The 114,989-nt window shown below is 41.1% G+C and overlaps 1 protein-coding gene across 3 annotated transcripts; it reads right to left on the reverse strand.

The window, feature by feature from the left end:
- Positions 1 to 1,777: 1,777 nt before the first annotated feature.
- cherp (calcium homeostasis endoplasmic reticulum protein) lies at positions 1,778 to 95,933 on the reverse strand. Of its 3 annotated transcripts, none has more exons than XM_072244544.1 (19): positions 95,788 to 95,933; positions 93,204 to 93,374; positions 73,289 to 73,527; positions 72,348 to 72,485; positions 70,626 to 70,777; positions 68,583 to 68,694; positions 66,535 to 66,624; positions 58,170 to 58,437; positions 57,332 to 57,492; positions 48,440 to 48,839; positions 43,356 to 43,597; positions 41,569 to 41,702; positions 37,645 to 37,731; positions 33,056 to 33,145; positions 28,217 to 28,369; positions 14,236 to 14,349; positions 12,728 to 12,822; positions 9,381 to 9,566; positions 1,778 to 8,116 (listed from the first exon to the last, which is right to left on the reverse strand). In XM_072244544.1, the coding sequence occupies exons 1-19, from the start codon at positions 95,810 to 95,812 to the stop codon at positions 8,079 to 8,081; spliced, it is 2,895 nt and encodes a 964-aa protein (XP_072100645.1). In that variant the 5' UTR covers positions 95,813 to 95,933; the 3' UTR covers positions 1,778 to 8,078. The 3 variants fall into 3 exon arrangements, with proteins under 3 accessions (XP_072100645.1, XP_072100644.1, XP_072100646.1); XM_072244543.1 differs by having other exon boundaries at positions 48,440 to 48,869; XM_072244545.1 differs by lacking the exon at positions 1,778 to 8,116 and having other exon boundaries at positions 9,373 to 9,566; positions 48,440 to 48,869.
- Positions 95,934 to 114,989: the final 19,056 nt, after the last annotated feature.

A 114,989-nucleotide genomic window follows, 5' to 3' on the forward strand; every position in this document is an offset into this window, starting at 1 on the left:
CCCCTTTCTTTAAACAAGAAAGACATCTCCTTCATCCTGGAATGAAAAGCCTCATCCTGACAGCAGATGCGGCGGAGACGTCGGAATTGCGAGAAGGGGATGGCATTTTTGCAAGAGACAGGGTGGGAAAAGGAATAGTCCAGGTAGTTGTGAGAGTCCGTAGGCTTACGGTAGACATCAGTAGATAAGCTGTCCCCAGAGATAGAGACAGAAAGGGGAGGGAGTTGTCAGAAATGGACCAGGTAAACTTGAGGGCAGGGTGAAAGTTGGAGGCAAAGTTAATGAAGTCAACGAGCTCAGCATGCATGCAGGAAGCAGCGCCAATGCAGTCGTTGATGTAGCGAAGGAACAGTAGGGGACAGATACCAGAATAGGATTGGAATATGGATTGTTCCACAAAGCCAACAAAAAGGCAGGCATAGCTGGGACCCATACAGGTGCCCATGACTACACCTTTAGTTTGGAGGAAATGGGAAGAGCCAAAGGAGAAATTGTTAAGAGTAAGGACTAATTCCGCTAGACGGAGCAGAGTGTTGGTAGAGGAGAACTGGTTAGGTCTGGACTCCAAAAAGAAGCGCAGAGCTTTGAGACCTTCCTGATTGGGGGATGGAAGTATATAGGTGTAGTATATACTACATCCATGGTGAAAATAAAGCGGTGGGGACCAGGGAACTTAAAATCTTCGAAAAAATTCAGAGTGCGAGAAGTGTCACGAACATTGGTAGGAAGGGATTGAACAAGGGCGGAGGGGATAAAACAGTGTCGAGGCATGTAGAAATGAGTTCGGTGGGGCTCTTCTTTCAGTTAGTCCTGACGAAGGGTCTCGGCCCGAAACGTCAACTGTACCTCTTCCTATAGATGCTGCCTAGCCTGCTGCGTTCACCAGCAATTTTTATGTGTTACAGTCTGATTTGATTACTTTTCAGTTTTAACACCATCTGTAAAAAGCGCTAATTATTTGGGCACTTCATTGATCAAACCCAGAGTCTACAATGGAAAGCAACAGCGAGAATCACATTCATTGTAATGAAGTGCACCTAAATGGTACATCGGTATTTGGAACCCACAGAGTTGCTGTTGGTACATCCCTGCCTATAGTTTAGTTGTGGTTCAGCGTTCGTTCTGATGCAATCAAAGCATATCGACCATTCGATGATCACCAGTTTTGCTGCCATGAAAAAAAAATTAAGTGAAATTTATATGCATGGAATCTAATTCCACACAATTATAAAATTCATTTTTAAAAATAGTCAACCATTCATTTTTAGAATACACAACCAGGGTTTTAACCATCTTTACATTCAAAGGCTGAATGACGAGCCAGTAGTCTACCATCAAAATCCAGGGAGTCACTGGTCGTAGAAACTGGACCAACTACATGAACATCAAGGCTAAAAAAGTGGGGCGGGATTGCATGATATCTCGGAGATGGGGAAGGCTTTCGACTGACGATTGGTCAGGAATGTAATACTTCTACTAGATTAGTGTAGCGACACCCAAGACGCTCGACATCATGTACGACAAAGAAGCCCACTTGATTGGCACCCTTCACTATAGGGGTAGAGTGATTGCAAGTGAACCACCTACAAAACGTACTGTAACTACTCATTCCAGCTACTCCTGCAGCACCACATAAACGCTCAGTCCCAAGGACCAACGTTCCAATTACGCCAACCGACCATTGCAGGAACATTTTTCAAGGCCCGAAAACTGCGCGGCACTTTATTTTTTTTTGTAATAACATAATATTCAGAATGAAATTTGAAAATCCACATACTTTTGATTTTATTAATTTAATGTTGTAATTAAATACAGTACAAAAAATCTGCCACGTAAACTTTTTCTCGTCTCTATTACAAATCTATTGACTATAAACACTGTCTAGGTTAATTTCGCCTCCTGATGAAAGACAAGTCTTAATCCTCATTAGATCATCCAATGTTCCACTTCTAGTTTGTTTCTGAATTTACATTTGATTAAATTCATATGACTGAATTCCCGTTTACAGTCAACACTGAAGCTTGAAATGTTCCAACGATGCCAACAAGAATTGAGTTATTCAAATTCTGCATTTCTTAGCACGCAGTTGAAAGTCTTAATTGTACCAGACATTTTCTCAGAAACAAATTTGAAATCACAGTATTGCTGCCACATTTTTGAGGCAACGCTTTCGTCGTAGTTCGTAATAGTAGCTGAGTATTTGTTTTAAATCAGTCGTACAACATTCTCTTTTCCAAATTCAAAATTAGTTGCGTTTGCAATAGTAACTGGGTCAAAATATTGCCAATCACTTAACTCATCTGGAAATCTATTATCCAAGTGACTACACATTCGTTGAATGAATCGATGAGGCGCAGTATCGATGTCAGAACTTGGGAGATGTAACCACATCACGATATCGCCAAAATACTGTGACCATAGCTTGTTAATTTTTGCTTTTACATACTGCAGTGCTTCAAACAGTGTTTTGAAGGAATTTACAAAGAGATGCCAAATCTTCTGAATTGTTCAAAATTTCAGGCAGTAGTTGCTAATTGGATCCTTACATTCATTAAGCTGTTCTTTGCAATACTGGATCAAATTAACATTATATAAAATATGAACATTATATACAAAATTACAGCTGCGCGGCAACAAACTCTTTTGTGTGCGGGAGCATTTCAATTACTGCGTGGCCGCGCACCCCAGTGATCTCTACGAAGTTACCAGGACTTAGGAAACGTACAAGTTCACAAATCATCCTGCAAATGCATCACAGGTCCTCATTTGTCCCTGGACTAAATACTGGAACGCAGACAGAGAATCAGTAATCAGGTTATTGTTAAGTACTTAACTATTGACTATTCTTGGTGTGGTAATTGATCAGATTGTGTTTTTTTGTCCATAGTTCATTTTCAGTGAATGTTATCAGTGTTGTAGCACATCAGATTTATTTGTCAACTGTAGCCTAATCATAAGATCAAATGAACTGCCCATCGCATTTTCACCCTTTGAGAGTTCAAATTTTCCATCACATTAAGATGTAGCATATTATTTTAAATATGGTCTGTTTACACACATTGGGACAATAGGTCATGCACTCTGATAGGAATTTAATGGTGAATTTTTTTTTACTGGAGCATCTTTTAAGAGACTCCTGGCAAGATACATGGAGCTTAGAAAAAATAGAGGGCTATGGGTAACCCTAGGTAATTTCTAAAGTAGGATATGTTTGGCCAAAGGGTCTGTGTTGTGCTATAGATTTTCTATGTTTCTATCACAATATGTATAGACTCATGGCTGACACTGACCTTCTGACTACAAAGCGTAAGTTAACTTAAAACTTTAGTGTTTACTTTCAAACAGTAAAATTTTTAGTGTTGGCAATTAACAATGAGTAAAACCACTATTTTCCAATATTGATAGATTACCTAACCTGAAATAAATTTATTGTTAGGTTGCCTTGCTTCTGTCTACTTAGTTGTTTTACAATAGTGGGTGAAGATGAGAATCTCACCCCAAGGCAATGAATGATCCATCAGCCTGAGGCAGTGGGCTCTAGCAGACATTCTTGCACACATATTGTTGAACTGTCAAGAATCTGTACTTTATCCATTCACTAAACTCACTAGTCCCTTCTTGCCAATTGCAGGAAACATCAGCATTGTGGGTATATGCACTCATACTTGTCATATTTGTTGAAGTGCACAAAGTTTCAACAGCCAGACCAGTCCATTCTAAACACCAAAATCCACCTTAACACATTTCCATCAACTGCATTCTGCAGACAAATCATCTGATGCCAAATCCATTCCTCACCAATTGACCAGAATCATGCTGTAATATGGGCAAATAGAGATCCTTTAATATACAGATTAATTCACAAACAAGCACAGAATATTTGATACCATTGAAATGTAGCTCTGAAAACTCAGGGTTTGAGGATTTATTAAATCGGGGGAAACATGAGATGCTGGCAATCTGAAAAAAGTAGAGAAAGCGAAAAAATACTTGACTGGTCACATAGCTTCTAAGGAGAGAAAGTTTCTCATTGCAGCTTGATGACTTTCATTGAAGTTTCTCAGTCTCCACTCAATCAGACATTTCCTAAGTTCCTTACACCTCTCCTTTCTCTGTGATGTAAAACATATTTGATTTCTATTATTCCTAATTCTGGTAAAAGGTAATTTCTGTTTCTCTCTCTATAGGTCCTGCCCGATCTGCTAAGTATACCCAGCATATTTTGTCTCCGTTTGTTTGAGGATTTAATTATTCATGGAAGGAAAAGCCACCCAATCAGAGACAGCATAAAACATATTTTTGTGACAGTGACAGGAGGACCAATAGCAGATTTCAACAAGTACAAATAACTAGAATGGAATGGTTGTTCACTTTATTAGTGTTCACCGGTGTCCTAGCTCACAACATGTATATTATATTCTATAAATGTATATTCTATAAATCCATTGGTGAAAGATTGTAATTGTAATTAGTTTACTTAAAATTTACTACACTCTAATTTAGTCTTATAATAATGCCATAAAAGTTTGTACCCAACAACTTTTAATGGAAGCTACAGAATTGCCACATGGTGGTAATACAGTACAACTCAACCTGGGTGCTCAAGAGTCTAGTCAGCAGCCTAATCATTAGATCCAGAATGGCCTTCAGTGGACCACATTATCTGCACAACCCACCAGAACTCTTCAGAATAATTTCAACTCACAGTTACTAATCTCATGTTCATGATTTGACATTTAGTTCATCCATTAGTTCTTAATTCAAACACAAAATTGCTGTGTTGCACATACCAAGATGCTCCCATGTTTGAGTACTGATCTGTGCCAAATTAATCATCACAGTTGGAGAGATTGATAGTTCTGTTCCACATATTTGATTTTTGTAAAAAAAAATCTTAACAAGCTCAGCTATCGTTCCTCTCCAGCAGTTAAAATAACTTCAACTTGAAGGATGTCATTAAAGTTTCAAAAGCAGCGTAATTTCTGAAGGATCAGCCGAGCCTACATGCTATTCTCAACCCACATTGAGGAGTTTCTATTTGCTGAAATGAAGCACAGCCTCAGCAGAACCTGCAATACTCAAGGTCAAAGAAAGGGACATATTAATGACAGGGAAGATATGGGACTCAAATCCATACGATGTTTAACTGTGGAGTTCAATTGAATAGGGATGTGATACAGATGAGTGAGTTTCCCAGCCTCCTCTCATTGCAGTTATAAACTCATTCCCCCCATCTCACTAATGACTGAATGACTAAGAGTTCACTTACCGAAAGAGATTCCAATTGTCGACTTGGCTTCAAGTCAAGAACGTTATTTTACAGAGATCCCTTGCTATGTCCCTCTTTCAAGAAAATTACTGAACCCTCCTGAATTATATGTGAAACTCACTACCCTGGCAATTAGTCAAACTGAATTTAACAAATGCACTTAAAATAAAGTGTGGTCAATCACAATTATCTGATATGGCACATGAAGCTTGGGTCAAACTGCCGAACTCTACAGTGTAGTTTCTGTATAATTTTATGAACACGTTCTGGGCACTCAACCATTTCTAACTGTGTTATTCTCCAAACAAGACAGCTGAACACACCCACCTAAAGCAAGACCTGATCAACATTGTTTTGTTATAATCAGATTTTTAGTACATAGGACTCTGATATTGAACAGTTGATATCAGGGTCATATGTTTCAAAGTTTCAAGTTTCAAAATACATTATCAAAGAATGTATAAATTATACAACCTTGAGACTTGTTTGCTTACAGGCAGCCACAAAGCAAGAAAGAACCCAATTAAAAAAAAAGACCAACACCTGATGCGCAGAGAAAAGGAAGAAACACAAATCATACAAAAATAGAAGCAAGCAACATTCCGAACCAAAATGAATGCTTAGATCCAAACCCCTGGGGCAGCCTGGAGTAGGCCCAAGCTTCGGTATCAGTCAATCATATTAGCAGATACGGAGCACAGCAGCTGGGGGCAGTCTTCAAAGCCTCAGTGCCATGAAGAGGCTCCAAACCTAATGCCTCGTCTTTCCAGTATGTTATTTAAAATATTATCCAAACAGCATATTGAACCTCGCACTAGGACCCGGATACTGCTGCAGCAAAAGGCTCCGTGCCTAGAATACACCACCCAGTGGCTTACTCTGGCTACAGATTTCACTGCTCAACCCAAGCCGCTCTCAATTTCTCCAAACTGGCTCAGTGCCCAGAGCAATTCAATCTCATACCCTGTGAACTCCTTTGCCTCGACTTCTCTCCAAATGGCTCACCATCATCATCATAATCTGCCGGTATGTCCATCCCTAATGTACTAAAAAGGGTCTCAAATCCAGACTTAACTAGCCAATATTTGTAAATGAGAATGTATTGTAATTACTACATGGTCCACACAACCACAAACAAGCTACCTCTCCAAAACATTCAAAGGCTATGGAAATTTTGCAGGGAAATATACTCATAAAATGCAAGTTGTTACAAATTATTAAAAACCATTCAAGTATGATTTCTTATTTACAATTTCATGGAGAATATTGGTACTAGTTCAATCCCAGCCTGGTATGAAGGTTCCATTGTACAGGATCACAAGTTACAGAGGACTGTACACTCAGCCAGGTCTATCATGGGTAGAATCCTCCCTGCCATCGAGAAGGCATCATCCATCAATAAGGACCCTCACTTTCCAGGACAAACCCTATTCTCGTTATTACCATCAGGGAGGAGGTACAACAGCCTGAAAAACCATACTCAATAATTCAGAAACAGCTCCTTCCCGTCCACTGAATGGTCCAAGAACACTAACAATTATTCCTTTTTCTCAGTCCCCAACTACTTATTTTGTATAGTAATTTTATGTATTTGCACTTTACAGCTACAGCAAAACAACAAATTTCATGTCATATAAGATGGTGATAGTACACTTGATTCTAAGTAACTGCTTCCTCTTTCCCACTGTGTTGCTGCTATTAATGGTGTAGATTCCCAGTGCCAAGCATGTAACCAAGATTCGGTAATAGTCTGGGATCAAGAAGCATCCTCTCAGAGTTCATGATAGGAAGACATCAGATAGCTGTGAGGGCACAAGAGAATAGCTGCAAAGATCAATAGTATACAGTTAGTTTCAAGGTGGCCAGGCCTTTGCTCAAGCATGATCTACTCTGGAGTTTCATTGCTCCACACTTCCACCTTACTCCTCTAAAGTATTTTTAAAAACCTCTCTCTCTCTGATCAAGGTTTCAATCACTTGTATCATCATTTCAGGGCATGACGTTTTGTCTGATTAGATCCCAGTATTATTAGGTTTTCTACAGTATTCAGTGTTACATAAATGCAAGTTTTGTCATTTCATTATCCTAACAAACAAATCTATTTGCTTTGTTTGACATATGGGCTTCTGTACAAGGTGCATTATCATTTCTTGTGACAGACAAGAATATTTTTCAGCATCAAATGGAAAATGCAAGTCTGCACAATAAACAGAATGTGTTTAATTACGAAGAAAGTACCAATCGAGAAACTTCTGCAGTTCAGGTGAAAATAGTAAAATGGTCCACAGAAGTCATTACATTATGACTAGTCTAGATGGTGATCAAACAAGAGACCATTAACAATCCAGATACACCTCCCTGTATCCGAACACAATAGAACAGGTGAAAATATTTCAAGAGTTCAGTGTCTTTCCTTTGAACGTCACAGAGGAGATGGTCAAAATGTCCAATTTTAGGCCAACACAAAGATTTACAATTTGTCAGTATAAAAATTCTCATCCTATCACTGATGCTCACAATTTCACACTGCTTCACTTAAAAAAACAGGGAAAACACATCATTGTATAAGCAGTTAAACCAAGTTAAAGAGACTATAGTATGTTCAGTTCTACATTGAACTTATTTAGGAATCTTTGTTCATATCTCAGCCCCGAGTATTAAGGATCCCCCCCTCCCCATCCCTAAACCCCAGCCCTGTGATTGACCAGTCCAGCACTGAGTAGCTTGAGTGTTCAAGTCCTTATTGAATTTATAGGAGTGATGTCACCGTCTAAAACAGAACAAACACAGCCGTCTTCTCTTGCATACTTCACTCGGGGGGTGGCTGCTCTTGTATCTCTTTCTTCACTGCAGTAACATGGAAAGATAAAAGCAAATATTAAAACAAAAATCCTAATGAATTTTTAAATTATTTAATCAAATGGTAACAATGTTCATAATAAACTCTTATGAAAGTATATTCAAGTCTGCTGTCACATTTCAAATACTCTTTTTCCTGAATTTGCTAAAACCCTCAAGTTAAATTTAGTACAAATATAAAAGTTAGGATGGTACAGTGGTATGTCAATTAGTATGATAGTCTCACAGCCCCTGTAACCATGTAGGCCGTAGGGGGGATGAAAATGGATTATGGGGAAATAAGTAGGGAATGGTACTGCTCCAAGAGCAGGCATTGACTTGAAGAGTCAAATGGTCTCTTTTTCTGTTGGTAGGAAATATATATATAAATGAATAATTAACAAAGAAACTCCATCGTGTCATCAGTAGAGAGGTAAGAGAGAATAAAATGAGAATTATTTGAAAAGCACTATTAAAAACACTGGCCAGGCCATCTTTTAACGACAATAGGTATAAGCTGAATTCCCAAAAGAAAGAAACAATTCCATTTCTTCTCTTAAAAAAAAATCCATTTTTTCTATATGAACTGAAGGCCTTTGGAATTTGACAGCTAATTCAATAGATTTCTGCTACCAATATAGGGCTAGGGAAGAATTTACTTTATAGCCTTTTCAGTACTCAGAACATCAGGACCACAAAGCGGAGATTCTGGTGAAACATCCTAATCACAGAATGAGTCGTTTAGATATAGCATTTGATGCAAAGACTCTGAAATTCCATTAAGATACACTGAACAAAGCACCAAGCTGTATTTGTATACATGCCCTGACAGTAAACCAACTAAGATCCTGTAATGATGTATTAATCAAGATTCAACATAGTAAATTAACGAGAAATTACAGCAGATGAGTAAAAGCACAGATAAAACGCAGGAAGGAAGGCAGAGAGAGTACAGAGAGGGAGCCTACAGCTTTGGCAGCTGAAGACTTGGTTGTCAGTGGTGATATTAAATTAGGGGCAATCAACAGGACAGAAAGTAAGAAAGTAATTTGGAGTGGCGTAGGATGGCAGGAAGTTACAAATTTAGGAAGTTATGAGTCAACAGACAAATATGAAAACAAGGATGAAAATTGAGAGCCAATGATATTGAGAGGTGTCAAAAATTAGTCAGGGCTAGTTCAGGCATGAGCAGTTTTGTATACAATATCCCCCAAATTCAATAGCACCTCAGTCACACACACAAAAAAGGACTCCATTCATCCATCTCACTTACTTTCATCTCTTGCTTTCATCCGAGCTATGAAGGAGTAACTTTTATTTCTTCGATAATTTTCATAGGGATCATCAAGTGGGATACCTACTCCTTTATACTGGTCCCACTTATCACGGATTTCTCCTCCTTTAATTGGGTCCTGGATACCTTGCTCCTTTGCCCCAAGTCCTCCTGATCCACTCCAACCTGGAAAAGACCAACTCAGCTTGATGATTCTCTCCCAAGTATGGAACACCAGTACTTTCACTCTGCACTGCATACCAGTTATCAGCTCCAACGGTCTAGTGACTTAGTTTGCACAGTATTTTTGTTAAGCACAGTTTAAACTTTAACTTACTATATAAAGCTTGCTTTCATTGTCTAATGGTAAAAATTGTGCTTTAAAAAAATTACAGTCTAATTGCTGTTTTATACTGATATGTGACTTATTGGATTTTACTAATTTGGCTCTCAAGTGATTAACCTTCTCAAAAGAAAAGTAACTTTCTAATTTAGAGTGTGACGGGGTCCTGAATTGCCCCTATGAACTGCACAGTTTGGGAGAGGGAGAGATGCCTAACACAGACACCTTGTTAAAAAGGGAGAGAAAGAAAGAAAGCGAGAGAGAGGTGAAGACTGCTCACAGCATGTTTACACTTTCTACAAGGACACTGCCTGCTTGGAAATTCTTAGAGAGACAGAGGAGAGGAGCTGTTTGATGGACAGCTAGTATTCAGCACGGTGAGATAAATAGAAGGTCAGATGATAGACCTAGAGACAGATGGTTTTGGACACTGAATGAGCTTTGTCGTGCCCACAGAAAAAGTGGGTTTTGGAGGATTGATCAGATGGATCGATCAGTGGCTCTCACAGTGTGAAAAGGGAGTGACCGGTGGGGAGTTGTTCGTGTGTCCAACCCTCACCTGGGTTGATAATTCCACCACAGGAGAACGGTCCCCTTTGTTGTGGTCACAGTCAGTGACTATTAAAGGATTTTGGAGGACAACGGGAAGATCGATGGTGTCAGCTCACCTGAAGACTCAAATCTCTCCCTCTCTCTCTCTCCATCACTACTCTACTCAATACCACGAACTGAACTGAACTTTTCTCATCATCGTAAGACTATCTATTTATCCTAGACTTGAAGAAGCTTGGTTTTTCATATATTTCCACACTTACTTATATATAATTATTGCTAACCTGTTTGGTTTATCTGCATTTATATTATTGTATTGCATAGTTACTAATAAATAACATTAGTTAATAGCAATACCAGACTCCAAAATGTTTTCCATTTCTGCTTGTTCTTTAACCCGTCACGGGGTACATGACAAGAAGTATTAAAGTAACAGAATGTGACCCCTGAAGAGAACTGTTGGGAGCTCTAAGAAAGGCTCAACCTGCTTTAAAAGGACATCTACTGTGATAAAGTGCTTTGACAGGTTCATCATGGCCAGAATCAGCTCCTGCCTAAGCAAGGACATGTACCCGCTGCAAATTGCCCATAGCCACAATAGCTCTATAGTAGATGCAATCTCACTGACTCTCCACTTGTGCCTTGGACCACCTGGACAACAGCAGGCTGCTGTTTATTGATTACAGCTCCACCTTCAAAACAGCTCAACACCATCTTACCCTCAAGAATAATCAACAAGTTTCAAGACCTGGGCCTCTGTACCTCTCTCTGCAACTAGATCCTTGTCTTCCTCATCAGGAGAAGGCAGTTAGTGTGAAGCAGAAATAACTAGCCTACAAAATACCCAGAACATCTTTAGGGAGCAGTGTCTCAGAAAGGCAGCGTCCATTATTAAGGACCTCCAGCACTCGGGCATGCCCTTTTCTCACTGTTACCATCAGGTAGGAGGTACAGAAGCCTGAAGGCACACACTCAGCGATTCAGGAACAGCTTCTTCCCCTCTGCCACCTGATTCCTAAATGGACATTGAAGCTTTGGACACGACCTCACTTTTTTTTAAATATACAGTATTTCTGTTTTTGCACATTTTTAATAATCTATTCAATATACATAATCAATTTATTTGCTTATTTATTATGTTTTATTTTATTTATTTATATTATTTTATTTCTCCCTCTGCTAGATTATGTATCGCATTGAACTGCTGCTAAGTTAACAAATTTCACGTCACATGCCGGTGATAATAAACCTGATTCTGATCTCTCTGCTGACAATCAACACTGGTGCACCTCGAGGATGCCTGCTTAGCCCACTGCTCTACTTTCTCTACACCCATAACGTGTGGCTAGGCACAGCTCAAATGCTATCTATAAATTTGCTGATGATACAACTTTGCTGGCAGAATCTCAGATAGTGACGAGGAGGCATACAGGAGTGAGAACAGCTGGTTGAGTGGTATCAGCACAACAACCTTGCTCTCAACATCAGTAACACCAAGGAATGATAGTGGACTTCAGCAAAGGGAAGTCTAGGGAACCTACACCAATCCTCATTGAGAGATCATGGTGAGGAGTTTCAAGTTCCTGGGTGTCAACATCTCTGAAGATCTATCTCAGGCCCAACAGATTGATGCAGTTACCAAGAAGGCACAATAGTGGCTCTATTTCATGAGGAGTTTGAGGAGATTTGTCTCCAAAGATTCTAGCAAATTTCTACAGATGTACTGTGGAGAGCATTCTAACTGGTTGCATCACCATTTGTTATGGAGGTGGCATCTGTTATCAAGAACCCCCATCACCCAGAACTTTTCATGGCTACTACCACGGAGGAGGAAAGGGAGCCTGAAGACATAGACTCAACATTTTGGGAACAGCTTCTTCCCCTCTGCCATCAGATTTATGAACAGGCAATGAACCAACCCATGAACAGTACCTCACTATTCTTTTGCTGTCTTTTTACATTACATATTTAATTATATACTGTGGTTTCAAGCATTCAGGTTTGGAGATGCCAGAAATGACCAGGAATAAGGATGCAATCATTGAAAGCATTATATGAAGGTAGTCTATTATCTGCACTAGCTGATTTTGTTCATTTTCAATTAAAAGAACATGACAACATACACTGGATGAATTCCTCTGTTGATACTATTAGGAAGTAATTACACAGTTTTATAGTACTGTAGTAGCTTTGGTAGTGTTCTAATTTGTATTACATAATTTGCTACTCAGTTAAATGGTGGTTTGTTTTATTTTATACCTTTTTAACTCTTTCCATAAAACTTTGGCTAATTGGGGCAGCCGCTTAATTGGGCCAAAATGTACTGGGCCTGGTGTGTCCCAATTAACTGGAATCCATTGTATTTCTTATTATCATTAAATTTTTAAGCATTGCCACAAAACAACAAAATTCATTTCATATGCCAGTGCTGTTCAGTGACTCTGAACCATACCCATCTTCATCAACAGCTGATGTCCCTTGTTTTCCTCCCCCAATCTCTGATCAGGTGTGAGCGCGACAGAACCACCGCCAAGTCCAGTGTTGGCACTACAAGAAAACACAATGATAAATTAATCCTAATGTAGAGCTTACAATAGTTAATTCTTATGCAATGACTTCATCAGCTAATAAGGTGCTTAAACACTTTTTACATGGAGTAATCTGAGACCAATTAGTCAAAAGCACAATGCACAAGATATGCTCAGATTAAAAGGTCCTGATTGCGTGGAGGTAAAGTCTAAATACAAATAACAGAGTAACGCACATAAATGATGAACACTGCAGTATTTGAGCCTACAAAGTGGCTCTACACTAGACTAGTCACTGGCAAATTAAATAAATGGTAAGATTTTGTTTTTGAAACTATGTATATGATGCTTGAAGGATCATGAGTGGTGTATTGTCATGAATTAGGAGGAATAAAATAAACTACACAGAAGAACACACCAACAAATCCCAATGAGTTACTCTCAAGTGTGAGCACGCATGTTCAAACTGTGTTATGAGATTTCTCAGCTTGAGAGGCCACTGTAACAAAGTCAAATTGGTTGCCTGGGGACAACAGGACATCAGTACGTAGACAAAACTCAAGTTGCCAAAGATTCTCAGAGTCAGCTGGCCAACTTTCATGAACTAATGAGCAGCACATTTTAACAAAAAAATATTGGTTTATTTTCTTCAAAACCTAAAGCTCATCTGAAAATGTTGTGCTTTCTGGTCAGGTGAACTTGTCACTGTTGCTTGCTCTTATGCTTTTGGTACTACACAAAAGCACACATGCAGAGCACAATACACTTGAACACACACTCAGTGACCATTTCATTAGTTGCACCTGCTCATTAATAGAAATATTTAATCAGCCAAACATGTGGCAGCAATTCCATGCATAAAAGCATGCAAGAGGGTTAGTTGTTATTCAGATCAAACATCAGAATGGAGAAGAAATGTGATCTTAGAAACTTTGACTATGGAATGATTGCTGGTGACAGACAGGGGGGTGAGGTTGAGCATCTCGGAAACTGCTGATTTCCCGGGATTTTCATGAACTATACTCCCTAGAGTTTACAGAAAATAGTGTGACAAACAAAAAAAAAATCCAGTGAGTGGCAGTTCCCCAGACAAAAACGCCTTGTTAATGAGAGAGGTCAGAGGAGAATGGCCAGACTGGTTCAAGCTGATAGGAAGGCAACGGCAACTCAAATAACCGTGCGTTACAACAGTGGCATGCAGAAGAGCATCTCTGAATGCACAACACATCGAACCTTAGTGGATAGGCTACAGAAGAAGAACACAAGCATACATTCAGCGGTTACTTTATTAGGTACACATGGTACCTAATAAAGTGGCTACTGAGTGCAGATATAAAGCTCTGCAATACCTCATTTCCTATCAATCAGCCAAGGAATGTTCAAATCAGAGAAATTTTGCTTCAAATTGCATGCACCATTAACACATACTTACGGTGGAGTCTGGCTGCGTGACCTTGATACCCGCCTCTTTCCCGGTGAGTATGATCGTGACCGTGAACGAGATCTTGAACCTGACCGGCTTCGAGATGAACCTGACCTACTACGGCTGAAAGATAATAACACCAACACTTTAGACACTATTATTTAGGTTTTAAAATTTGAATCTAATTCATAGTACAGCCGAGCAATATCTTTGGAAATAAGCCTTTTAGTATGATGGTCATAAATTCTACAATCAGGGTTGCATGATATTCCGGTCAGCCTGATTAGTTCCAAAATACTCTTATTTCAGGATCAAAAATGTGCACTACCTTTTATAGACATAGCGGTACCAAGTGACTTCAAGGAAGTACAGACTGATAAAGGCAACCATACCATGTGATCATTGTGTATGAACATGTAACAGAATGGAAATGCTCAGTTCCAATGAAGAACGAAATCAGGTTAGGCAGCATTTGAGGAAAGAGAAACAGTCCAGCGTTCTGGACTGTTTGCCCTTTTGTCAAATTTGGATAACGTTTCAGTTCTGCAAAAGGGCTTCAATCTGAAATGTTAATTCTTTCTCCACATATGTTGCCTGACCTGCTGTTTCCAGTAATTTTGTACTTGATCCTGAAGCTTGGTTTGGAAGACATTGGTTTGAAACAATGGGATAAAACACTGAAATGCTAAAACATGTTATTTGTATTATTTTATTATATAACACAACCTCAGTCAAAAGCAGAGAAGCAGTTTCTAGGCACATTATGAATGAAGCAATTCAAATCCTGGAGACATTCAAATTTTATTTTAATTAGATAAATCTACAGGAAGGAAAAACATTACATTACTTGCATGGGGTTCTGGATAGTTTTTTCCCAGTAGGCGGGAAAGAAATGGTAGGGTGTAGGAACACTGGTTGATAAAAGGAAGAAAAAAGCGTACTTAAATTTTACGTAGCAAGGATTAGGCACAGCTCTACAAAATTACAAGGTAGCCAGAAAGGAGCTTAAAATGGATTTAGGCGAGCTAGATGGGGGCATGAGAAGGTCTTGATAAATAGGGTTAAGGAAACCCCAAGGCATTTTACGTATGTGAAGAACAGGAAGATGACTAGAATGAAGGCAGGGAGCCAGAGAAGGTAGGGGATGTTCTTAATGAATATTTTGTTTCAATGTTCATTAGAGAGAGGAAACTTTAAGTTGTGAGGTCAGCGTAGAACAGGGCAATATGCTAGAACATGTTGACGCCCAAGAAAAATGATGTGCTGGAACTTTAGGAAAATGTTAGGATAGCTAAGCGTGTAGTGAGACTGTGAGGAAGGACTGGCAAAAGATAGGGAAAAATTGCAGTCAGTGAGGTGAGCAGAAGAGTAATATAGGGACAAAATCAAAAATGCTGATGAATCCAGAAATGAAGGCGTTATATTTGAAAGCATGCAATATGCAGAAAAAGGTAGATAATCGAGTCGTGCAGTTAGAAATTGACAGATATGAAGCCATGGGTATCACCAAGTCATGGCTGAAGGAAGATCATAGTTGTGAGCTTAAGGATACATTTTGTAGTGAAAGGACAGGAAAGTACACAGGAAATGGGTTGGCTTTGTCGGTACAAAATGAAATCAACTCCTTAAAAAGAGGTGACGTAGGATCAGAAGATGTAGAAACTTTGTGGGTAGAATTAAGATACTACAAGGGTAAAAAGAATCTGATAGGCATAATTTTCAGGACTCTGAAGAGTAGCCAGGATGTGGTGTACAAATTATAACAGGAAATAGAAGAGGCATATAAAAAGGGTAATGTTATGATAGTCAATATGCAGGTAGATTAGGAAAATCAGCTTGGTACTGCATCCGAAAAGAAGGTATTTGATCAAATTCACCCTGCAGTTTTGAGAGGAAGAAGATAATGTCAGTATTACAGTGGAATAAAGGGAATTACAAAGACATGGTAGATGGCATGGCCAAAATTGATTGGAAAAGAATATGGCAGGGATGACAGCAGGGCTACAATGGCTGGAGTTTCTGGGAGCAACTCATAAGGTGCAGAATAGATACATCCCTAAGAAGTAGTATTCTAAAGGGAGGATGAGGCAAACCGTGGCTGACAAGGGAAGTCAAAGACAACATAAAATCAAAACAACGGAAAAACGATCGGCAAAAAAGTGGGAAGCTTCTGAAAAACAACAAAAGGCAAATAAAAAAGCAAAAATGAGAGAAAAGGATATGAAGTTAGGATAGCTAATAATGTAAAAGACGACGCCAAGTATTTTCAGATTACATAAAGAGTAAAAGGGAGGTGTGAGTGGATATTGAATCACTGGAAAATGACATTGGTTAGGTAGTAATGGGAGACAGAGAAATGGCATATGATCTTAATAAACATTTTGTGTCACTCATCAGTGTGGAAGGGGATCAGTGTTGGGACCACTTCTTTTCTCAGTATATGACAATGAAATGGATCACAGAACTCTTGGCTATGTCACCAAGTTTGTGAACGATATGAAGAAACGTGCAGGGACAGGTAGTGTGGAGAAAGCGGAAGGACTAAAACAGATTAGGAGAATGGGCAAAGAAAGGCTGACAGAATATAATGTATGGTCATGCACTTTGGTAGAAGGAATAAAGGTATAGACTATTTTCTAAATGGGGAGAATATTCAGAAATCAGAGGTGCAAAGGGACATGGGCATCCTTAAGCAGGATTCCCTAAGGGTTAATTTGCAGTGGCAGTCTGTGGTAAGAAGGCAAATGCAATGCTAGCATTCACTTTGAGAGGAGCAGAATGAGGTGCTCGAGGAATATAAAGAATGTAAAAAGAATCTTAAGAAGGAAATTAGAAAAGCTACGAGGCTGCTTTGGCAAGTAAGGTGAAAATAAATCCAAAGGGCTTCTACACTTGTGTTAATAGCAAAAGGATAACGAGGGATAAAATTGGTCCCTTAGAGAATCAGAGTGGACAGCTATGTGCGGAGCCATAAGAGATGGAGGAGATTTTGAACAATTTCTTTTCTTCGGTATTCACTAAGGAGAACGATATTGAATTGTGTAAGGTAAAAGAAACAAGAAGGGTAGTTATGGAAAGTATGACGATTAAAGAAGAGGAAGTACTGGCGCTTTTAAAGAATATAAAAGTGGATAAGTCTCCGGGTCTGGACAATATATTCCCTAGGACCTTAAGGGAAGTTAGTGTGGAAATAGCAGGGGCTCTGACAGAAATATTTCAAGTGTGATTAGAAACAGGGATGGTGCCGGAGGATTGGCGTATTGCTCATGTGGTTCCATTGTTTAAAAAGAGTAAACCTAGCAATTATCGGCCTGTGAGTTTGACGTCAGTGGTGGGTAAATTGATAGAAAGTATTCTTAGAGATGGTAAATATAATTATCTGGATAGACAGAGTCTGATTAGGAACAGTCAACGTGGATTTGTGCGTGGAAGGTCATGTTTGACAAATCTTATTGAATTTTTTGATGAGGTTACTAAGAAAGTTGACGAAGGTAAAGCGGTGGATGTTGTCTATATGGACTTCAGTAAGGCCTTTGACAAGGTTCCACACAGAAGGTTAGTTAGGAAGGTTCAATCGTTAGGCATTAATATCGAAGTAGTAAAATGAATTCAGCAGTGGCTAGATGGCAGACGCCAGAGAGAAGTGGTGGATAACTGTGTGTCAGATTGGAGGAGGGTATGTAGCGGTGTGCCTCAGGGATCTGTACTGGGTCCAATGTTGTTTGTCATATATGTTAATGATCTGGATGATGGGGTGGTAAATTGGATTAGTAAGTATGCAGATGATACTAAGATAGGTGGAGTTGTGGATAATGAAGGAAGTTTTCAAAGCTTGCAGAGAGATTTAGGCCTGTTAGAAAAGTGGGCTGAAAGATGGCAGATGGAGTTTAATGCTGAAAAATGTGAGGTGCTACATTTTGGTAGGACTAATCAAAATAGGACATACATGGTGAATGGTAGGGCATTGAAGAATGCTGTAGAACAGAGGGATCTAGGAATAATGGTGCATAGTTCCCTGAAGGTGGAATCTCATGTGGATAGGGTGGTGAAGAAAGCTGGCCTTTATTAATCAGAGCATTGAGTATAGGAGTTGGGATGTAATGTTGAAATTGTATAAGGCATTGGTAAGGCCAAATTTGGAGTATTGTGTACAGTTCTGGTCATCGAATTATAGGAAAGATGTCAATAAAATTGAGAGAGTACAGAGGAGGTTTACTAAAATGTTGCCTGGGTTTCACCTCCTAAGTTACAGAGAAAGGTTGAACAAGTTGGGTCTTTATTCTTTGGAGCATAGAAGGTTGAGGGGGGACTTGATAGAGTTGACATGGATAGGCTTTTCCATTGAGAGTGGGGGAGATTCAAACAAGAGGACATGAGTTGAGAGTTAAAGGGCAAAAGTTTAGGGGTAACATGAGGGGGAACTTCTTTACTCAGAGAGTGGTAGCTGTGTGGAACGAGCTTCCAGCAGAAGTGGTTGAAGCAGGTTCGATGTTGTCGTTTAAAGTTAAATTGGATAGATATATAAACAGGAAAGGAATGGAGGGTTATGGGCTGAGTGCAGGTCGGTGGGACTAGGTGAGAGTAAGAGTTCGGCACAGACGAGAAGGGCTGAGATGGCCTGTTTCCATGCTGTAATTGTTATATGGTTATATATGGAATATAAAAGCAAGGATGTAATGCTGAGGCTTCATAAGGCATTGATCAGACTGCACTAAGAATATCATGAGCTGTTTTGGACCCCTTATCTAAGAAAAAATGTGCTGGCATTGGAGGGGGTCCAAAGGAGCTTCAGAAGAATGATCCCAGGAATTAAAGGGTTAACTTATAAGGAGTATTTGATGGCTCTGGGACTGTACTCATTGGAGCGTAGAAGAATGGGGGAGAGAGGAGATCTTATTGAAACCTATCAAATATTGAAAGGTCTAGATACAGTGGTTGTTGAGAGGCTGTTTCCTATATTTGGGGGAGTCTAGGACCAGAGGGCAAGCCTCAGAATAGAGGGATGTCCCTCTACAACAGTGATGAGGAGCCAAGTCACTGGGTATATTTAAAGCTGAGGCTGGTAGTTTACTGATTAGCAAGGACATTAAAAGTTGTGGGGAGAAGGCAGGAGAATGGAGTTGAGAGGGATAATAAATCAGCCATGATGGAATGGCAGAGCAGACATAATGGGCCAAATGGCATAATTATGCTGCTATGTGTTATGGTGCCTGAGCTGGACAGGATATACTGCAGGGAAGAGATTGCGGAGTCTTTGGTGATGATCTTTGCATCCTCACTGGCCACAGTAGTACCACATGATTGGAGGGTGATAAATGTTGGTCCTTTGTTCAAGAAAGAGAGTAGGGATAATCCTGGGAACTATAGACTAATAAACCTTACTTTAGTTGTGAGCAAAATATTGAAGAAGATACTTAGAGACAGGATTTATGAGCATTTGGAGAAACATTATCTGATCTAGGACAGTCAGCATGGCTTTGTGAGGGGTAGGTTATGCCTCATGAGCCTGATTGAACTCTACGAAGATGTGACAAAGCACACTGATGAAGGTAGAACAGAGGATGTGGTGCATATGGATTTCCAGAAAGCATTTGACAAAGTTCCCCATGATCGGCCCATTCAGAAAATCAGGAGATATGAGAGTCAGGGAAACTTAACTGTGTGCATTCAGAGTTGGCTTGCCCATAGAAGGCAGAGGGTGGCTGTAGATGGAGCATTATCTGTCTGGAGGCCAATGACCAATGGTGTTCCACAGGGATCTGTTCTGAGACCCATGCTCTTTGTGAATTTTAGAAATAAGTTGGATGAGTCAGTTTGAAAATGACAGGAAGGAAGTGAAGTTGTTGATAGGTTCCACTGACAAGATGCAGAGGTGGGCTGAGAAGCTGCAGAAATGGTGTTCAATCCTGAAAACTTTGAAGTTATTTACTTTGGAAGGTTGAATTTGAAGGCAGAAAACTTTTAATGGCAGGATTCTTAACAGTGTGGAGCAACAGAGCGATCTTGGGCCCCACATCCATTGATCCTTCAAAGCTGTCGCAAAAGTTGATAGAATGGTTAAGAAGACTATGGTGTGTTGGCCTTCATTAGTCGGAGATTGAGTTCAAGAGCTGTGAGTAAGTTTAAAGTTCTATAAGAGCTTGGAATATTGTGTTCAGTTCTGGTGCCTCATTATAGGAAGGCCATGGAAGCTTTAGGGCAGGTGAAGAGAGATTTAACAGGATGCTTCCTGGATTAGAGAGCATGTCTTATGAGAGAGGATGGGGTTTTCTCTCTGAAGCAAACAGATAATGAAAGGTGACTTGGTAGAGCTGTACAAAATGATAAGAGGCTTTGATCAAGTGAGGGACCTTTTCCCAGGCTGGAAATGGCTAATATGAGTGGACGTAAGAGTGTATGTCAGAGGTAGGTTCTTTTATTTTTTTTTATATACACAGACTGATGGGTGCATGAACACCCTGCCAGGGGTTCTGGTCGTGGCAGATGCATTCGGACCATTTAAGAAACTCTTCTATAGGTACATGGATGATGGAGAATGTAAGATGGAAGGGTTAGATTAACCTTCGGGTAGGTTATAAGGTCGGCACAACATTGTGGACCAAAGGGCCTGCAGAGTGCTATAGTGTGTGATATTCTACAGTATGTTCTACATTGCAACTTCAGGATATCACAAAGAGTTTGCAGCCAATGAAATAAAAGCAATGTGCAGTGCAGGAAATAAGGAAGGTAATTTACATACAAACATCCACAAACAGCAAAGTGACAACAAAAGACTATTCTTTTAGTAATTGTGAGACAGAGACAGACAGGCATTGGTTAGAATATTTTAGAATATAGCTCTACCCTCCTTCATGTAACTTTTAAGATAGCAGCATTTAACATCAATTTAACATTTGAAAGAGTTTGATGTTTTTCAGTAATACACTGAAGTGTCAGCTTTGAGGGTTTATTTAGGTGACTAAAGTCTGACTTGAACCAAGAATGTTTGGAATAGGAGATGGAAAAGCTACCAACTGAACCAGTCAACTTATAATTAATTATGTCAAGCTAAATTGGTGACATTTAACAACATAAAGATCAAAAGAACTTTTATATTAAGTCAGTGGTGGAACTAAGGTCCTTGTGTGAGAGCTCAGTAGAAATGCTGGCCTTAATAAACAGCACAGTGGAAAACTGACATGTCGGATAATACACCTGAAGGCCCGATAATACTTTTTGATGGAATAATTTGAAATGTTTTTAAACAGCTATATGTGAACAGACAGTAAGGACATTTTCTGTTTGTTCCCTTCATTGTTCTCAAAAAGTTCCTCCACAATTTTATTTTACAAAACTATTTTGACTAATCAAATTTCAACAGGAACATTATTTCCAAAAACCTTTTAAATAGTCAGAAATGTCATAGATCATATGGGGAAAATCTCAAAATTGGCAACATTTTCCATGAAAATGTGCTGTAACTTGCAAAATGTTTACGACTTTGAACGTGGGCACTTCTATTTGACTAATTGACTAAGTTAATTGTATGATTTTAAGCCATTGGTTATTTCTTTGGGACAATTCAAGAATATACTAAGGCATACATTCTCAATTGTCACATGTACATTAAAAGTCTGATAATCTGCTATCTGATTGTTCAGAAATCTTGATTGCACAGCATCTGGCTCATCTGGGTGATGTTTCCCTCTCTCCCTTTAAACTCAATGGGGCCCCATCCTTAATCTCCCTATAAAATCATTGGGACCCTATCCTCTCCCTCCCTTTAAGGACACCAGAACACCATTCTCACATTCTCTTTAAACTCACCTAGGCCTATCTGCATCCTCCCCTAAAACTCACTGGAAAACCATCCAAATCCTCCTTTAAACTCACTGAGGCACCATTTTCCACACTCCCTTTAAACTCACAACATTTTGTTTCCTGTGCTCTCATTTAAATTGCCTTATTCACTAAAAATATACAATTAGGTAATATAAACAAATTAAAAGCATGTTGGAGAAGAAATCCAAATGATATCTCATCCAACAACTTCCCAAAAGTACATGATTGAAATTTTTCCAGTGCGGCTGGACTTCCGGGTCATCAAGGGAATGGCGGCGTAAGGAAAAGGTCTCTCGACAAAAAAGGTAAACTGCCCCATAATCGAATTTAGACAAATACTTAATATTGCATAACTATATTAATAAAAGGGGCAAGGATGATGTCTAAGAACAAGATTAAAAAGTTCGCTCCGAAGGCTGATAAACATAAAGAGACGCAGCAAGGCGACAGGCCTAGCTCCCCCACGGCAAGCCAGGACGGAGATAATGAGGGGGAATCGGTGACTCTGTCCTTGATTCTCGGAGAGATTCGCGAGTTCTGACAAGATAACAGCAAACAGCTGGAAGATATTAAAGGAGAAATAGTAAAAACTAACTCGCGGATAGATGAAGCCAAAGTGAGGATAGTTGGAATTGCAGAGAAGCTACAAAACGCAGAGGAGGTGATAGCAGAAATGTTGAAGCTGCAAGACCAGCTCCAGTGGAAACTAATACATCAAGAAGGCCGCTCGAGAAGGGAAAATGTGAGGATTTACGGAGTTCCCGAAGGAACTGAAGGTAAACCCGGACTAATGATTCCCTTCGTGGAGAAGCTACTTAGAGAGAACCTTGATATACCGGCCGCAAGAGACCTACAGATAGAAAGAGCTCACCGCGCGTTGGCACCACAGCCTCCAGCAGGCGCCCAGCCCAGATCGATTCTGGTCAGATTTCTCAGTTACGGAATGAAGGAAGAGGTGCTTAAAAGGGCATGGCAAAAGAAAGGTTTCATGTGGAACAACTGTAAAATCAGTTTAGACCACGACTACGCACCGGGGATTCTTGCCAGATGGAAGGAATATACGGAAACACGGAGAGTCCTGAAGGAAAACAACATCAGATTCCAGACCCTGTATCCAGCTCGGCTGAGAGTCTTTTACGACGAAGGGACAAAAACTTACGCTACGGTGGAGGAGGCAACATTGGACCTGGTGGACCGGGGACTACCTATTAAAGTTATCACCCAACCGGAGTCGCTACTGGAGAGGATTCGGCAGAAGTCGTGGCAGTTAGTGGGGTGAGGACGCTCTACTCGAACCAGAGTGTCAAACTACAAGGAAAAGCAGCAAATATTCAGACACGAATGTACAGAGAACACAGATTAATTAAGAGAAATGACTGAAAAGAGTAAATCGGACTTAAAGGTAAAATGAAAACTGGTAACTGAAAATAAACTAGACGGAATAACTTGAATGATAGCAATATGGTCGAGACATAAATAGGAGAAAATTCTCTATGATTATTCAAACTGCTGAGGGCCCTCTAACACAGGGTGAAGATAGAGGTTATCCCTCTGAACTGAGGCGGGTCGGTGCTCAGGCCTCACTGTGGCAAGTTGGGAAAAATTTTCAAATGTTGCACGTTCAAAAATGTCTAGGGTGTGGTTATATGTCTTGGTTTACTGTTGAGAAGGGATTGCTTACTGTTTGGTTAGAAAAGGAGAGTGTTTTTTTTTCTACTAGAGAAAAATGCAAACTGAATTGGTAAAAATAATTTCCTATAATGTTAATGGGGTCTTGAATCCAATTAAAAGAAATAAGATTATGTCTAACTTGAAAAAAGAGAGGGCACAAGTAGCTTTCCTCCACGAAACACATATGAGCCAATCTGAACATGGAAAATTAAAAAGACTGGGCTTTAAGCATGTATTTTATTCATCATATAAATTGAGTCACAAAAGAGGGGTAGCTACTTTAATATCAAGTACTCTTAATTATGAACATATTTCAGAGACTAGAGACAAAGAAGGACGGTTCGTAAAAATCACAGGAAGAATAGAAGGTACAGAAATAACATTGCTGAATGTTTATGCTCCTCCAGGTTGTGAATGGTCATTTTATAGACACATTTTTGACCTAATGGTCAGTTCTCAAGGGGTAGTAATTTGTGGAGGGGATTTTAATATTAGATTAAATCCTATATTAGATTCTTCAAGAATAGTTACTCAGAATAAACCTCTGACTCGGAAAGTGAATTCATTGATGGAGGAGTTGGGAATTATAGATGTCTGGAGGGAATTACACCTTACTAGTAAAGATTATACATATTACTCTTTCCCTCATTCAGCCTATTCAAGGATAGACTATTTCTTTATCTTTAATACAGATAGACTCAGGATAAAAAACTGTAATATTGCAACAATTGATCTGTCGGATCATAGCCCAGTCTCTATGTCTCTAATCCTGGAAAGGAAAATGAGGAAAACACTATGGAGGCTAAACTCACATATACTCAATAACCCGAAAGTAATGGAGAGATTAAGGGGAGAAATCAAAGAATATCTAGACCTTAATGACACGGGAGAAACATCACCAGTGATCTTATGGGATACATTGAAATCTGTACTGAGAGGGAAAATTATTTCCATTACCACTCACATGAAAAAAATCAATGCACAAAAATTAGCAGACCTTCAAGGAAAATTAAAACAACTTCAAATTGTAGATAGCAACAAAAGTAATTCAAATCGAAAACAGGAAATTAGGAAATTGCAAAGTGAAATTGACGATATTTATACGTTGGAAACTCAAAGAAATTTTCTTTACCTGAGACAAAAGAATTATGAAGTAGGAGGTAAATCAGCTAGATTATTAGCATATAAATTACGAAAACAACAAGCAGACAATACAATTCATAAAATAAAGAATCCAAAGACAAAGCTTGTGGAGAGTACAATAGGGAAAATTCAAGAGAGTTTTGAAACATATTATTGAGAGCTGTACTCCCAACCCCGGGCCCCCAATGAGCCCTATATAGACAGTGTATTGAATTTTTTAGATCTACCTAAACTTACAGATTTACAAAATGAAAGTTTATTAGAACCAGTAACTGTCAAAGAACTGAACGTGGCCATCTCTAGGTTAAAGGCTGGAAAGTCCCTGGGTTCTGATGGGTTTACCTCAGAGTGGTACAAGTCCCTGAAGACACAGTTAGCCCCATTACTACTTAACACCTTTAATTGGATCTTGCAGAGAGGAGAAACTCCACCTTCCTGGAGAGAAGCGATTATTTCAGTTATTCCTAAAGAGGATAAAGATAAACTAGAATGTGGCAATTATCGGCCAATTAGTGTTCTTAATTTAGATTACAAACTATTTACATCTATATTAGCGTGCAGATTGGAAAAGCTTTTACCTGGCCTAATCCATTTAGACCAGACTGGATTTATTCAACAAAGACAAACACAGGACAACATAAGGAGAACTCTGCACATATTAGAACAGGTTAATAAGAACGAGACAGAGACAATGGTAGTAGGATTGGACGCTGAGAAAGCTTTTGATTCGGTTAGTTGGGCATTCCTATAGAGTGTTAGGAAGATTCGGCTTTCAAGAAAAGTTTATTAAAGTAACTCAGACTCTATATGACAGCCCTACAGCCCGAATTAAGATAAATGGGGACCTCTCTGACTCCTTCACCTTAGAGAGAGGCACTAGACAGGGATGCCCAATTTCTCCTCTCCTTTTTGCGCTATATATTGAACCGCTTGCCCAACTAATAAGACAGAGCGAAATCGTAAAAGGTATCAAGGTGGCAGGGATTGAACAGAAAGTGGCGTTATTCGCAGATGATGTTTTGGTCTATCTGAGTGAACCAGAAAAATCATTTATAGGATTGTTTACACTGTTGGATGACTTTGGGAAAATATCAGGTTATAAAATAAATGTAAAGAAAACGCAGGTTATGTCCCTAAATTATACACCATCCAAAAAGTTGCAGGATACATATGATCTTAAGTGGGAAGCTAAATCATTAAAATATTTAGGAATAACCCTGCTGAAGGATCTTTCAACACTGTCACAGGTAAATTATGGGCCATTAACCTCAGAGATAAAAGCAGATATGCATAGATGGAATCTTATCCCCTTTTTAAGTTTAAATTCAAGGATAAATACTATAAAAATGAATACTCTTCCTCGGTTATTGTATCTTTTCCGTACTTTACCGGTGGAGGTGGATGATAATCAATTCAGGGAATGGGACAAATGGATTTCCCGCTTCATTTGGCAAGGAAAGAAACCTAGAATTCGATATAACACCTTACAGTTAGGGAAGGAAGGAGGAGGTATGGTTCTTCCTTGCCTGAGAAATTATTTTTATGCCTCACAGATAACCCCTCTGTTATATTGGTGTAATAGGGAATAAAAGGCTAGATGGAAGCAAAAAGAATTTGGATTAGTTGACAGTTTTCCTCTTCAGGCCTCAATAGCTGACAAAGGATTGATGGCCCAGTTGGAAAAATTTAAAAACGCTTGGATAAATCTTACATTAAAAGTATGGCAGAAGGTGGTTAATTCATGTGGAATTAATAACATGTTAAAACTCTTTAGATGGTGTGCATATGATACCGAATTCCTTCCCAACAGAGGAGATAAAAGATTTGAGCTATGGATAAAGAAAGGTCTTACAACCTACCTCTCGTTTATAGATAAAAGAGTATTACAAAGTTTCCAAATCCTGCAGGACAAACATGGCCTAGAACATAATGACTTTTTTTAGGTACCTTCAAGTACGAAACTATGTTAACCAGAGTTGTAGATATACAGACCTATCAACAGTAGAATTAGAATTTTTCAAGATTCTGAATTCAGCTTGCAGTTCAATACCTAGTAAATCAGTTTCTCGATTATATAATGCACTCTCCCATGCTAAAAATGTAAATACACTGTATATTAAAGAGAAGTGGGAGTAAGAAGCGGGGTTGGTACTTTCAGAGGAGGCTTGGGAGAAAATCTGCAGCTTTCAATGGTCCTCAACTAATTCTTTGACTTGGAGAGAACATTGTTGGAAAAACATTATAAGATACTTCAAGACCCCATATCAGGAAAAATACAAAGATACAAATGTGATGTGTTGGAGGAGGTGCGGTTCCAAGGAGGCAAATCATTTTCATATTTTTTGGGATTGCCCTAAATTAAGTCTATTTTGGGAAGGTATTCATAGAACATTAGTTAAGGTACTTAGGTCCCAGATACCTCTGAACTTTGAGACGCTCTATTTGGGGCATGTATTGTTGCTTGAACAGAAGGAAGATATAAAGTTGCTGCAGGCCCTCTTAGCGGCAAGTAAGAAATCAATCACTAGAAAATGGCTAAATCCAATACCACCTACATTAGAAGATTGGTACGAAATTATCTTGGATATATTTAAAATGGAAAAGTTGACTTACTCCCTGAGAACTCAAAAAGAAAAATTTTATCAAATCTGGAATAAATGGATTGAATATATAACCCCAATGCGAGCAGACTTTAGATGACTCTCCTAATGATTTATACTGCTCTTCTCATCAACACAGTAATATTGCTAACGTAAGCACCCCTAGTCTAAATGTTTGTTTTTTTTTTGTTTTCTTTTGGAAAATAGAGAATTAACACAAGTAAAGGGAAAGATTTGGGAAAGGGATAAAAAAATTACATAAATAAGTGCATAGGGATTGGATAATTATGTCTGCGGGCAGGAGCAAGCATGAACAAATTAGGATATAAACACCTACAATGGTTGGTATATAGGCTTGTATACAACATTTTGGACCAGTGGAAATGGTCCAGAAGGGTTGTGTGGAAACTATTATCACCATTTTTCTTAACAACTAATTTCATTACTTAGCCTAATAGGTTAGATTTACCACAGTACATAATTATCTATTTAAATGTTTATTTTCCTTTTATATCATCTCAATGTGTACTTAAGAATGTATAAATAATTGTAGTTTTATACATATAAAAAAATGGAAAAGGTTATATGTGTGAAAAAAGTACATGATATTTGTGAATTCCTTATCCAAATAAAAATAAAATTTAAAAAAAAAAGAAATTTTTCCAGTGCATAGTAATAAGGGATAAACTCCTCAAAGGTATTAGAACAGGGAACAAACAGGCAGTTTTGTGCGAAAGTAGTTTCTTTGTTCTTACCTGGAACGTGAAGCAGAATATGAACGGGAACGCGAACGGGATCGAGATCGTGATCTTGACCTCGAATAAGACCTAGAGGACCGTGAAGATCTTGAGCTTGAGCGAGTGGAAGAACGCCTGCTCCGTGACCGACTGCGGGATTTTGATCGCCCACTGTAGACAAAGTCACCCAATTCATGTCTCAATGAATCACGTAAGATAATAAAGCTTGCTTTTCTCCAGCAAGTTAAAACAATCAGGCAGTAATCAACTATATTCAAAATATATGCAACATACAATTGAACTGGCACATATCATGCATCATAATTAGAAATGATTCATCTTTCATTGTTGCTGGGGAGAAATCACTGACTTTCTCGATACTTAACCTAATTCTGCTGCGGAGGAACACAAGGGCTCCAGCAGCTCAAAAGGACCACCATTATCTTTTCTGGGGAAAGATAATAGTGCTGGGCTTGCTGCTTTAGTCCAGATAAAATTCAACTGTAAGCCAGAAGTCTTTAGTCAGTACTGCAGTCAATCAAGTTGCTGAAATATGACAGCAGACATCTCACTCAATCCACAACAGGTAATTCTATGACTCCATATGAAGATCTTACCGTTGTTGGCACGGACTCTTTAATATGAAGATGTTTCAGGCCAGTATCTTCCTTATTCAGGACTTTTCTTAAGATTAATACACACAAAAGGTCAGGGGGTCAGGCAGCACCAATGGAGGGAAATGGACAGTCGATTTTTCAGGCCCAGGCAATTAATCAGGACTGGACCCAGTCCCAACCTGAAATATCGACTACAGGTGTCCCCTGCTTTTCCAACGTTCGCTTTACGAAACCTCACTGTTACAAAAGACCTACATTAGTTCCCTGTTTTCGCTTACAAAAGGTGTTTTCACTGTTACGAAAAAAGGCAGCGCGCGAAAAAAAGCAGCACGCGATGAAAGGCAGCGCACAAAAAAAAAAGCAGCGCGTGCCCCAAGCAGCCGCTCTCCCCTGGATTCGGAACGGCATTCTCGCTGGCATTGCTTAAACACATGCCTGTGAGCAGCTGTCTGCAAGATGAGTTCTAAGGTATTAGAAAAGCCTGAAAGAGCTCGAAAGGGCGTTACACTAGACATAATTAAGCGTTTCGATCGTGGTGAACAAAGTAAGGACAAAGTGAGTTTGGCTTGTGGAAGTTGACGAAGATGATGTTGAAGCAACACACATCAAAGTTGCTGGTGAACGCAGCAGGCCAGGCAGCATCTCTAGGAAGAGGTACAGTCAACGTTTCAGGCCGAGACCCTTCGAGTATCGGTTCACTGCCTGGAGGTTGGGGGCCAATGCACCACCCCAGACTCCGACGACTCAGGCTAACACTCCATCATTAGTGTGCTCTGCGCTGTCTTCCTGATTCCTGTAACTGATACTGCACTGTACATACATTATTTCTACTTTATATAGGCTGTGTATTTTTACGTGTTATTTGGTATGATTTGGCAGCTTCATAGCTTAAAGGTTACTGGAGAGAATGTTTCTGCTGAGAGAGCTTGTGTGAGATTTTCGCTATGTAGAACAGTGCAGACAGTGATTGTGGAAAAGTATTTCTACTTTATATAGGCTGTACATTTATCATAACATTCCTGCTTTTACTATACGTTACTGTTATTTTAGGTTTTATGTGTTATTTGGCATGATTTCGTAGGTTATTTTTGGGTCTGTGAACGCTCACAAAATTTTCCCATATAAATAAATGGTAATTGCTTCTTCGCTTTACAACATTCCAGCTTACGAACTGTTTCATAGGAACGCTCTACCTTCAGATGGCGGGGGAAACCTGTATTTATTCCCCTCCACAGATGCTGCCTGACCCACTTTGTTCCGCAAGCATTTTATGTGCGTTGATCCATATTTCCAGCATCTTCAGTCTTTCTTGTGGCACAATTCTTCAGAAAGAAGCAAAGACTCACACCTAGACCTTCCTCACGTGGTTCAGTTGAAAGGTGAGCATGTGCCCCTCAGCTATGTAGAGTACTTCGCCATGTGTTCAACCTGAGCCTGAGGCTCTGGAGGGTTCCTGTACTGTGGAAGACATCCTGCCTCGTCCCTGTGCCCCAGTGGCCTCAATGACTACAGACCGGTGGCATTGACCTCCCACATCATGAAGACCCTGGAGAGACTCGTTCCGGAGCTGCTCCAGCCTATGGTCAGGCCACACTTAGATCCCCTCCAGTTCACCTACCAGCCCTGACTAGGAGTTGAGGATTGCATCGTCTACCTGCTGAACCGTGTCTACACCCACCTGGACAAGCCAGTGAGCACTGTGAGGGTCATGTTTTCTGACTTCTCCAGTGCGTTCAACACCATCCGCCCTGCTCTGCTGGGGGAGAAGCTGACAGCGATGCAGGTGGATGCTTCCCTGGTGTCATGGATTCTTGATTACTGGCAGACCACAGTACGGGTGCTTGCAACACTGTGTGTCCGACAGAGTGATCAGCAGCACTGGGGCTCCACAGGGGACTGTCTTGTCTCCCTTTCTCTTCACCATTCACACCTCAGACTTCAACTACTGCACAGAGTCTTGGCATCTTCAGAAGTTTTCTGATGACTCTGCCAGAGTTGGATGCATCAAGCAAGGGGGATGAGGCTGAGTACAGGGCTACTGTAGGAAACTTTGTCACATGGTGTGAGCAGAATTATCTGCAGCAAAGCGTGAAAAAGACTAAGGAGCTGGTGGTAGACCTGAGGAGAGCTAAGGTACCGGTGACCCCTGTATCCATCCAGGGGGTCAGTGTGGACATGGTGGAGGATTACAAATACCTGGGGATACGAATTGACAACAAACTGGACTGGTCAAAGAACACTGAGGCTGTCTACAAGAAGGGTCAGAGCCGTCTCTATTTCCTGAGGAGACTGAGGTCCTTTAACATCTGCCGGACGATGCTGAGGATGTTCTACGAGTCTGTGGTGGCCAGTGCGATCATGTTTGCTGTTGTGTGCTGGGGCAGCAGGCTGAGGGTAGCAGATACCAACAGAATCAACAAACTCATTTGTAAGGACAGTGATGTTGTGGGGATGGAACTGGACTCTCTGACGGTGGTGTCTGAGAAGAGGATGCTGTCCAAGTTGCATGCCATCTTGGACAATGTCTCCCATCTACTACATAATGTACTGGGTGGGCACAGGAGTACATTCAGCCAGAGACTCATTCCACCGAGATGCAACACAGAGCATCATAGGAAGTCATTCCTGCCTGTGGCCATCAAACTTTACAACTCCTCCCTTGGAGGGTCAGACACCCTGAGCCAATAGGCTGGTCCTGGACTTATTTCATAATTTACTGGCATAATTTACATATTACTATTTATGGTTTTATTACTATTTATTATTTATGGTGCAACTGTCACAAAAACCAATTTCCCCCGGGATCAATAAAGTATGACTATGACTATGACTAAAACAACTGGAAAGTATCCCAAAATAGGCACATCAGTGAAATCTGACATTCCATCCATGTGAGCAATATTCTCCCTCTGATCAGAAGAGACCCAAGAATTCAGTGTATTAACTACTGGAGGTAGTGAATGGCTGAGACACCATCCATCTCAGTTTCTAGAGAAGGCTAATATTTGCCTCAGCGTAAAGAGAAGCAACGAAAACGCTCCAGAATACATTCCACTGACCCCTGTATAGTGTGCAGGGACACTGAATAATGTCAGATTCCAGCAGCAATGCATAAACCTATTTATAGAGAAAGGCAGTTGGGAAAGGTACTAGAGGGCAATACAGAAACATGATCTCATCCAAGGAATCAATGGTGTTGGGAGAACAAATGTTAAGTGTTGAAATGTTAAAATATAAGACTGCCTGAACACACATCATTATCAGTGAATTTTTACAGGCTGATTGACCCAATCTACCCATGGCAGTAGATGTACCTTAATAAAAAATGGTCAAATGCAAATCATTTTGTCTCTTTAATCTGTTTTCTTTCAACGAGTTACCTCCATGGACTCTATCTACAATTCTCACTGCCTAAGTAAAGCAGCCAACACAATCAAAGATTCCACCCATACTGGATATTTTCTCTTTTGTTACCTCTCCTGACCGGCAGAAGATACAGAAACCCAAAAGGACCTACCACTAGACTCAAGGACAACTATCCTACTGTCATAGACTACTGAAAAGCTCCCTAGTATGGTAAGATGGCTCTTAACCTCACAATCTACTTTACACATTACTGTCTAGCTGCAATGTTGTAACACTTTATTTTGCACTCTGTTATTGTTTTTTTTATATAGGCATCTGTTAGTCTCCTGAGACCATGGATTTGCGCCTTGGAAGGTTTTTCCAGGGCGCAGGCCTGGGCAAGGCTGTATGGAAGACCGGCAGTTGCCCATGCTGCAAGACTCCCCTCTCCACGCCACCAATGTTGTCTGAGGGAAGGGCAAGGGCCGATACAGTTTGGCACCGGTGTCGTCGCAGAGCAATGTGTGGTTAAGTGCCTTGCTCAAGGATACAACATGCTGCCTCAGCAGAGGCTCAAACTAGCAACTTTCAGATCACCAGATCGACGCCTTAACCACTTGGCCATGCGTCAACATTGCTTAACCTTGTACTATCTCAATGTAGTCATTTAATGAATTGATCTGTATAGACAATATGCAAGACAATTTTTTCACTGTATCTCTGTATATATCACAAACACAAACCCACCAATTCCAAAATATTGCTGTGATTTCTGTTTTAGTCATTAAATCCAGCCTTGCACTTAAAAGCCTTATTACCATATATAATGCTTTCAGTTATTAATCTCTTGTCCAGACTTGCTAAGCACAAGGCAGAGTGATATGTCTGCACTGACCGTTTCTCCACTTTGGCTCCGCTACCGGCCTCATGAGATTCTGAACGGGGTCCTGGTTTCAATACCCCAGATGTAGCTGAGCTTGGACCTCTGTATCACAAAAGGTTAGGGAAATTGGTGTAACATTTTGTGTATAAGAACATTTCTCATATGCATATAAATTAAGAAATCTTTCTGCTTTTTGTTTTGGGCTCCCATAACTACATTTTTCAAACCAAAAGTATTTTAGACATTGTGCCAACAAGGGCCAAAGAGAATAACAGTCACTTAGAATATCAAACACTAAGTATCCTATATTTTCTGATGATATAATTAAACAGTGATTAAACGTATGTCCAAGGATATTACTTGTATTGATTTCTAGAAGGCATCTGATAAGATCCTTCATAAGATGATTTAATAAAGCCGAAGCTGGAAAAGCTCAAGGCAATTTGTTGGCATGGCTAACGTTTGCTGAGCAGCAGTAAAAATTGTAGGGTTGAGGAGGGAAGGATGCAATGTCTGAGGTTATTTATGGACAAATCTTCACCATATTTTTAATGAGTTTCATGATGTAGAAATCCTTATATTAAAACAACAACGCCATGAAAGATGGCATTATTCATTGTTGGTAATGCTAGCCTTGAACAGCAAGATTTGCATCAGCAAATGTGAGGTCCTAATCTTTGGAACACGAACATAGATCCTGGTACAGAAATACAGTGCCTATAAAAAGTATTCAGTCCTTTGGAAGTTTTCATGTTTTATTCTTTTACATCACTGAATCGCAGTGGATTTAATTTGGCTTTTTTGACACTGATCAGAAAAAGACTCTTGTGTCAAAGTGAAAACAAATTTCTACAAATTGGTCTACATTTATTACAATTATTAATCACAAAATAATTGTTTGCATAATTACTCACCCCTTTCAAGACAGTATTTAGCACTTTAGGTAGCAATTACAACCTTGAGTCTGTGTGGATAGGCCTCTATCAGCTTTGCACATCTGGACACTGCAATTTTCCCCCATTCTTCTTTATAAAGCTGCTCAAGTTCTGTCACATTGCATGGGGATCATTAGTGAACAGCCCTTTTCAAGTCCAGCCACAAATTCTCAATGGGATTGAGGTCTGGACTCTTACTTGGCCACTTTGACAGGCCATTCCTGTGTAGCTTTGGCTTTATGCTTGGGGTCATTGTCTTGCTGGAAAACAAATCTTCTCCCAAATCACAGTTCTCTTGCAGACTGTCTAAGGTTTTCCTCCAGGATTTCCTTGTATTTTGTTGCATTCAATTTACCCTCTACCTTCACAAGCCTTCCAGGGCCTGCTGTAGTGAAGTAACTGCAAAGCACGATGCAGCCACCACCATGCTTCAGGGTAGGGATGGTGTTTTCAATGATGTGCGGTTTCTGGCTTCCGCCAAACATAGCGTTTAGTCTGATGGCCAAAAAGCTCAATTTTGCTCAACCTTCTTCCAGCTGACTTCAGATTCTTCCACATGCCTTCTGGCAAACTCAGTTTCTTCTGTCTCAACCACTGAAGCTTGTAACTCCTCCAGAGTTGTCATAGGTCTTTTGGTGACCTCTCTCACCAGTCCCCTTCTTGCACAGTCACTCAGTTTTTCAGGATAGCCTGCTCCAGGCAAACTTCGCCAGCTTGGTATCAGCTCATCCCTCTGCAATTGAACCTTGGACTTTCTAACAGACCCCAATCAGTTAAGTTAAACAACCTCTCCTCCTCCACTCTCACCCTGAACACCAGCGTGCCTCAAGGCTGTGTGCTGAGCCCTCTTCTGTACTCCCTTTTCACCTATGACCTGGTTCTAACTCCATAATCAAGTTCGCAGACCACACCACGGTGGTTGGCCTGATCAGAGGGGATGACTAGACGGCCTACAGGGACGAGGTGCAGCACCTGGCCGCATGGTATGCCAACAACAATCTGGCCCTTAACACCCAGAAGACCAAGGAGATCATTGTGGACTTCAGGGATGCTAGGAGCCACACTCACGTCCCCGCCTACATCAACGGAGCTGTAGTGGAGCGTGTATCAAGTTTCAAATTCCTTAGTGTCCACATTTCCGAGGATTTCACCTGGTCCCTGAACTCCTCCATCCTGGTCAAAAAAGCGCAACAGCACCCTTATTTCCTGCGGAGCATCAAGAAAGCTCACCTCTGTCCCAGGATACTGATGGATTTTAACCGCTGTACCATTGAGAACATACTCACCAAATGCATCTCAATATGACAACTGTCCCATATCGGACCGCAAAGCACTCCAGCGTGTGGTGAAAACTGCCCAGCGGATTATCAGCACCCAATTGCCACCGTTCAGAACATCTACCATAAATGCTGCCTGGGCAGGGCGAAAAACATTATCGAGGATGCATCTCACCCTAACCATGGACTTTTTACTCTCCTCCCATCCGGTAGGCACTAGCTCCGGCACCAGCAGGCACAGGAAGAGCTTCTTCCCTAAGGGTGTGACCCTGTTGAACCTCACATCACAGCGCTAAGCATTATTGCACCCATATTGTACTGTCTTAGTACTTTTATATTTGTGTGCTGTAGCACTTACTTTTTATTCCCACTTATTTTGTAAATAACATTATTCTTTGCATTTCTGGTCAGATGCTAACCGCATTTCATTGGCTTTGTGTCTGTACTTGGCACAATGACAATAAAGTTGAATCTAATCTAATCTAATTTACAGCTGTGCCATATTCTTTCCATTTCTTCATGACTGAATTTACTGTACTCCAAGGGATATTCAGTGACTTGGAGATTTTCTTGTATCCATCTCCTGACGTGTGCTTTCCAATAACTTTTTCGTAGAGTTGCTTGGAGTGTTTTTTCGCCTTCTTGCTGTAGTTTTTGCCAGGATACTGATTCACCAGCAGTTGGACCTTCCAGATCCAGGTGCATTTTTACTACAATCAATTGAAACACCTTGACTGCACACAGGCAATCTCCCTTAACTAATTCTGTGACTTCTAAAACCAATTGGCTGCACCAGTGATGATTTGGTGTGTCATATTAAAGGGAGGGGGTAAATACTTATGCATTCAATAATTTTGTGTTTTATATTTGTAATTAATTTAGATCACTTTGTAGAGATCTGTTTTCACTTTGACATAAAGGTCTTTTTCTGCTGATCAGTGTCAAAAAAAAAAGCCAAATTAAATCCAATGTGACTCAATGTTGTACAACAATAAACCATGAAAACTTCCAACAATAAACCATGAAAATGTTAAGGGATTCTGTTTTAGAGGAGTTGATTACAACAAGGTGGATGTTATTTTACAAGGCTGTAGTTAGAAATTTAGAGGACCGAGAGCAGTTCTGGACCTCAGCTGAACTGGAGCACAAAACCTTGATTTCAGGGTGAAACTAGGGTAGCATTCCTTGGAGAAAGTTGGGGTGAATGATAAAGTTGTCAAATTAATATGGAGAACCTCCATGTGGATCAAAATTATTTTTGTTAGTTGGGGAAATTCATGGTCTAAACATTAGAAGCAGGCCTTCCAAACATAGATGGTGACTAAAATTTCTCTATCACATGATAAATATCAGTTTAACCTGAGATTTGCAGCTTCTTGTTTACCTAGGATATGTTGAAATACAAGGAAACAGCAACTATTCAGAATTAGGGTGAAAATTAGCTATGGCTTCATTGAGTGGTGGAACAGACCTAGTCATGAGCAGCTAAGGAAGTTGGATATGTATTCACCGGAATTTGGAAAAATTATTGAAACATACACGACCCAAAAGGGGTCATGACAGAGTAGATGTTGTGATGCTTCCATTATTGTGAACCAGGGGACACAGTTACAGCAAGACCAAAACTGAGGCACATAGACATTTCTTCTTGCAGAGTTTGATGAATCTCTGGACTCCACCCTGAGGATTGTGAAGGTTTGATCACTGGAAGGGGTAAATGTATTCTTTAACGAATAGGGAGTTTAGGGTAAGAAAACTAGCACAGAGGATGCCAGGTAGCCTACTTCTGCTCCTATTTTTAGTATTCTTATGGAACAAAGAGATCTGCAAACTTACAAGAAATGCTTTTAAAAAGCTTCTAGACAACTACAAAAAGTAATCAAGAAAATCCACTGCCATCGGTATTGTTTTGGAAAATAAAATGAAGAAAGTTCTGCTTTAGTTCAATCTTGATCAAATTGCACTTGCATTCTGGTTTTGATCCAATACTCAGGAAAAGGCAAATATCACCACTCTGACATGATAGCTGAATAATTTGTGTAGATTTTGAAGTTTAGATTGATGTTTAAAAAGATAGGGTACATGCAGAAACAATTTCCTTATGAAAGGAGAATAAGAATAAATAGGCATGATCTCACAGTTACCACACCTTCAGCAATGAAAACAGCAAGCACTTTTCCACACAATATGTAAAAGAAATTTGCAATTTTATATCCTTAACTGGCTGTCGATACTAAGGGTCAAGTGGAGCTTTCAACACTACTGAAAAAGCTGGCATCATTACAGAATGGAACAATGCAGTAATCAGGAAATAAAACAAAATATTTGATATGTCTTAATGGTTTTTCAAAGCAATTTCCACTTTCACCTGTTGCTTCCAAATACTTACTTATTTCTCTTCTCTTGCCCCTTTTTTCTCCGTGCTCGCATTTTGGCTCGGAAGAATTCATAGAGTCCATTCTGCTCCCAACCTTCACTGCACAGGGAAGTCAAAATTTAGCAAAGTTCAGGCAAGTGAACAAAGGTCAATCCAGAAATAACAGAACGGATTTTCTCATTTCTTGCACATTGTAAAGGGCACAAATATTACAACTGTGAGAAGAACTTCAGCAGTATATGCACAGAACAAGGTCTGAGCAAAATGACGGAAGTAGTAGATTGATGAGAATAATTGTGAATAAGCACAATTTGGAGAACTAAAAACAGAATGGAAACAGACCCTTGATGATGAAAATAAAATTTTCAATGGTCCCTTTCTATGATTGAATTCCTACAATTCCAGAAAGGCACTGAACTCTTAAATTTTTTTGAAAGACTGTGGTTCAGAACAACTTCTACTAAGTCATTGTGCAGAGCAGAGTGAAATTATGGGTAAAATCCAAATAAGCTGCAGTTTATGAAATTAGAATAAAACATAAATTCAGCAATACAATTGGCCATTATGATGCAAAGCAATATGGATTGCAGGAGGGTATGATTAATAAACTAACCAAATATGAACAGAATAAAATCTCTGCACTAGATTTGCAGGGTGAGGGGAACCAAAGTGTTAGAGCAGATAGTGAGGTGGAGGAGGATAAAGGTCATGCGAGAACTGCAAGTATATTGCACGGAGTAAAGCCAGATCTCAAGAGACTTTGAGGAAAAGAGAAGCAGAATAAAGGGTGTAAAGGTAATAAGGTAGAAGGGCTAAAGTGCATGTACTTCAAGCAAGAAGCATCAGGAACAAAGGTAATGAACTGAGAGCTTGGATAAATGCATGGAATTATGATGTAGTGGCCATTACAGAGACTTGGCTGGCTCTAGGGCAGGAATGGATTCTCAATATTCCTGGATTTCAGGGCTTTAAAAGGGATAGAGAGGGGCGGGAAAGGGGAGGAGGGGTGGCATTACTGGTCAGGGATACTATTACAGCTACAGAAAGGGTGGGTAATGTAGCAGGATCCTCTTTTGAGTCAGTATGGGTGGAAGTCAGGAACAGGAAGGGAGCAGTTAATCTATTGGGAGTATTCTATAGGCCTCCTGGTAGCAGCAGAGATACCGAGGAGCAGATTGGGAGGCAGATTTTGGAAAGGTGCAAAAATAACAGGGTTGTTATTATGGGTGACTTTAACTTCCCTAATATTGATTGGCACCTGATTAGTTCCAAGGGTTTAGATGGGGCAGAGTTTGTTAAGTGTGTCCAGGATGGATTCCTGTCACAGCATGTGGACAGGCCGACTAGGGGGAATGCCATACTAGATCTAGTATTAGGTAATGAACCAGGTCAGGTCACAGATCTCTCAGTGGGTGAGCATCTGGGGGACAGCGACCACCACTCCCTGGCCTTAAGTATTATCATGGAAAAGGATAGAATCAGAGAGGACAGGAAGATTTTTAATTGGGGAAGGACAAATTACGAGGCTATAAGGCTAGAACTTGCGGGTGTGAATTGGGTTGATATTTTTGCAGGGAAATGTACTATGGGCATGTGGTCGGTGTTTAGAGATTTCTTGCAGGATGTTAGGGATAAATTTGTCCTGGTGAGGAAGATAAAGAATGGTAGGGTGAAGGAACCATGGGTGACAAGTGAGGTGGAAAATCTAGTCAGGAGGAAGAAGGCAGTATACATGAGGTTCAGGAAGCAAGGATCAGATGGGTCTATTGAAGAACATAGGGTAGCAAGGAGCTTAAGAAGGGGCTGAGGAGAGCAAGAAGGGGGCATGAGAAGGCCTTGGTGAGTAGGGTAAAGGAAAACCCCAAGGCATTCTTCAATTATTTGAAGAACAAAAGGATGACAAGAGTGAAGGCAGGACCGATTAGAGATAAAGGTGGGAAGATGTACCTGGAGGCTGTAGAAGTGAGTGAGGTCCTCAATGAATATTTCTCTTTGGTATTCACCAATGAGAGGGAACTTGATGATGGTGAGGACAATATGAGTGAGGTTGATGTTCTGGAGCATGTTGATACTAAGGGAGAGGAGGTGCTGGAGTTGTTAAAATAAATTAGGACGGATAAGTCCCCGGGGCCTGACGGAATATTCCCCAGGCTGCTCCACGAGGTGAGGGAAGAGATTACTGAGCCTCTGGCTAGGATCTTTATGTCCTCGCTGTCCACGGGAATGGTACCAGAGGATTGGAGGGAGGCAAATGTTGTCCCCTTGTTCAAAAAAGGTAGTAGGGATAGTCCGGGTAATTATACATCAGTGAGCCTTACGTCTGTGGTGGGAAAGCTGTTGGAAAAGATTCTTAGGGATAGGATCTATGGGCATTTAGAGATTCATGGTCTAATCAGGGACAGTCAGCATGGCTTCGTGAAGGGCAGGTCGTGTCTAACAAGTCTGATAGAGTTCTTTGAGGAGGTGACCAGGAATACAGATGAGTGTAGTGCAGTGGATGTGATCTACATGGATTTTAGTAAGGCATTTGACAAGGTTCCACATGGTGGGCTTATGCAGAAAGTCAGAAGGCATGGGATCCAAGGGAAGTTTGGCCAGGTGAATTCAGAATTGGCTTGCCTGCAGAAAGCAGAGGGCCGTGGTGGAGGGAGTACATTCGGATTGGAAGGCTGTGACTAGTGGTGTCCCACAAGGATCTGTTCTGGGACCTCTACTTTTTGTGATTTTTATTAACGACCTGGATGTGGGGGTAGAAGGGTGGGTTGGCAAGTTTGCAGATGACACAAAGGTTGGTGGTGTTGTGAATAGTGTAGAGTATTATCGAAGATTGCAGAGAGAAATTGATAAGATGCAGAAGTGGGCTGAGAAGTGGCAGATGGAGTTCAATCCGGAGAAGTGTGAGGTGGTACACTTTGGAAGGACAAACTCCAAGGTAGAGTCCAAAGTAAGTGACAGGATACTTGGTAGTGTGGAGGAGCAGAAGGATCTGGGAGTACATGTCCACAGATCCCTGAAAGTTGCCTCACAGGTGGATAGGGTAGTTAAGAAAGCTTATGGGGTGTTAGCTTTCATAGGTCGAGGGATAGAGTTTAAGAGTCGCGATGTAATGATGCAGCTCTATAAAACTCTGATTAGGCCACACTTGGAATATTGTGTCCAGTTCTGGTCACCTCACTATAGGAAGGATGTGGAAGCATTGGAAAGGGTAAAGAGGAGATTTACCAGGATGCTGCCTGGTTTAGAGAGTATGTATTATGATCAGAGATTAAGGGAGCTAGGGCTTTACTCTTTGGAGAGAAGGAAGATGAGAGGAGACATGAGGTATACAAGATAGTAAGAGGAATAGATAGAGTGGACAGCCAGCACCTCTTCCCCAGGGCATGGCTTTAAGGTAAGGGGTGGAAAGTTCAAGGGGAAGAAGGTTTTTTACTCAGAGAGTGGTTGGTGCGTGGAATGCACTGCCTGAGTCAGTGGTGGAGGCAGATACACTAGTGAAACTTAAGAGACTACTAGACAGGTATATGGAGGAATTTAAGGTGGGGGGTTATAAGGGAGGCAGGGTTTAAGGGTTGGCAGAACATTGTGGGCTGAAGGGCCTGTACTGTGCTGTACTGTTCTATGTTCTATGAAATACACTCATGATATTAAGAGATGCAATGATTTATTAAAAAGAGTAAATGAGAAAAATAAAAAAATATAAATTTACATGGATGGCCTGCATGATACGGAATAAGACGCAAAAACTATTCTGATACAAATTTTCATGAAGATGATAGAAGGGTAGTTATTTTAATCCACGAAGGCAAATATGGTGCATTTAAGAAAAATGATCTGTTTCAGCAGCACTTTTCCTTTCACTGAACCCAACACATGATCAATAACAGCAAGCATTTCTTACCAAGCAGAGACAATGCGTGATCCTTACAAGGCACTTACCTATTTCTTGGTCTGTCATGAGATGGTGGGCTATAAAATGCCTCAACTGCAGCAAGCAACCTTTCATTAGGTGGCATTGGAGGTGGAAGGCGCATATCTTTAGGTTCCAGAGCCTTGTAGTCATAGTCTTCTAACTATTACAAAATAAATGATAAGTAATCTACAATCCAAAGTTAACACCATGTTCGTAACTGGTTTTGCAACTGCATATATAGCAAGTTGCTTCTCACCTTTACACATGGATAATTTTCAGAAAAAAACTGAGGAAGCAAACAGAAAAAAGGGAGCTCACCAACATTTTAATGAGGATATTTAAATAAAATGTGTGCACAGTTCTGGTCACTGTAGAACAGTAAGGATGTGGTTCAGCGAGAAAGTTGAGAAAAGAATTTCAAAGATGTTGCCTGCATTGGAGGGTTTGAGTTATCAGGAAAAAAATGGAGAGACTAAGTCTGTTTTAGCTACAGAAAAGGAAGCAGAGAGAGGTGACATGACAGAAAAATATAACATTATGAGAGGAATAGACAAGGTACATAGCCAGTATATTTTCCCATGTTAGAGATGTCTAAATTAGAAGTCATAGGTTTAAGGTGAGAGGGAGGATCTGAGGAGTACTTATAAAGAGTAGTTGGTATTTGGAATGAGTTGCCAGAGGTGGTGTAGAGGCAGAAACAGCAATAACATTTAAGAGACATCTTGACAGGGACTTGAATGAGCAGGGCATAGAGAGAGAGAAGGAATTATTGCAGGCAAATGGGATTGATATAAAGGGCATAATAAGCCTGCTTCAATGCTGTAAATCTCTACAACTCCAAGTGACCTAAACATCAAGAAATATTTTGCTCACTTTGGAGAAGTGAATACATAATTCAGATTGGAACGAGTGCAGTAGAGGGAATGCTAAATATTTTAGAGAGAGATTAAATCAGGTCCTAGACTTGTCCTTTCAGGTGACTCTGCGAGTTCTTCTAGAGTCATGAAAGTGGCACCTCAACCAATATTAGCATTCCTACTTTACTGTTATTTATTTTACTGCTGTTGTACACTCATAAACTGTCTACATTCTAGTAACTACATGGCAAGGTACTACGCTGCTTACAAAACACTTTGCCACATTCTGTGGTTGCAAAGGATCTTATTTCAATGTAAATTATACAGAAGAAAAGATATTGCAGAAAATTAAGAGTAATCTATTATATAATAAATGATAAGTAAACTACAATTTAATGATTATTTAGCAATTAGTAATCTCATGCATACTACAAACAAGTTTGATTAGCTATTTCCATCCTATCTTCAATTTATCTCCTGTTGAAACTCCAACCAAAGCATTTTTTAAAAACCTACAGAACCAATGATTCCAACACTGTTTGAGTTGGCATAACAGCTTCTGTTCTCTGTCAATTTAAAGCTTATTTGCAATTCTACAACCAATTATCTTATTACACAAAATAAATACCATCCTTACCGATGCAGATGAATTCTCAGTCTACCAATACCTTTACTTTCAATTTTAATCCAGTTTTAAAATCCCTTTTAAAGCCTTACCTCTCCAACTTCTGGTTCAAAGTCTCTTTACCCTTCCCTCACCTTTCCTTTAAGGCTATGCATAAAACAACCTTGTCCCCCCCCAAACAAAAAAAAAACCCAGTCCTTCCAATATCTCTTTGGGTCTACAATGTTTTTCTGAAATACTCTTACGGGGCACCTTAGAATTTTAACTCCGTCGTAAGCATCATTCAATGTAGTTTGTTTGTCAGTAAAAGGTGAAGCAATAATTGGCTTACCTTCACCAGAGGTGCCATTAATCCTGCTGGGAGATCAAAATATGGCACATTGGGCACTAAACTAGGGTCATCGGGACTGATCTGTGGTGGAGGTGGCCCCTGACGACGGATATGTGGAGGCTGTCCATTGAAACCAGGGGGAGGACCACCAAAATCTGGATGCTGAGGTCCACCCCAAGGAGGAGGTTCTCCCATTCCGGGTGGAGGTAATCTGTGTGGAGGATGGTGAGGGGGGCCCATATCTGGAAATATATGCAAGAAAATCGTTAAGTCAGATTTCTGTGCCTTGTCCGGCCTTTTGAAAACATAACTATCACTTAATCTAGAGATGGCGTCAAAGATATTTAGATGTACTTTTACTGAAGGTTTTGTTTAAGGTTTGTGGCTGTAAAGGAACATTAGAATTTTCTAATGTAGATTTGATGAAATCATCAAAAATCTGGTCAACAGACAGTAAACAAACAAGGTGGCATGAAAACAAATAGCAGGGCTCAAATTTGCACCAAAACATGGTTTTCATTAAAAATCTTTTTATTTGAAGCACACACATAGTTCTCAAAGCAAATACAATGCCTTGAAAAAAGTATTCAGCCCCGACAACCATTTTCATATTTTACTGTCTAGTTTTCTAAATTTAAAATATATTGAAGTAGGATTTTTTGAGCTAATGTGCAAAACATTGTGCATCATGTCCAATCAAAAGAAAAAAACACAAAACCTGTCAACAATTTACTAAAAATTTAAAAAAAAACAAGATTGTATAGCTGAACAAGTATTCATCCCCTTTGTAATTACACTAACTTTTCTTGGTAGTAATATTTACCTGAACAACTCACCCAATTTGTTGATGTAGAAAATTGAAGGACCACCTGTTTTTAATGAATTCCTAGGAATAAACAACAGCTGCCGCCCCCCCCCCCCCCATCACTGCAAGGTCCAACAGTATGGTAAATTTTCAACAAACCAAACCAAAAGGAAGACAAAAGAGCATTCAAGACAAGTCTGGGAAATGGTAATAGAGAGGCACAAACCTGGGGAAGGATACAAGACCATTTCAAATGCACTAAACATACTTCGGAGCTCAGTGCAGTCCATCATGAAAAAGTGGAAAAATATGAAACCACAGCCACACTGCCTTGATCAAGCACCCCTCTAAACGTAGTTGCTGGAGAAGAACAGCACCTGTAAGAAAGGCTACTAAGATGGCAAAAGACACTTGAGTGAGCTGTAAAGGTCAGTGGATGCAAATGGAGATGAAGTTCATGGCTCCAGTACCTCTAAGGCCTTGCACAAAAAGGGTATTTATGGAAGAGTGGCAAGCAAGAAGCCCTGGTTAAAACAAAAATAGAAGATAGTGTAAAGATGTGAAGAAGGTGTTATGGTCAGATGAAACTAAAGTGGAAGTTTTTGGCCTTAACATGTCATGTAAATCTAATACTCCGCATCAGCCAAATAACACTAATCCCTACTGAAAAGTAAGGTGGCGGTAGCATTGTGCTACAGGGCTGCTTTTCAACAACAGGGACTGGAAATCTGGGCAGGATTGATGGGAAGAAGAATGCTACTAATTACAGAGAGAACCTGGATAAAAACCTGCTCTCTTCCACCAGAAAGCTTAAACTGGGAAGGAAGTTCATTTTTCAGCAGGGCAACAACCCAAAGCAAACTGTCAGAGGAACCATGAATTGGCTCCAAATGAAGAAAATTAATGTCCTTCTCCAAAGAGACAACTAGCTGTAATAGCTGTGAGAGGTGGTTCAACTAAGTACTGAGCAAAGGGGGATGAATACTTTTGAATTGCTGACATTTCAGTTATTGAATTTTTAGTCTTACATGCTTTACAATTTTCCCTGTCTTTTGGGCTGAACTGTGAAATCATGCAATTCAGAAATAAAAATTCTCATTTAAAATTCATCAAAATCCCTAGCTGTAATCCTCATTTATGTGAACATTCCCAAACCAAAATCCGTGGATGAACCAGGAGGTATGTCGCCTGCTGAAGGCTAGATCTGCGACATTCAAGGCTGGCAACCCAGGTCTGTACCAGAAAACCAGGAATGACTTTCAGAGGGCTATTTCAAGGGCAAAGAGACAATTTCGAATGAGGTTGGAGGCGACATTGGAGGTATGACAACTCTGGCAGGGTTTGCAAAACATTACTTCCTACAAAGCGAAACCCAATGGCATGAATGGCAGTAATGCTTCACTACCAGATAGACTCAGCACCTTCTTGCCCGGTTTGAAAGGGAGAATATAACTAGAGCTGTGAAGATCCCCGCTGCAACCAGTGACCCTGTGATCTCTGTCTCGGAGGCTGATGTTAGGCTGTCTTTAAAGAAGGTGAACCCTCTCAAGGCAGAATGACCCGAAAGAGTACCTGGTAAGGCTCTGAAAACTTCTGCCAAACAACTGGTGGGTGTATTCAAGGATATTTTCAACCTGTCACTTCTACGAGTGGAAGTTCTCACTTGCTTCAAAAACGCAACAATCATACAAGTGCCTAAGAAGAATAATATCAGCTGTCTTAATGACTATCACCCAGTAGCACTCACATCAACAGTGATGAAATGCTTTGAGAGATTGGTCATGACTAGACTGAACTCCTGCCTAGCAAAGACCTGGACCTACTGCAATTTGCCTATGGTTACAATTGGTCAACTGCAGATACAATCTCAATGGCTCTTCACAAAGCCTTAGACCACCCGGACAATACAAACACCCATGTCAGGATGCTGTTCATCGTCTATAGCTCAGCATTTAATATCATCATTCCCACAATCCTGATTGGGAAGTTGCAAAACCTGGACCTCTGCACCTCATTCTGCAACTGAATCTTCATCTTCCTAACCGGAAGACCACAATCTGTGTGAATTGGTGATAATATCTCCTTCTCACTGATGATCAATACTGGTGCACCTCAGGGCTATGTGCTTAGCCCACTGCTCTGCTCTATCTATACCCATGACTGTGTAGCTAGGCATAGCTCAAATATCATCTATAAATTCGCTGATTATACAACCATTGTTGGCAGAATCTCAGATGGAGATGAGAGAGCGTACAGGAGTGAGCTATACCAACTGGTGGAGTGGTGTCGCAGAAACAACCTTGTATTCAACGTCAGTAAGATGGAAGAGCTGATTGTGGACTTCAGGAAAGGTAAGACAAAGAAACACATACCAATCCTCATAGAGGGGTCAGAAGTGGAGAGAGTGAGCAGTTGCAAGTTCCTGGGTGTCAAAATCTCTGAGGACCTAACCTGGTCCCAATATACCGATGCAGTTATAAAGGCGGCAATGTAGCGACTAGGAGTTTGAAGAGATTTGGTATGTCAACAGAAACACTCAAAATTTTCTATAGATGTACCATGGAGAGCATTCTGACAGGCTGCATCACTGTCTGGGATTGGGGTCAGATGGGCTACTGCGCAGGACTGAAAGAAGCTGCAGAGGATCATAAATTTAGTCGGCTCCATCTTGGTTACTAGCCTACAAAGTACCCAGGACATCTTCAAGAAGTGGTGTCTCAGAAAGGCAGCATCCATCATTAAGGACCTCCAGCACCCAGGGCATGCACTTTTCTCACTGTTACCATCAGGTAGAAGGTATAGAAGCCTGAAAGCACACACTCGGCGATTCAGGAACAGCTCCTTCCCCTCTGCCACCTGATTCCTAAATGGATAGTAAAAAAGTGAGGACACTACCTCACTTTTTTAAATATATATTATTTCTGTCTTGCATGATTTCTAATCTATTCATGTATACTGTTAATATTTATTTTATATTTTATTATGTATTTTAATAGTATACTGTAATATTTATTTATTATTATATATTTCTCTTCTTCTATATATGTACTGCATTGAACTGCTGCTGCTAAGTTAACAAATTTCACGACACATGCTGGTGATAATAAACCTGATTCTGAACAAAGGGTTGGAGGCAGAATGCTTTTTTATGGTACTGTATGAACACAGGTGATGATTTACCCCTTTGCACCCAACTCTGTTCTCCACCTGTACCTAAATTCAATACTTTCTGTATTCAGGACTGTCATTTTCCATACCTTCTTGCATCATAGAAAGATGTCATTTCAGCCCATCAAGTCTATGCCACCTTACAGAAGAATCTTACTCTCCATTAATTTTGTCTGTAACCTACTCTTCCTACATTCCAATCAACTCCTTTCAGGTTCTGCCAATCACCTAGGGGAAACTTGCAGTGGGCAATTCAAACATGAGGAATTCTGCAGATGCTGGAAATTCAAGCAACACACATCAAAGTTGCTGGTGAACGCAGCATCTCTAGGAAGAGGTACAGTCGACATTTCAGGCCGGGACCCTTCGTCAGGACGAAGGGTCCCAGCCTGAAACGTCGACTGTACCTCTTCCTAGAGATGCTGCTTGGCCTGCTGCGTTCACCAGCAACTTTGATGTGTGTTGCTTGAATTTCCAGCATCTGCAGAATTCCTGTTGTTTGAATATTATTCTTTTATAGGTTTGGAAGTAGGGTTCCTACCCCGGGGTTTGTAATGGACAAAATAAACTGAAACATAAACATCTGCTTTGCACAGAATTTCCTGCAATTCTATGGCATTGTAGCTGCTGTGTATTTACCAGTGATTCCTGTTTTGAATCAGAAGACTGAAGGACATTTTCTCTCAAAACTTGAAATCCAGACTGACATTGAATCAATAGTGCTGCACAATCTCAGTTTCGCTCCTTTGATGGGACTTTAATATAAGCCTCTATCTTCTAAGGAGAATACAAAATATTCCGAGACAATATTTTGAAGATTAGGGCCGATTTCTAGACTTCCAGAACAAGATTTTATCCTCCATTAAACATTCCTATAGTACTCTTTATGCTTTGTGCAAAATACATTTCCTACATCCCTAAGGATGTAGGAAATGTATTTTAAAAGTTCTGAACTGGACTGGAGAACTCTTTTAAGACGTTGTGCAATAGGGAACACAAAGATTGATACCCAAAAATATATAGAAATGAAGTACTGAAATCAGCTTGAACTGACTGTAATATGGAGAAAAAAAATCATTATCAATCAGAACTCCTCTACACAACTACTTACCTGGTGGAAAGTCTCCCTGTTGATAGTCAAAATGGTGAGGGGGATAGGGGGGACGATCAAAGTGATGCCGTGGGGGGAAATCATCTTGCATGAACCGTGGTGGGATACGGTTGAAGTTGTGAGGATGTGGTGGCTGGTTAAATGGTGGGTGCTGCTGGTGTGGTTGGAAAGGGGGTTGCTGGCGGAAATGGGGAGGCCTCTGCATTCTAAATGGTGGATCTCGCTGCCCCCCCCAGGGGGGCTCATGCTGATTGTTCCAGGAGGGATCATACTGGTTATTCCAGGATGGCTCATGTTGATTGTTCCATGGAGCTTCCCGCTGGTTGTTCCAATTTTGTTCCCGCTGGTCGTTCCACATCCCTTCATGGTTGTTATTCCAGGGCTGGCAATGAGGTGGTCCCTGGTGTGGAGGATTAAAACCCTGATCAAACTGGCAGTGGAGATAAAAAAAAAGATACATTCTAATTGTTAACTGAACATTAAACTAATATGATTTAGTTGCAATTATTGACACTGTTCTGCATATTTTTAACAATAGCATCATATTAAGCAAGAGAAACAAGGTTGATGATGGCTACTTTAATTTAGTCAAATTTATCTAACACAAGTGGGGCAGGTTTGGATTAAAGACCCAGCTTATATCCTTGCCTAATTTAATGTACAGACTAATGACTGCTTTGCTGTTATAACTTGAGTACTAAAACATAATTAAGATACAAGTGGCCATATCAAGACATGAAAAATCAAAGGGCAATTAGTTGGATTAAATGTCTATTTTAAACATACCTAACAGTTGCAAACTCTTTACATTCAGTAATCTATTATTATAACACTATAATGTGCAAAAGATATCAAATACTGAAAGGCCTGGATAGAATGGATGTTTCCATTCATAGGAGAATTCTAAAATTTGAGGGCAAAGTCTCAGAACAAAGGGACATCCCTTTAAAATTGAGATGAAGGCGGCTGTAGAGGACGTGTCTCTGAATATAATATATGGCAGAAATTGATAGTTTCTCGATTGGTAAAAGGGGTTAAGAGTTATAGAGAAAAGGAAGGAGAATAGGGCCGAGAAAAACAGCCATGATTAAATGGCAGAGCAAACTCAGTTGGCCCAATGAGGGTCTAATTCTGCTCCTAAATCTTATGGTCTAGAGTGATTTAAAAAAATTATTAGCAACTCTTTATTGTATCATGCTTGTTTCTCCCAACAGTTAGTAGCTTTTAAATACTCTCCCTTTTTATCATACAATAAATAACTACTTGCAGGAGAAAACCACAAAAATTATTTATTTATTTAGAGATACCGTGTGCACCAACCAGCAATTTCCAATTTAACCATGATGCCCCAGCAGGGCACCAGTTAGCGTGACACTATTACAGCTCAGGGTGTTGTGGAGTAAGGAGTTCATTCCAGCGCTGTTCTGCAGGGTAACTCTGTACGTCTTCCCCGTGGAATGCGTGGTTTTTCTCCCTGTGCTCCGGTTTCCTCCAACAGTCCAAAGACATACTGATCATTGTAAACTGTCCCATGATTAGGTCAGGATTAAATCGGGGTTACTGGGGGTTGCCAGAGCAGCACAGCTCGAAGGGCCAGAAGGGCCTACTCTGCATCATCTCTAAATATATAAAATAAGTAACTCCAGCCTAATCACAGAACAGTGTGGCGCATGGCCAAGTGGTTAGGGCGTTGGACTAGCCATCTGAAGGTCGTGGGTTCGAGCCTCGGCCGAGGCAGAGTGTGTGTCCTTGAGCAAGGCACTTAACCACACAATGCTCCAGTCTACCCAGCTGAGGATGGGTACCAGCAAAAAAAAAAATGCTGGGGGTTAACCTTGCGATAAACTGGTGCCCTGTCTGGGGGGGCGGGGGGGTAGTCTCGTACTCTCAGTCTCTTCACATCACAGAAACCGGCATAATGATGGGCCACAAGGCACGTGACAGACTTTAATCACAGAACAATTCACAAGGACCAATTAACCTACTAACCGGTACATGTTTGAACTGTGGGAAGAAACTGGAGCACCCAGAGAAAACCCACACATTCCATGGGGAGGACATACAGACTTCTTGCAGATGATAATTGGAATTGACCTCCAAACTCCAACACCCTGAGCTGTAATAGTGTCGTGCTAATTGCTATGCTACTGTGACACACATTCAAAATATTCAAACCACCTGCAAAATGAGCGAGATGGATCACAAACCAAGAATGTTCACACATGTATAGACATTAGATAAATATACTGTACATTTATGATTAATAGTTTGTAACCTTTCATAATAACTACTTGTTAGTATACAATTGGCTGTGGTATATATCAAATTTAGGTAATACATACTGAACTTAAGGCACAGACACATACCACCCGCCGATGGAGTTCTCCATAATTTTCCCTGGCCTCTTCTCTAAGTAGTGCTTGCAATCCCCTAGCAGCCCTTGCTTCCAGAACATGCTCCAACTTTTGAACAAATGAAGTTGTGAATGGTTCATGAATGTAATATTCGTATATCAGGGAGTTCCTACAGTCTGCCTTTGTATAATTTATCCACATTGTACAGCACCTGCTTACTCACTCAAGAGAAACCAATAAATTATGGAATAACAAAACATTGAACATAACACAGTACAGACACTTCAGCCCAGGACTTTGTGTCGACATTTTAATTTATTCTAAAATCAATTTAACCCTTCTGTCCCACTTAGTGATGATTTATGTTCACTAAAAGCACTGATAAAATGGTGACTATTAGCTGAAGCCATAGCTCATTGAATTGAGGACAAATGTTTGATCGAATGAGGCAACTGCCGAGGGATAAGGTAAAAATAATAAGGTTAACAGGCAGCTACTTTATTCGCAGGATGAGAATTAGAGCTGTCTCATGAGGATTTCTGTTGGGCCCTTAACTGAAAAAAAGAACTCTGACAAAGAGGACCACAAGAGGATAATAAGCATGAAAGGAGTAGGATAAAATGACAAAAGGGATGATGGTGCATGGCAAAAGCAATATGATGCTGAGATAAGTAAATCAAGGAGCTGGACTGTGACCAATCACCAAGCAGGAGTATGTGAATACAGCCATCTTTTCAATCAAGTCCATGTTCAAGATTAAACACGCAAAACTTTGTGGCGGTGTTTCCGAGTTGGACTGTGACCAATCACCGAGGATTTATTGAAAAGGATGAATAAAATTAACGCTAGTCCAAGGGGACTGGCCATTGTTTTGAGTGGGTCAGCATCAGGAGTAGCTTTGGCTCATTAGCCTTCGGTGAAGTAAAGTATCTGGAGAGTTTCCCTTTTTGTCCTTAATTCTTCATTCCTTATCTGTTAGAGCAAAATAGTGTAGTGAGAATGGCTCCAGGGGCAGTGTTTTGTTCTGTGTGTAAAATGTGGGATTCTGGGAGACCTCCCAGATAAACACATCTGCACCAGCTGTGCCAAGTTGCAGCTCCTCAGAAAATGTATTAAAGAACTGGAGCTGCAGCTTGATGACTTACAGTTCGTAAGGGAGAATGAGAAGCTGATAGACAGGAGCAATAGGGAGTGCTATCCTCTGTGTTGCAGGAGACAGATAACTGGGTGACCATCGAGAGAAGGAAGGGCAATGCACAGCCAGTGCAGAGTACCACTGAGGCCATTCCCCTCAATAATCAGTACATTACTTCAGGTACCGCTGAGGGATCGACCTACTGGGGGGAGCCGCAGTGACTAGGTGGATCTCTGGCACTGAGTCTGGTGCTGTCACTCAGAGAAAAGAGAGGTGAAGAGGACTGCAGTGGTGGTAGGAGATTCCAGTCAGAGGAACAGAGACGAGACTTTGTAGGCATGGTAGAGACATCCGAATGGTACGTTGCCTTCCAGGAGTCAGGGTCAGGGATGTCTCAGTCAGGGCCTTGGCATCCTGAAGGGGGAGGGTGAGCAACCTCAAGTCTTGGTGCATATTGGCACCAATGACATAGGTTGAAATGGTGAGAAGGTCCTGAAGAGAGATGTTAGGGAGCTAGAGAGCAATCTGAAAAACAGTGAGTATTCTCTCGATTGTTGCACATACCACATGCCAGTGAGGGTAGGAATAGGATGATTTGGTAGGTGAATGCATGGCTAAGGAACTGGTGCAGGGGACAGGGGTTCAGATTTATGGATCATTAGGATCCCTTCTGTGGAAGGTATGACCTGCACAAAAAGGGCAGATTACAACTGAATCTGAGGGGGACCAATATTCTTGTGGGCATGTTTGCTAGAGTCGTTTAAAACACTTTGGCAGGGGAATGAGAACCAGAGTGATAGTGCTGAGGATTAAGTCAACAGGATGAGTTCAAATGTAAAAGGCAAACAAAATCAGAAAGGGTGAAAACAGGACTGAAGGTGAAAAAGGATCTTGTGTTTTTCCAGTGTACATGACTAATAAACTCTTCCAGCCAGGAACAGGTATCGATTATAACCGCTGTTTTGATGACAAACTGCCATCTTCATCAGGGATGATGCCTGAGCATGTCTAGTTCAGTGGTATTTATACCCCTGTACTCCATCTCTCATGATTGGTTAGCCCTCATCTAATTAGGTGTCAGTTCTTCGACTTTGTTAAAATTCTTTTCCTTCAACTTTATTCCAATGTCTTCCTTTACCAGGCGGTCCCAAGGAAGCCACTGGCGCAGCTCAGTAGTTTTGTGCCTAAGTCAATCCGATGGCCACTGTGAATGCAGCAAAATCAATCAGTCCCTTAAAAGGGCTGATGGAAAAACCAGGAAAGCCAACAACGAGGAAGAACCTGCCTCTACTGCCAGTCTTCCCTATATTTCTACAGTTTCTGGAAGGATCGCCAGGATCCTGAAAAACATATCGGATTAATACCATTCACGTACCAGTAAGGAATCTCAAATCACAGCTTATGAGGGTCAAAGATGACCCAGGTCTCAGGTCAGCTGGTGATTACAGGATTCCCTGTGAATGTGGGGCAGCGTATATTGGCCAGAAGGGATGCACGGAGGAAAACACATCAAGGAGCACAAGAGATGTATCCTTTTGGATTACCCGCAGAAATCAGTGGTAGCAGAACACTGCATTCTCAATGGCCATAGGATTGACTTCAACGGCACAAAACTACTGTGCCACGCCAATGGCTTTTGGGATGCCTAGTAAAGGAAGCCATTGAGATAAAACTAGAGGAAAAGAATTTTAACAAAGACAAAGGTCTCACTCTAAGAAAGAACTGGAATTCCTTTGCAACCAAGGTAGGAGAGTGGGAACTTAATTGGATGAGGACTAAATAATCAGGAGGGACGGATTACGGGGGTATAAATACCGCCGGACTAGACATGCCCTAGCATCATCCCAGATTAATATGGCAGAGTTGTCATCGAAACAACAGTTATAATTGATACCTGTACCTGGCTGGAAGCCCAAGAAGAGTAAAGTAGAATAAAGTTGAATAAAGTAGATGAACTTGTAGCACAGTTACTGATTGGCATGTATGACATTGTGGGCATCATTGAATCAAAAGGACAGGCAGGTAGGCAGAGGGGGTGGGGTGGCTCTGTTGGTAAAATATGAAATCAAATCATTAGAAAAAAGTAACATAGGATCTGAAAGTGTTGAATTGTTGTAGGCAGAGCTAAGAAATTGCAAGGGTAAAAAAGACCCTGATGGGAGTTATATACAGGCCCTCAAACAGCAATAAGGATATGGTCTACAAATTACAACGGGAGATAGAAAATGCATGCTTAAAGGGCAATGTAACAATAGTCACAGAGGATTTCAGTATACAGGTTGATTGGGAAAATCAGGTTGGTGCTGGATCCCAAGAGAGAAAATTTCTAGAATGCCTATGAAATGGCTTTTTAGAGTAGCTCATGGTCGAATGCACTAGGGGACCAGTTATTCAGGATTGGGTGTTGTGCAATGAACTGGAATTGATTAAGCATCTTAAGGTAAAGGAACCCTTAGGGGCCAGTAATCATAATATGATAGAATTCACCTTGTAATTTGAGAAGGAGAAGCTGAAGTTAGATATATCAGTATTACAATGGAGTAAGGGAATTAGAGAGGAATGAGAAAGGAGTTGACAGAATTGATTGGAAAAGAATTCTGGCAGGGATGTCAGCAGAGCAGCAATGGCCAAAATTTCTGGAAGTAATTCAGAAGGCATGGGATATATACATCCCAAAGAAGTAGTAGTATTCGAAAGGCCAGATGACCGAACCCGTGACTAACAAAAGAAGTCAAAGCCAACAAAAAAGCCAAAGAGAGAGCATATAATATAGTGAAAATTAGTGGGAAGTTAAAGGATTGGGAAGCTTTTAAAAACCAAAAGAAGGCAACTAAAAAAGTAATTAAGGAGGAAAATATCAAATACGAAAGTAAGCTAGCCAATAATATTAAAGAGGAAGAGGATACCAAAAGTTTCTTCAGATACATAAAGTCAACTGGACCAGATGGTATACACCCGGGGGTTCTAAAAGAGGTGACTAAAGAGACTGGGGAGGCTTTACTAATGATCCTTCAAGAATCAACTGATTCTGACATGGTTCCAGAGGAGCGTAAGATTGTAAATGTCACTCCACTCTTCAAGAAGGAAGAGAGGCAGAAATAACAAAATTATAGGTCAGTTAGTCTGACCTCAGTGGTTGGGAAGATGTTGGATGTGATTTTGGGGTAGTTGGAGGCACATGATAAAATAGGCCATATGGTTTCCTCAAAGAAAAAGTTTGTCTGACAAATCTGTTGGAATTCTTTGAGGAAATAACAAGCAGGATTGACAAAGGAGAATCAGTAGACATTATGTATTTAGATTTTCAGAAGCCCTTTGACAAGGTAACAAACGTGAGGCTGCTTAACAAGTTAAATACCCATGGTATTATAGGAAAGATACTACCATGGATAAAGCAGAAGTTGATTGGCAGGAGATAAAGAATGAAAATAAAGGGAGCCTTTTCTGGTTGGCTGCCGGTGACTAGTGGTTTTCCACAGGGGTCTGGGTTGGTGGGGGAGAGGGAGTCTGTAGTACAATCCCATCAGTGTAATTGCACCCTTCCTGTTCCTGAGCTCTGCCCAAATAGACTCAGTGTCTTACCCCTCCATTACGTCTCCCCTGAGTGCAGATGTTATTTTGTCCTTGGTTAGTAGTGCAACTCTCCCTTTACCCTCTCCTCAATCTTTTCTAAAACTTTGAAAACCTGGTATGTTAATCATCCACTCCTGCCCCTCTCTCAACCAAGTTTTAGTGCAATTTCAGTACTGGCTACAACATCACAGTTCCATGTACTGATACATGCTCTACGTTCGCCACTCTTACCCATAATATTCCTAGCATTAAAATATACACACTTCCAGCTATCCGACCCATCGTACTTGTTATTTCGATTTTGCCTTTCAATACTTTCCCTGACATCTACCTTCCTTTGGTGACCTGGTGCTCCAATTCCCAGCCCCTTGCAAACTTCATTCCTACATGTACTAGCCTGTAACACAGGGAGTAATCCGGAGATTACAACCTTGGAGGTCCACTCTTCAGCCTCGTTCCTAAGTCGAAATACTCACCACATAGGACCTCTTCCCCTTTGCTGCCTATGTCATTGGTGCGAATGAACATCACGACCTCTGGCAGTTCCCCCTTCCCCTTGAGAATATCCTGCAGCCTCTCCAAAATATCAAGGACCCCAGCACCCGGTAGGTAACACATCATCCTGGTGTCTCTTCTGCGGCCACACAATCACCTTTCTATCCTCCTAGTTATTGAGTCCCCTATAACTACTGCATTGCCCGGCTTTACCCTTCCCTGTTGAGCCTCAGAGCTGCTGCCAGATCTGATGTGTCATCCCCGCATAACAGTATCCAAACAGGCATACTTGTTGCTAAGGTGAACGGCCACAGGAGAATCCTGTACTGACTTCTTAATCCCTTTCCTTCTCCTAGTGATCACCCACCTACTGTCCTAAACCTGTAATCCAGATGTGACCATCTCTTCAGAAGTCTCGCCTATAATATCTTCAGCCTTCCGAATGATCCTGAGTATGTCCAACTCCAGCTCCATCTCCCTGACCTGGTCAGTCAGGTGCTGAAGTTGGGTGCACTTCCCACAGATGTAGTCATCAGGGATACCATAAGGTATCCTGAATTCCCACATCTGACAGGAGCATTCCATACTGACTACTCTACAAAAAAGAAAAAGGTTTACCTCTTCTTAACTCTACCTTCACCTGTTCATGCTGAAGCCTGTTAAGCCAAAGCCTTAACACTCTATCACCGCCACACTCAAACAGTGGCTACTCCACTAAAGCCTGCTGAGTTTAGAGACCTTTGGTGATCTGCTCCTTTTATCCTCTCTCGCCCGACTTTCTTCGGGCAGTGACACCAATGCTCACACTCATGCCTGAGCCACCAAAAAAAGACCAGATTTACCCAAGTCTGCTCTTTTTATACTCAAACACCAAACTTTGGTAGGCCTCTGATGCCGACACGTTACATGCCTGTGCAGCCCAATTTTTCATTGTAGACTTCATCAATTGAAAATACACTGGGAACAAAAGAGCCCCAGTCAAAAAAAAAGCAAAGTAACTTGAGGACTATTAAAAATGTAAACACAAGGAAATCTGCAGATGCTGGAATTTCAAGCAATACACATAAAAAACTCTGGTGAACGCAGCAGGCCAGGCAGGTGAACGCAGGCCAGGCAGGTGAACGCAGCCCCTCCAGGTCTCAGCCCAAAACTTTGACTGTACAGATGCTGCCTGGCCTGCTGTGTTTACCAGCATTTTTTAATGTATGTTGCTTGAGGACTATTACTTAGTTCTGCTATAATGAATTAGCCCTATTCCAAAACTTTCCTACTGATTTATCAGTTTCATGTATGCATTGCGCTCATCACTACCGGAGGTATTCCCTTAATCAGTACCTGTTGTTGTTGCCCCCAGAGAGGCATTGCAGGTCGTTCAAACCAAGGTGGCTTGGAAGAAGAGTGTTCATGCTGCCCAGGTCCTCGCTGTCCCCCTGGAGGAGGCTCCTGTCCTCCAGTTGGCACACTTTCAGGAAGGGGATGAGGTGGCTTGGCTTCCTCTGTAACATACACAGGTTTTAAAATTTGATTGCTCAGAAACACTACATAAACACATCTTCAGAATATCCCAGGGAGCTCACATTCCATGTCACAGAATATACAAAAGCAAGAGGCTGGGTATTAAATCAAAATTTATCAATGAGCTATGAACAGTCCTGCACCATGAAAAAGGTGGTCTTTCCATCACACTTGCATAGTAGCACTTCAGGATCAACTACCATCACAAACATGGACCCTGCTCTATGGGACTCAACATGCAGCATAAAACTTTTAAGTAAGTAACCTGGTGAGGGAATAAATGTGGGTCCTTCAATCCGAGGAGTGTATATTTAAAACATTTTCAAATGGGAAAAATCACCTCACACTACTTGCATTTGTGACAACTGAAATTTGTCCCATTTATTGTCCTGTTCAGTACTAGAAAACTGCAAGCACGTTCACTGATACAAAGGGACTCAGTTGGCTCCTACTCATTTCAAAATTTAAAATTTTTGATGAGCTAGATTTCCTGAACAAATATGGACTTCCAAGAATTGCACTTAGAAGCAACAATAAAAAGAATATTAATCCAAACTTCATTTTGCATACAGTTCTTTGACCTTTTTAATATTACAAAGAAAAACATTTTGTCAGCCCCATTCCTCCAAATTCCATACCATTTCTTCTGCTACCACACCTGTTGAGTCTGTTGGAGAGAGTGCTGGCAGGTCCTGACTCTGGGGCAATGGGATGTGGGGTGGCGGTGCCTCAGGTTCCAATAACGGCTGTGGTTGCGGCTGTGACTGAGGCTGAGGCTGCGGCTGCGGCTGAGGAGGCTGAGTATGTTGATGTTTGGTGAGACTGTCCACAAACTCCTGATGTTGAGCCTTCAGGGTTTGGATCTGCTGCTGGAATGCCATTTGAATAGGTTGGACCACAGCAGCAAACTCCGTAATGAGAGATGCCTGTGGAATGCATCATCAGCAAGACAAATTTAGAATTAGCTGAAACCAAACCAGAGTAAGAGTCTCAAGTGATACATTCTCAGCAGAAGTGTTCTTTTTTAAAATCTAATCGCTGAACATAGAAATCTACAGCAAGTTACAGGCCCTTCAGCCCACAATGTTGTCCTGACCATGTAACCTACCCTGGAAACTGCCTAGAAATTCTCTGTTGCATAGCCCTCTATTTTACTAAGTTCCATGTTCCTAAGAGGATCTTAAAAGACCATACTGTATCCACCTCCACCACCGTCGCCGACGGTGCATTCCACACACCCATCACCCTGTGTGGAAAAATTTACCTGACATCCCCTGTGTACCTACTTCCAAGCACCTCAAGGCTATGCCCCTCAAGGCAAAGGTAATTTTAAATCACAGATTCTCAATTTGAGTCAACTGTCTCCTTCCCAAATCTGTCAAAGATTTTAACAAATAAATTCAGCACAGTGCAGTTTTTGATCAACTGCAGCTTCTCCAAACCTATGTTATTAAAACAGATAATCTGGTTCTTACATTCAGTGAAACTTTCCCATTTCCAAATGGCTACTGTATTTGCTTACTCTGCAACAATGACTACTCTTCAAAGCTGAAAGTTGGTGTGGGGCAACCAGAAATGATAGGAACAATATAATTCTAACCACCATTTCCTGCAGATTTTTTTTTGATATTTTATCCTGCAAATTCCATTTATATGATGCAGTAAATAGCATTTAATTGTATGACCAACTGTTTTATTAGAAATATATATGAATTACTTCTTTCAACATTTATCGTTAAAGTACAGGTGTCTCCTGCTTTTTGAACGTTCGCTTTACAAAACCTCACTGTTACAAAAGACCTACATTAGTACCCTATTTCAGAAGGTGTTTTCACTGTTACGAAAAAAAATCAACGCGTGAAAAAATCAGAGCGCAATAAAAGACAGCGTGCACCCCGAGCAGCCGCTCTCCCTCGGATTTGGAACTACTTTGCTTTAACACGTGCCTGTGAGCAGCCGTTTGCAAGATGAGTTCTATGGTATCGGAAAAGCCTGAAAGAGCTCGTAAGGGTGTTACACTTACGGTAAAACTAGACATAATTAAGCATTTTGATTGTGGTGAACGAAGTAAGGAAAAAGTGAGTTTGGCTTGTGGAAGCTGATGAACATGATGTTGAAGAGGTTTTGGCATCCCATGACCAAGAACTGATAAATGAAGAGCTGCTACAATTGGGAGAAAAAAGGATAACAATCGAAACCGAATGAGTAATGATAAAGTACGACTTTAATTTTGAAAGGGTACGTCGGTCTAGGAGATATTTGCAGGATGGTTTGAGTCCTTATTAAAGAACTGTGTGATAGAAAAATGTGCGAGGCTCAGCAGTCAAGCAAGCCTTCCACATCAGCCACAGCAGACAACGAACCTCGACCTTCGACATTGTGGCGGGCAGAGATAGGAGAAGATGAGCTTCCTGCTCTAATGGAAACAGATGATGAGATGACACCCCAGTGTCCCACCACCCCAACCCCCAGGCCACAGACAGATATTGTACCGATTCGCGGAGAATGCAGCAGTAGCCAGGAGGCACACAGCACATCTTTAAGGAAAAAGCCAAAATAAACATGCTAATTAATTAGGTGCCGCCAACATGTAATTGTCGGCCCAGATCAGAGATGACGCAATCGGAAATCGGCACTGATCTGGGCCGACAATTATGCATCGGGCGGCACCTAATTAATTAGCTTGTTTATTTCGGCTTTTTTCTTAAAGTTGTGCTGTGCACCTCCTGGCTACTGCTGCATTCCTGCATGCTTCGCGGCAATGTATCCCTCGGTGGCTTTGAGGGTGGGGGCCACTGCACCACCCAACCTGCAACGACTCAATCTAACACACCATCATGTGTGTGCTCGGCGCTGTCCCGATTCCGGTAAGTGATACTACACTGTACATACATTATTTCTACTCTATATAGGCTGTGTATTTTTACGTGTTATTTGGTATGATTTGGCAGCTTCATAGCTTAAAGGTTACTGGGGAGAGTGTTCCTGCCAACAGCACTTGCGTGAGATTTTCGCTACGGAGAACAGTTCAGTAACGATTGTGGATAAGTATTTCTACTTTATATAGGCTGTGTATTTATCATATCATTCCTGCTTTTACTATATGTTACTGTTATTTTAGGTTTTATGTGTTATTTGGCATGATTTGGTAGGTTATTTTTGGGTCTGCGAACGCTCGCAAAATTTTCCCATATAAATAAATGGTAATTGCTTCTTCGCTTTATGACATTTCGGCTTACAAACTGTTTCATAGGAACGCTCTACCTTTGGATGGTGGGGGAAACCCGTACTCCTGAACTCATCTACCACAGCCAGTTGGAGAGTTGAAATCTTGCTCCCAAAACAAGGTGCTTTGACCTTAAAGCTGTGTTATCTGCTGCATTGCTGATAAACATGCAATTTGTTTAAAGTTGTAAATGCAACTTCACTACCTTCAAACATTAATTGAGTGCAATATCGGTGTCAATTAAGTTCCATCAGCCAATATCCACGAGGTGTGAAAACAAGACTGCCAAACCATTTCATAGAACATCCTGAAAGGTCGCAGAGCAAGGAGACTTCTCATGACTATCATTACACTTCTGTGATTGGTGATAAATCTCAGCACAGACCATTCTTCAAGCTTACTGCCCAATCCAGTCTTTAATTTGTCAATATTTATATTTTAAGCAGTTACTGTGATGTTAGAAATTGGCCTCAGACCTTCAGCATTCTAACTGATATGGAGGGGACACAGCACAGCACAGAATTGGGAAAAGCTGCAGATTTGATATAATATGATAATATAATTTGATATAAGATCATAAAATTATAGAATTCATCCTGCAGTTTGAGAGGAAGAAGATAAAAATCAGATGCAACTGTATTACATTGGAGTAAAGGGAATTACAGAGGAATGAGAGAGGAACTGGTCAAAGTTGATTGGAAGGGGACATTAGCAGGTATATTGGCAGAACAGCAACGGCTGGAGGTTCTGAGGGCAAATTGGAAGGTACAGGATGGATACAATGATAAAGTAGTATTCTAAAGGGAGGATGAAGCATCCGTGGCACACTGCCTTGTGTAGCTGGATCCTGGACATCTGATCAGATCGCCGGCAAGTGGTAAGAGTGGTGTCTCTCACTTCTGCCCATCTGACCCTCAACACAGGTGCCCCTCAAGGCCATGTGCTAAGCCCTTTCCTTCACCCTCTATACACATGACTGTGTCACCACCCACAGCTTTGATCTGCTAATTAAATTTGCTGACGACACTACACTGATTGGCCTAATCTCAAATAATAGTGAGGCACCCTACAAAGAAGAAGTCATCACCCTGACACAGTGGTGTCAAGAAAACGACCTCTCCCTCAATGTTGCAAAAACAAAGGAGCTGGTTTGGGACTTCAGGAGGAATGGAGACAGGCTAGCCCCTATTGACATCAATGGGTCTTAACTCATGCTGACACAACTGTATTTCTATGTCACATTGACTATCTTGTTGTACATACTATTTATAATAAATTACTATAAATTGCACATTGTACATTTAGACAGACGTAACGTAAAGAATTTTACTCCTCGGAGGTCTCCTTTCAGCAGCCCATGGAGCAAGACGTGCTGGCGCTACTCCTTCCTTCTACAACTTACTTTCCATTGCTAGTTTTGTTTAAACTTTGAAGATTTATGACTTTTAGTGAAGGATTTACGATTTAATTAAGATGGCTGAAACCCGAACTGGAATCCAATTAAGACGTGGCAAAATTGTTTCCGAAGCTGAACAAACAAAGGAGTCAGAGGAAGTCTCTACTTCAGAAAGAATGTTTTCTTTGATGCAAGATATTAATATCAAGATCGGAATGGTGGTATTTACCAAGATTGATAAACTGACGAATGCTAACGAAAAACTTGAAAAAACGTCTCTGCTGTCCAGGAATCTTTGAGAAATCTAGAATTTCAATATCAGACACTTAAAAAGGACACTAATAGAATCGGAAGAGAACTGGAGACAGTGAATCAAGTAATTAATGAACAAGAATTAAAGATATCTACTATGGAAAAGAAAATTGTTGAGGTTTCTTTGGAATTATTAAGAACTAAGAAGAAAGTGACTGATTTGGAAAGCAGAAGTTGTAGGATGAATTTACGCATACTGGGTTTGCCTGAGAACATGGAAACCGGTGAGCCACTAAAGTTTCTCATGAATATGCTATACTCACTTTTTAGTGAGATACTTGAAGCCCCTCCCATGACAGATAGAGCTCACCGAATTCTCCGCCCGAAGTGTTCTGTTGAGTTGAAACCTCGCCCAGTGATTTTATGTTTGCATTACTTTACTACTAAAGAAGCAATTCTTCGAGATGCTAGGAAGCGGGGGAAGCTAATTTATAATGGAGCAGAGGTTTGCATAGTTGAAGATTTTGCCCCAGAGGTTTATGCAGAAAGAATATCAGGAAGTGATGGCTGAACTTTATAAGAAGAACTGTCATCCCTCTTTGCATCATCCAGCTCGTTTGAGAACTTCCCCACCTAATGCTCTCCCAAAATGATTTGACTCCCCAGAAGAGGCTTGGAAATTCACAAAGGAATTTAAGCCTGTCTTATGAGGCTGCGTATGAGGCTACCTAACAAGCTAAGAGCCTATGGTATTACAGAAAAGATACTAACATAGATAGAAGATTGGCTGACTGGCAGGAGGGGAAGAGTCGGAATAGAGAGGCCCTATTCTGGTTGGCTGCTGGTGACTAGTGATGGTAGGGGTTGGTATTGGGACCACTTCCTTCCATGTTATTTGTCAACAATTTGAACAACGGAATTGAGTATATTTAAAGGGGAGGTTGATAGGTTCTTGATTAGCAAAAGTGTCAAAAATTATGGGGAGAAGGTAGGAGAATGCGGTTGAGGGGAATACTAATCAGCCATAATGGAGTGGTGGAGCAGACTCAGTGGGCCGAACAGCCTAACCTGCTCCTATGTCCCATGGTCTCTAAGCTGAAAACTCAGCCAGCTCCATAATGGGCACTAACCTCCCCAACATCGAGGATATCTTTAAAAAGCGATGCCTGAAAATGGTGGCATCCATCATTAAGGATCCCCATCACCCAGAACATGCCCTCTTCTCATTACTGCAGTAGGATTTTGTTAATAAAACATGCAAGAGTCGTTTTATGTGCTTAACAAAGCCACAGCCCTTTACTTCCGTTACCAACAAAGCCAAAAACATTTGCCTTATTAGATTAAATTCAACCTTACTGTCATTTTGCCGAGTACAGATACAAAGCCAATGAAATAGTTAGCATCTGACCAGAAATGCAAGGAATAGTGTTATTTACAAAATAACTGCAAATAAAAAGTAAGTGCTACAGCACACAAATATAAAAGTACTGAGACAGTACAATATGGGTGGAATACTGCTTAGCGCTATGATGTGAGGTTCAGCAGGGTCACAGCCTCAGGGAAGAAGTTCTTCCTATGCCTGCTGGTGCGTGAGCAGAGGCTCCTGTAGCATCTACCGGATGGGAGGAGATTAAAAAGTCCATGGTTAGGGTGAGATGCATCCTTGATAATGCTTTTCGCCCTGCCCAGGCAGCGTTTATGGTAGATGCTCTCAATGGTGGGCAATTGGGTGCCGATAATCCACTGGGCAGTTTCCACCACACGCTGGAGTGCTTTGCGGTCCAATATGGGACAATTGCCATACCACACTGAGTTGCAGTTGGTGAGTATGCTCTCAATGGTATAGCGGTAAAAGTCTGATGTCTTCACATCAGACACCATCTCTTAAAGTGAACACAATGAGTGAATTATGTAGAACAGTTTCTATTGCGAACTACATTACCTTACACAGGACCCCACAGAATTCACCAAAACCAGCATTGAGAGTCTGTCTGGAGCTTATATGAGCCGTCTGGTTGGAGTAACAGCAGTCTTGTTCAGGGGTGTACTGACACACACACACACACACACACATAGTCATGTTATGATACAAGGGAACCACCCAAGTCTTGGAGGGCCAGTTCAAGGCGATCTATAGAAACACATTCAGGTTTACCCTTCCCATCTACAATAAAAAGATATCTATCTTGCGCCCCATTATAAAACATGGAATGGGCCATCATAAAGGAGCTCGAAGGGGTGTTGATGGTGGATCAAAATGAACAAGGTAGAACATAGTTCAACTGGAACTCAAGAGTGCTGTATGCCAGGAAATAGGTATACGAGAATTGAGTTTACTGAGAGGGGCAAAACACTGCTGAAACGTCGATCAGGCTGTCATGAAATTGGGAATAAAATCACCCAACACCTGTAGTGGCTGCCCACACATCAACTCAGCTGCAGAGAACTGCAGGTCCTCTTCTGGAGCTATTCTGTGCTCCACCAGGACCTGAAGGAGATGAGCCAACACTTGTCTGTCAAGGATGGCCTCAGAGCAGCCTTTAAGGAAAGGTGAAACCACTCACATTGGCCATTGGCTGCAGGTTGTATGCTGCGATGTGATGCGATTTAACGCTGAGTTTCTGGGCCATTGTGACCCGGAGGTATGACATTAATTTGGAACTGCGGTTGAAAGAAATATCAGTTGGGGTACTGGACCATGCAACCCTGGTATTGATGAATGCTTGAGTCACATCTGCAGCCACCATTGATGCAAGAGGAACAATATTTGGCCACCTGGCGGCACAATCCACCATGGTAAGGAGATGTATGAACCGCGGGAGGTGGGGGGTGGAGGACTAATCAGGTCCTCATTGGCGTGGTCAAACCATCACTCAGGGGCCTCGAAAAATGCTGATGGGGCTCAACATGACAATTAATTTTTGCCCACTGACGAACACAGGCTACGCTCCAGTCTTGCACATCCTTCCTCAGGCCGTGCCACATAAACTTTAAAGCAACCAGTTCCTGTAAAGCCTTCCCATCTGGATGCGAGAAGCTATGAATGAAGTCAAGAACAGTACGTTTCCAGTTTGCAGGTACTTTGGGTGAGGGCGACTGGTTGAGGTATCAGACGGGAGAGAAATCCTGCGTTCCTGAACTTGACGTCAGCCAACCACAGGCCTGTGACTGCTGTCTTGTAAGTAAAATATGTTTTTTCTGCGGTGACCTCTCACAGCACAAACTGGGCTTCTGCCTGTGCAAACCACGTTGTAGCGTGCTGCTCCCAAAGCTCAGTCAGTGTTAATGTGACTGCACTGATTGACATGTTGTTAACTATCTCTCGAATTGTCTGAGAACTTCGGGGTCACCAATGTAGGACCTTGTCAATAAAACATGTGAGTCTTTTTTTGTGCTTAACAAAAGCCTCAGCCCTTTACTTCTATTACCAACGAAACCAAAAACAGTCACTGATGTCATTATGTCAGACACCGTCTCTTAAAGTGAAAACAGCTACTCAATTATGGTGTTTGTGAATTATGTAGAACAGTTTCTATTGGGATCAAGATGTGTCATCTGTCTCCCTACGCTGCCATCAAGGAGGTGGTACAGGATCCTGAAGTCATATACTAAATGTCTCAGGGACAGCTTCCCTTCCACCATCAGATTGCTGAATGGACAATGAATCCATGAACACTACCTTACCATTTTCCCCTCTCTGTTTGTACTACTTTTTAAATTTTTTTAAATATATACTTATTATAAAATATAGACAATTTAACTATGTATTGCAATGTATTGCTGCTGCAAAACAACAAAATTTCATGACACGTGCAGTGATACTAAACATGATTCTGCTTCCTCTCAAGAAGACCCCATTCAATGAAATGTGTCTGTTCTGCAATCTTTAACTCCCAGCTCAAATCTACAATAAACTGATAATAACCAAGCCATAACTTAGCATGCAAGCTGACTGAATTCAAAAATATTGCTCAACATACATGGCTAATGGGGAAAGACCTCAAGAAATTAGGAAGAAGGGAGATACAGTGAGCTGAAGTGGATATCAGATACAATTAAAAAGTGGAGTAGACCTACTCTTGTTCCTATTTACTGCATTTTGGATATCACAGCCTAACTGCTAGTTATCAAAAGTGCATAGTTACTTACCTGATACTGCCCAAGTCCAAGAGCAGGACTCTGTAACTGTTGAATAATGGATTCATCGAAGTAACCGTTCTTCTCCCACAGCTGTAATAGCTATGAAAAATCAACAAAAATAATGTTGTTAGGGAATATGTTACTGTAATACTATCATAAATTTTATGACAGAACATGCACATCACATCAAAATGAAATACCTGTTTGATTATTTATACTTTTAGGAATATCACTCATTAGTCATTGTCCCTACTGTTTACCATGTAACCAATGCAGGTAATGCCAGTTTACAGATCGTTAGTGCATGCCTTGCACTGAAGCTCAGTGGTGTTAGTTTGTATCATATTATGAATGGGAAAAAAAACTTGTAAAAATGTAACAGGCTGAGAAGCATTTACAAAGAAAGGACAATTGTTAACACTTTGGATGGGTGTTGCACACATTTTGCTTTTCATCTTCAGAGATTCACTGTATATTTTTAAACGTTTGCCTGTTTTGTCTCCTACTTCCTGCCCTAGTGTTTTATACATAATAGAAGACTGAGACAGAATCTTGCCACGTGCAAGACATTATAGTTTTGTCACATCAATTAAAATTCTCTAAAGAATATTTAATGATTTAATTCTCATAGGAACTGAATGGCCATGTGGCACTGCCACATTTGTTTTTGTAACTGGCTGTCAACAGGTTGCAAGAGCAGTGCCTTAAATAGATTCCTCCAGTTTTTGAAAGGGTTAAAAAAAATCTGTCATGTATGATGACATGAATCATGACAGATGACACGTGTAAGCAGTTGTGTTTGTAAGCACACATAATATCGGCCTGCAGAATGATATTTTGATGTACAACACCTCATACTAACACTACAGCACCATTCTATTTTCCCACATATGGTATTGTTTCATAGGGAAATGGATAAAAGAGGATTGTTTTACTTAATTTCAAGTGATGCTTTTCCTGGCCTCTGACCTTAATATTTGCCTTTTCAAGGACAAAAGCCCAATCTGCTTCCCATTGCTCTGTGGTCCTTGCAAACTGGAGGGAGGGGCAGGGTAGGTTGACTATGGATAGGTGAAGCTCAAGACTCTTTATTTGATTTTTTTTTACACTTACATTGACCAAATGGAGATAGTATTCCCTCCACATTGTAACTTATTAGTCATAGTGGGCTTAGAATTACACACAACCCAAGGATCACATTAACTACACAAAAAGTACAAAATAAACATGGCCTGCCTTTCCTCTAATTTTAGTGTATTTCCCACTCTCAGATCCCATTATCCTTTTTTCCTTCCGCTTACTTTTCAAACCCATTCGTCAAAAATTGAGATCTCTCTGCATTCATCTCCAAATCTAGTTTGCATTTAGCAGGCTCTCAACTCTCTTGTGAGAACTTTACCCTTGCTCTATGTACAACTCACTTTCTGGGAAGGATACATATTATTCTCGCAAACATGAGGAAATCTGCAGATGCTGGAATTTCAAGCAACACACATAAAAGTTGCTGATGAATACAGGAGGCCAGGCAGCATCTCTAGGAAGAGGTATAGTCGATGTTTCGGGCCTGACGAAGAGTTTCGGCCTGAACCATCGACAGTACCTCTTCCTAGAGATGCTGCCTTGCCTACTGCGTTCACCAGCAACTTTTATCTGTGTTACATATTGTTCCGTCCATTTATAACTTCAAATGATACATCACCTCATTTTAACAAAAGATTTCGATTTCCCCCATAGTTTCACCTTCAGTGGTCACTTTATTAGGAACACCCTACAACTGCCCGTTAATGCAAATACCTAATCACTTAATCATGTGGCAGCAACTGAATGTATAAAAGAATGCAGAAATGGTCAAGAAGTTCAGTTGCTGTTAATCCTAAACACCACAATGTGGAAGAAATGGGATCTAAGTGACTTTGACTGTAACAAAATACCTCTTTTTAAATACCTATAATATGCAAATTTTGGTGCACTTTTTAAAATTATAAACTAAAATGAGGAACATCACCTCACTACCCTTCTCAGAAATAAACTGTCTTAAGGATGTAGAAAAAAATTACCCGTGCAATCTTCTGTTGTTTGTCCTCCTCAACTGCAAGAAAGCTGGTGCAGTAAATGGGGACCACAACTTTCTGCAGTGCTGCGAGCAAGTCTCGAGCTTGTTTCCGTTGACTGTGTACACAAAACACATAGGGAAGGTAAGGTACTAATGCAAGAAAAAACAATTCAGTTAATTACGACAGAAATAGGATGTTTCTGTATACATGCACATCTGATGCTTCAATGTTGCCCTTCCTTCCACTGCAAAATGGCTTGGGTTTAAGGTAAGGATGGGAGATTTAGAAAGGATGCGTAAATAATTTTTCACCCAGTGGGTGTTTGGAGTCTAGAACACACTGCCTAACATCTTTCAACAGGTATATGGATATGCAAATGAACTGTCAAGTTCTGGAAAATATGATGGGTCAGACTAGACATATTAGGCCAAATAGTGGTTTCTGTGCATATGTTTCTATGAGAAGTGTAGATATTTGCTGATGGTTGTGTGAAGTGTATTTGCATTTGCACTTCCGAGCAAATGAAGCAGCCTATGCCTGCATGCACCAAGAACTAGTTAACACTCAGGCATGGTCTGAGAGCAAGGATCATTCAAGACATAAAAGTGCCAAGGCATTGACCATATCCAGCAAGAGTGAATCTAACCAACTATCCTTGACATTCAGTGACATTCCATCTCAAGTCTGCCATTATCAATATCATGGGGGACACCGATGACTTGATATTACCTCAGAAATACTATAGATAGAAAAGTAGGTCAGAAGCTGGTTACCCTGTAGCATGTGACTCACCCCTGGCACCCTAAGGCACAAATTGGGAGCAGAATGAAATAATCTACCAACATGAACAAGTACAGTGCCAACAACTCTCAAGAAATTAACACTATCCAAGACAAAGTAGCAAACATTGATTGGCATTCTATCCACTATCCTAAATGTTTATTCCTTCCATACAGTTGTTCCCGTATTATCTACAGATATGCACTGGAGTGACTTGCCCAAGGCTACCCTGACAGGGCTTCCCAGCTCAAGGCTAATCTTGACAGCACCTCCCAATCCGAGCAACCCTATTACAACCTCTACACTAAGAAGGATAATGCCAGCAGGCAAATGGGAGCACCAACACCTTGACCTCTCCCCATAACCCTGACTTGTCCTTTATCATCAAAGGGTGTAAATTCTAGGATTTACATACCCAAGAGCATGTTGGAAATGCCTTCACCAAAAAATCTTGGCAAATCTCAACTAACTTCCAAGGGCAAAAAAAAAATTCAGAAATAAATGCTGATCTTGCCAGTGACATCCAGATCTTCTTGATATGAACACAAGGATCTGTTTTACCTACATATGTACCCCATTCTACAAAGACACATATGAATCTGCAGCTCCTATTTGCAAACAACTTCTTGTACTATCATGACAGCATTTACTGTTCAGATGTACTCAAAGTGAGGTTATAATATACTGATATAACCACCCTCTAAGCTTTTTTTTTGTTACAATGCAGTTCAGAAAGAATAGTTGCCTAGTCTGGAATTAGATCAAGGCTCTTACAGCCACCTGGTATGTACAATTTATTAATGTGAAATGGCTAGATATGCAAAGAACTAGCCTGGCATTAATATACCAGTTTGTGCTTATCACATGCCCCTGCTCCCAAGCACTATACTTCCTTTAAACATAATAAACCTTTTTTTTAGGTCCTTTTATTATTCACAGGAAGTGGTCACAAAGTGTTGTGCAAAGTTATAGAAGAAAAATGATACCCAGTAGCTTTATAATCCCCTTCACAAACCTCTTTGGTGTCTGCCATGATTGTAAAATTGGGATTTGCATCTCATCGTGATGGATTAACCTAAGCATTATCATTGCATGCAATAGTTAGATGAACTGTTATAATCTTGAAAAATTCTGCAGAATGGAATAAATCTGGGTAGTACTGGAACTCAATATTTGAAACAAGATAAATCCTGGATTACTTCCCAACCCAATTTCTGTCTCCATCTATGTTTCCAATATTTTTAGTAATGTAATTAAGATACTAACCAGTGATGAAGTACATCATTTATCAGGTAGATCAGATGGAGCCGTAGTTCAAAATGGGCTCCTTCAGCTGTGATTCGGTTCCTCAGATGACCAGACATCAGCTCACAATGTTGAGGAGTTTTTGCATTGTTAAACATCCAGTTCTTACCAGCCTAAGGAAATAAGGAATAAAATGATAATACATTAGAGAACCCGGCCATGTCAATTGTGGGAAAGAACTTCAAAGCAACAGTCACCTTCAACATCTTTCTCAAAAAACTATCAATACCCTTTTATATTTCTTCTGGCAGCTGTTACCTTATTTTAAGCCAGAAAGTAGATGTTATCTTGGAGCCGAGCTACTATGTGTTAAAAAGAGCCAAGCTCAGTAGATTGTGATCAAAGTTCAGGGGAATGCAATGATGCTCTTTTGAGTCATTTGCTCCATCCAACTATACTCCAAAAGTGGCATTTTGTGATAATTAGGATGCTCAAACAACAGGTACATGCCCATACAATCTGCTTTGAACAATCAAATTTAGCACTAGCATTTTTATGCTATTATCCATGGAAAATGAATGATCCAATTGGTGGAAGACATTACTGGATTTGGTGCAAGTACCAGTAAGTCACTAACATGGAAATTATTCAAAGCAGTAGTTAAATTTTATGCAATATATCACTTATTATTAACATTCTGGTAAAAGAACAATGATTGCTCACTACAATTGCATGCAAATCTACCTAAACAGAAAAAAAAACAAGCTTCAGCATTCTAGATGTTCTCTCACTTGGACGATCCCTAGAGGGAAATTTGAATTATTTGATATGAGTAAACTGCAGGTGGCTACAATTATTTGTGATGATTGGTGTGAAAGCAGTGATGATGCACATTGATATAACACTAAAACATACTAGTTTAGAAGGAATTCTTCCCATAAGGAAAAAAAAATAAAAAGTAACAAACACGCTCATCTATTTAGGTAATATTTGAAATCCTTGAAAAAAATAGTCAAGTAATTATGACTACTAAAATGGCTGCATTAGTAGTAATCATGTCTGCTCTGATTTGTTCTGAGCCATCACAAATGAGAACATGGGTAATACTCTGAGAAATAACAATAATTCTCAATGTCAAAGCCAATGATATAATGGTAGGCATTTATTTAATTATTGATTTATGAGATATAGCACAGAATAGGCCCTTCTGGCCTTATGAGCCACGCCACCCAGCAATCCTCCTCATTTAAACGTAGCCTAATCACGGGACAATTTACAATTAAGCTACTGACCAGTATGTCTTTGCACTGTGGCAGAAAACCAGAGCACCTGGAGGAAACCCACATGGTTAAAAGGAAAACATTCAATCTCCCTACAGACAACTGCGGAAACTGAAACCTGGTACTATATGTGGTTACTGCCAACACTGAATGTCCATGGAGATAAAAGCACATTCCAAAAATACTGATCATGGTGATGTAACTACTGCTAGATAACATTGTTCAGGGATTGGACTTTTCTGAATTGTTTGCCTCAGCAATTATGATGAAAACAGCTTGGAAGTTCTGCCTCTACTTGTATTATACAGCCCACCAAACTGAATATTTTTAATTTCACCAAAAAATGCAATTATTTAGCCAAGTTGTAATTTTCATTTGAACCAGAGTTAAGTATAACTGCTGGATTAATGCAGTTCCATGGAAAGAAAGCATGTTCAGAACGAGATAATAAGAGGCAGCATACAGAAATGGCATCTTTGGTACAAGTGTCAATAATTGGCTGTAACAGATTGTCAAATTCGGTCATGTCCAGCTGTGTCTCTGACAGAAGCTTCTGAATTTGCTGTTCCATTGCCAAGGCTATTGCTGCAGTTATTTGCTCCTAAGGAAAAATAAACAGCTCCATTAGAGACAGAAAAGGAATTTAAAAAGGCATTTCTAAAGCAGGGTCAAAGTAAAAATTACTAAATCGCCCCCACCCCCACTTTAAATCATTGCTACTTCCAAACCTCCGCTTTTCTTTTTCTCTGCAACCCCCAATAGATAGCTGCCCTGCCTTACAAAACACTCCATCTCTCAACAAATAATTACTACCAAGTTCTGTCCCTTCAAATCACACAGTGAGCCAAGTCGGCTGCGATAAAATGAAGGAAGAGAACTAGGATATTCTACTCATTAGTGACGCACTCATGATTTTTGTTTGATGAACAGTATGTGTGAAGGACCCTAGGAAACCAGACTTTATTAAAGCCATTACACATGTAAAGTCCATAGATTCAAAACCCTCTACATTTTTACTTAATCAATCTACTGGTCTCAATTTCAAAAAAATGTCAACAAACACCCAGCATCCACAACCTTTTCTGGGAAGACTTTCAGATTTCTGCTACTCTCTATGGAAAAAAATGATTTTTGAAATAGTTAGTAAACAAACCATGCCATTTATGTTTTGGACACTACTACCGGAGGAAATATTTTTTTCTTTCAAAGCAGTTTATCATTTTTGCCCTCTTAGATCACCTTTCATCCTAATTGCTTAAGAGCATGTGCACCAGTGGAACAACTGCTCAAGTTTCTGATGGAAACACTGTCAAATGAATATGCAAACACTTGTTGAACTGGCTTAATTTCCTGGGTGGGTGTTCTGAATTGATCCACTAACTGCTGTCAACTGTGGTAACTGACCTGTCTTTGCATAAGGAGATGCTGCTCCTGCTGCTGGAGATTCCACAGACTCTGCTGAATCAGCTCCTCCAGTTGTGATTGGCCTGGACCTGGAGGAGTGGGAGGCTGGGACAGGGTTGGAGCAGAGGCTGGGGCTGGCATAGTAGTGGAAGGTGGGGTTGGAATTGGGGCTTGGATTGGGGTTGGCACAGGGATTTGAGTCGGTGGCTCATTTTCTTGTCCTGATGGATTGCACAACACTGCAAATGAAAAACAGACATCAAATATTCTAACATTTTGAAATCCATTGCAATGTAAATAATAAATGCCAAATGACTTCAATTACATGTTGCCCAGTAACCTACCCATTTAACACTAGCCTAATCACAGGACAATTTACAATTACCAATTTACCTACCAAACAGTACGTGTTTGGACTATGGGAGGACACCAGAGCACCTGCAGATCATCCATGAGGTCATGGCGCAAACTTACCATCTCATTACAGAAGGTGCTGGAATTAAACTCCAAAGCCCTGAGCTGTAATGGCATCATCTAACTGCTACACTACGCGATGCCCTACCTACATTTCATCCATAAAAGCTGCTTGAGATGCAGCTGCACATTATTTTACCCTCAGCAAAACCAAAGCTTATGCAGGACTTAACCTCAAAGGTGCCACTACAAATTTTGTTGCAGCTAGTCAAAGGTCATCCCTAATTAAATCTGTGACATCTTCAGAACATAAAGATATAAAATTTTGGAAACAGGTCAGCCAACAACAGTTAATGTTTCAGGTCCATGAACTTTCATCATAACTAGGGAAGGTTATCAATCAAATGTTATAAATTGCACAGATGGAAGTCATTCACTTTGTTCTTTCTTTCCTTTTTTTGCTGTATCACAAAACATATGAATTTCTAGCAACTAACACTTCCTCAATCTGAAACATTAATATTGCTTCCCTCAGCCTGGCCTGCTGAGCTATTCTAGCACTTAAAGACTTTTTTTTAAAGGATTTCCAACATATAGAGTATTTTGTTTTTGGATTAACTAATTCAGGAATTGCACAGAACTGAAAAATTCTTGAAATGTAAACAAGACTGAACGTCCTCTCAAGATCCTCATAAATCAGTGCCACAGCATGTCTTAAAGTAACTCCACATTATATGAATGGAAAATTTATGCTGTCCAAAAATTCTTTCTTCAATGAAAACTAGAAACAATTTTGGTGCAGAAAATGACTTGTGTGCCACAGCATTTCTTCATTTGCTGTGAAAATGTACTTCAGTACTAGCAAGTGCATTCTATTCTATCAGTTACTGCAGATACAAAAGATTCCAGTTAAGTAGGCAATTGGTTATTTGAGACAACTCTTAAAAAACAAAAACTAATGGAGAAAATTGCCGTGATACCCTTTGTTTATCTGGAACATTATGCTGCGTAATTGGGACACTGTTGCCGAGCAGGATCTAACTAGAGTTAGTTGCACACATTTGTGTGGCCGTCAGATGCTACACTGTGCTTGGATGGCATCAATTGTGTGTTCAAAAAGCAGTGATTTTTGTCACTGATAGTTGGCAAGAAATAAGCAGTAAGATGATTGCAAACTGCTTTGCTCACTATGGTTTCAAGCATTCAGGCTTCTAGATGCCAAAAACAGCCAGGAGAGAAAATGAAACAATTTCATTGCTTCAACAAGTTAGAAAATACAAAGAATTTTAAGGTATCACCATTATCTTGAATGTTACAGTGAAAATGAAGATTTGGAGGATGCAATTATCGATAGCATTGTATGAAGGCATTCCATTATCTGAACTTGGTGTCTGCGTTGATTTTATTCATTGCATACACTGATGAATTCCTCTGTCGATAACTATTAGGAACTAATACACAGTTTTATAGTATCACAGCACCATTGGTACTGCTCTAATTTAATCAGTACTTCATTTAAATACATAATTTGTTACTCAAGTTTGTCTTTATTATACTTTTTTAAATATTTCCTTGAAACTTCAGCTACTTGGAGCAGCTGCTTAATTGAGCCAAAATGTACTGATCCCAATGTGTCCTAGTTAACCAGAATCCAATGTATTTAATTGCACTCAAATTCCATAAGACCATGAGATATAGGAGCAGAATTAGGCCATTTGGCCTTCCATTTCGTTACGATTGATCCATCTTCCCTCTCAGCCCCAATCTCCTGTCTTCTCCCCATATCCCTTCATGCCCTGAGTAATCAAGAATCTATCAACCTCTGCCTTAAATACACCCAACGACTTAGGCTCCACAGCCACCTGTGGCAACAAATTCCATAGACTCACCACCATCCGGCTAAAGAAATTCCTCCTCATCTCCATTCTAAAAGGATGCCCCTCTATTCTGAGGCTGTGTCTTCTGTCTTGACTTCCCCACCATAGGAAACATCTCCACATCAACATTTGATGAGGCTCTTCAACATTTGACAGGTTTCAATGAAGTCACCCCTCATTCTTCTGAATTCCAGTGAGTAGAGGTCCAGAGCCATCAAAAGCTCCCCATATACCGAGTCTCCCAATCCTGGAATCATTTTTGTGAACCTTTTTTGAACTCTCTCCAATATCAGCATATCCTTTTTTAGATAAAAAGCCCAGAACTGTTCACAATAATCCAAGTGAGGTCTCACCTGAACTTTATAAAGCCTCAACATTACATCCTTGCTTTTATTTTCTAGTCTTCTCTAAGTGAATGCTAACATCACATTTGCCTTCCTCAAGCTTTAGGGAATCCTGCAAAATGGCTCCCAAATCCCTCTGCACCTCAGATTTTGAATTTTCTCTCCATTCAGAAAATAGTCTAAAAAGTGCATGACCATACACTTCCCGACACTGCATTCCATCAGCAGCCCATTCTCCTAATCTGTCCGTCCCTCTACAGCCTTTTTACTTCCTCAAAACTACCTGCCCCTTCATCTATCTTTATATCGTCTGCAAGCTTGAACACAAAACCATCAATACTGTCATCCAAATCATTGCTATACAACAGAAAAATCAGTCCCAACACAGACCCCTGTGGACTCTGCCATAGTTGGATGCATCAGCAAGGGAGATGAGGCTGAGTACAGGGCTACGGTAGGAAACTTTGTCACATGGTGTGAGCAGAATTATCTGCAGCTTAATGTGAAAAAGACTAAGGAGCTGGTGGTAGACCTGAGGAGAGCTAAGGTACCGGTGACCCCTGTTTCCATCCAGGGGGTCAGTGTGGACATGGTGGAGGATTACAAATACCTGGAGATACGAATTGACAATAAACTGGACTGGTCAAAGAACACTGAGGCTATCTGCAAGAAGGGTCAGAGCCGTCTCTACTTCCTGAGGAGACTGAGGTCCTTTAACATCTGTCGGATGATGCTGAGGATGTTCTACGAGTCTATGGTGGCCAGTGCTATCATGTTTGCTGTTGTGTGCTAGGGCAGCAGACACTAACAGAATCAACAAACTCATTTGTAAGGCCAGTGATGTTGTGGGGATGGAACTGGACTCTCTCATGGTGGTGTCTGAAATGAGGATGCTGTCTAAGTTGCACACCATCTTGGTCAATGTCTCCCATCCATTACATAATGTACTGGGTGGGCACAAGAGTACATTCAGCCAGAGACTTATTCCACCGAGATGCAGCACAGAGCGTCATAGGAAGTCATTCCTGCCTGTGGCCATCAAACTTTACAACTCCTCCTTTAGAGGGTCAGACACCCTGAGCCGATAGGCTGGTCCTGGATTTATTTCATAATTTACTGGCATAATTTACATATTACTATTTAACTATTTACGGTTCTATTACTATTTTTTATGGTGCAACTGTAATGAAAACCAATTTCCCCCAGGATCAATAAAGTATGACTATGACTAAAACCACCAGTCACCATTAGCCAACCAGAAAAAGGCTCCTCTTTATAACCATATAACAGTTACAGCATGGAAACAGGCCATCTCAGCCCTTCTAGTCCGTGCCGAACTCTTACTCTCATCTAGTCCCACCAACCTGCACTCAGCCCATAACCCTCCTTTCCTTTCCTGTCCATATAGTTGTCCAATTTAACTCTAAACGACAAGATCGAACCTGCCTCAACCACTTCTGCTGGAAGCTCGTTCCACACAGCTACCACTCTCTGAGTAAAGAAGCTCTCCCTCATGTTACCCCTAACTTTTGCCCTTTAACTCTCAACTCATGTCCTCTTGTTTGAATCTCCCCTACTCTCAATGGAAAAAGCCTATCCACGTCAACTCTATCCCCCTCATAATTTTAAATACCTCTACCAAGTCCTCCCTCAACCTTCTACGTTCCAAAGAATAAAGACCCAACTTGTTCAACCCTTCTCTGTAACTTAGGTGATGAAACCCAGGTAACATTCTAGTAAATCTTCTCTGTACTCTCTCTATTTTGTTGACATCTTTCCTATAATTCAGTGACCAAAACTGTACACAATACTCCAAATTGGGCCTCACCAATGCCTTGTACAATTTCAATATTACATCCCAACTCCTATACTCAATGCTCGGATTTATAAAGGCCAGCATACCAATAGCTTTCTTCACCACCCTATCCACATGAGATTCCACCTTCAGGGAATGATGCACCATTATTCCAAGATCCCTCTGCTCTGCTGCATTCTTCAATGCCCTACCATTTACCATGTATGTCCTATTTTGATTAGAACCTACCAAAATGTAACACCTCACACTTATCAGCATTAAACTCCATCTGCCATCTTTCAGCCCACTCTTCTAACTGGCCTAAATCTCTCTGCAAGCTTTGAAAACCTACTTCATTATCCACAACTCCACCTATCTTAGTATCATCTGCATACTTACTCATCCAATTTACCACCCCATCATCCAGATCATTAATGTATATGACAAATAACACTGGACCCAGTACAGATCCCTGAGGCACACCACTAGTCACCGACCTCCAATCTGACAAACAGTTATCCACCACTACTCTCTGGCGTCTCCCATCTAGCCACTGCTGAATCCATTTTACTACTTCAATATTAATACCTAATGATTGAATCTTCTTAACCAACCTTCCGTGTGGGACCTTGTCAAAGGCCTTACTGAAGTCCATATAGACAACATCTACTGCTTTACCCTCTTCAACTTTCCTAGTAACCTCTTCAAAAAATTCAATAAGATTTGTCAAACATCACCTTCCATGCACAAATCTATGTTGACTGTTCCTAATCAGACCCTGTCTATCCAGATAATTATATATACCATCCCTAAGAATACTTTCCATCAATTTACCCACCACTGATGTCAAACTCACAGGCCAATAATGCTAGGTTTACTCTTAGAACTCTTTTTAAACAGTGGAACGACATGAGCAATATGCCAGTCCTCCGGCACCATGCCCGTTTTAATGACTCCTTGCCTCTTGTCAATCAGCCAATGCTTCATCCATGCAAGAATCTTTCAAGTAGTACCATGGGCTCTTAACTTGTTAAGCAGTCTCACGTGTGGAACCTTGTCAAAGGCCTTCTGAAAATCCAAGTACACAACATCCACCAATTCTTGTCTATCCTACTGGTCACTTCTTCAAAGGATTCCAACAGATTATCAAGCAAGATATTTCCTTAAGGAAACCCTGGTGATTACGATCAAGGATAAAGATTTCCTTATTCTCATTTAACACCCCACCTAACCCCACATGCAAAAGATCGTTCACTAACTCCTAATACCTCCAACATAATCTCACTGCAGAACACATTTCACACCAAATTCCAAAAGTACCATCATTCACTATGGAACTCTCTCGACATTCTTGGTATTGACTTATTGTCACATGTACAGTGAAAAGCTTGTCTTACATACTGTTTATACAGATCAAATGATTACACAGTGTATTGAGGTACACTAAGATAAAACCATAACAAAGCAGTGCAATTAAATGATAAAGTGTAAGATCATAACGAGGTAGATTATGAAGCCAAGATTCCATTTTATCATACAAACCGTCTATTCAAGAGTCTGATAACAGTGGGGTGGAAGTTGTCCTTGACTCTGTTCTTCCAGGCTTTTGTATCTCCTGCCCAAAGGGAAAGCAGAGAAGAGAGAATATCCCGAGTGGGTGGAGTATTTGATTATGCTGGCTGCTTTACTGAGGCGACAAGAAGAGTCCACAGAGGGGAGGTTAGTTCCAGTGATTTGTTGAACTGTGTCCACAACTCCCTGCAGTTTCTTGTAGAGCATTCTTCCAAATTTTTCCAAATTAGAGATTCTTCCAAGTCTTTCAATACCTCCCACAACTTCTCATGCAAATATTGGAGATACCACTTACATCATTTACCACTTCCCTTCCTATTTTCAGGACCCCAATCATTGCTTCCAGGTTAAGCACAAATATGCTTGAACTTCAAATTCATACTTCATTCAGAAGATGGTCTCTTTTGTGTTGGAGAGATGGTATCCAGAGGGAGTAACTGCTTTGGTACTTAATTTTCTAATCACCATACTAGTCCTGTCACCGTTACTTGTTCATTTCTTTTGGAAGTTAATTGACATGAAATGTTAACTTTACTTTTCTGTACAGGTGATCCTAGCACTGTGTTTAATGCAAAATGTTATCCCACTACATCCACTCTTCCCTGTGGATCTTTTATCACGACATAACATTACACATTATATAAATAAAATGAACTTGTCTAGTGTCCTTCATTTTTAATCCAAGTCCTGCTGTAATTATAACCAAATCTCACATCTGCACCATATCCAGCAACGGCTCAGAACCATTTCCATTTGAGAAAGCGAGTGGCGTTGTGGAAGATGAATGGCATGGAAAGCAAAGGGAGGAAATGGATAACAAAAACAAAGGTGGGACCTGGTGTTTCAAAGAGAGTGCTCTTAGGAAAGAGAGTCCAGAGAAAAATTGCCAAAATAAAATGGAAAAAGTGCTTCAGGGTCTGGGGTGGGGTAGGAAAAGGACAGCTTAAATGAAGTTTAAAACAGACAAGCTTTTCACTGTACATGTGACAACAGGTTGGAGAAGCAGTAAATGAAAAGGAGAAGTTAGATAGGGTACAAATTTTACGAACAATGGAGACAGGGTTGGATATTGAGATCTAACTATAGAAAGATGCTTTGGTATGTTTTATAGGAGGTCAGGTTGATAGGTTGAAAAAGCAAATATTAGTTTAATTTAAAACTAACATGATAAAGTAATACTGTATAACATAAGTACTTGAAGAGAAAACTAGAATGAAGTAACTTTAGAAGGAATGAAATTTAAAAACGCAAACACGAGGAATTTTGCAGATGCTAGAAATTCAAGCAACACACATCAAAGTTGCTGGTGAACGCAGCAGGCCAGGCAGCATCTCTAGGAAGAGGTACAGTCGACGTGAAATGTCGACCTGGTCCTGACAAAGGGTCTCGGCCCGAAACGTCGACTGTACCTCCTCCTAGAGATGCTGCCTGGCCTGCTGCGTTCACCAGCAACTGTGATGTGTGTTACTGAAGGAATGAAACTCTCAAAAACTGCTACAGATGTACTGTGGAGAGCATTCTGATTGGTTGCATCACCATCTGGTACGCGGGAGGAGGGGGAGAGGGCTACTGCACAGGATCAAAGTAAGTTGCAGAGAATTCTAAAATTAAAATTAGTCAGCTTCATCATGGATACTAGCCTCCAAAGTAGCCAAGAAATCTTCAAGGAGCAGTGCCTCTTCCAGAACGAGGGGTCACAGTTTGAGGATAAAGGGGAAGTCTTTTAGGACCGAGATTAGGAAAAACTTCACACAGAGAGAAATTCTCTGGAATTCTCTGCCACAGGAAACAGTTGAGGCCAGTTCATTGGCTATATTTAAGAGGGAGTTAGATATGGCCCTTGTGGCTAAAGGGATCGGGGGTATGGAGGGAAGGCTGGTACAGGGTTCTGAGCTAGATGATCAGCCATGATCATACTGAATGGCGGTGCAGGCTCGAAGGGCGAAATGGCCTACTCCTCCACCTATTTCTAAGTTTCTAAGACAGCGTCCATCATTAAGGACCCCCACCATCCAAGACATGCCCTTTTATTGTTACCTCCAGGAAGGAGGTACAAAAGCCTGAAGGCACGAACTCAGCAATTCAGGAACAGCTTCTTCCCCTCTGCCATTCAATTTCTAAATTAACACAACCTCAACACTTCAAAAAAATTATTTTCTGTTTTTGAATTACTTATTTTAACTTAACATATAAACATATATTTACTATAATTCAGTTTTCTATATTTATTATGTATTGCATTGCACTGCTGCGACAAAGTTAACAAATTTCATGACATATGCAAGTGATATTAAACCTGATTCGCATACTGAGCAACACACACAAAATGCTGAAGGACCTCAGCAGGCCAGGCAGCATCTGTGGAAAAAAAGTACAGTCGATCCAAAAAGTTCCTCCAGCTGCTGAATTCCTCCAGCATTTTGTGTGTTGCTTGGATTTCCAGCATCTGCAGATTTTCTCTTGTTTCTGATTCGGATACTGATTTTTTTTATCTTAAAGGAATTAAGAGATATAGGATTAATGCAGGAAAACTATGCAGTATAACTCTATGACTCTACAAGTGGCAGACAGGTTAAAAATAAATCAACTATGATCCTATTGAATAAGGAAGCAGACATGTAGGGCCCAAAGGTCTGCTCCTGGTTCTATTTTTTTTTTAATTTTCTGATGCCCCAATTAGAAACTTAAAATTATGGAGATACATAATCTTTTGTGGAAATAATGTACCAATTCGCATGTTTAAAATTTAAATTTAACCTACAAGCTTTCAAAATGTACGTGAAGAGCAGGAGGATAAGGCATGAGAGAATGGGACGAATCAAGTGTGACAGTGGAAAAGTGTGTATGGAACCGGAGGAGGTAGCTGAAGTACTTAATGAATCATTTGTTTCATTATTCACTATGGAAAAGCACCTTGGCGATTATAGGGATGACTTACAGCAGACTGAAAAGCTTGAGCATATAGACAGTAAAAAAGAGGATGTGCTGGAGCTTTTGGAAAGCATCAAGTTGGCATGGGATCTAAGGGGACCTTGCTCTGTGGATCCAGAATTAGCTTGCCCACAGAAGGCAAAGGGTGGTTGTAGACGGGTCATATTCTGCATGGAGGTCGGTGACCAGCGGTGTGCCTCAGGGATCTGTTCTAGGTCTCCTTCTCTTTGTTATTTTTATAAATGACCTGGATGAGGAAGTGGAGGGATGGGTTAGTAACCTTGCTGATGACACAAAGGTTGGGGGTGTTGTGGATAGTGTAGAGGACTATCAGAGGTTACAGCGGGACATTGATAGGATGCAAAACTGGGCTGAGTAGTGGCAGATGGAGTTCAACCCAGATTAAGTGTGAGGTGGTTCATTTTGGTAGGTCAAATATGATAGAATATAGTATTAATGGTAAGACTCTTGGCAGTTTGGAGGATCATAGGTATCTTGGGGTCCGAGTCCACAGGTCACTCAAAGCTGCTGTGCAGGTTGACTGTGTGGTTAAGAAGGCATACGGTGTATTGGCTGTCATCAGTTGTGGGACTGAGTTCAAGAGCCGAGAGGTAATGTTACAGCTATATGAGACCTGTATTCTGCTGTAGGTTTTCTATGTCTATGTTTCTATGATAATGGCTTGAAATAGAGTTTTAAAGGGAAGCACTCATTTGTGTGCTCAAAGGTGGCATGAAGAAAGCATTTTATTTGACTATGCAGGATTACTGAGCTACTGGTCAGTTCTGGTCAATTGCAAAATTATAAAGTAAAGGTTTTGGGCTCTGCTCTATATTGTACGCTTCCAGTATAGCACATCTCATTATGGTAACAAACTCTCTTCAACTGAAAATGACTCTTACATCCATTCTAGAATAAACCTTGAAATTACTTTGATGTCGTGTCCGTGTGACTTGAAGTGCTTTGGTGATAACACTCAGCCTACTATTTTAGTAGGTGAACATTACAATTGCCGGCCAAAAAGCAATCCAGCTAATTCATTTCAGAGCAACTTGATAGTTAATAACAGCTGAACTAGTTGCATGACAACGGTAATGGAATTATTGAGTAATCATTTTATTCTACAGGGCAAATAAATCCCTAGTGGTGCAGTGCTGTGGGAACCTTGGGTGCAAAGTCGTTTTTTCCTCCCAAACATACTACAGCTGCTGCATGCACTTTCACCAATCCCTTGCTACACTACATACTGATTAAAATGCATTAATCTGGTACAAAAGCTGCAACAAAAGGTGACTTTCTACACTCATTTCTGCTTGATGCCACAGAGAGCAGCTTTAAGCTCACAAGCTGAGAGGTTCCTTGTACATTAAAATAACTGTCACGTTAACCTTCACTGGTTACATGAATTCTCATAGCTATCTTGAACATGGCTCCGGTGAAAATATCGGGGGTATACCAAACAATCTCTTCAAATAACCTAGCACATTGTTGTATTTCTCTCAATTGAGTATACCTATAACATGTAAGATCTCTTTATTTGTGAACTATAACTGAAGTCTATACATACTTGGACATTTGTAACTAAGCACTAGAATATAAACAAATTCTGCTGATGCTGGAAATCCAAAGCAGTACACGCAAAATACTTGAAGAACTCAGCAGGTCAGGCAGCATCTATGACAAAGAATAAATAGTCAATATTACGGGCCGAGATCCTTTATCAGGATTAGATTTTAGAAACATAGAAAACCTACTGCACAATACAGGCGCTTTAGCCCACAATGCTGTCTCAAACATATACTTATTTTAGAAATTACCTAGGGTTACCCATAGCCCTCTATTTTTCTGAGTTCCATGTACCTGTCCAGGAGTCCCTTAAAAGACCGTATCGCATCCGCCTCCACCACCGTCGCCGGCAACCCATTCCATGCACTCACCACTCTCTGTGCAAAAACCTTACCCCTGACATCTCCTCTGAACCTACTTCCAAGCACCTTAAACCTGTGTCCTCTCGTGCTAGCCATTTCAGCCCTGGGAAAGAGTCTCTGATTATCCACACGATCAATGCCTCTCATTATCTTGTACACCTCTGTCAGGTCATCTCTCATCCTCCGTCACTCCAAGGAGAAAAGGCCGAGTTCACTCAACCTATTCTCATAAGGCATGCTCCCCAATCCAGGCAACGTCCTTGTAAATCTCCTCTGCAACCTTTCTATGCTTTCCACGTCCTTCATGTAGTGAGATGACCAGCATTGAGCACAGTACTCCAAGTGGGGTCTGACCAGGGTCCTATATAGCTGCAACATGGCAGAGGGAATTTAATCCTGAAAAATGTGAAAGGACTAAAAAAATTAATTTTTGGTAGGATTCTAGCAAGTACTAAATACAGAAAGACCTTGTGCCAGTGACCAACAACAATGTATTGCAGACAGCTCACAGAACTACTACATACTCTTTTAGATTTACTTCTGAACTGCAATTGCTGCAACCTGTAACCCCTAATTGCTATGAAGCGCTTCAAGCGAATGGTTATGGCACACATCAACCACAGCCTACCGGTCAACCTCGACGCTTTGCAATTCGCCTACCGGAGCAACAGGACAACAGCAGATGCCATCTCTCTGGCCCTACTTAGAACACCTGGAGAATAAAGACGCATATGTAAGGCTCCTTTTCATTGACTGCAGCTCTGCCTTGAATACCATCATTCCAAATAACTTGATTTCTAAGCTCCAGAACCTGGGCCTTAGCACTCAGATCTGCAGATGGATCTTCAACTTCCTCACAGACAGGACCCAGGCTGTAAAAATAGAGGACAAGCTCTCCTCTACAATCACTCTGAGCACCGGTGCCCCACAAAGTTGTGTACTCAGCCCCCTGTTGTACTCACTGTACACCCATGATTGTGTAGCCAAGTTTCCATCGAACTTAATACATAAGTTTGCTGATGACACCAGAATTGTAGGCTGTATCTCAAGTAATGATGAGTTTGAGTACAGAGAGGAAATTAAGAACCTGGTGGCATGGTGCAAAGACAATAACCTATCCCTCAACATCAGCAAGACGAAGGAATTGGTTGTTGACTTCAGAAGGAGTAGTGGACTGCACGACCCCATTTACATCGGTGGTGCGCAAGTGGAACAGGTCAAAAGCTTTAAGTTCCTTGGGGTCAATATCACAAATCACCTGACTTGGTCCAACCAAGCAAAGTCCACGGCCAAGAAGGCCCACCAGTGCCTTTACTTCCTGAGAAAGCTAAAGAAATTTAGCCTGTCCCCTAAAACCCTCACTAATTTTTATAGATGCACCGTAGAAGGCATTCTTCTAGGGTGCATCACAACCTGGTATGGAAGTTGTCCTGTCCAAGACCAGAAGAAGCTGCGGAAGATCGTGAACACAGCCCAGCACATCACACAAACCAATCTTCCGTCCTTGGACTCACTTTACACCGCACGCTGTAGGAGCAGTGCTGCCAGGATAATCAAGGACACGACCCACCCAGCCAACACACTTTTCGTCCCTCTTCCCTCCGGGAGAAGGCTCAGGAGCTTGAAGACTCGTACAGCCAGATTTGGGAACAGCTTCTTTCCAACTGTGATAAGACTACTGAACGGATCCTGACCCGGATCTGGGCTGTACCCTCCAAATATCCAGACCTGCCTCTCGGTTTTTTTGCACTACCTTACTTTCCCTTTTCTATTTTCTATTTATGACTTATAATTTAAATTTTTTATTATATTTACTATTGATTTGTACTCCAGGGAGCACGAAGCGCAGAATCAAATATTGCTGTGATGATTGTACGCTCTAGTATCAATTGTTTGGCGACAATAAAGAAATAAAGTAAAGTAATAACCCTTTTAAGGATATACTTTTGAGCTGACTTAACAAACTGGGGCTTTTGCGATCTTTTGAGGGATTCAGCAAACTGGACTCTTGAGAATCCAGGTACAGCCAGCACTGGGGATGGACACTGTGTAGCGACCTGATGGGTGAACATGAACCCATGGTTGACTCCATTATTCCACACTGACTAAAGCATCAAGCAAGATTAAAATTGTCAAGGACAAGAGTGGAAGACTGACAGGTGTTCAGTGCCATCCGTCTGCATTTGACCGGTCTCCCTCTTTTCTTGTTGCTACCATCTTGGGTCCCACGCCACCAGGTTTGGGAGCAATTGTTGGGGTCCTGACCAATTTTCGCTCACCTCAATGTTGAATGGGCCCCAAAGCTATGGACACAAATTGGAGACTCTGCCGATAACGTTCTCTGTTTTATTTGTTTACTTGTTTTATTTAGAAAAAAAGGTTTACACAGTTTGTTTTTTTTTGAAAAGGGTTCTACCGTGTTTCTTTGTTTTGTGGCTGCCTGCAAGAAGACGAATCTCAAGGTTGTATACAGTATATATACTTCGATAATATTTGCACTTTGGACTTTGGTATAGATACAAGATACTTGAAGGTAGTAGCATAGGTAGACAAAGCAGTTATGGCAGCACATGAGATACTTGCTTTCATTAGATGGGGCACAGAATACAACAGCAGGTTATGATACAACAGTAAGACATTGGTTAGACCAGAACTGGAGCACTGTGCAAATATGGTCACACTAAAGCAAGGATAGGACTGCATGGAGATAGTGCAGGAAAGACTCACTAGGACTTTGCCTGGTGTGCAGCATTTCAGCTATCAGGAAAATCTGAACCAAGTACCTTGTTTTCCTTGAAGCAATGAATACAGTACAAGGAGCATCGATGGATTAAATAGTGAGAAACCTTCCCCATTGGCAGGTGTGAAAAATAAGATTTAAAGTGTGGGAGAAGAGATTTAGAGTGTATTTGGAGATTTTTTTTTCCCACCCATAGGGTGGCTGAAATCTAAAATGCATTGCCAAGAAGTTGGTGGAGGCAGCTACTCTTACAAAACTTTAGATTTTAGATGAGCATTTGAAATGATATGGCATAGAAGGGCAAGGATAAAGTACTGGAAAATAGGATTAGTAGAGATTGCCAGAATAACATGGTGGACTGAGAATCCAGTTTCCATGCTGTATGACTCTATGACAATGGGGAAATATTTATACATTTCTAAGTTCAGTCTGTGAGCACCTTGGAAGCAAAGCCTGACTAGCCCTTATGCTTGATTTGGATCGGTTTAGCCTTTTATAAATTACTTAATTACTGGTTAGCAAGTATGCCCTATGTGGGGTAAGGTTTTCTGTGTAATAGAACACAAAGGTACTGAACAGTCATACCAGGCATGGGTGTGGCATAATTATAAACAGAAACAAAGGAAGGGCAGAGTGTCAGGTTTAGCCTTGTGTGGAGTTTGCATGTTCTCCCTGTGAAAAAGATAGTTTCCCCAGTACTCAAGTTTCCTATCATATACAAAAGATGCATTTGTAGGTTAGTCAGGTACTGTAAATTTCCTCACGTGCAGGTGAGTGGCAGAATCTGGGAGGAATTGGTGAAAGCATGGGGGAAATAAAATGGCATTAATGTTAAAATATGTGTAAATGAATACTTAATGGGCAGGGGGTTAAAGAGGGTTTCCAGACTATGATTCATTGATTCCAATTACAAATATACTTTGGTTCTGTCCTAACAGAGGAGGACACAAACAACCTCCCAGATATTATTGGAAAGGAATTTATTTATTTATTTATTGGGATACGGTGTGGAATAGGCCCTTCCAACCCTTTGAGCTGTGCCGCTCAGCAATCCCTTGATTTAAGCCCAGTGTAATCATGGGACAATGTACGGTGACCAATTAACCTACCACCCAGTACGTCTTTGAATGTGGGAGGAAACCAGAGCACCCAGAGAACACCCATGTGGTCACGGGGAGGACATACAAACTCCTTACAGACAGCTATGGGAACTAGAAGAAAAGGGAAACTGAATGAAATCAGTGTTACTATTGAACAGCACTAAAGAAATTAATGGGCACTGAATGATCACATTCCAAACTTCTTTAGACTGTATGGATAAAGTGATAAATCCATCATTGCGTTAAACAGTGAGCAGTCTAGAATGTAGGAATGGTCTATACTGCTCATTTTTTCATAATTTCTATCTCAGCTTGACAGGTAATAGTGCCATGGGGAGGGGGGTTACTAATATATAATAAATACATATACATATAATGTGTGTGTGTGTGTGTGTGTGTGTTTATATATCATATTCTTCCATCCTGCACTTAATATTGTTGCTTTGGGTATTTAGTGGGATCCTTGCACTGACGCAAAATAGCAAGTCTTTGAATATCTGGTGGCAACTTGGTTAAAGGTAATTGAAGATCACCTATTTTCACAACGTCAAGGCAGTTACAAGCTTTTGATAACAGTTGAAGAGCTTGATTAAAACCACATTCAACTAGATAAGAGGAGAGAAATCCAACTACAAACAACTATGCTTTATCGAGAAATTTTGGTTGCTGCATTTGATTTTTGCTTGAGCTGTTAAACTACTCTGCAGCTCAATAACACATTCTTGCAATGTGGTGTCAACATCATTCACATTCACCCCAAATGGATCCACCACCCAATCTGGAATATGCATCTCCAGCAGGTCTCTGAACTAAAATTCCATATCAGTGTGCAGTTGTTTCAAATGATCAGAATATACAATCAGATGATCCTCTTGCAATTCTATTTTAAGAGCTGCCAGTGAACTTGCTGCGTCCAATATTGCTCCTGAAAAGTTTGAGTTTTCCAAGGAAAGTGGTAATAGCCTCTTTGCATGATATGAGATTGCAGTTTTTTCCTTGTAATGTGTTTAATAAATTTAGTTTTTCAAGTATATCCGAAAGGTAGAATGTCAAATTTAGTAGCAACAATTTGTTCTCCAAGCTGCTTATATTCCTATTCATTTCATTCAGGGTTCCAATTAAATTACATACATTCATTTCTTTTTTATTAAAATATTTTAGCAATATTTCATTAAAACAGTAAACTTATCATGGCCTTTTCAGAAACTCCTGTGGCCCCAATGAAATCCGGCATGGCTCCCTGGGGCCATATGGCCCACATTGTGAACCACTGTTGCAAAATATTCATAAGTATTCACCATAAAATTTATGAGATCCAAGCAACAAACTAATGTCAAAATCACGTGCTGATGCCAATATGTGTGACCATAATACATGTATAAATTTAAGTCCATGCCACTTTTCTAATCGTTATATCAAATGTCCTTATTGAGTGCAGAAGACTCCTAGAGACTCCATGGCTCTTTAAAATTCTATGATTTAAATCTTGAGATGTGTGACACCAATGAATGCCTAAAGCTATCAACACAGTTAGGTCTGACCAAAGTTCAAAAGGACTTTTTTTCCAGATCAGATTTCAAAACATTTTAAACTCTGCAGCTCAAGTTGGAACTGTCTGAAATGGGTTCAGGATTAGTTCTAATTATATACATATGCCATATGGTGGGGGAAATACATGGGTGGCTTTCATGGCAAAACATTGAAAAACAACATTAAATATTTCTACTGCAATACAATTACATCCATAATGTCTGTAGTTTCATGTTGTCTCTATTCAATTCACAGAAACTGAAGCAGTCCATCCACATATTTAGGAAGTTGAAGACATTTCTGATACAAAATTATCAGACAATATTCACTTCCAACAACAGAAATGCAAGAAAAGGAATGGGAGTAGGCACTTGGCTCTGTGAACTTCCTTTGCCGTTTAACATGATCATGGTGTATACTTTAACTTAGCACCACATTCCCACTGTCCTCCAGACCTGCTTATGACTTTTGTGTACAAAGATTCATTTATTTTCATCATCAATATACACTACCCTAAAAAGTCTTACACGCCTTAGTTTTTTTTATGTATATGGCTCCAGATAGTGGCCTCCATAAAGCCCGGATATCAACATCACTGAGGCTATCTGGGATTACCTTGTGTGGCAGAAGCAAGTGAGACAGCCGAAGTCTGCAGAAGAACTGTGGCAATTTTTCCAAGAAGCTCGGAACAACCTATCAGCCAGTTTTTGTATAAAACTACACACCAGTGCACCTAAGATCATTGATACAGTTTTAAAGGCAAAGGATAGTCACACCAAATATTGATTTGATTTTGCTTTTTACTGTTTATTGATCTTTATAGTATTTTATATATATATTTAGAAACTTTGCATTATTTTGAAAATATCTTCACTTTACAGAATTCTTTTACATGTACCCAAGACTGGCAACTTTAGGTAAACTCGGAGTGAATTCCACCAACTGGGAAGAGATTTTGCTTACCTCAGTCTAAAATGTGTCCCCTCTCCTATCCTAAGGATGTGACTCTTAATCTAGATACCCCAGCCAGAAGAAGTACCCTCCCAAAATCTAACCAGTTTGGAATCAACTGAATTTTGTGCATTTCATTCTTTGAAAACAACAAATACAGGCACAGTTAGACCATAAGACACAGGAGCAGAATTAGGCCATTCAGCCCATCGAGTCTGCTCTGCAATCCCAAAATGGCTGATCTCAGATCCCATTCAAACCCCATACACCTACACCTCCCTTCTTGCCATATCCTTTGATGCACCGACCAATCAGGAAACAATCAACTTCTGCCTTAAATATACCCACGGACCTACTTCCACTGCAGTCTGTGGGAGAAGATTCCACAAATTCATTACTCTCTGGCTAAAAATACTCCTCCTTACCACTATTCTAAAAGGTTGCCCCTCAATTTTGAGGCTGTGCCCTCTAGTTCTGGATACCCCCACCAAAGGAAACATCTTCTCCACATCTACCTTATCTAGTTCTTTCAATATTCAGTAGGTTTCAATTAGATCCCCACGCAGTCTTCTAAATTCCAGTGAGTACAGGCCCAAAGCCGCCAAACATTCCTCATATGTTAATCCCTTTATTTCCGGAATCATCCTCGTGAACCTCCTCTGGACTTTCTCCAATGACCAAACATCCCTTCTGAAATATTGGGCCCAAAACTGTTGACAATACTCCAAAGTGCAGCCTGACCAGTGTCTTATAAAGGCTTGGCATTATCTCCTTGTTTTTATATTCTATTGCCCTTGAAATAAATGCCAACATTGCATTTGACTTCTTTACCACAGACTCAACCTGCAAATTAACCTTCTGGGTGTCTTGAACGAGGACTCCTAAATCCCTCTGATAATTGAACCTTCTCCCCATTTTTACCAAAATGCATTATCATATATTTCCCAACACATATTCGATCTGCCACGTTTTTTACCTATCCTTCCAATTTGTCTAAGTCCTGTTGCAATCGCATTGCTTCCTCAGCACTACCTATCCCCTCCACCTCTCTTTGTATCATCTGCAAATTTAGCCACAAAGCCATCAATTCCATTATCCAAATCATTGACAATTTGAAAAGTAGCCGTCCCAAAACTGACCCGAGGAACACCAGTAGTCACTGGCAGCCAACCAGAAAAGGCCCCTTTTATTCCCACTCACTGCCTCCTGCCTGTCAATCTTCCAGTCCTCTGGGACCATACCAGAACCAAGTGATCATGACCAATGCATCGATTGAACCCAACTCTATTCACATGACAATCCTGCATCCCAAGATTCAGTCTGGTGAGCCTTTGTTGCATGCTCCATGGCAAATATTTCCATTCTTACAAAGAGAAATCAGAACAGCATAGAATTATGATGTGATCTTGCCAAGGCCGTGCATAATTGTAGCAAAACATCCTTGCATCCGTACTTAAAAACCTCTTGCAATGAAGGTTTGCTGAACTTGTACATTTGCTTACAAGAACACATATACATAGACACCCAGGATAACTGGAATATGTTGGTCCAGCAACATATCCCAATCGACACTCCTAACTTCCCATTTTCCACGTCATACTGTATCTACCTTATGTTTATCGTATCTACGATACATTTATTGTTCGGTAACATTGATCATCAGGTCCCAAAAATCCAATCTTTTTCACACATAACAAGACGACTCATTATTTTGCTTGACATTTCTTCAAATAAGCCAAAACAAATTACCATCAATTCACTGGAGTCCTTAATAGTTTAACAATTAATCTCACTCAAAAATTATTTCTTTCATTTTTTCAAGAGTAAACAGTATTTGGAGGCATATTTCCTTATCAAAAATGAGTGCATGGAGAACAGTGGAATCCATCTGGCCTGAAGGAAACCACAATACTAATAATTAAAGGTTCAAGTACTCAAGTATTGGAAACAAGTACAATTACCAAGAATTAAGGAATATACATTGCACACTGTTGTCATCATCAGGTGCCATGCCCAGATTGAGCTTTTACTGCCATGGCCCACACACTCCTGTTTCCGGTCGAGTGGGTCAAATCATTGGTATTCATTTCCAGTTCTCTGGCTGCTGTCTCCATCCTCATTTGTCTTTGTCTTCCTCTTGCTTTCTTCCCTTCACTTTCCCATAATTACCGTGCATTCTAACTCCTCTTTCCTAATCACATGTCCAATGAAGTTATGTTGCCTTTTCATGATCTCATACATTATTTCTCTTTTTGTGTTTGCTCTGTTCATGAAATCCTCATTAGATATTCATTTCGTCCATGATATTCTTTGCATCCTCCTCAAAAACCACATCTCTGCTGCTTCAATTCATTTCCTCATGTTACTAGATATTGTTCAACATTCTGAGCCATATAACATAATTGGATAAACGTAACATTTCAGTACTCTGAGGTGGGTTGTCATGCCTAGTTTAGTATCGGTCAGTATACTCTTCATTCTCGTAAAGGTGCCTTTTGCCACCCCTATTCTTCTTTTGATGTCCATGTCGCACCTGCCATCTGATGTCATCCAGCTTCCCAAGTAGCAAAAGTTCTGCAATTGTTTTATGTCTTCCCCGTTTATTCTCAGCCTGCAGATAGGTTTCTCCTTCTTTTTGGATATCACCATACATTGTCTTTTTGCAATTGACAGATAGACCCATTTTTGCACACTGTACTGTAGTGAAAATGCAAACATAATTTTTATACTTACATTGCTGCTCAATTGCTAGTTTGTACTGGTAATAATTATAATATTCCCCTCCAAACAGAAAGGAAAACTTGGGATTTTCTTTCTGTTTCTCCATTGTCATCTTCTCGAATTCTGGACCATTGCGGGCCACAAACTGTGCCAGTTTGTCGATGACATTTCTTAACTCCTGGTCTGCAACAATAAAAACATTATCAGCTACAAACTGTATCCACATCTTAAATTTAAACCCAACATCTGTGAGCACAAAAAAGACAGATTGCTAGAGAAACTGTGGGTCAGCAATATCTATGGATGGAAATGGACAGTTGATGCTTTGGATTGAGACCCAGCAGGATTTCTGACATAAGACCAAAATCAGGCTTGATTTCCTAACACACCTTTGGTGCTCTTTTTGTATTTGATATTGGTCCAAAGATAATTATCGTGTCTAGTCTATCATGGTCACCAATGCTCCCGGTGCGGCTTCCTCCACATTGGTGAGACCCAACATGGATTGGGGGACTGCTTTGTTGTGCACCTTCACTACATACTCAACAAGCAGAATTTCCTGGTGGCCAACCATTTTAATTCCAATCCCAATTCACATGTTGGTCCATGACCTCCTCTACTGCCACAATGATGCCACTCTCAGGTTGCAGTAACACCACCTCGCATTCCATCTGGATAGCCTCCAACCCAACAGCATGAACACTACTTTCTCTATTGTCTGGGAAGTTCACTCCCTCCCCTTTTCTCTTTGTCCGTTCCTCATTCTGAAGACACACACATTTTAGGAACAGCTTCTACCCCTCTCCCATCAGATTTCTGAATGGACAATGAACCCACCATGTACACTACCTCACTATTTTTCCCCTTTTGCACTAGTTACTTATATTAATTTTTAAATGTACATTTCTTATTGTAAGTTAGTTTTTTTTAGATTATGAAGACACGTGGTCCTCTTTTATTGTCATTTAGTAATGCATGCATTAAGAAATTATTTTTAAATTATGGATTGTATTATTGTGAATCCAACATATCCATGCAGCGATAAAGGCGGCTACATTTCATTAGGAGTTTGAAGAGATTTGGTTTGTCAACTAGAACACTCAAAAACTTCTATAAATGTACAGAAAGCTACAGAAAGTCGTATAATTAGTCAGCTCCATCTTGGGTACTAGCCTCTGTAGTACCCAAGACATCTTCAAGAAGCAGTGGCTTAGAAAGACAAGATCCATTATTAAGGACCCCCATCACTCCCTAGGGCATACTCTTTTCTCATTGTTACCATCAGGAAGGAGGTACAGAAGCCCGAATACACACATGCAGCAAGTTAGGTTCAGCTTCTTCCCTATGATTCCTAAATGGGCATTGAACCCATGAACACTACCTCATCTTTTCTGTTTTTGCACTATTTTAATCTATTCAATACACATATATACTTACTGTAATTGATCTACTTATTTATTTCCTCTTTCTATATTATCATGTATTGCATTGAACTGATGCTCCTAAGTTAATAAATTTCATGACACATACTGGTTTTGATGTACTGCTGCTGAAAAACATCAATTTTCCCAACATGTGCCAAAGATATTACTGATTCTGATAGTAATCTTAATGCAAATCTAAAAGGTAACTCTGACTTCCTAACAAAACGTTTCTAATTTTAAAAAAACACCTGAAACACCTTTATGCCTTCAAAAGAGGCTGCACAAACTGGAAACAATGATTATTTTTTTTTAAAAATCTGTGTAGTATGTGAGTTAGGGTCCTGATGAAGGGTCTCAGCAGGAAACATCGACTGGTTAGATGCTGCCTGGCATGTTAAGTTCCTCCAGCATTTTGTGTGTATGAGGGCTGCAAATAAATTACATATTTGGATTGATCAATATTAGTTGAATTGTAGATGACTTAACTCAGTGCACCATTCGTACGTTAACAGACTATTGTTTCTTGTAAAATTGAAAATCAGATTGGATAGCACATTTATGGTGAGGCGGGCTAATAGTTTGAAACGAAACTCAAGTACAAGATTAATACAACCTTGGTCCACAAGCTGACATAAACGGAACCAACCGAACTGTCGTATTAACAGATGAGGTTTACATTTCACTAATGCCTACATTAGTAGTTACCCATGAACCGAGCATACACTGGGCTGTGAGTGCGGTAAGTATTTCTGAATGGATTCCTTCCCTACACTTCGATATTTTGTTACTGAACCCACGCCCCACCACCGACCAACACACACACAAAGCTGCAGGAACTCAGCAGGCCAGGCAGCATATATGGAAAAGTCGATGTTTCGGACGGAGACCCTTCATTAGGACTGGAAAAAAAGATGAGGCGTCCACCACCGGGGCACATTTCGATATTCTTATTGTCCCCCCCAGAGCAGCACTTGCGCAGGCAAGGGCTCAAAAAACGCAAACATGCGCAGAGCGGGCCGACGGGGCTCTGCACGCATGCGTACTAACAACCAAGAACCGCGCTCGGCCAATGAGACGGCCCATGGCAGGGCCCGGACACCACGACAATCAAACTCACCGCGTCCACAAGCAACAGTTCGGTTGGTTGTGAACCAATACGTTTCGACACTTACCCTCTGGAGGGACCGGTATGTCCATGACTGTGGGCCGCCCTCACTCCACGCTCCCACAAACAGTTTTCAAACCACCATCTCACACTTGGAGACCCCGCGCACCTAGCGCAGCGGCGGCTAACCGGAAGGGAAACTGGTTGACGGCAGGGAGCGCGCGACAGCGGCGCGTTCGCCCTGCGCATGCGGTCTATTGGCCGCGCGCGCTGGGCGGGTTTCTGCGAGCGGACGGCCCGGCGTACGACGATGGCGGAGAGGGCGGTGGGGAAGCGTGGTAACCCTTTGGATAGCGGCACCACATCCAAATCCCATCGGCTGCTGGGGGTCCGCACCTTCCCTCTCGGGAGCAGGAATAACATCACTTTACAAGTCAGGCTCTTGTCCGCATCACGAACATAACTGATAACGAGCTCTTTAATTCTTCTCGATGTCTGCTACTTAAAGTATGACTAGTGACCTAAATTGGGATTTCAAAGTAATGAGAGTTTTTGATCGTGCAGGGAAGACAAGAAATGAAGGAAGCAGATAATAAACAGTCACTGATCAATCTAGTTAGAACTAAAGGAGAAACTTCTCTATCCAGACTATAATAAAAATAATGTGACTGATCGACACAAAGTGCAGTGGGGGCAGCTCAATGTATCTGTAAAAAATGAGTGGATAAGCTTGTAAGAGAGAGGATTTATGTACAGTATGGAAACAGGCCCTTAAGCCCACCAAGTCCATGCTTACATCAACTACCCATAACATTAATGCTACACCAGTCCCATTTTATTTTCCCCATATTCTCATTAACCCTGGCAAGTAATGATCACCTATGCATTGAGGTTAATTTAACATGAGAAATTAATGCACCAACCCAACAGCACAGCTTGTTTGATCCACTGATCAATCACCTTCCATAAGTCCAGCTCAGCATGTGCTATAAAGCTTCAGAGCCAATTAAATGCATCCGCTGTCGGAATGCAGAGAATATGGGAGTGATTTTGCATGTAACCACAAGATTCCAATTGGAATGGAGCTTCTTTAGGGAACAAATGACAAACTGGTGAACCTCTACTCCAGAAGTAAGATCACTCCAACATCAGTCACTGAGCTGAAGCACAGTTGGCAGTTATGCACAGTCAGAGTCCAAGCTCCAAATTTTCATCGAAGCATTCACAAGATACCCAGATTGGTTTCTGCCAACCTGCCTCCCCTTTACACAGTGTTTCTCAAAAATGAAAATCCATGATTTGATGCTGAGAAGTATGGACCGTTTACCACATATTAGCAGTCACCTCTCAACAAATTCAGTCATCAGTGATGAAGTTCACCTGCATTACAGCACAGGCTCCTATCTCCTGCCTGATGGTAATAGTGAGAAGGCAGCATGGCCTGGATGGTGGGAGTCCTTGATGATGGATGCTGTTTCTTGTGGCAGCACTTTTTGTTCAATGTGGGGAGGACTTTGACTGTGATAGTCTGGGCTGTATCCACCACTTTTGTAGACTTTTATATTCTTGGGCATTGTTGTTTCCATACCAGGCTATTATGTGACCAGTATAATATTCTCCACTATGCATCTAAAGAAAGCTGTCAAAGTTTTAGATGACATGCTGAATCTGCACAAACATCTAAGAAAGAAGAGATGCTGTGCCTTCTTTGTGATGGCACTTATGTGCTGGTCCCAGGACAGGTCCTCTGGTATGATAAGGTCAAGGAATTTAAAGTTTCTGATCCTCTCCACCTCTGATCCCCAAATGAGGACTGACTTATGGGACTCTGGTTTCTTCCTCCTATAGTTATAATAAGTTATTTGGTTTTGATGAAGTTGCATGAGTTGTTGTTGTAAGTTCAACCAGATTTTCAATCTTCCTCATATATGCTGATATATCACCACCTTTGATTTAGCCAACAACAGTGGTGCAAGCAAACTTAAATATGGCACTGAACTTAGTCACGTAGTCATAGGTAGAAAATGAGTAGAGCACGGGTTGAAGATCTGTTATTTGGTATTCTGGATGAAGTAGTAAATTGGATTCAACATTAGCAAGAGAAGCCGGAGACTCGAGTAGATGATTGTCTCACTGTATGAGGTGTTGTACTTGGGAGGACAAACTAGGATAAGACTCGCACACTGAATGTCAAACAAAGGGATCTGGGAATATAGATCCATAATTCCTTGAGAATTGAATCACAGGTTGATGGGATCGTAAAGGGAGCTTTTGGCACATTGGCCTTCATAAAGCAGAGTACTTACTGAATACAGGAGTTGGGATGTTATGAAGTTGTATAAGATGTTGGCGAGGCCAAATGTGGAGTATTCTGTTCAGTCTGTTTATCTACCTATAGGAAATGTGTAAATAAGACTAAAAGATTGCAGAGAAAATTTACAAGGCTGTTGCCAGAACTTGAAGAACTGGGCTATAGGAAAAGTTTGAATAGGTAAGGACTGTGTTCCCTGGAATGTAGGATAATGAGGGGTATAGATAGCATAAATGCAAGCAGGTTAAGGTTGGGCAAGACGAGAACTAGAGGTCTTAAGTTAAGGGTGAAAGATGAAATATTGAAGAGGAACCTGAGGGAGAACTTCACTCAGTGGGTGGTGTGAGTGTGGAACAAGTCGTCAGTGGAAGTGGTGGATGAGGGTTTGATTGTTACATTTAAAAGGAGTTTGGTTAAGTACATAGACAGAAGGGATATGGAGGGCTATAGGCCAGGTGTTGGTCAATGGGACTAGGCAGAATAACAGTTCAGCATGGATTACATGAGCTGAAGTGCTTGTTTCTGTACTGTATGATTATGACCTGACCTGCTGAGTGTTTCTACATTTCCTTGTTTTCCCATTTCCTTGTTTTGTTTTGGGGACAGTTTTCTGAGAGTCAGGATGAGATTACCGAGTTGGGGGGGGGGGCGGGTGGAATGTGTGAAAGGTAGGCTGATCAAACCAGGAGAGAACTATAAACTTACAATAAACCCACTGACTTACACAGCCAATTTGACTACACCTCTTCACAGCCTGTCACTTGTGAAGATGACATCTTTCTCCCTGTTTCTTGTTCTCTACCACATTTGCTCTCAAGGCGACGCTTAGCATTTCTAGATTTCTGAAATGTCTCTAGTTCTGGGAAACATGGCTTCCCCTCTGTTGCATTTCCTTTGTTTCTCAGAAATCTAGTTTCACCCACCTCCCTTCAAACAGAACACAGATACAGTTCCTCAGTCATCATCTTTGACACTGCCAGCTGCCAGATCTATAACATCATCCTTAGATATTTCCACATGCTGCAACAAAATTCCAGCACTAATGATATACTCTCCTCTTAATTCCTTTCTGCCTTCTACAAGGACAAATCCCTCCGTGACTTTCTTGCCTACTGATCCCTCACCACCCATCACTCCCTGTCCCATGGCACTCCCTATAGCCACTGCACCCCCAATCACCATTTCTGCTCCCTTCTCCCTCCTGGTTCCATCCACCTACTACCCATACATTACTCCTGGATCCCTAACCACCAACCACTGCCCCCCCCCCACTACCCTTCACCACTCCCGTAATAATTCCCAATATTACTTTCTTTACTAATCAAAGTCCAGCTCTGATAGACTTTGTGTTCCCACTTATCTCCCTCCAGCAGCTCTCTCTGCCTCCAGACCAACCTTCCTATGTCTCATCCTCACCCCTTCCCTACCTAGCCCCATCTGCCCGTTGTCTTTCAGTTCCTCGGTCAACCTGGTTCCTATTTCGGCCCTCCTTCTCTCCTCTTTATACTGGCTATCTTCCCTCATCATCCTCAATTCTGATGCAGGGTTTCCACCTGAAACATTGACAATCTTTTCCCACCCACCATAGATGCTTGGCAAACTGAAAGCTCATAAGGTGGATAAGTCACCTGGACCAGATGGACGACTTCCCAGGGTCCTGAAAGAGGTTGCTGAAGAGATAATGGATGCATTGGTTATGATCTTTCAAGAATCACTTGATTCTGGCATGGTCCCGGAGGACTGAAAGATTGCAAATGTCACTCCATTCTTTAAGAAGGGCGGAAGGCAAAAAAAGGAAATTATTGGCTAGTTAACCCAACCTCAGTGATTGGGAAAGTATTAGAGTCCATTACTAAGGATGAGGTTTCGGGATACACCCTATCCTCGTTATGTGCATCTCCAGACAATACGGATTCGCAGTTATGCAAGGCTGTTGGGACAAGAAGCACGGCTTTCCTGCCAATACTAGTCACGTGCGCATGCCTCATAGTCTCACTCCCGCCAGTCTCGCATTGGTTTTGGCAGCGTGATATTGTTAGCTTTAATGCAAGTAGGGGATGGTTTTCTAAGTTTGTTAATCGTCACAGGCTTCACAACTTAGCTGTGCGTGGTGAGCAAGCTAGTGCTCACAACGAAGCTGCTGAACGCTACCCTTTGTAGTTGCGGGCTATGATAGCTGAGTTAGGCATCACACCAAAGCAGGTGTTTAATGCATACAAGACCGGGCTTTTTTGGAAGCGTATGCCGAAATGCACTTGCATAAGTAAGGATGAAAAGACGGCGTCAGGTTTCAAGACAGTAAAGGATAGGATTCTCATGATGAAGAAATAAGTGTGGATGACCTTCTGCGTTTAACTCAGACTGAAGGTGATAATGATGAAGAAGAAAGTGTCGAGTTGCAGGTGAAGGATTTTACGGTGAAGCAACTGGCAGAATTTTTTAAGGCTGCAGAACACTTGGCACGAATGGCGATGGACATAGACCCAAGTTTAGAACGGAGTCAGCATTTCAGTCATTCCCTGCAGTCAATCCTTCTACCCTACAAGCAAATTTATGCTGAAAAACAAAATGCTGCCAAACAAACAACCCTCACCACTTTCTTCAAACGGGTGTCATCTCCTGCTGCTGGCAGTTTTGAGAGTTCTGTGAGTCTTCCTTCACCCCTTGCCGTCCTTGATGATCCTGATGACCCACAACCATCCACCTCATCCATGTAAAGCTGTCCGACACCACTGCACAACCACTCATCTCCTGGAGCCAACACACCTGCCACTGTTGGTGAGTACTGTACACCCTAGTATGTTAACTTTCTATGATTTATTATGTTGAATATTACCTTAAATTGATGAAATATAATACGAACGTTGCCTTGTGGTACTGCTTTTGTGTCATATTGGTATGAAAATGTGAATAAATTACAGATAAAACATATTTAGGAAGCCCTCCAGAACACATCCCTATTTTCTCCATTTAAATAATTATTCATATTATGCGTTTTCCATACTATGCATCGACTGCAAGGAACGTATCCCCCACATATAATGAGGATAGGGTATACTTGGAGACTCATGATAAAATAAATCAAAGTCAGCATGGTTTCTGCCAAGGGAAACCTTTCTGACAAATCCTGTTAGAATTCTTCAAGGAAATAACAAGCAGGGTGGACAAAGGAGAGACAGTGGATGTCATTTACTTGGATTTTCAGAAGACATTTGATAAGGTGCCTCACATGAGACTGCTTAATAAGATAAAATCCTGTGGTGTTACAGGAAATATACTGGAATAGATAGAGGAATGGCTGATAGGCAGGAAGCAGCGAGTGAGAATAAAGGGGGACCTTTTCTGGTTGGCTGCCAGTGACTGCTGGTGTTTCTCAGGAGTCTGTATTGGGACCACTACTTTTCACATTGTTTGTCAATGATTTAGATATTGGAATTGATAGCTTTGTGGCAATGTTTGCAGCTAATACAAAGAGAGTTGAAGGGGTAGGTAATGCTGGGGAAGCAACGTGATTACAGCAGGATTTAGACAAATTGGAAGAATGAGCAAAAAAGGTGGCAGATGGAATATAGTTGGGAAATATAGGATAATGCATTTTGGTAAAAATGGGGAGAAGGTTCAAACATCAGACATTCAGAGCGACTTAGGAATCCATGTGCAAGACTCCCAGAGGTTAATTTACAGTTTGAGTTTGTGATAAAGAAGGCAAATGCAAACAACAGGAATTCTGCAGATGCTGGAAATCAAGCAACACACATCAGAGTTGCTGGTGAATGCAGCAGGCCAAGCAGCATCTGTAGGAAGAGGTGCAGTCGACGTTTCAGGCCGAGACCCTTCGTCAGGACTAACTGAAGGAAGAGTGAGTAACGGATAAGGCAAATGCAATGTCGGCATTTATTTCAAGGGGAATAGAATATTAAAAAAAAGGAGATAATGCTGAAGCTTTATAAAAAAATTACTCAGGCCTCACTTAGAGCAATGTCAACAGTTTTGGGACCCTTATCTCAGAGAGGATGTATTGTCATTAGAGAGAGTACAGAGGAGGTTCATGAGGATGATTCTGGAAATGAAGGGGTTAACATATGGGGAGCATTTGGCAGCTTTGGCCCTGTACTCATTGGAATTTAGACGAATGCGTGGAGCTCTCATTGAAACCTACCGAATGTTGAAAGGACTAGATAGGGTGGACGTAGAGGGGATGTTCCCTCTGGTGGGGTATCCAGATCTAGTGGTCACAGCCTCAAAATTGAGGGCCATCCTTTTAGAACAGAAGTAAGGAGGAATATTTTTAGCCAAAGAGTGGTGAATCTGTGGAATGTACTGCCACAGACTGCAGTGGAGGCCAAGTCCTTGGGTAAAATCAAAGTGGAAGTTGATAGATTATCGATTGGTCGAGGCATCAAGGGATATGGTGAGAAGGCGAGTGTATGGGGTTGAATGGGATCCAGAATCAGCCATGATGAAATGGCGGAGTGGATGATGGGCTGAATGGCCTTACTCTGCTCCTATGCCTTATTGTCTTATGCTTTTCAATTAAGTTCCTCCGGTTTGTTTTCTGGTACTGAAAAAGTTGGCTACTTATCAGTAGCACAGTAAATAAAGCCCAGCATTTCGTGAGCACTACTGATGTTGCTATTTGAGTTTTTTTATTGCATCTGTGCTTTTCATTGACCTTGACCTGACTTGTCAAGCACCTGCTGCAGCAACCTGTGGGTTCAGCTACCTCAGGACTGTCAGATTTTAGATGAATTGGCTGGTGGACCTTATGCCGAATGATCATTAATATGGATGAGAGCAATACAAAATATTTGGGGTTAAGAATCTCAATTAGACCTCATATCCCACATAGCCATCTGTTTTTCTTTCATCCACGTGTCTGTCTAAAGGAGGGGTGTCAAACTACCAGTCGACGGGCTGGACGGCGTGCGGGTTGATTTTGGGGAAAAAAGTATATTCATGACCATTTATTATGTATCCGTACGGCAGCCGCTCTCTCTTCCACCGCTGTCTGTGCCATCTGCTGCGCCGGCAGCTCGTTGTGTGTACTTAGAAAACAACAGGCAGCAGTTCACCACCCGCCGTGCATAAGCACCTACCACCCTGCACTGAAGACCACTAGGACCCCACTTACGTCGTCAGACACAGTATAAACACACAGAGTACTCAGGTAAGTAACACCTGTAGCAAGGCTGAGACCGTTTGCTGCTGTGGTTCAAAATGCTTTCCAAGAAAAGAAAAGTTGACATCGAAGATCGGATATTCAACGATAATTGGAAAGATGGTTTTTTCTTCTGTGAGGTCAACGGCAAACCTGTGTCTGATATGCTCACAACAAGTGGCTGTGGCAAAAGAATACAATATCAAACAATGCTATGAGATGTCACATGGAGAAAAATATGACAAGTACGCAGGACGACTCAGAACGCAAAAGGTAAACGAGCTTGAAGCAACTCTGATAAAACAGCAATCAGTGTTCACCAAAAGTCGAGAGACTCATGATGGAGTTGTCAAGGCCAGCTATATTATTGCCAACAAAATAGCTGCTGCGTTGAAGCCATACTCAGCGGGGGAATTCATCAAAGCATACATGCTGACGGTGGCTGAGCTAGTGTGCCCTAAGAAGAGACAAGCTTTTGGTAATATCAGCTTATCAAGAAATACTGTGGCTGAGAGAATCAGGGACCTTGCAGGAGATTTGAGGTCAACTAAAAGACAAAGTGAAGTCATTTATTGCCTTCTCTATTGCAATTGCAGGAATTCTGGAATTTTCATTGTATTAAACACCAAGAAGCGTTATGTAGCAGGAGCCTGAAAATGGACTATGTCATAGATGTAGTAATCAAAACGGTTAATTTTATTAGAGACAAGGGACTCAACCATTGGCAACTTGACACTCTTTTGTCCAAAAGTGATATTGGACACGGCCTACCCTACCACACTGAAGTCCACTGGTTGAGCAGAGGGGTTGTGCTCAAACGTCTTTTTCAATTACGTACGGAAATTGGACTATTCATGAACGAGAAAGGGAAGCCAGTGGCAGAGTTGGATGATCTAGAATGGCTTCATGATCTTGCATTTTTGGTGGGTATAAACGGGCAGACTATTATTTAAATGGGGAAAGAATTCAAAGTTCGGAGATGCAACGGGACTTGGGAGTCCTCATACATGATACCCTTAAAGTTAACCTCCAGGTTGAATCAGTAGTGAAGAAGGCGAATGCAATGTTGGCATTCATTTCTAGAGGAATAGAGTATAGGAGCAGGGATGTGATGTTGAGGCTCTATAAGGCGCTGGTGAGACCTCACTTGGAGTATTGTGGGCAGTTTTGGTCTCCTTATTTAAGAAAGGATGTGCTGACGTTGGAGAGGGTACAGAGAAGATTCACTAGAATGATTCCGGGAATAAGAGGGTTAACATATGAGGAACGTTTGTCCGCTCTTGGACTGTATTCCTTGGAGTTTCGAAGAATGAGGGGAGACCTCATAGAAACATTTCGAATGTTGAAAGGCATGGACAGAGTGGATGTGGCAAAGTTGTTTCCCATGATGGGGGAGTCTAGTATGAGAGGACGTGACTTAAGGATTGAAGGGTGCCCATTCAGAACAGAAATGCGAAGAAATTTTTTTAGTCAGAGGGTGGTGAATCTATGGAATTTGTTGCCACGGGCAGCAGTGGAGGCCAAGTCATTGGGTGTATTTAAGGCAGAGATTGATAGGTATCTGAGTAGCCAGGGCATCAAAGGTTATGGTGAGAAGGTGGGGGAGTGGGACTAAATGGGAGAATGGATCAGCTCATGATAAAATGGCGGAGCAGACTTGATGGGCCGAATGGCCGACTTCTGCTCCTTTGTCTTATGGTCTTATAACAGAGCACATAAATGTGCTTAATGTTAACATGCAAGGCTGCAACAAACTTGTTCCGGAATACTACGACAGCATTCGTGCCTTTCAAATTAAATTAGGCCCGTGGGAGATGCAACTATCCCAGAGCAACCCAGCCCATTTCCCCTCTTTGCAGTCTGTGCATGTCGCTCATGGGAATAATGACAACATGGACAGGCACAAGGACAAAATATCACGGCTGAAAAGTGAGTTTCAGAATCGTTTCCAAGTCTTCACTCAGCTCGAGAAGGAATTCTCACTATTTTGCTCGCCATTTGCTGTCAACGCAGCATCAGATGTGCCAGCGGAACTCCAAATGGAACTAACTGAAATTCAGTGTAACTCGGCTTTGAAATATAGATTTGAGACTGTGGGTCTGGACTTATTCTATCAATACCTGGGACCGATGTACCCCAAGATGACAGACTTTGCCTCAAAGAACCTTTGCATGTTCGGGACAACACATCTCTGTGAGCAGGCGTTCTCCATAATGAACATTAACAAATCCAAACTGCGCTGGCAACTGACACACAGACATCTAAATGACATTATGAAAATCACAACTGCCCAGAAACTGGTCCCTGATGTTGACAGGCTGGTTAAAGCCAAGAGATGCCAGGTGTCTGGAAGCAGCAAGTGAAAAATGAGTGACACTGTTCGATGCACTGCGACATGTAAGCAAGATGCATTATGAAATATTGAGTGTCATAATATTGTGATTCGTTCATTTTCTGACTATTCTATTATTGTAAATGTGATCACTTCAATAAAAATTAGAGGCTAACTGTGGTCATTTTCTGAGTTTGATTGCTGGAAGCAGGCTAATAAAAATTAGGTGCAGTTGTGTAGCCTACATTTACAATTTATTTCGTTAGGTCTACATTTGTGTCTGCTATTGTTCGATTTCAAATGGTTTATTAATGAAAAGGGTGTGGCTCTCAAAACAATCTTAGCCAAATAGCATTGTTTATTCTCTCTCTCTTCACAACTTTCTTGTAGCCTACGACTGTAAGTTAATACCAATCATAAAAATAATGCTTGCTAGGCAATCTCCTTCATAAGAAACGAAATTCGTAAAGTGAAACACTTTGTGGTTATAGCAGAGACAGAGACACGAGAGCAGGTTGAAAAAACGAAGGCAACGAAAGCTGTGGGAGCATGTACGCGCACTACTGATCCAGCCCGCATGAAGTCGCATTTTGCCCAATCTGGCCCGTGATCTAAAATGAGTTTGACACCCCTGGTCTAAAGTATCTATCTCTGATATCTCCCGATTCTTTCCTCCCAATGCCTTAAAGTTATGCCCCTCCTTGTGTTAGCCATTTCTACCCTGGGGAAAAATCTCTGGCTGTTGCTGAATGTGTTGCCCTTAAGGCATTTATTTGACTTTGTTAAATTTCTGCTTTAAGTAATTTGTTTGTAACTATTTTGTAGTTGGGGTTAAAGGTTGATAACTACATTGCAGTTTAACAAAGGTAAAGTTCATTGTCTGTGGTCTGTCGCGGCGTGTGGTGACGTCACCTCCGGTTTTGCTGCGTCTTGGGGGTAACTTCCGGTTTGGAGAAGTTTGGGGGCCGTGCGTGTAGCATGATCGTGAAGATCTCCGTGTCTACCCACAGAGAAACATTATAGAAGCAACGCTGTAAATTCATATGACAGTATTTGAATTAAAAATATTAATGCGGAATCTGTTAAAGGAAGCGGCGGTTGGAGTGGCGCGCGTGGCAGCTTTTCAATTTCAAACGCGGGGTCAGCTTGAGTCCAGCGGCGGTTGACACGTCCCCTCCCCTGTCCTAGCCGGCTGAAGACACTCGCTAAAAGAAGAGCACGCATGGTCTCAAGAATGAAACAGACACTCTATATCTTCCCCTCCCCCACCCACTTTCAAATCTCTTACTAACTCTTCTTTCAGTTAGTCCTGACGAAGGGTCCCGGCCCGAAACGTCGACTGTACCTCTTCCTAGAGATGCTGCCTGGCCTGCTGTGTTCACCAGCATTTTTTGTATGTGTTTTCTTTCTTTTCCAATCTTTTTATTAATATCAAAATGTTAAACATAATATTAATACAAAGCTATTGGGATTACATTGTTAATAATTAGTATATAAAAATATAAACTCAGTTAATACATGGATATTAAACCTCCCAAAATCTTAGAAAATACGAATATAAGAAAAAATGCAGAAGTAGCATAGAAAAAGAAAAAAAACAAAATACCCCCCCAAAAAAACTAAACTAAACAATACTAATCAACTAAACTAAAGAAAAGAAAAAGACATTGGCTGTTATGTTACGTCAAATAGGACCATTAGTGTCGTTAACTCCACTCCTCTCGACATGTATTAAAAAGAATTAGAATAGGTTTGGAAAAGGTCAAATTACATCATATGGAAGTGATGAATAAATGGCCTCCAAGTCTTTTTGAATTTAATAGAAGGATCATAAATGACACTTCTAATTTTTTCTAAATTTAAACACAACATGGTTTGAGAGAACCAATGAAATGTGGTGGGAGGATTAATCTCTTTCCAATTCAGCAAAATGGATCTTCTAGCCATTAATGTAACAAATGCAATCATCCGACGAGCTGAAGAGGTTAAAGTATGTGTTGCTTGAATTTGCAGATTTCCTCGTAACTGTATATGTTTGTATTTTTTTATCAACAGTTTTCACCATACAATGTAAATGTGGAAGAGTGAACAGTAAATGGTTAACCTTACTGCGACTCTGTCTTCATTGGCTCCGGTTTAACTTGGTGTTTAGTCAGAGTTTCAACGCAATGCACGAGAACACTACAGTGAAAAGGCGGAATCATTAGATGTTTCGACAAGTGGTATGATGGCTTCACGATCAAGCATCAAGTCGTTTGCATCCAGCGCCAAGAGCAGTAGGACGTGGACAAGTGTGGCTGCCCTCGCAAGAGCTAAAGCAGAAGCTGCCAAGATGCGAGTGTCATATACTAACCAAGAAGCAAAACTGAAAATGGAAAAGGCTGCCAGAGATGCGGAAAGTATCACAAGAGATGCACAAAACCAGATGGAAAAGGCTGCCAGAGAAGCGGAAAACCAGTTGGAAAAGGCAAGAATAGATACAGAGTTAGAAGTGATGACGCTACAACAAGAAGCTGATGCAGCCGCGGTGGAAGCACAAGTGCTGGAAAACGCTGAAGAAATGCTCGTTCTAGACGAAGCAGGAAAATCTGTATCAGGAAGGGCCAAATTGGAATGCACCAGCGTATATGTCCAATCTCAAATTGACCTGCAGATTCATTCTCCCTCTCCATACTTGCCTGTTGGTGTCCCATCTCATGTGAGGTCACAGGGAAGCTTCGTTGCATCGCGTCCACCTGGGGAAGACAACTCACAATTGCAACCTTGCCACAAACTCAAGTATGAAGGGGCTGACTACAAATACTTTCCAACACCAAACTTACCAGATCTGGCGAGATCAGAGACAAGGGCTGAAGTCAGAACATCAAATCCCATCATGAATATACACGCTCAGTCATATGTTCCCCAACATATTCCCCCAGCTAGCACGCCACCTGCAGCAGAACCCTTGGCACAGTATTTAGTGCAACGAGACCTCGTCAATTCAGGACTGTACCAGTTTGACAATAAGCCTGAAAATTACTGTGCGTGGTATCCCTCATTCACCAGTGCCACCGGCAGAGTCCAGCTCACAGCAACCCAAGAGTTGGACCTTATGACTAAATGGCTGGGGAAGGAATCAAGTGAACAGGTGAAAGGCATACGCTCAGCGAACGTCAACAACCCCAAGCTAGCCTTACACAAAGCATGGGAGAGACTTCAGGACCGCTATGCGGTCCCTGAAATTATTGAAACGGCACTATTTCAACGGCTGGACAATTTTCCTAGGGTGTCAGCCAAGGACCACACTAAATTACGAGAACTCGGAGATTTACTCATGGAGATTGAAGGTGCCAAAGGAGACGGCTATTTAACTGGCCTGTTGTATCCGGATACTTCACGCGGAATTGGACCAATTGTGGACAAGCTTCCACTTGGGCTGCAGGAAAGGTGGGCGTCTATTGGCTCAGAGTACAAGGAAGAGAACGGTGGTTGATTCCCTCCCTTTGAGTATTTTAGTAGGTTTGTGTGCAATGAGGCGAAGAAGCAAAACAACCCTAGCTTCATGAATGAAGGTAGCACCACACCTCACACCAAGCCAATCAAATCCATTTTGAACAATTTTAACATCAATAAACCCGTCTCAGTGCATAAAACCGAAGTCTCCGCAACCAACGATGACCCTAGCAAGAATTGTCCTTTCCCTCAAAAAATGCAGAATGTTTAGAAACAAACCCTTTGATAAAAGAAAGGCCCTTCTCAAGGAAAAAAGAATATGATTTAAGTGCTGTTCCTCTACCTCCCACCTCGCTAAAGAGTGTATGTTCCCCGTAAGGTGCTCGGAATGTAACAGCACTAATCACAATGGGGCCAAGCATCCCGGCCCGTCACCGCAAACTGCCAAGGCTCCTTCACTCCCACAAGAGGATGGCGGGGAGGGAGAGGATCACTCCAATACAGTTATCATCAGCTCGAGCTGCACAGAAGTTTGCAGTCCATGTCAGTCGAGCCGTTCATACTCAAAGATCTACCTTACTAAGGTATGCCCTAAGGGAGCAAAAGACAAGGCCATCAAGCCTATGTAATTCTGGACGACCAGAGCAACCACTCACTAGTCAGACCAGAGTTCTTCGAATTGTTCAGCGTAGAGAGTAATTCATTCCCATACTACCTCAGAACTTGCTCTGGCATCGCAGGAACATATGGCAGGAAGGCAGAAGGCTTCCAGCTCAAGTCGCTGGATGGCAAAGTTGTCATCTGTCTCCCTCCACTCTTAGAGCACAAGAAGATCTTGAATAACCGATCCGAGATTCCGACGCCGAGCGCAGTGCTGTACCAGCCCCATCTCCACCACATTGCCAAGCTCATCCCAGAACTGGATCCGGAAGCAGAAATACTCCTGCTACTCGGAAGAGACATTCTTAGGGTGCACAAAGTCAGGCAGCAGGTCAATGGAGCACACGGTGCCCCCTTCGCCCAGCGTCTGGATCTGGGCTGGGTGGTGATAGGGGAGGTGTGCCTTGGCAATGTACACAAACCAACAGTTAACACGCTCAAGACTAACGTGCCAGAGAGTGGCCGCCATTCAATTTTTCAGCCCTGCACAAGTGTTATGTGTATCAAGGAAGCACAACAAAAGCACAAGCATGGTGGAGTAACTGAGAAGACACTGAGACAGTCAGTCTTCGCCCAAACTGAGCACGAAAATAAACTTGCTCCATCAGTGGAAGACACCATCTTCTTAAAAATAACGGACACAAAGGTCCTTAGGGACAAAGCAGACAATTGGGTCGCCCCACTACCGTTCAGAGAACCATGCCAGCGTTTACCAAACAACAAAGAGCAGGCAGCCATGGAGGCCTTCCCACCCGATGACTGTGCTCCAGCGATCAAGGACCTAGGTCTAGGCAGAGAAACTATACCCACACAAAGGAGTTTGGGTCTCCTTTGGGAGATCACGACAGACACATTCACGTTCTCCGTGCCGACCACAAACAAACCATTCACCCACCGTGGAGTTCTCTCCACTGTCAACAGTGTTTTCAATCCCCTAGGTCTACTGGCGCCGGTTACGATCCAGGGAAGAGTCCTCCTCAGAGAACTTACCTCTGAGCTCTCTGACTGGGACACTCCACTACCAGAAGACAAGCTAAGCAGGTGGGAAGCTTGGAGAGGTTCACTTCAAGACCTGAAACAGCTTCATGTCCCACGTAGGTACACTGTGACCTCACTCACCGAGGCCGTGCACAGAGAATTGTGCATGTTCTCGGATGCGACAACCAAAGCCATCAGTGCTGTGGCCTACCTGAAAGTAGTTCGGAAAGATGGTCAAGATGAAGTTGGATTTGTAACTGGCAAGGCGAAGCTAGCACCTCAGTCTGAGCCTACATTCCCAAGGCTTGAACTGTGCGCACCTGTCCCAGCTGTGGAAATGGCAGATCTTATCCAGGACGAGCTAGACCTAGAGCTAGATGCCACCAAGTTCTACACAGACAGCAAAGTAGTGCTCGGCTATATCTACAATGAATCAAAATGTTTCTACGTGTACGTTCACAATAGAGTTCAATGCACCCGCCTGTCCTCAAAGCCCGCACAATGGCATTACAGAGGAAAACCCTACAGACCACGCATCGAGATCCTTACCTGCATCCCGTTTGGCGCAGACTTCCTGGTTCACTGGACCCTCCTTCCTGCATCAGCCACCAGCAGAACAAAACACAAACAAGCGAGACATTTGAGCTGATCGAACCCGAAAGAGACTGGGAAATCCAGCTGCCAATACAAACTTGTGCCACCTACCTGGAAGAATCAATACATACCACTGACCGCTTTCAGCGGTTCTCCACCTTGAACTCCTTAGTGAGGGGAATTGCATTCCTCATCCACATCACCAGATCCCACAAACACTCACCCCAAAATAGAAAATGCAAAGGATGTCACAAATGTGGCTTACCTCATACTATGGACGAATTGGCCCAGGCAAAGGATGTCATCCTTAAAGCAACTCAAAGGGCAGCCTTTGCAAAGGAACTTTTAGCCCTCCAAGCTAATAAACCAATACCAAAGAACAGCCCTTTGAGGAAACTCAGCCCGATCCTGGAGAACGATCTCATTTGCGCTGGAGATCTAGTCCTGCTCAGGGACAAGCAGATCACCCAAAACTGCTGGCCAATGGCCAGAATCACTGCCACATTCCCTGGAAGGGATGGACATGTCAGGAAGGTTGAGTTAAAAACTACTGACCAAGGTGATGTGGAAACTTATCGGTTGCAGAGGTCATTCTACCTAAAGACTGATCTAAAGACTAAAGTTCAATACCATGTTCATAGTGACCTCACAAAGGTCAAGCAGGGAGTGTGTTGCCCTTAAGGCATTTGTTTGATTTTGTTAAATTTCTGCTTTAAATAATTTGTTTGTTTGTAACTATTTTCTAGTTGGGGTTGAAAGTTGAGAACTACGTTGCAGTTTAACAAAGGTAAAGTTCATTGTCTGTGGTATGTCGTGGCGTGTGGTGATGTCACCTCCAGTTTCGCCGCGTCTTGGGGGTAACTTTCGGTTCAGAGAAAGTGGAAAGTTGGGGGCTGTGCATGCAGCATGAATATGAAGAGCTCCGTGTCTACCCACAAAGAAACATTATAGAAGCAACGCCGTAAGTTCATATGACAGTAGACATGTTGAATTAAAAATATTAATGCGGATTCTGTTAAAGGAAGCGGCGGTTAGAGCAGCGCGCATGGCGGCTTTTCAATTTCAAACGCAGGGTCAGCTCAATCCCAGTGGCAGTTGACACGTCCCCTCCCCTGCCCTGGGCGGCTGAAGACACTCACTAAAAGAGCACGCGTGGTCTCATGAATGAAACAGACACTATATGTTCGTATTTTATCAACAGTTTTCATCATACGATGTTAATGTGGAAGAGTGAGCAGTAAATGGTTAACCTTACTACGACTCTGTCTTCATTGGCTTCGGTTTAACTTCGTGTTTAGTCAGAGTTTCAACACACTGCATGAGAACACTACACTGAATCAATGCCTCTTGTATCATCTTGTATACCTTTATCAAGTCACCTCTCATCCTATTTAGCTCTAGAGAAAATACTAGCACACTCGACCTATCCTCATAAGGCACGTGCTTTAAACCAGGTATCTTCCTGGTTAATCTCTACACCTTCTGTAAAGCTTCCACATCCTTACTATAATGAGGTGATCAGAACTGAACACAATATTCCAAGTGTGGTCTAACTGGAGTTTTATTGAGCTGCAGTATTACCTTGCAGTTCTTGAACTGAAACCCCTGACCAATGAAGGTCAACAAACCATATGCATTCTTGACACTGTATCTACTTGCACTGCAACTTTAAGAGATCAATGGACATGAACCCCAAGATCTCCTTGTACCACTACACTGTTAAAAATCCTGCCATTAACCCTGTATTCTACATTCACATTCAACCTTCCAAAGTGAATTACTTTACGTTTCCAGCTCTGCATCCTATCAATGTCTCTTATAACTTTCTACTCTATCCACACCACCATCAATCTTCGTATTATCTGCAAACTTACTAACACACCCACCCAAGTTATTTCTAAAAATCAGAAAGAGCAGGGGGCCCCAGAACAGATCCCTGCAGAATACCACTGGTCACTGACCTCCTGACTGAATGAGGCTACCATGAGGAACCTTGTCAAATGCCTTAATAAAATTCATTTACTGTACTCCACATCCACTGCTCATGTTTTGTCACCTCCTCAGGGAATTCAACGAGGCTCGTAAGGCATGACCTGCTCCTCACAAGGCCATGATGACAATCCCCAATCAGACTATGCTTCTCAAAATGCTCAAAAATCCTGTCTAAGAATCCTTTCCAATAGTTGGCCCACCACTGACATAAGACTCACTGATCTATAATTCCCAAGGTTATCCCAATTATCTTTCTCGAACAAAGGAATACCATTTGCCACCCTGCAATTCTTTGACACTTCTCCTGTGGCCAGTGAGGATGCAAAGATTTCCAAAAACATTGCAATCGCTTCCCATAGTGACCTGAGAAATATCCCCTCTGGGTCCAGGGACTTGCCTCTCCAAAAGTGTTTCAGGTGTTCCTCCACACCCTCTTTCTAATGTCAACATATTCCAAGATATCAGCCTGTTCTACAATGACTTCACATTTGTCAATGCCCCTCTTACTGGTGAATACTGAAGTACTCATTAAGAACCTCTGACTCCAGGAACACGTTTCCTCTCTTATCCATGATTGGTCCTACACTCACTCTAGTTATCCTCTTCTTCATGTACCAGTAGAACATCTTGGGGTTTTCCTTAATTGTACTTGCCAAGGTTTTCTCATGTTCCCTCTTGCTTTCCTAACTCCATTCTTGAGCTCCTTCCTGGCTACCTTGCAATGCTAGAGCCCTGTCTGACCTTGCTTCCTAACCTTAAGTATATTCCCTCCCCCCCCCCAACTAGATGTTCCTTCACCCATTCTTTCCCTGCCTTGAATGGAACAAACCTATCCAGAACCTCATGCAAGTGCTTCCTCAACTCATTATTTTCAGTGTGCACTTCCCTGAGTACATATGTTCCCAAGTTCTTGCATCATAATTTGTCTTCTCCCAAATACTTTCCCATACCATTTGCTCCCATCCTTGTCTACATTTGATGAGAAATGATCCAAGGGAAGAAGAGATAAAATAGCTTGTGATTGAGATAATAGAAATTGAGAAGGTGCCTGAATGCATTTTATATTCCATGACGAAAGGGGAAGCACTGAGGGCATGGCGATTTTATAAGATTGAAAACATGAGGATTAAAACTTGATGATGGCTAATGTTGGGTTATTTCCAGCTAACGCTGAGATGTTACAGAGCTTAAATTCTACTTCTTTTGATGCACTATTCCATATTTTGTCTACCTGGAGTCTGAGGAAAAGTTGGACATGAACATCTGTAAAATTAATTTGGCTGTCCATGATCTGTAGTTTTCTTTAAAGTTTGAAGATCATTTTAATTTCAGAGTCACAGTATGGATGTAATGTAGAGTTAATAGAAAATTACAGCACAAACTACAATGCTCATCTTGCTTCAATTGGTCTACGCTGGTATTTCACAAGCCTCTGTACAGCTGAGTCCATCAATCCTAGCAGCATGTCCTTCTATTCCTTTAAGTATTTATCCAATTTTCAATCATGATACATGTTATTCAATTCAAATACTCAAGAAAACTAAATCTTCATAATATGATAAAACTTTAAATTTATTCATCACCATTTTACATTCATAACACTGGGTTTGAATCCCCATTAGAGCTATCTCATTCCTTACATTCAGCTATTCAAGTTTCATAAGCCCCTTATCAGATCTTTCCTCAGCTTGCCCTTTTAAGAACACGAGCCCATTCTTGACATAACTGTTTGATTATGGTATCACTTGTATAAATACTAGAAATAAAATGTAAATATATAACCTGTTTGTATCTTGGAATCAAGCTGAA

The sequence above is a fragment of the Mobula birostris genome, chromosome 26 (assembly GCF_030028105.1).
Source record: "Mobula birostris isolate sMobBir1 chromosome 26, sMobBir1.hap1, whole genome shotgun sequence".
Lineage (NCBI taxonomy): Eukaryota > Metazoa > Chordata > Chondrichthyes > Myliobatiformes > Myliobatidae > Mobula > Mobula birostris.

Excerpts from the sequence above, each read along its gene's own strand:
- cherp (XM_072244543.1), bottom strand. The coding sequence starts at position 95,812 with ATGGACATACCGGTCCCTCCAGAGG. Across the intron at positions 72,486-73,288 it reads ATCTCCTTATGCAAAGACAG|GAGCAAATAACTGCAGCAAT; the intron begins GTCAGTTACCAC and ends ATTTTTCCTTAG. Across the intron at positions 37,732-41,568 it reads CATGACAGACCAAGAAATAG|TGAAGGTTGGGAGCAGAATG; the intron begins GTAAGTGCCTTG and ends TTCCCTGTGCAG.